The sequence below is a fragment of the Chrysemys picta genome, chromosome 2 (assembly GCF_011386835.1).
Source record: "Chrysemys picta bellii isolate R12L10 chromosome 2, ASM1138683v2, whole genome shotgun sequence".
NCBI lineage: Eukaryota > Metazoa > Chordata > Testudines > Emydidae > Chrysemys > Chrysemys picta.
This window is the reverse complement of record NC_088792.1, coordinates 20,667,402-20,789,297: the sequence shown is the minus strand read 5'-3', so window position 1 is coordinate 20,789,297 and position 121,896 is coordinate 20,667,402. Positions and strand designations below refer to the sequence as shown.

The 121,896-nt window shown below is 43.3% G+C and overlaps 2 protein-coding genes across 8 annotated transcripts; both read left to right on the top strand.

The window, feature by feature from the left end:
• Nucleotides 1–7,034: 7,034 nt before the first annotated feature.
• Nucleotides 7,035–81,841, top strand: CNPY1 (canopy FGF signaling regulator 1). 7 transcript variants are annotated; one of them, XM_065582733.1, is made up of 7 exons: nucleotides 7,035–7,609; nucleotides 12,716–12,821; nucleotides 29,075–29,190; nucleotides 70,510–70,602; nucleotides 72,518–72,721; nucleotides 74,440–74,536; nucleotides 79,514–79,968. In XM_065582733.1, exons 2-7 carry the CDS (start codon nucleotides 12,725–12,727, stop codon nucleotides 79,549–79,551), a joined length of 645 nt encoding a protein of 214 aa, XP_065438805.1. In that variant the 5' UTR covers nucleotides 7,035–7,609; nucleotides 12,716–12,724; the 3' UTR covers nucleotides 79,552–79,968. The 7 variants fall into 7 exon arrangements, with proteins under 7 accessions (XP_065438805.1, XP_065438806.1, XP_065438804.1 ...); XM_065582732.1 differs by lacking the exon at nucleotides 7,035–7,609 and adding an exon at nucleotides 9,517–9,623; XM_065582734.1 differs by lacking the exons at nucleotides 7,035–7,609; nucleotides 70,510–70,602 and adding an exon at nucleotides 9,497–9,623 and having other exon boundaries at nucleotides 79,514–81,841.
• On the top strand, nucleotides 59,453–61,831 carry LOC135981260 (myb/SANT-like DNA-binding domain-containing protein 2). The gene is made up of 2 exons (XM_065582736.1): nucleotides 59,453–60,055; nucleotides 61,305–61,831. The coding sequence occupies exons 1-2, from the start codon at nucleotides 59,518–59,520 to the stop codon at nucleotides 61,829–61,831; spliced, it is 1,065 nt and encodes a 354-aa protein (XP_065438808.1). The 5' UTR covers nucleotides 59,453–59,517.
• Nucleotides 81,842–121,896: the final 40,055 nt, after the last annotated feature.

Sequence of the window (121,896 nt, the reverse complement as noted above, 5' to 3'; positions counted from 1 at the left end):
GATTTGTGACTGTGGTTAGTTAACAGTCTCTGGTCAGAGATAGAATCATTTGCATTAAAGACAATGTGTTACGAGAGAGACTGCTCCATGAAGGAGATTTAACTTTGGAAAAAGCTATCAAAGCACAAGTCAAAGAGCTGAGTTCACCAGAAGGGGTTATCCATGTACTAAGTACAAAAGACTGTAGCCAAAAAAGATCAAATCAAAAAGTGGAACCGCTTGCTATGAAAGCAACTGCTAATGGGAAGACTGGGTACAGATGGTTATGTGAACGTGTAGATTGCAGCATTGCCCCCAACAGTGGTTTGCCTTTGGGTAACATAAAGATAGGGAAAAAAAATCATTTTGCAAGATGCTGCAGATCCCAAATGCAGAAAAGTCAAGTGCATTCAGTTGATGACAACCTGGTTGAGGATTTTAGGTAAATGAGCTGGAATCAAGCAAAAAAAAACTGATGAGAGGGCCTGGATGCTGCCAATGAAAGTGAAGAAAACAATTATTCTGTTCAAACTAGATATAGGAGTTCAGGTCAATATTCTCTCTGAACAAGATTACGAGAGACTGAAACGAAGACCAAAACTGGGACCAACAAAAATAAAAGTCACTGGTTATTCTGGAACAAATATACCATTGAAGGGAGGTGCATTGCTAGCATCAAATATAAAAACACCGTGTGCCGACTCCAGTTTGTTATAGCACCAAAGCAGGTGGCACCAGTTTTAGGCCTGGCCACCCATGAAAAACCCCAGTCTGGTAAAATGGGTGCTCTCACTCCCAGATCATGCTGAACCTGGCTCTGAGGCATTTCTTTGGGAATAAAATGACCTGTTTCAAGGGTTGGGTTGCTGTCCGGATGACCATACAATACAGATAAACAAGCTGGTCTGTCCAGTTACCATCCATGTAGAAAGGTGCCATTTCCACTCTGTGATGACCTCACAGCTGAGGTTGCAAGGATGGAAACAGCGCAACTAATATGAAAAATTGAGGCGCCAACAGAATGGGCAAGCTCCCTAGTATTGTGGAGAAAAATAATGGCTAAGCTACACATATGCTTAGATCCAAGAGACCTCCACAAAGCTATAAACAGAGAACATTTTAAACTGCCAACCAGAGAAGAGATTATGGCTCAATTTGGGAACGCACAATATTTAAGAAAATTGGATGCCTCCTTAGGTTTTTGGTAGCTAAAATTAACTGAAGAAAGCTCAAAACTATGCACATTTAACACCCAATTTGGAAGATACAGATTCTTATGCCTACCATTTAGCATAGCTTCCGGACCAGATGTGTACCACAAAACCATACATATGATCTATGAACATATTATGGTTTTGACACCTCAATGAATGACATCATCTGGGGCTCAACTAAAGAGGAGCATGATTGTAGAATTCAAGCAGCGAGAGCTGCAAATCTGAAATTAAATAGGGAGAAATGTGGTTCAGGTGTTACCGAACTGACTTTTGAATGTGTCAAACCTGATAAGAGGAAGGTTTCAGCCATCAAAATGATCCCACATCCCCAGTCAAAGAAAGATGTCCAACGATTCCTGGGAATGGTTAATTATCTTGGAAAATTCATACCTCTTTGGGGAAAAGCCTAGAAAATAAAAAAAAAGAAAAGTACTGGGGTGCAAAACAGGAGGGATCATGGGTTTGAAACAACAAATGCAAGAGCCAGTGTTGAAGTTTTACACCCCAGCCAGGCCTATTGAAATTTCAGCAGATGCTTCACAGTCTGTGTTAGGTGCAATGATTTTACAGAAACAAAGTGATCATTGGCAACCAGTGGTGGATGCATCCAAATCACTGACTGTTGAGGAAACCAGATACACACAGATTGAGAAGTAGCTTTTAGGAATATTGCTTGCCTGTGAACAATTCAATCAATAATATTTACAGCCGGATAGTAGATGTTGAAACAGACCATGAACATTTTGTAGCATTGTCTGGCCAACCACGGAATGGCTGTATCTTAAGCATTCAAAGAATGATGATGAAACTCAAAAAATATTATTTGATTGTGATCTACATGCCCAATAAATTCACGTTTACTGCGGGTGCACATTCCAGCGTGGTGAGTCCCACTATGAAACCAGAGAAGACCGCCGAGATAGAGATGCAAGCCTATGTAGCTTTGATTGTAAAGTCAATTCCTGTGGAGAACAAAAAACTGCAACAAATAAGAGGGGACAGAGAAAAAGACAAATCATTGGGGATCCTTAAAAAATTTCCATGAAGAAATAAGCAGTAGCTATCCAAGTATAAGAGACTATTTTAACTTGCTGTGATAGATGGGGTGATTTTCAGGGGCAGAAAGGTTGTAATTCCAAGCAGCCTTTAGAAAGAAATGCTGTGGAAGATCCACAATGGTCATTTAGGAATTGAGAAGTGCAAACAACGAGCATGAGAGGTGATGTATTGGCTGTGGATCACTCACAACATTAATAATGCTGTAGGAAACTACTTTTCATGATTGAAATACAAGCCATGTCAACAGACAGAGCTGCCGAGACCTCATCCAGTTCCACAAAGGCCTTATGAGGTGGTAGGTACTGAGTTATTTACCTGGCAATCAAAGGATTATTTAATAGACGCAGATGAGTATTCTCTGTATTCAGAAATGTGTACATTGCACAGTGCTAGTAGTGAGTCAGTGATAGCCATCATGAAGGGAATATTTTCCAGACATGGAAATCCAAATGAAGTCTTTAGTGATCTACCAATGTGATATATGCCATCATGTGCCAGCAATGCACCTCTGCCATGTACATTGGCCAAACCGCAGTCTCTATGCAAAAGAATAAATGGACTCAAATCAGACATCAAGAATTGTAACATTCAAAAACCAGTAAGAGAACACTTCAGTCTCCCTGGACACTCAATAACAGACTTAAAAGTGGCAATTCTTCAACAACAAAAAACCTTCAAAAAACAGACTTCAACGAGAAACTGCAGAACTGGAATTAATTTACAAACTGGACACCATCAAATTAGGCCCGAATAAAGACTGGGAGTGGATGGGTCACTACAAAAAGTAGTTTGTCTTCTGCTGATACTCACACCTTCTTGTCAACTGTTGGGAATGGGCGAGGTCCACCTTAATTACATTGGCCTCGTTAGCACTGACCCCCCACACACACTTGGTAAAGCAACTCCCATCTTTTCATGTGCTGTAAAATATAGACACACACACACACTGCTTACTGTATTTTTCACTTAATGCATCTGATGAAGTGGATTTTAGCTCACAAAAGCTTATGCCCAAATAAATTTGTTAGTCTCTAAGGTGCCACAAGGACTCCTCATTGTTTTTTCTTTAGTGATAGTGAGCCACAATTTTCCAGCACAGATTTTAGGCAATTAAAATTGGGATTTTTGTTATAAAACATCAGATCCAAATTACCCCCTTGAATAGACTTGTGGACAGGTCTATACAGACAGTAAAGAACCTTATGAAAAAAAGACTTTTGATAGTGGGAGTGATTTCCATAAATTTTTATTAGTTTACTGCAGTTCACCTCTGGAGAATAGTGTTACAGCTCAGCTGTTAGTGGGAAGAAGGATCAGATCTAATTTATCAATCACTGATAACTTGCCAAAAATCTCATGACAATGAAACCATATGGAAGATGAAAGAAAAATCAGAAGTGGAAGCAGAAATTATTTTGACAAAAGGGCCCGTGACCTTCCTTCTCTTAATCAGGTGATAGAGTGTGCCTGAGGAATCACACACCGCTAATGCTTGGGAACAAAGGGGACCATTAAAGAACAGCTGCATTCAAAGTCTTATGTAGTCCAGACAGGACAAGGGGACACATTTCAGTGTAACTGAAGGAATCGAAGAATAATTCCAGAAAGTTCCAAAACGCTGACACAGTAGATGTGAACTCTGGCATTTACCAACAAATGGATCGTTTATCATCAACAGACAAAGGAGAAACTGGCAAGTAACAAAGACTCTAATGAAAAGCTGACAGTACTGTGAAAATCAAAGAGGGAGAGCAAATGTCCTGAAAGACTCAGGCTAGGTCTACACTAGCACTTTTGTCAGTATAACTTATGTCTCAGGTGTGTGTGTGTGTGGGGGGGGGGGGACGACAAACCAACCCGAGTGACATAAGTTACTCCGAGAGAAGCGCCAGTGTGGACAGCACTATGTCAGTGAGAAATGCTCTCCCACCAACATAGCTACCACCGCTCATTGGAGGTGGTTTAATGATGTCAATGAGAGAGTTCTTTCCCATCGGCATGGAGCAGCTACACGAGCGATCTTTCACTGCCACAGCTGCATCAGTACAGCTGTGCCGCTGTAAGCGCACTAGTGTAGACATGGCCTCAGATGTCTGAAACTGCCTGGAGAAGGGAGTGGTAAAGGCTCACTCCGGAGTGGTGTGGTGGTAACTTCTCACATCTAGGTAATTGACACATTGGGTATATGGAATTGTGCTAGTTGGGTTGTTATTAGATAGTTGTTTATATAAGAGCTGACTTTTTTCAAGGAGGGAAAACGTAGATCTAGATTTGCTAAAGATGATAATTTAGAGAGCTTCTCTCATAAGGGACAATATTTGAGTATAGGAATTTTGAGACATGCCCTGGAAGCAGGAGGCTGAAAACAAAGTGTAGTTGTGTACAGCACTTTACCATGGACATTCTCTAGGGGGGTTTTTTGTTTTGTTTTTAAATAAAAGTTTTTTCCTTTCTCATTCGCTGGTTTGTTGTTTAATGAACCCCAGATCATTACACAGCGGTGGTTGGAAAAGCAGCCAAGACGCATGGCTGTAAAGTGGGTCAGAAATAGAGCCAGTGAATGGGACAGAAATAAAGGCTGTCAAAAGAGAAAAGCGTATGTCTCAAAAGAATTAGAAATAAATGAAAACAATTTCATTTTGTTCAAAAAGGTGCACAAAATTCTTTTTTTTTTTTAATTAAAGAGAATAGTTTTGATGGGTAAAAACCCACCTTATTCACATTTTTTACTCCTCCCCTTTTTGCTGATAGAATTTGAAATATTTTAGTTTTGATTATTATCATTTAACGTGAAAATGTTTATCAAAAGTGAAAATAATTTGCACTTTTCTCTGAACCATCTGGTACTGGCCACTATCAGAGCAGGGGTTTTGTACTAGAGGGACCATGAGTCCGATCCAATCTAGAAATTCCATCGTTCCTGTGTTTTTTGTAAAAGTAAAATGGTTAGTTCTGGTGTCCTGATCTAAAGAACTTTCATATGATACCTTCATTCATTTTTTTCATCCTGCACCACTGCTGTATTCTTGAAACAGCTTTAACGTTCCGTCCCATAGGTGGTTGCACTTCACTGGCTGGAAGAATGATCGGGATATATCCCTTACTTACCTCACAAGGTTGCTATGCGGCTTAGGACTGGTCAACACTTGAAATGCTACACTTAACACTTCAGTGTAGACACTACCTACGCCAATGGGAGAGGTTCTTCCATCGACATAGGCAATCCACCTGCCTGAGAGGGAGTAGCTAGCGCTGTCTATACCAGGTGTTAGGTTGGCTTAACTCCATTGCTCAGGGGTGTGAATTTTTCACACTCCTGAGCAACGTAACTATGCCAATGTAAGTTCCCAGTGTAGACCACCCTCAGTTAGCTATTGTTCATAAAGTACTGTTATCTTCTGAGGAAATGTGTTACAGGTGCAAAAATATCATTGAGCTGATCAATGTAGAAAATTATTCTATCTGTGATGGGGGCTCCAAGTGCCAAGCTGGGCCACCCCATTGGCCCAGTTCAGGGTTGGAACACCCCATTACCCAATCATCAGGATTTCTTGCTAGTTCAGGGAGTTGCAACAAGGTAGGCTCCAATTCCCTGGCAGAGCTGCGTAAACAAACAGTCCGTAACCCCTCAGCCTCCAGGCTGGGACCAACAACCACAACTGGAGTTCTGACCCCCTGGACAGGGCAGAACAACTATCAGCCTGTAGCCCATGGGCAGAGCAAAACAAACAAGCAGTCCATGGCCCATAAGCCTCTGGGCTGGGACATAGAGCAGACAGCAGCCACGCCTGGGGGCCTATGGTAGGGGAACCCAGCCCCATCTTCTCCACCAGGTTCCAACCTAGGGCCCCATGAAGCCAGGGACCTGCCCATTAGGGGTTCAGGCATCAGCCTCTACCACCTTCCCTGAGTCACTTCCTGCTACAAGTTGCATCCTGAATACCTCCTCAGCTGGCAGCAGCTTAATTTCTCTGTCAGTCTCCGCAGTCAGCAAGTCATCTGCAGCGTAGTCCAAGTCCACATGCTCTGCCACCTGGAGCATCACCAGCACCTCTACAGGAGTCTGCAGTCCACATCCTTCCTCCTCTGCAGCCAGCCCTATCTGAGTTGGGCTGCCCCCTTTTATCTGGCTCTTCCACCTAGAGCATGTGCAGCAGGGGAAAGGGGGTGTGACCAATATATATTATCACTGCCCCCTGCTCATGATGAGAGAATTCTGCAATCATATCCCCGTTTTTATCTTTTGAAGGCTTTTCATTGTCATTGAACAAGGAAGGCATCGTACTGATGAGGTACGTTTTGCATGGTCTTTGAGGTATGAGGAGGAACTGCCTCTTTGAACTGGTGAAGAATTGTATTTAATTCTGCATCAAGTTTATGTAAGCCTTAGGTACATCCCACCATATCATATATTAACATACCCAGAATGTCCTTTGAATAACGCACCTGCAAACTGTACTGTGTAATGATTATTATTTGCATGCTGCCATAGATTTACATGTATATGGAAAAAACAGGCAATATCACAACATGGATTTTCATCTGTTCCCTCATATGCATCTCTTTATTTCATTACAAATTTGCATTGGTTCTGCCTGAAAGATTTAAAGTAAACTAAACTACTTGCTGGTGGCTCTGTGTAGTCGTGCAGGTGGCACACTTCAGCTGGGGGTGGGGCAGAAGCAGCCAGGGAGACGGTGGAAACCTGCAGCTAATTAGGGTGAGGCTTGTTAGGAAGCAGCGGCTGGGGCAGCCCAGATATAAGGAGCTGCCCAGCAGAGCAGAGGGGAGTCTCTCCCTGACAAGCAAGGGAGGAGGACTGGCTCCCAGGGATAGCAGTAGTGATAGAGCAGTGCTGGGCAGGCTCAGGGGAGCAGAGGGTGAGCTCTGGCCTGTTACTTGCTAGGTTGCAGGCCCCTATCAGAAAGGGCCAAGAAGGTGTAAGGGGAAGTGGCCCAGGGACAATAGGCAGACAAGGGGAGAGAAGGAGGGCAGAAAGGCTGCCACTAGAGGGTCCCTGGGTTGGTACCCAGAGTAGCGGGTAGGCCTGGGTCCCCCCCTTGCACTGCACCTGGCTGTAGAGGAGCATAGCCAATACAGACTGCAACTTGCTCCTGAAGTGAGGAGCTAGACTTTGGGTTGTAGTTGGCCCCTGCAGTGGGTGCAAGCCAAAGGACTGCTGTGACCCCTGGAAGGGGGGTGAAAAAGAAGTAGTGGGCAGTGCTGAGCGGGGGAGCAACGTGGGTCCAAAACTGCAGAGTAGAGCAGACAATGGGCAAAACACCACCCGCAGAGGGGCCTCTGGAGCTGAACTGAGCTAATTCCCGGAGCAACCATCAGGTGATGCTGTGACGGTGAGTGCTGTGCCATTACACCCTGGAATTGTCCTGAGGTGGTTCTTCTTATTTCTGCACTGATCAGTTGTAAAGGCAATATCACAAATTTTATTTTTCAGGTCAAGGAAATGTCAGGGAAAGATCTGTACTTTTGGAGCCTAAGGCGTGTTCTAGCCATAGGTAGTTTGTTTTTGTTTTAAATCTCTATTTACACTGTAGTTTGTTGCTGACTTTTAGGTTTGGAAAATTGCCTATTTGGTTTCTGAGGCAGCAGCCTGAGTTGTTTTGAAACTTGGCTGTGAATAGAATGCAAAGGGAACCTCCCACCGCCACCCCCGTCAAGTTTATGCATCACTGACCACGCTAAGCATGTTATTCTATACTGTATACTAGGGATGGATAAACTGGTTCGGATAAAGTAAGAACTGATGGTGCTAGTATCTTCATGTAATTTTAACCAAGCCTTTTTGAATTTAGCATGGAACAAAAAACGCTGATGCTGCAAATGCTTGTGCATATGAGCAACTCCACTGAGTTCAGTTTGCAGGATTATGGCCGTAGTGATCAAGAGGCCTTAGAGCATTGTATCTCGATTGTACATTTTCATTATAGTATCCAGCTTATGGCTTTGGTTGCATGCAATGCTTTCTAAACCTACACTGTAAGGCATCTGTTAGCAGCAGTGTTTAACTGTGCAGGTGATCTGATTCACACCCACTGTCCTGGGGTGAATTCAGGGAGAGTGCTGCTTCCTGGGGGCTGCTGTACAGAAGTTGCCTTATTGCTGCTCATTAGCCTGGTAAAAAAGAGCAGGTTGCAAATTTGCAGCCAGAACTTTGTTCTCCCTTGAATTTTTTGTTCATTTCCCCCCCCCCCCCCCCTCCCCAACTTTCCTTAACTTTTCCTTACTTGGACTGAACATTCTCCTCCCTCCCCCCCCCTCCCCCAGTCATTACTTGCCCCTCCTCTTCTTCTCCCTCCCCTACCTCCTTTCTCAAAATGGAAAAATAAAGGGAAAGGCAAGAAAATGATGGAGATGGAAAAAGAGAGGGGCATTAGTGTCAAAGGGAGGCCCTGACTGGAGCCTCCTCCTGTGACAGGCCACATTGCAAGTGGACCTGCCTCAGTTTGCCTCCTTCAGAGTCCCCAGAAATAGTTCAAATAGTCTTTCTGAGTACTATGGTCCTGGGGGTTGAGGGGGGGGGGGGGTTAATTTACTACAACACTCCCATGCACCTAAACCGTAAGAGAACAAGTCCAAACGCCAAGTCCTATAACTGTAATGCTAGCAGACCCCCGGCGTAGGCAGGCGGGATCAAACCTGGGACTTCTGGAGCTAACTGCATGACCATCTACTGCATGAGCTAAAAGCCACATGTGCTTTAGCTAAGGCCGTGGCAGACAGGGCTGGCTCCAGTCACCAGCTTACCAAGCAGGTGCTTGGGGCGGCCACTTAGGAGAGGGGCGGCAGGTCCAGCTGTTCGGCGGCAATTTGGCGGACGGTCCCTCACTCCTGCTTGGAGCAAAGGACCTCCCGCTGAATTGCCGCTGCAGATCGCGATTGTGGGTTTTTTTGTTTGTTTGTTTGGCTGCTTGGGGCGGCCAAAACCCTGGAGCCGGCCCTGGTGGCAGACTCATTAATCTCTAAGTGGCCTTGGTGCCACTAGAGGGGACAAGACACCACACCCAGGAGATGTATGGGTTACACAACCATAGCCCCAACAGTACATCAAGAGGACCCCAGCATCTCTCACCGTGCCCCATTTTTCCAGCTTTCAGCTCTTTCTTGCCCTTTGACTTCATTTCTCTGGCTTTGAGAGCCGGCAGGCATCACCTTCTGCTGCTTTCAACATTTGGCCCTCTCCAGCCTTGGTTCTCTGGTTACACACATGACCTGAAGAAGAGCTCTATGTAAGATCAAAAGCTTGTCTCTTTCATCAACCGAAGTTGGCTCACTAAAAGTTTACCTCACCCATCTTCTCTCTAATATCCTGGGGCTGACACTGTTACGACAATGCTGCATCTAACACAGGTAAGCTTTTATCTATACAGTGGGCTAGATTCTCTGCAGTGGCTACAAATGGCACATCTACTGTGCCCATAAAAGCAGCTGTGACAAAGGGAGAATTCAACCTAGAAAAGGTCAAGCAGAAATACAGCTGCTTCTCTCTCCCAGGGATTCTGTTAAGGCGAGGCAGCCTTAAAATCAAGCCAGATAGCCCTGCCGTAGGCTGCCTAGCAGATGTGCTCAATCAAAACATCTGTAACAAACCTGTGGGCTTATTACTAGGCACTGTGTTAGCCCCAGCTCAACATCCAGCCAGCAGAGAACTCTGACCTTCAGGGTACAGGAAAGGGAAGAACATGAAGTCAGAGGTGATTAGGCTCTGGAGATACCCAGAGACTGCATTAGTGGCTTAGTGCAGGAGCCACAGGCCGAAGACAGCAGCCTAGGGGCTGGGGATGGTGGACAGAGAAACATCCTGTGCTGGCAGGGGGCCAGCAGTAGCTGCAGCAGGAGAATATAGGTCTGAGGTTTGCTGGCCAGAGAACAGTCCAAAGGCATTACAATAATGTGGTTATCTGTAGACCCCTGTACTGAACTGCCCTTAGAGGCTGGGTCTAGCTAGTGGGTATATCTCCAGTACATAGTCAACATGGGTTTAGGGGACCTGCACCTGCAAACTCATTCTTTCCAAGCTCATGCTTGAGCATCCACACCACATTGCTATGTGAGCTTCATACCCATGCCGATCCACAATGCACTACGCAGACATGAGTTTGACTTTGCTGGTTCTGGAGGCACATCCCAGGGTTCTTAGCGCACTTGTTAACTGTAGCTACTTTAGGTCTTGTTCACGATGTATTCTGGGAGCACTTGACTGGAAGTGCTCTTAGCCCACCAATACAACTGGCCAAGCCATTTTTGGGTTTTCATGCTCCCTGCAACTAGAGTCAGTCACATGGATTCAGCACTGGTGGAAAAACTTCTCCTGCTCATGCTTTCCCTCCTGTTCTGGGAATCAGGCAATGCAACTGTGAGATGCATGTTGTGGTGGCAGTTTTTGTCCTGTTGAAGATACCTCTTGGACGGGATACAGACAGCAGCCATGACCCAGCTGATGCTGCTCATGCCTGTTTCCATAACTGCAGATTCCCCATTGTGTGGATGGCTGCTTCTGGAGCAGGGCCACGAGCACAGACTGGTGGGATCACATTGTCATATGGACCTTTGATGACCAACCGTGGGTCCAAAACTTCTGCATGAAGAAGCAGATAGCTGATCACACAGTTCCAGGAATTTCTCCAGCCCTCCAGCATCAGGGCACATGCATAATAGAGGCCATGCTGGTCCAGATACAAATTACTATAGCCTTTTGGAAGCTGGCTACCCCAGACTGCTACAGGTCCTTGGTTAACCAGTTTGGTGCTGGCAAGTCAACTGCAGGGGTTCTGGTAGTGGACTTTGTGCGGTGATGAGGACTATGATTTACCCAAAGGTGGCAGGCAAAAAGAACGTTCCTGAAATAACTGCCAGCTTTGAGAGATTGGGCTCTCCCACCTGTGCTGCGGCTAGCGCTCACGTGCCTATAGGTTGTCCTCCACAAGGAGCACGAGTACATAAACTGAAAAGGGTCCTACTCCATCATTATGCAGGCCCTAGTCCACTACAGAGGCAGGTTCGTGGACATAAACATGGGATCTACTGACCAGGTGCATGATGCGAGAGTTTTCCTAAAATCAGGCCTCTACCTTCATGGTCAAGCTGGGATATTATTCCCACCAACTGGCATTATGGATGAAATCACTGTCCCCACTGTTATTTTAGGGGGCCCCACATACCCCCTTTTTGGCATGGCCTGTGAAACCATGCCCTGATTTCAGAGGGCTTGGCAAAAGAAGGTTCAACTACATGCTCAGTAGCTGTAGGGTGGTGGCGGGATGTGCATTTAGCAGATTAAAATCCCATTGGCGCTGCTTTTACAACTGTCTGGATGCCAAAGTTGTCAATGGTGGCCCCACCACCCTGGGACAGTCCCCCCCCAGCGACAATCGAGCACCACACTAGGCTGCTCCCAGCGCTGGGCCGAGCCACCAGGCTGAGTCAAGTCGTTTCCTCCCAAACCCCTCCCACCCCAGAGCGCTGCACTTCTCTTGCCCAAGCACCAGGCTGAGCTGCCCTCCCCCAGCACCGGGCCGGGCCAGCCCCAGCACTGGGCTGAGTCAAGTTACCCCCCCCCCCCCCCCCCCCCCCCACACACACACACACACACCTGGCCAGAGCGCTGGGCTGAGCCGAGCTGCTCCCTCCTGCTCGAGCGCCAAGCCCGTGGCCCTAGTGCCCAGGAGCCGCCTCACTTCCCATCAGACTCCCCCACCCGCTGCTGGCTAGCAGCATCCGTCCTCACTCCCCCGCCCCCAAAGAGAAGCAACATGTTGAGCAGCGGGGACCTGGGGGCGGGGGAGGTGGAGTGCAGGTAGGCAGGCAGCAATAGCAGCAGGCGGTGGGTGGGGAGGCCTCAGGGAAGGGGCGTGGCCACTGCGGTCCAGGTGTCCCTCAGGGCCGGCTGCCAGGGAAGGCAAAGGCCTATTATACCCCCTGCCCATGCTTCAGTCCAATTTTAGTTTTAAAAAAGGAAGTATTGCTCTATATAAGGCCTCCCACTCCTGTGTCCCCTAAGCTGCATTAGCTATAGAGGTTTATGTTTTAGAGACATAACAATGTACAAATATCATTAAATAGCTGTATTTTTAAAATGTTACTTCTGTTTACATACTTGTGTATATTGAAATTTTGGCAGAAATAGTGGTGATTTCTGTAACTTGGGGCTTCTTTTTATAAACTGTAATGTTATAATGAAGAATGTGACTCCCCCCCCCCCCCCCCCCCAGTTAGGCTCCAATCCAGCAATGTGGAAGGACCCCTGCACACACACACCCCCCATCCTACTGAAGTGTCTGTTTGCAAGCATCTCATTGCACACCTGGGACCTTGCTCAATATTTGTACCATGTGTAAAGATATAGGGATCTGATCTTGTGAGGGGCTGATCACCTTCAGAATTGGGCCTAATAAAAAGCTGCCTATAGAAGTGCTGAGGATGATTATTGCTTGTTTCCTTAGGTAGAGACTATGGGAATGGTTCTGCTTCGTTTGGCGTTGCTGCTGCTACTAACCTTCTCCAGTAACAATGTGGAGGGAGAGCGAGATCAAGAGGTGTTTTGTGGAGGTTAGTGGTTGGTTGATTTGGGTTGGGATTTTTTTGCATTCTTATACTTTGACATTTCACAGATAAAAACTCTGCCAAACGTAGGTGCCATACGTAGGCCCTCTAAACATCGGTCCTCTATAAAAGCAGCCTGATTTCCAGAGGTGCTGAGTGCTAGAGATGGTCAGGAAATGGAGCTGGGATGGGGGGAATTTTGCTAACATTTTTTTAGAAATGTTTGTTTCTGGTTTTTGTGCATTTTTCTGACCAACTTTCCTGAGCACTCATCACTCTCAAAATCTTGTCTCTGCTGTATGGAGGGAGGTCCAGCAACTTTGCTGGTAGCTGCTTACTTTCTTCTTCCTGGAGGATACCAGGACTCTTTTTTTTTTTTTTTTTTTAAAAGGCCAGTCCACCTGGGAAATTCCATGAAGGGCTACAGTCCCCATGGTGCTCCAGGGCAGGAAGAGGATGACCATTATTTTTTACATTAAAAAATAATGTTCTATGGTGGCTAAACCTCCCTGTCTAAGATATGGTGAAAGAAAGGGAGACCATTCAGACCAAACTGCACTTTTCTATACAACATCCTTCCTTAGGAACTCCACACCGGAGTGTGGTGGATGCACCCAGCTGCACTGGGGAGATGTTAGCTGGTTGTTTATGGTGTGAGAATCAGCCATGTAAAGGTAACATTATCGACACTTAGCACTAATAGCCCTTTAAAGTGACTGGGGGATTTTAGTACCTCTCTTAGTGCTGTATTCATCTCTCTGCAGATTCCATTTTCTTTGCAGTCAGGATTAGAGTCTTAATTTTTAACCAAGTGCTATCTTAGATCCTGTTGAAGGCAGCAGAATCTCTACAGGGAGACTCTGAATTGTTAGAATTTCATATTTTTCTGTACCTGCATAGACCCCTTGTCCTTGCACGCAAGCCACCAAACAGTATCATCTGGCATTGATACTTCAGTCACTACCAGCCTAGAAGAGATTCAAACCAGTAGCCCAGATAAGAGAGGCTCCACAGCCTCTTGTCACTTTCTTCAGCCATCCGATCCCCTCCCTAGCCCTTTAAATCATACAACCTTGCCTATGTCCCTGCATCCTGCAGCTCTATCGTCTATTACAGCTCTAAATTGGCACTTCTGAAAACAGTGTCTCTGGAGCAGCTCCTCCCGAAATTGCAGTTTGGTGCTGAGCAGGAAGAGAGGTCTGGCATGCTTGAGAGGTAGCATGGAGGCATTTAAAACGCCATTGAACTAGGCAGAGAGAGCCTGGCTTTGTTCAGGAGTATTGCCTGTATACAGGGCTACCCATATCGCACCTTTCATCCAAAGCTCTCTCGTCTCGTTGGTGATTCCACCTGGCTCCAAATAACAAGGCTTTGGCATATATTGACAGTAGTGCACACAAGGGGAAAAACTCTCCATCTGTGGTCTCATAGCAGAGAGACAAGTGGCTGAATTTCTTAACAGATGGCTTAACAAACTACAAGAAACACGTGTCCCCCTGAGACAAATAACCTGACATCAGATCGTTTCAACAACATATTGAAATAAATCCTCCCTCATGAATGCTGGGGCTTCAGATGCAGCCATATCTCAGTCCCAGGATCCCTTGACAAAGCTTTGGGTGGTGCAAGCACAACAGTTTTGAGAGATACCACCCTGCATTCTCTGCAAGCAGCAGAACGAACCAGGGTGGCAGGCTGAGCAGTGACTGAAACGGCCTACAGATGCACAGTGATTAGAGAAATTGGGAGCTGAGGCATTAGTACCTGTCCACCAATATTAGGTCTATTTAAGCCCAATAACCTCTTTGTTCTGAGAACTGTTTGTTTTGAACTTTGATAGTTGTATCATTTTAACTGGGTGGGAATATATTTGGGCTGCCTATTACATACAGAGCTGGCACTGTCACCTGTAATGTTTCCCGACATCTCCCACTACACTAATCCTGTTTTCAGTTCCTTATAACTTTGCCAAACTTTCACTGTTTGGGCTGAAATTTTCTATGCCAGATGCCTGCCTCAGGCTGAAATTTGGGGGGAAATTTCAGCAAAAATGGTTCTCATTCTAAGAATGAGATTAGGCAAAATCCTTTTTTTCCCCTCATGTTAAATTTTTTTTACAGCCTTTTCATTGAGAAGCTTTAATGCCCCCATGCTTTGCAGTGGGAACTTGACACTTGGTTCTGAGCCTCTGAGGTTTACCCTGGTTTCAGGGATATGCCTTCTGCTGCTCCTGGCTTTAAAAAAAAAAATAAAAAGGCCAAATTGTACATCTTTGAAAAATTGCCGTTCACATGCGCTCAGTTAAGACTTGTTAGTTTGGCAACTAAATTCTGCAGCAATTGCACTGAGCATGCTCCAACTGAGGGCTGCAGGGGCTGAGCAGGACTTTCCCTACAATTGCTGACCTAACTGCTATGAATCACTGTAATGCTGGGCACTGGAACTGAGAGCAGGGAGACTGTCTCAGCTATGCTCTCAGTGATCCCACCTCTACCACTCAGATATTGAGAAAGAGAAAGCTGTCTGAAATGCAGTTGGGACAAGAGACAGACCAGGAATGGAAGCAGTGGTGCTGGAACAAGGGGATCCCGGGGGCCAAGGCCCTTACTTTTTTGCCAGGGCAGACCCCATCTCCTCCCCGCCCCCCCCCGAGGCCTCATTGCCCAGCCAGGCCAGCAGCTGGTGGAGCCCAACCAGGGAGCCCAGGCAGTTGTGGGAGCTGTGTGGACCCCAAAAGCAGCCCCCTGCCCATGTCCCCACTCCCCGCCCAGGGCAGGTGGAAGTGGAGGGTCTGTGACTCCATGCCAGCTCCCCACAGCTGCCCGTGCGGCTTTGTCTCTGACCTGGCTCAGGGCAGGAGGTGGGGGTTTGGAGCCAAAGCCCAGCTATGGTAAGAGCCACGCACAGGGCCGGCTCCAGGCACCAGCCTGGCAAGCAGGTGCTTGGGGCGGCCGCTGCGGAGAGGTATTCGGCGGCAATTCGGCGGACGGTCCCTCACTCCCACTGGGAGCAAAGGACCTCCCGCCGAATTGCCGCTGCAGATCGCGATCGCAGCTTTTTTTTTTTTTTGGCTGCTTGGGGCAGCCAAAACCCTGGAGCCGGCCCTGGCCACGCAGGCAGCTGTGAGGAGCCAGGGACCTCCATCTGCCCTGGGTGGAGGGCCTGGGAGGTGGGGACATGGGCCAGGGGCTGCTCTCCTCAGGCCCCGCCCCCCACAGGCAGTGGAGGGTCCACTGCAGCTCCCCACAGCTGCCTGGCCCTGTGCGGGTCTTGTCTTATGGCTGGACTGTGTCTCTGAGGCCCCACCCACTGGCCAGAGCCAGGTTGGGGACAGAGCCACGGAGACAGCTGTGGGGATTGGGCCCCTCCACCTGCCCTGGGTGGGGGGTCCAGGCAGTGGGAACATGGGCAGGGGGCTGCTTTTAGACCACTTTTGGGAAGGCTCAAACACCCTTGAGTGGAAGTGAGATGAGGGGGTGATATTATCCCCATTTTACACATGGGGAACTGATGCATGGAGAGATTAAGGTCAAAAGTGTCCACTAATTTTGAGTGCCCAATTTAGGTGTCTAGGAGCTCATTTTTCAGAGTACTTATTATATAGCTCTTTGTGTTCCAAGCACAGCTCCCATTGACCTCATTTGCAGCTGGGAGAGATCAGTACTTCTGCAAATCAAACCCCAGGGTCTCACGTTGAGCATGCAGAAAATGAGGAGCACACAGTGGCCACCCATGAAAAGATAGGTTTAAGTGACTTGCCCAGCATCATGCAAGAACTCTCTGGCAGAAGCAGGGGTAGAATCCACTTCTCCAGGGCAGCATTCAGCTGCTTTAACCATGAGACCATTCTTTCTTTTCCTATAATCACCTGCCTCATTCACTAAACACCTTCCAACTTCTGCAACAAAGCACTTAGGGTTCTACAGACAACAGCCTCCTTCATGGGTCTCTTCATTCTGGCATTTCCTAACTTATGAGTGTTAAACTTTGCAACCTCAAAGGTGGTTTTTTTGTTTGTTTTTTTGTGTTTGTTTTAAATGTAGTTTGTCTGATTACTTATTTATGAGAGCAAGGTAGGTGAGGTAATTTCTTTTATAGATAATATTGGAAATAGCTTTTATTTTTATTTATGATATACAAAGCTGTGCTGGGTGTTTTACAGCCCAGTACAGAAAGACATGATCCCCACCTCAAGCAGCCATCCAGTATAAAATATATAATTCCTGAGTCAGAGATGCTGGAACTAGTGGTGCTGCCACACCCCCTGGTTTGAAGTGGTTTCAATCATATACAGGGTTTACAGTTTGGTTCAATGGCTCTCAGCACCCCCACTATGCAGATTGTTCCAGCACCCCTGTCCTGAGCAGTTTATATAGTAATTTTCTTCTCAAAACTTCTAATAGTGGCCTAGAAACCAATCTAGATTTAAAAGAAATACCTTCAAACAATGCTGATGTGCAGCCACCTCTGAGGTGGAATATTGCAGTTTTTTAACACTGGCATACTGCACAATTGTCCAGGACAGAAAGTGAAGGAGAGAACATCTTACCACTCTCTTTAATCATATGCAAAAAACTCAGTACAGTTACTTAACCAACAATATAGCCTTTTTAAAAAACAAACTTGTAATTAAATAAAGATTCTGTCTCTTGATGTACTGCAAGCTTCATTTCTGATGTTACAGTTAAATAAAGAAATACGTGTCTGATTAACTGGAATCCTTTCATGCTTATTGCTTGAGTCAGAGGTCTTATAAAAAGTATTTGAGATTTTAAACTGGGATCTGAGGATAGTTTGTACCTGGTCTCTAAGTAGTCTGACTGTGTTGCAATATTCTGTTCTGTGGCTGATAAATTTATTTGTTGGGATGAAACAAATGGTGCTCAGATCTGAAACTTAAAATAAACGTCTTTTTCTGGCTACTTGTACTATATTTGTACTGTTACAAATTCTCAGCCTTGGTTCCTGAACGTCCACACTTTCGGCCACATAATTTGTGATTGAACTAGAATGTATATTTTAGTAAGAGACCCAGTTTTGATTTAAAGATTCCAAATGATAGAGGGAGAGAAACCCAATATTTTTTCCTTAGACTAAACAAGATCATCCCCTTTCCCTCCCCCCTCATCCCTTCTCTGGCTTTTCATTCCCAGAAGACTGCATACTGTCCTCTTTTCATCCTTCATCTTCCTTTCTGAATTTGAATTGGTTTCTATTTTCTAAGTTGCTTTTCAGTTTGGTTAAATTGGAACAGTCCCACCATATTCTGAAACTAAGAATATTTTCTTCTGAAGACTTATGGTATGTTCTCATTATAGAACCTGTTCAGTAGAGTATAAGTAGGTAATCTTCCAGACATAAAAATCCCCTAAACTCACCATTTGTTAAAGAATAATTAATAAAGTATCTAAGATGCTTCAGTCTAAAGCTTGATGTCTAAAGGAGTTAGTGTGTCACATATGACCCTGTTTGCTAGACATTATGGTAATTTCATAGTCAGTAAGTGATATTGGCCTTTGTCCCAGAAGTTGTCTACACTAGGGTTTTGGCAAAAAGTTCCCACCCTTGCTACTACCAGTGTAGTTCCACTGATGGTAACAATAGAGGGAGCTCTAGTATAGACTGGCTACTTGGCTTTTTAGCACTGGTGTCTAACCCTGCTTGGAGCAGATCTAAAGGACAAGGTATTAAATACACTACTGACTGCAGGAGCCTTATCTACACTAATGCTTCCACTGTCGAAACTTTTGCTAAAAATTCCTAATGTAGACACCTTTGCTTTAGTATGTGGGAAAGGGAGGACTTGTCTCAGAATGTGCCTAACTCCTCGGCAGACTCTTGGTCCCTGCTGGGAGGTGTAACCTGTGGCAGTGCAGTCTTGGTGAGATCACCCTCTGAGAAAGGAGAGGAAAGCAGAGACACCAGAGATGGCTGGATCTCAACACAGAACCCAGATTCACACTCCTTCAGCCTCCCTGGACTGTCTTCTTCAGCTCTGGCAGCATGGCTCATAAAGTTGGTATCCTACCATTGGTTTCACCTCCCCTTCACCTTCTGTGCATACACACTCCCCACCTTCACCTTGCATTTAAAAAAACAAAAACACACAGAGGGGAAATTGTTACTGCTCAGAATTAATGACCTGGGAAATCAGGATAAATGTTACATGGAGTCATTGTTCTCTGACACTCTCCTTTCCTTCTAACTAGCCATTCATTCTAGCCTTGTGGAGCCAAGTTTGTAAAATTCCATAGTTTTTAAGTGATTAAACCTATAGGATTCTATTGAAATGACTCAAAACTCTGTAGTAATAGAGAAAGAGATCCTTTTTGAACCATCCCATAGGAGTCCACAAGAGGATAGAAGCCATATTTACAGCCCACAAGTGAGACATTAAAATATGTATTGCATAAGAGCAAGTCTTTAAATAATTTTGACATTTGTAGTGTGATGGTATTTACAAGGGACCTACCAAAATAAAGTCTGCTTTTGTATGAGGAAATCAGTCTAGTTTTGTTTCTTGATCCTGACAGCTACTACATTTGCACACAGAGATTCTCTTTTTCTTTGGTGAGAACTTTCCTTTTCCAGGGACTTAAGGAAAGATCTTGCTCCCACTGAAATCAATGACAAAACTCCCATTGATTTAAATGGGAGTAGGAGCAAACCCTTCAAGCTTAGCTGCATTTTGTTATGAAATCGCTATATGTGCTTTATGAGCTAGGTGGTTAAATAATCAGAAAGCTTTTCTAGCTGATGCTAGAACATAGCTGTGATAGAGGAGAATTCCACTGTACCCCTAAGGAATGGTCTGGTTCCAAAGCCCATATAACTAGTAGATCCTAGTAGAAGATACAGTAACATTTCAGTGAGCTGCTTATTTTATTGGTAAGTTTTAGATACTGTAGAGTTAACAGATTTTTATCTTGCCTGAAATATGCTTAGTCGAGGGCATACTTCAGTATGGCCCCATTGTTAGCAGACCTTCAGCAGCTTGTGTCAAATATCAGTATAATGGACTTACACAGGCTATTGATTTAATGACAACTATTGCTGCTAGGAATTGTTCTAATGTTTTCATTAGACTTAAAAAAATGTTTTAACAACAAGTTCATTCGGAACTGGATAATTGCAAAGCCCTACACTGCTAAGAATCGCATTCCCTATAGAAGTGTAGTTTAGATGATCTTTTTGGAAGATAAGCAGACTAATAATAAAGGCAAGGTTGAGGGGAATTGGGAATAGTCTAAATCTCTTAACAAAAATAAATAAAGTGTTATTACAAATTGTATTATCAATGAAGCTGGCTGAAATTTTTTGAAGTTTTGACCAAAATATTTTCATGGACTTTTCTTTTATTCTTTATTACCATCTCTAATAATCAAAATGTGGCCAGTAGCCTCTTTTCTTATCCCTTTTTGACTATTTGTTTATTATTTTTATTTCTCCCATACTGGTTGTCAGCAGGGATTGAACCTGTGACCTTCAATACAAAAAGCATAAGCCTCTTTTGCTTCAGCTAAAGGAAAAACTCTATTAGCTTTTAGCAGTAATTGGCTCTTTTCCTTTGTGAGCCACTCAGTCAAGGGCATTTTGGGGAGTTTCTCTACTCTCGCATGCATTTTTGGTGCTCACCAAGAGCACGTGCTTTTCTAGAATGGCGGGCTACCATTGACTGAAGTTGGATCTGCTTATACTTCCAGATTAACTAGCTCAGTGTTTTTTCCAACCTTTTTCCATTTGTGGACACCTAAAAAAATTTTGAATGGAGGTGTGGGCCCCTTTGGAAATCTTAGACATAGTCTGTTGACTGCTAGGGGTCTGCGGACGACAGGTTGGTCCACAGTGGTGCTAGAACTAGAGGTTTTGGGGGTGCTGCCACACTCTCTGGCTTGAAGTAGTAATAACAAATACGTGGTTTCCATCATCAGCATCGCCACTATAAAAATTGTTCGAGCACCCCTGCAGGTCTATGGTAATGACAACCTTTCGTGGACCCCTTAGACATAGTCTGAGGATCCCTAGGGGTCCATGTACGACATGTTGAAAACCACTGAACTAGCTCAATGCTAGAACAGCCCATAAACACGTGCGGAGAAGGAAGTTCCCATGGGCAGCTGTTAGGAAGGTTCATAACCCAGCCTCCCCTCCATCTTTCAGTGATGGTGTTTTTCTTCTGAGATGATCTTAAGCTTCTGCTGTGTCTGGTTCAACTGGCTTACCCTTTTCCAATTCAGTTGTATGGGCTCCATTTTTGTTTACTTCATACATTACTGCCATGTTGTGCTGGTCACTGTGCCTGATATGTTGTGTGAGTATGTGCATATTCCCTTCTGCTGCAGGTTTCTTGACTTTCCTTCTAAAGGATTGCAGCTTTCAGGCTCCTTGAGAGCATGTAGTCCTGAGTCTGGTTTTCAGAACTTCTGGGCACCAGCTGCTCTAGTTGACTTAATTTGGAGTCTGGGGTGCTCAGATTAGGTACTCAGAGTACCTAAAAGTAGAGGCTACAATGGGTTCCCACCCTGAGTGCCACCTAGAATTGGGGTACCACTGAGCTCTTGTGACCCAGCCTGGGCTCCCTTTCACACTGTACCATAACTGTAACAGACAGCTAGTACATACATAGTTGGATTCTTAACTCTGTTTCCATTGAAGTCAATGTGAGTTTTCCACCGAGTTTAATTGGACCAGGAGCAGTTACAAAGTTATCTATTTCAGACACATTTTTCATTTTATTCTCTAAGAATGTTAAATAGCTTAATGTTAATACCTGATATATTAATAAATAAGGGGTGTGGGATTCTAATTATGTCAATATTAAAAAATCAGTATCGTGTACAATATAGCATTTCCTGGGTGTAAAGAAAAATAATAGAGTTTTCAAAAAATGCTATTCCTGTCTTAAATAATTGATTTCCCGTTTGTCATCTATTGGGTGTAAATAAATTAATGGAAATATCCTTCTGGTTTTGCAATCGCCAAGACTGAAGGTACCTAATAACAAATATAACTTTGGAGAAAGGAATTTACTGTCTAGTAAGTCTGACTGTGGTCTCACTTACACAGCTTTTAAATCAGCAAAGTTATTCCTGATTTTCCATGGTACGAGATCAAACTCAGAGGTGTGTAAAACTCTGGGCCAGGTCTTGAGCTTGTGTAAATTAACAGCTCCCTGGAAGTCAAGAGAGCTATTTGGATTTGCTTGAGTTGAGGCAATGGTTCTGTAGTGCTGCAACCTCCTACTCTTCTTCCTACGTCTTGTGCTATAATTTTCTTTCTTTTTAACTAAAGAAAATAAGGTCAGTTTGGGAGAAAGAGGAGCTGACTGAAAGAAGGTATTGTATGCTGTACGAACCCCTTGAGGCACATGTTTTGACTGCCTCATCAGAGCATGTTACTTAGCTCACAGTTGTGCATGTGAGGGCAGGAGACCCGAGAGTAAGTAATTTCCCCGTTTCTCTCTAAAATTGTGTTTAGTAGTACTTACAGGGACACCCTGTTCGTTTTGCCTGCAGAAATCATTTTGCATTCCTTCAGCAACTTTAGCTTCTGCTTGATTTCTCTATCTACCTAGAGCTTGGAGTTGGCTAGATGGGTAGATAGGTTTGAAGTTATCCTCTTGTGCATGAATGTCTGCTTGTTTCAGATAAAACGTTCTGACATCTCAAACTTCTATCTTGAGCATATATTAGACACAGTTGCTTCATTCACATATATATATATATATATATATATATATATATATATATATATATATATATATATATATATATAGGCCTTGCTCACAGTGTGATAGTTCAGTGGAAGGTTTCCATTAAAAAACACATTTTGTGCCTGGTTTGGAGGAGGAGGAAGATTTATAACTCAGCTTCACAAATTCACTCTGAGCTGGAAATTGGCTCAGCTTGAGGGGAATTCTCAAGTGCTGTATGTCTATATTTAGAAACAGAGAGGAAGGAGGGTCCTGTGATTAAGGCAGTGGATTGGGACTTGGGAGATAGAAGTTCAATACCTGACTCTGCCACCCATTCACAGTGTGACCTTAGGCAAGTCACTTAATCTGTTTGTGCCTTAGTTTCCCACTTGTAAAATAGGGATGATAATATTCCTACCTTCCCATCCTCCATTCTTGCCTAGTTAGAATGGAAGATGTTTGGGGGACATGAATTACTATGTGTTTGGACAGTGCTTAGCACAATGGGATGTAGGTACTACTGTTATACACAGGGCCGGCTCCTGCGTTTTTGCTGCCCCAAGTGGTGGGGAAAAAAAGAAAAAGCCACGATTGGCTTTTGATTCTTCGGCGGCAATTCGGCAGGTCCTTCCCTCCGATAGGGACCGAGGGACTTGCCGCTGAAGAGCCAGACCTGCCGCCCCTTTCTGTTGGCCGCCCAAAGCACCTGATCTTAATTTAAGTAGCTGTGAACCAGTCAGAGCTGAGTTAGAGTATAGTCCTATTTTACTCCGATCTTTTAAATATATAATTTGTATAACCAGGGCCGGCTCCAGGCACCAGCCCAGCAAGCAGGTGCTTGGGGCGGCCAACGGAAAGGGGCGGCAGGTTCGGCTCTTCAGCGGCAATTCGGCGGCAGCAAGTTGGTGAATATAAACTCTGACCAACATAAGTTTCACTGACAAAAGCATGGTGTGGACACCGGGAGATGCTCTCCCGCCAACATAGCTACCGCTGTTCATTGGGGATGGTTTAATTATGCCTTAGTTAAGATGAATAGTTCTGAGCTCCGGGAATATAAGGCATGTTTTCTAATCCTCTAATCGTTCTCATGGCTCTTCTCTGAACCCTCTCCAATTTATCAACATCCTCCTTGAATTGTGGGCACCAGAACTGGACACAGTATTCCAGGATCAGTCACCCCAGTGCCAATTACAGAGGTAAAACAACCTCTCTACTCCTGCTCAGGCTTCTCCTGTTTATGCATCCAAGGATCTCATTAGCCCTTTTGACCATAACATCCCACTGGGAGCTCATAGTCAGATGATTATTCACCATGACCCCCAAATCTTTTTCAATGTCACTGCTTTTGAGGATCGAGTCCCCCATCTTGTAAGTATGGCTTACGTTCTTTGTTCCGAGGTGTATACATTTACATTTGACTATACTGAAATGCATATTGTTTGCATGCTCCCAGATTGCTCTGTATCAGTAACCTGTCCTCTTCATTAGTCACCACACCCCCAATTTTTGTGTCACTGCAGACTTTATCAGTGATTAATTTTGTTTTCTTCCAAGTCATTCATAAAAAGTTAAATATCATGGGGCCAAGAACCCTGCGGGACCTGACTAGAAACACACCCATTTGCTGATGATTCCCTGTTTACAATTACATTTTGAAACCCTGAATTAGCCAGCTTTTAATCATTGAATGCGCACCATATTATAAATATCTGACCCAGAGTATTTTTGTTACAGTTTGGAGAACTCAGCTTTGAAAGAGGAGTGTTCAGCAGGCAATAAAAATCACCAGCTGGCGAGCCTTTTATTTGTAGTCAGTGTGTGTAAACATTCGGGGCTAAGGGAGGCTGCAGGAATTGGGAACAGGAAGATTCTAAAACCAGACTGTGAGCCTGTTTCTCTTCTCACTGGCACTGGATAAATCAGGAGTAACTGTAGCTCAGTAATTGTGTTACACTTCTGTAAAACTGATAGAAGCGAGGGGAAGAATCAGGCCCTGTGCTTTTACAAGGAACTGAGGAAATTCTTAAGTAGCTGGGAAATTGGAACTGCATGGACTGTGTCGTATTCTGGCTTGAGTTCAGGAAATCAAGAGTTGAGTCTTCCCTGAAACTCACAATGGAGTTGTAACTATATATGCATCAGCCAGGGGAGTTTGCATTATGTATGCACAAGAGACTGATGAATTCCAAGATAAAATGTCTTGATCTGGAACTCAGTTACATAACTTTTTAAAAATGTGTTTTCAACCGATTACCAACAACTGAAGTTGAAGATCAAGATGCATAATTTCTTCTGGACATTTGCTTTTATTTCTGGTGTGCTTTCCTGGAAAATCATAAACCTGTGGAGATATAGCTGACAACAAGTTACAGAACTACATATTTAGTTTTAGCAGTAAGTCAGTCAGACATCTAGGCAATTACTTTCCGTTCAAGATGACAACTTAGAGACATGTTTATTATGTCTCCAGGAATCCCTGTTATTTTAAGATCCTTTCCAGACTGCAACCAGTGCTAACTCGCCAGTATTTGGAGATTCTTGTCTCTGCTTTGGTTTCCTATCTGGCCTGGAGTACTCAATTATTGACTTGCTGGCCTCCTTTCAACCTTTCCAATTCATTTCCTGCTTCTATGCAATTTCTTGGGGGGGCTGTGAGGCAGTCTAAACGTAGGGTCTCAAATCTTCATCAGTCCTGGTGGGTCTATGCTGGGTTAACTAATTTTTGAAGTGTATTAATCCGCACACAGCTTTTTGTGGAACCTAGTTATCTTGGCAGGGTGGTGAATCCTTAAATACAGGGCTGATCTCTATGCTCAGCCTCGGTTTGACTCTTGAAAATAGCTTGAAGTCCAGTCTTGCAATGTTCAGAGCTCCCCTTGAGAGGTGATGAGTGCCTTCAATTCCACCGGAGGAGGCACCGAGTACCCTGCAGAAGGGGGCCCGATCCTCTCTTACGCAGAAGTAATGGATTCTGCTCCCTTGGATTCCCTGTGACGTTCCTTGCCTCTGTCCTGCTACTAGGCCCCCTTCCTAGTTCCTTCTGACTTTCCTGTAGGGGCCTTGTTTCCAGTTGCCCCCACAGTAGCTGCTTCCTGAGCCCCACTGAAAGGGGAGGTTTGACAATGAGGGAAGGCAGGTTAACAGAGCTACTCCCCTTGCAACTTTGGGAAGGAGAGACTGTGGAGAGCCATCTCTAGGTCTGCAGAGCCCCCTGGGAGGGGTTCCCATTGTTCATGGATGGGAGTATGGGGTCTTAAGGCTTTTGTAGTTCTATATTCCTTTGTGCTTCTTTTAATAGGTAATACAATCATTGGCTCCATTCAACAGATAAAAGTCCATGGTGGGCTGGGTAAGAATGTAGCATTTTTTTGAGAAACTGGACCATATTCTGCTCTAATTCACACCAGTCTAAATCCAGAGTAACGTTATTGACTTCACTGGCGTCACTGTGGTTTTACACCAGTACGTCTGAGAGCAAGATCTGACCCACTAGATCTACAGTGTAAGGAGCACCATTCAGCCCACAGGAGTTGTAACTCCTGCCCAACTTGATTAGCTAGCAAAATAGTTACTGTTCCATGAGTACATCCAGTGCCATATAAGCCAGAGGCTTCCCTCAGGCAGTGAACATATGAGCTTAGTTGGAACAGATTTTGTTCTCTTTTGACACTTGATTGGGAAATCAGTTATGTCTGTGAGGGAGAAAAGGTGCTTGTATTGGAACAGATGGTATTCACCTGCTGAAAGATGCAGAGTCTGACTAGCTAGGAAACTCGGACAAGGACAGGGCTCCTGGAAGCCATTCTTTCGTCACCACCCAGTGGGATGATTCAGTTCAGTCTATTTGGGACTAAATGGAACACACACACACACACACACACACACACACACACACACACACACACACACACACACACACACACACAAAAATTAAGGGGGTGGGGCGAGATGTGGTGATGGGGCGCAATCTGGGGCAGCCCTTCTCACAAGCATGAGGCCAACGTGACTGTATCACCTGTGCTTTGTGAGCTGTGCTGGCTCCCAGTTGGTTTCAGAAAAGAATTCAAAGGCCTGGCCTTAACCTGCAAAGACCCCAATGGATTGGGACGGACTGTCTCAGAGACTACCTTCTCGTCATTACCCTGTAGGCCAACTCTGCATCACTAGAACGTTACAGCCAGGCAGAGCCAGGGCTACGCTGTCAGGCAGTGAGGCAGAGCGTTCTCAGTGGCGGGACCCTGGCTGTGAAAGTTGCTGCCAGAGAAGATCAGACTGAATCCAAACCCAGCGCCCCTGTTCCGAATCCAGATCCGAGCAAACTTTGAGGCTTGTGCCAATCTCTCTGTAACACTAATTGGGAAAGATTTGAAGAGTAAACAGTAGAATGATATCTGGTCAAATGGATTCCTAATACTGTCATCTGGTTTGGTTTATTTAATGGCTCATCAGTGTTTCTCTCTCATCGGCATTTCTCATTCTCCTCCGCCCCCAAAATGGGCAGAAGTCATACTCCTAGTGATGGTAATAAAACCTGGCCACTTGGTATAGGGCAAGTTGGCTCAGACCCACCAAAAGTTTTCCCCATAATTTCTTGGCCTCCTAGCCACATACAGAATACTTGCACCTCCCCAGCCAGCCAGCACTCTGTGCAGTGCATGACAACCATGCAACCCTCAGCTGCTACATCCTCCCCTTCTCTGGGGTTACATTGTGTTGTGACCTGAAACACTGAGTGGGTCTCGTTCATTCCTCCCTGAGTCCTATGCCAGCAGCAGTCTGTCTGCTGGCAGCAAGCATCTGGGTGCTGTGTCACCTGCTGCACACAGACATACTGATTCATGTCAGTGTTCTCCAGTCATGGGACCCCAATTATAAGGTTAAGCCCAGTCTTTTCCCCATTGAAATCAGCAAGAGATTTGACACTGAATTCCATTTCAGCAAGACAGGCCTGTGATCTTTGCCTCTCAGTGATATGGATGGCCATATCAGCTTGATTCACTCCCAGGTTTACAGAGCAAGTTCTCTACCTACAGTCTACTTGGACTGTAAAGTCTTTGGGGAAGAGATGTCTTTTTGTTCCGTGTTTGTACAGCGCCTAGCACAATGGGACCCTGGTCCATGACTGGGGCTCCTAGGTGCTGCAGTAACACTAATAATAGTAATAAAGCATTGGCTACCTCTTTCATGTAAAAATATATTAAAGGAACAAGGATGCTTTAAGATCACATTTGATAAGTGTACACCTTTCTTGACTCGTGTTACTTACCATCAGTTACTTATTGAAACTGACAGATTTAAAAAAAAAAATTCTCAGTTTTGATGCTTTTTGTTTACTTTCTGCATTTGTCAGCTTGGACAGTGAAAATCAATGAAGTCGTTTTCACTCTCATGTCCTCAGTACTGCAATGTTTGGGTTGCAAACACTGTAGGTGAACACTAATTGCTTAAAAACAGCGGTTTCCATTGGGATAGTTTTAAAATGGCTTTTTATAACGTTTGTTTTTACGAAGTCCAAATTTTGAACAAACATATGTAGTGTTTCTCCTAAGATCAAGTTATGTGCGCAATGTCATGGGAAATCAACAGATGGTGCTATTATAAATAGTGTTATAAATTTTGGCTATTTGATTATATAGCAGTTAGGGCTTGAATAAAATGCTTACTGCCAGCTGTGGTGCAGTTCATGCTGAAAGATGCACATACCACCAATAAAGTCTGTTCTGCCTTTGTTTCTTTCTAAGAATCCTTGTAAGGGTCTATCTCCTGCCTGCAAGTTGTACCCAGGCAAGCAAACAAAATATTTCATGGTGCCAAAATGTTAGTGTGTGTTTATACTTTTGAATACAGTTTATAAACAGTTCTGCTAATATTTCATCTATTTTTCTTCTTTAATTCGTTATTACTGGTGAATAAACAGAATGGGAAAAGATGTATTTGGTGCACTTAAGCATAAGATGAGGTGTGGGTGAGGAGTTGACCCAAGTCTGAGGGAGTAGTTGCCCCATTTCTGTGGTTTGCTGAACTGTTAGCTCTGTCGCTAAACTGAAGGGATTGTTGGGGAGACTTCCTCCTTTTGGGGATTGATTCCCTTCTCCCATCACTGCTAACTCACCCCTGCCAGAGATGACAGCCCTGTGTCTGTACCCTCACCCCCCATTTCAACTGACACAAGCTGACCACGGTACTGTAGTAGCTTGAGGGGTACTTCTTGGAAACAAAGCCGAAGCATTTCTAGCAAAGTGCAGTTTAATATGAGTTTGTTTGCCAGATGGTGCTGCCTTCCCTCCTTGGCTATGGCTGTGAGAAAGCGTTTTGTTTAAATGATAAACAAATGAATGGATCCACATAGCACCACCTCTCTCCAAACGCCATCCCTGGGACACAAGGCTTATTTCAGGCTAGGTAAGGGGGAGGGGTGTGTGTGTGTGTGTGTGTGTACGCACACACTTGCACCTCATTAATATATTGTCAGCATCTAACTGCCCCTTGCAAATGAAAACCCCCATCAGAGAGGCTGATAGGGTTTCTCTTGTGACAATGAGTTTTCTTTCTTCCTATTTAGCTTGCAAGGCACTGGTCGATGAGCTACTGTATGACATTAGGAAGGTGAATCCGAAGAGGACCATTGACGTGGGGTCATTCCGAATAAGCCCTGACGGGACACAAGAGAGGAGTAAGGTAACAGGAAAATGATCTGACAGTACATAATTGCTGATATGTGCAATTACCAACCACTTATCCAAACAGCAGTTGGTCTTAATCTTCAAACCTTTTTCTTGCTAAGGGTATCAGACACTAAATTGCTTCTGTTTCCTTTGGGACCCAAAGTAATCTTTAGGCTTCAAATTGAGGTATTTTCTTCTTTTCAATACCTACATTTTTGGCTTTTTAATGTTTCAAGCAGTATTATTCCACTGTTAATCTTGACAGAAATAAATCAGTGCTACACATGCTATTAAAAGAGAGAGAATATATATATATATCCTGTCTAGAGACTGACATCTATCTAATCAGCTTTTATACTCTGTATCTGAAGTGTATCTATTACCTTCCTTCGAGCCTGTTTGAAGGTACTGAGTGACTTCAACTCCCGTTGACTGCAGTGGAAGTTGAGGATTCTGAATGCTTTGCCAGACCAGGCCCTTAAAATCCATACCCCTAAGCAGCGTTGTTAAGCCCCTGTCTCTCTGTAGATTCCCTGCCCCAAAGAGCTTACAAGCTAAACAGACAAGACATAGTCACAACAGGAATGGAAACAGAGGTGAAGAGTTTTGTCCAAGGTCACAAGCAGAATTAAGACTAGAACCTGGACTTCCTGGGTCCTAGTCTACCACCCTATCCACCAGACCGTGCTGCCTCTTAAATTTCAATTCAGATTTACGCTGGTGTACCCAGTATCAGAATCGCCCACTAATACTAGCCCTGCTGCGTCTTTAGAGTAACTTCTTGTGTCTTCTCACTTTGAATGAGAAGGATCTGCTTCTATGACACTTCAAAGAATAAGAGATGTCCTTAGTTGCATGTCTGTTTATATAACATAAAATAGATGACTGTTCTAGGAACACAGATCTATGGATGAGCTAAGCAGATCTGACTGCAGCTTACATTGCTGTGTTTACTCATTAGTAGCAATCTTAAAGTGGGTGAGTGATTTCCCCCCCCCCCTTAATATTAAAAGTCCACATATCTTTAATAAAATCCATGTTCTCAATCCCTACTCTCTAATGTAACAGAAAGGTTCATTAACCAATCTTTCATCATTTGTTTAAACATTATTTTATGACATTGACTTCTTCAGAAGTAAACAAACATTCGCTTGCTGTGCCTGTCAACTGATCTCAAAACTGAATGTTTAAATTGCTGTAGTTTGCTCTTCATAAACAATGTTTCCCCTAACCACAGCCTGTAGACAGCTTGCCATTGTTTCAATACAAACCTTCTGGAGGAAAACAGATGAGTGTAGCCTATAGCATCATAACTTTTGGATACCAGAGGAGGAAATGCTTTTCAAGGACAGATATATTACATGGTGTGGTAGCAGAATTAGTTTTTGATACAGGCTGGGATCTTCGAAGAGGGCATAAGGGAGTGAGGAGCTCAAATTCCATTGACGTTTCATGAGAGTTGGGTGCCAGCCTTTTAGCCCCTTTTGAGGACCCCAGCCATAAGCTTTACAGAAGTATATCCATTTTAGTGTAATTTGTGTAATGCGTATGACAATTAGTCAATGGCAAATGGATCCATAATATTGATACTTGAGTATGAATTGACCCTAGGTAACATTTTCAAGAGGGACTGAGGACCCAAAGGGCTTTGTCTAAACAGCAGGTTAGTGCGTGGCCAGCCAGGGTGTGAATCTACAATGCATTAGCTCACCATGTGGACCCTTCCTCCATGCACTGTAAGTTCTGTTGTATGTTTTGATGTACTCCCATTTAAAACCGCACTATGTCAGAGCACACTATGGCATTTACAGTGCACAGTAGCAGGTCTGGGTCACCAGTTAGACATGGCCTACACTAAAAAGTTAGGTTGACCCAGCTACATCCCTGAGTGACATAGTTAAGCGTACCTGACCCCCTGTGTAGACATTCTAGGTCGATGGAAGAATTCTTCCATCAATCTAGCCACTGCCTCTTGGGGAGGTCGATTACCTACACCAATGGGAGAAGCTGTCCCATCAGCATAGGTAGTGTCTACAGTGAACTGCTAGTGCTACAGCTGTGCCGCTGTAGTGTTTCAAGTGTAGACAAGCCCTTAATGTGTGGCAAGCTAGTGCACTGTAGGTTCACTCCCTGGCTTGGCTCACACTAACTCACCATGTAGACAAACTGTAGGTTTCATTGAAAGTCAGTAGGGTTAAGGAGCCTAAGTGATTGTCATGTCTGACCACAGCTGATCAAAAAGACCTTTTCACAAATATTTTTATCTAAAAAATGTAATAGTTTGACAAAAACATTGACATTTTGAATTTAGAAAAGTTTGAACCAGCTCAATGCAGAACTGGATTTTAAAAATAAAATACAGACTGGGGCTGATAGGTCTGTCTTCACGTGTGACAGAGTAGTCTTAGGCCTGGTGTGTGTGCACACAGAAAACACACCAATTTAACCAGATCGGTTTCTAAATTAATTTAGCTTTAAAATGATACAGCTCCCTCGTGTGGACCCTCTTAAATTGGTTTAAGAGTGTCTAGCCTAGGGAGTTGAATCACATTTCACTTAAATTGGTTTAAGAGTGGCTGAAATCAATTTAGCTTAATTCAGTTGCTGATTTTGAAACTGATTTAATTAAAATGGTGTAATTTCTTTATATAAATGATCCCTTACTTGGGTGAATAAAAGAACCTGCCAAATCTGTCAGTCTTTGGAAATTCTTCCTCCTCCCCCTCCTTTTGCTTAGTTCTGAATTCTAGAGCAGTGTCACTTCACCAAACCTCACAAAGATAGAATTGTGATTTTGTTTGTTTGTTCTGGTTAACATGCAATTAACTGTCTTTGTCCTTGGTTTGTTCTATGTTGTATGGGGATTTTGCTGTTGATATCAAGTGTGTAGTTACTTCTAGTAATTTAGACATAAGAAATTCCAGTCTTTACATAGTCATTTGTATTTGTTTGATTTACACTGATTTATAACTTAATTTGGATTGACTTCAGATCTAAATTGTGAAGAAAGGCTGGGGAATTAGGAGTGGCAGTATAAGAGCAGACCATTTACTCTGGTAATCCTACCTTTGGCAGTGGTTTATATATCTGATGCTTGAGATGAAAAGAAAAGTAATGCATTCTGCCAAATATGCATTGTCCTGTATGTGTCAGGTAAGTAGGTGGAGAATTCCTTCTCAGTGCCAGCAGGAAATCCCAGCTTGTACATTAAAAATGAGCAGTGATATCTCTTGTAGGTATTTACATTTCAGTAGCAATATTGCTAGTTTAAAATATTAAATACATGATAGAAATTGTAGCACCAAATTGCACATGGTGAATGCAGATCCAGATGGTGCCAAAGAGATTAGACTGATAAATCAGACTGATGCATGCATCATAAAGATTCCCTTTCTGCAGAACATACTTATTTATTCATGAGACAGAAAGCAGTCTCCATACTACATCTCCACATGTTGAAGAATTAGTCTACTCTGTAGTATATTAAAGTTGACATTCACGGAAGGTCATCATGCCTGATATCCTGGTTTACTGTTCCCAGCTTCTGCTGCAGGTTGCCATGCCTTGCCATCACCTTCTTTTCCTCCCCCAGCTGCCAGCTATGGAGTGATAAGAGAGACAGCAGCACAGATGTGGAAGAGCCTCTTGGCCCGCTACTTTTTTTTTCTAGCCCTTCCCCCCTCCGCCACCCCCCATGCCTCCATTTTATAAGGCCAGAAGGTTCCATCTTGGATCTTCAGATCACTCCATCTCACAAAGGAGGTCTGCTATTGCAAGAACCACTCCATGCAGCACCAGCCGGGTTCAAAGTGGAGTAGGGTGAGGTGTAATCATTCTCTAAATGACAACAAATAGGGGGGAGGGATAGCTCAGTGGTTTGAGCATTGGCCTGCTAAATCCAGGGTTGTGAGTTCAATCCTTGAGGGGGCCACTTAGGGAACTGGGGTAAAAAACTGTCTGGGGATTGGTCCTGCTTTGAGCAGGGGGTTGGACTAGATGACCTCCTGAGGTCCCTTCCAACCCTGATACTCTAAGGATAATGTTTAAGGATCCTCTCCTGTGATAAAATCTGGAGTGAGGGAGTATGTGGAGAATCTCTGTAAAGATTCTTGCATGGAGCTCCCCCACAGTATCATCCTATGCCCCTCACAGAGAAGGCTACAGGTCCCATTCCCAAAACCAAGCAGACCTTCCAGGTGTCTATGGGGTGCCAGGGCCATATGCATGGAGGCCCTCTGCCTCCACCCCAGCTCTGGCTCTAGTCAGCCCCTAGGAGCCATTCTACAACAGAATCCCCATGGCTGTGGTTGACCCTGGGACTCCTGAAGGGTGTGGGGCTCTGTGGAAAAGATTGTTCGGCCTAGGGCTAGGTTACCTTTTGCAGGGATTCTCTTTAGGGGTGGGAGGTGGCTTGTGTGATTTCTCCAGTCTACCCATTCTTGCTGCCTCTTCTCATTCACTACATTCAGATCTTGAACTCATAGAGAGGTTTCATCCAGGCCTTAATGTTTGGGAGGAGAGGTGCCACCTGACCCATCTCCTCCTCTCTCCCATTGGGATGGGATGGGAGCAGAATTTGTTAGAGGTAGTTTCCCTCTTTGTGAAAATCTCAGGGGACAATCTGGGCCTTTGTTTTAATTATTCTTCCTCCTCCTGCTCCTGAAACTCTAAGACGGCTTGTTTCTCTCTCGTGGCGCCTGTGGAAATGGCTCTCTTGCATTTTGTGTCTGGGGGATCTGCAGTTCTGTTTTTAGGCTTGCAGTCTTGCTGTTCTGCAGATCCTTCTCTTAGTGGTGTTTGTTTTTCTCTGCATTGCTTATTTCAATCTTAGCCTTTTCTTGCAGCTGTGGCTTTTCCCAGTCCCTACAGCTCCTGTATGAGCTTGATCTGTTTTCTCTCCTCCTGCAGCCTGAGGTGGGGGCAAGGCAAACAACCCTTCCCCTCAGTGCAGAGGAGCCTCCCTTGCTTATTCTTGCTTTCCCTTATCTCCGGCTGTAGGAGGCTACTGCTGACACCATATCAGCTGGTGGAGCTGTCTGCACAGTGTAGCCTGATCTGTAGATTGTTTAAGAATCCCCAGTTATCACTGTGAGAGTAGGGAGTTCTTGTACCAAGATCAGGCCCCATATTATTAAAATTACTATATAGTTGGGAACCCTGATGTGCACAGTTGCAACACTCACACTATAGGAACTCCTCTCTATTTACAAATAATGTATGAATACATTTAGCACAGTCACAAACAGTCTAACTCAGCAAGGTAGATAGAGATATTACAGAATGTACATCTGAACATCCATACTTACACCATCCCTTGCAGAACAGCCTGAAATCTTCCTCATCACTGTCACCTTCCTCATCTTCACCAGTGGCCATCTTTCTAGCACCTCCCAAGGGCTACAGTTCTCTCTCGCCTACTGCCCACAGTTTGGGATGTCGCTTTTATAATATGTTATGCTGGTGCTACCATGTCTAATGCACATTCAGCAGAGGTTTCTCCACTCTTCTTTATTTGTATTTCCTCCCCTTGCTAATGTTGAAGTGTCCTTCTATAGGTTAGACTATTGATACGTGAACTACCATTTCAGCTCATGATGGTATCTGATACTCCTTGCTTACATGGATTTGTGGTGGTTATTTCCATGTTCCTTGCAGTAGCACTTACAGCCTCCTAACATTGAGCAAGCTCTTCTTAGTTCCTAAAATCTAAAGGTAACTGTTGATCTATGCCAAGGGTTACAGCTGACTTAACCACCCTTATGCAAACTCATGCTTCAGCTAATGTCTTACAGGATACTGTAGGTTTCTTGCGTTACAGCGTAATATAACGAAAGCAGCTAAATAAAGGCAAGGCAGTGAATACATAATAAAGCCAAGCCTATGGGGTACAACAGTGAGGCAAGCGTGGTAGGTAAGTGGTTAGTAATAACCTGGAAGTGATACTGAAGAGTCAGCACTAGAGTGTTGTATATTTGCCAGCTCTGTCATGCAGTCCCACATCTCAACTGGATTGTCATACATCCAGCTGGGCTGTGGGAAGAAAGCAAACGGTTGCCTACAGTTCTGCCTGTTGGCCCCTAGATGCTGCTGTGGCATCTACAGAGCTGGCTTCCTTTCGCCTCCTCTCTCGCTGCTCCTCCTGCTGGACATGGGTGTGGAATGAGCAGCTGATCTGGGAGGTGGTGGCTGTGGGGGTAGCCGCACACAAGGCTTTGATATCCTGGGCTCCACCCCCTGCCCTCATCTGATGCTCCCAGCACATAGTGCCACCACCATTAGCAGCCCCAGCACCCACCTCTCTCCTCAGGAGCAATATTAACAGCCCCAACAGCTTCCCACTCGGACTACCCCAGCCACCCCGCCTGTCGTCATCAAGCACCCATCCACCTACCTACTATAGGCGAAGCTATGTTCTATAACCTACTCTCCAACCACAGCTTGGGGCAGGGTGTGTTTGAACTTAAGTTTATGGTTAATTTGCAACTCATTTGAATAGAACTCATTAAACATTTTGCATAAAATGAAGAGCAGAACAAAACTTGACAGTAATGGTATAATGAGACCTACCGCATTTCTCAAATGCTGCCTCGGTGGCCTCATGTGGCCACCAGGGGCTTTTTGTGTAGCCACAGCCTCCGGGGCAGTGACTGGGGTTTGGGGTGGGAGGGGCAAAGCAGTGTTAACAAAGATAAAAATATCACTTTCCACAGAAACAGACTTACTAGCTACCGAGTCTTAAAAAAAAAAAAAAAAAAAAAGGCAAAAGAAACAACAACAAAGACCAGAACATGCAAGACACATTATTTGTTTCCATTCTGTTTAGGTCCAGTAAAGAATAGAGACAACTGTACATGATTTTTATTGAGTCTGCAATAAAAACCTATATCAATAAATTACAATGATTTGGATGTGTATATGTGCATATTTATTTGTTTTTCCTAAAGTTAATTAAGTATTTTAGGAAAAATTGTAAGAGTGGCCACCAGCAAGAGTTGGTGGTCACCCTCTGAGGCCACCAAAATTTTTCTTGTGAGACTCCCTATGTGCACATGTGCCGTCTTACCCTTATGTCGTTGACCCTCCACGTTCTGCTTTGTTGGTGGCCTTCTGCGGCTGTGTGAATTTCTCCCAATTGTTATTGCAGCCTGTGACTTTGGGATTCTCAGATGTGCCTTACCTCCTCTCATATCTTTTCCTGGGGGCATTGTTGAGCAACACAGATTAATGAAGATAAGTGTTAACTTCTCACCTGGATGTTTAGATCCAGTCATTTCAGAGTATTAAACCGCTTCCCATTTCTTATGAGAGTCTCTCGGGCGTTTCATTTCCTGTGTTTATTATTGTAAACCATGGCATGCAGTTTGTAGCGTCATCTCTTTGGCATGAAGTTATTACCCACTTGCTACATCTGCCTGATTTGATTGTTTTAGTCTTTAGGCGGCAAAATATCCAGTGGGGCAGATCTAGCTCCTAGACATCAAATAAACAGTAAGGAATTACTTTATTGCAAAAGGCTAGAAGGACTGCTTGTGTCATAGTCAAAGAGCCTTATAATGGCACCAGGAAAGGCCTATGTTGTACCTTGAGAATGTGATGGGGGACGATATATAATAGTGGGCAAAATAGAACCATGTTGTGGTAGACTCGCTGAAAACCTTTCCAAGTCCCTGTGCTGGCATTGTAATCCTGGAATTACCCTGGACTGCAGGCTTAGAGGGTCTTAAAAATGGCAAGAATCTTGTCTGTTTTTCATGGATAGTGAAATAAGTGGGAATGTGATTTGGAGACACTTCAGTAGATCTCACAAGTTCATTCAGCGGGAGGGAAAATTCCTCAAATTAATTATCAGCATAGATTAAAAAGGAATGTGCTTTTTCAGATATTATCCGAGACGATGGAGTTGCACAATGGACAGTACGAACGGCACTTTTTAAAAAAGAAAATAGTATATTTGAAAATATTCTGTGTAGGAGATTGAAGTCGTAAGCAGACAGGCTTGGAATAGGAAGGAAACTGACAGCTCCTCTCTTCTACAACCTATCAAAAGATTACTAATAGTGGTCATAAAAATCTCTGCTAGGATAACAGCCAGTTTACAATCAGATAAAAGAGTTGGGTTTACATGATTTACCATCTACCAAATCCATATTGATGCAGATAAATTAAGTGATCGTATACAGTAGGTCTGTAGAAATACAAGTTAAAATATGCTTCTATTGCTCACCACTGACCTCTCCCAAATCCCTTTCATCTTAATACGATGTCAGCTTCAGGGCTGTATTCCAGGCTATATGGTGTATTCTAGTTTTTGAAAAGGACTTTCCTCTAGGAATTGCCTTACTGGGTCAGACCTGTGCGCCATCTAATCCATTATCCTGTCTCCAAAAAGGCCAACATCAGATGCTGGAAGAAGGAGGTGGGGGCAAACCCACCCGACAGTAATCGGATAATCTGCCCCCCAGAAGGTCTTGCCATTTCAAATGTTTTTATTAGCATTAACTAGTATAACTCTGGATGTTATTTCTATCTCATTTTTAATCTTGCCGAGTTCTTGGTCTCAGCAATATCATGTAGCAACGATTTCCATAGTCTGTGGAAAAACTACTTCCTACTATCATTTAGAATTTGCCATCTTTAAATTTCCTTGAAGACCCAGGTTTTGGTGGGCACTCACCTCGGAGCACCCCCTTGTGTCAAGGCTGGGGTCAATGCCATGGCATGGAACGGTAGGCGTATCCCTGCCTCAGGTTCCCCTAATGGGCTTTCAGTGAGGCGTTGTGGTTTTTTTTTTTTTTTTTTTTTTTTTTTTAATATAGTGAACAGTCTCTCTCAGGGGTCTAATTTATTTAACCAAAGGCTGAACAGACACCCAAGCAAGCCTTCACCCCAGCTGGAGGGCTGAGTTAATCTTAGTCTGTCTGGCCCACCTGAGTTCATCCATCTCCTCCATCCAGCAAGGCCCTCTCAATGCTGGCACCCCTCTGGGGTTGGGTCTCTTGCCATCACCAGTGATCTTTGCATTCCAGCCCCACTCTCAGAGATCAAACCACTGCAGCTCTTTTCTGGAGTTGTGTGTTATTCCTTTGCAATCGGACAGCCAGCCTCTGTCTGATAAGGTCCTTTTGCTGGGGCTAAGGCTCCCCAGGGGTTCAGGTACTCATAGCTTTTCCCTTGCAGAACCTCTTCCCTCTAGAAGTATCTCTCCTGTGTTCCCTTTCCTGGTGAACTCCCTAAGCAGCTCTCCTCAGAAGTCTCTCTCCTCAGGAACTTTCTGTCTTCTACCAGCCTCCTGGCTGAGCCCTTGTGACCCTTTATTAGGCCCAAGTGTTCCTTAGCTAATCAACTGGTGTCCAATCACCTAGGCCATTAACTGTTCACAACTAGATCTGGACTCATTCTTCTTAATGAAGCTTGTCACAAGTAGGCTGTGTGTTTGACCCCCTCAGAGGGCCAGCTGTGGACTTGAGTGAGAGGAGCAAGATGACTACTGAGTTTAGGCCTCTGGCTGCTCTGCAGCTCCAGGGCAGAGGAGACCTAGGGGATCTGCAGGGAAGGTCTAATTCCCCTCCTACAAGGCTCTCTTTCAAGGGAAGAAGAGAAGAAGAAGGGAGGAGGACAGAAGGAGGCAATGGGAGGGGTTGCAGTAGTGGAAGGACACACAGAAGAAGTATTGGAAAGCAGTTTGGGGCAGGGGAGTAGGCGCCTGTTTCCCAGGTCTGAGGGTGTGGAGAAAGGCTTCTCTGGGGAACCTGTCCCACCAACGGGAGTTCTTGCAACCAGGGGGCTCCTGAGAGCAATGAGCAGGTCAGGAGTCAGGTGAGGATGTTGGGGTTCAGGAAGGCTAGTAGTTTAGAGAGGTTTCGAAAGGAGACTTTGGAGAAGCTCATGGGCTGTACAGCAGTAACAACCACAGGACTTGGGTGGGAGGACAGGCATCATTGAACATGGTGGCTGCAGTGAATTCCATAGTGGAGTAGGAAGAGCAACAACAACCGAGCAAGGCATGGCCAGGGGTGTGGAAGGAGGACAGGGGTGTGAGTCCGGTCACCCTTTCTCTCTTCCCTGGTGGCAGAAATTGAGTCACAAGATCTGGCAGTATTCGTTGATACAGACAATAGAGGAAGCAGTGGGTGTGGTGATGGCAGGGGAATGATGGAAGCCTGGGGTGTGGGAAGAAGCAGTCCAGGTGCCTGGTGAGTTCCAGTGACCAGGGGGAGCTGATATGGGGCCAGTGGCAAAAGCAGTAGTGACTCCTACGGCTCTTGGTTTGAGGGCTGTGCTGAGCAGAAAGGCAGATGTGGACATGGAGCAGAGGAAAGTGAGTGGGTTAGGATGAACCAGAGTGGACATAAAAGCAGAGGAGGAGGAAGGAGTTGAGATGGAGAAAGAACAAGCAGGATAATCTCTTTGATTAGGGAACAAGAGTCTCCCAAGCCGAAAGGGAGGATTACTGATAAACTGAGGACCCAGGAAGGCAGGAATGAGATGGAGAATTCTACTGCTCAGACTCTCCACGACAGCTGCAGAGGTTGACGTGGCATGGACTCAGTGGCAGCAGCAGAGCAGGGAGCTGCCTGGGTCATTTTAGGAGCTGAGGCCCCTAGCACAGAAAAGGACACTAGCAATGAAGGGGTTGGAATGAGACCCTGCATTTGCCACGACTAGGTGAGGTGCTGTGGGGTCGGTGGCAACTTATGCAGAGGTCTTGAAGCAACTGGGAGGAAGGGATGGGAGCCAACATGCAGGGCAGGAGGCTGATTTTGGGAGTGGGGATGGCATAGAAACAGGAATGGGGGAAAGGGAAGCAGAGGTACAGGGACAACTAATTGGAGATGGGCAAGGAGGTATGTGGTCCATTTGTGAACATTTCTCTAACAATGCCAGAAAGAGATCTCTGACTAGAGAATCTTATTTTGAAAGGCCTGGAGTTTGTGCCTCTGGAATTCAGTGGCAGTTCAGCTGCTGGGGTCGAGGAACGTTCACTCTGCTTTTGGAATAACTCTGACGGCGAGTTTTTGGAAGCCGTGTGGGAAGGTTTGGGATAAAGGGGATTGGCAATACGTGGTGGCTGTTTCGTTAACTGCCCCAGACATAAAAAACATCACAGTTCTCTTTAGAAACAATTCAGTTCCTCATGAATTGACTGAAGACTGGTTAATGTGGGCAATTGGCAGAGGGAGAAAAGAGTTATGGCTGGTTGGGATTTGGACAGGGGAATGTGTTTCTGAGGAGGAGTATGGAAGATAATAGATTAGTACACTTGCCCAGTTCCGTGGAGCTGGCAGTGGACAGGAGCTATGTTAGCTATGTGGGGCAGCCCCACATCTCCTCTAGGGAACAAATGCTCACCATGTGGTGGGGGGGGCACAGAGTAAAAGGGTGTACTTGGGGAGCCCATCCAAGCTGGGGCCCTGATTCAGAGCCAGTGTTATCTGGGGCCCTCTCTTTGGTATTGGATCTTTCAGTGGTGGCTGGGGAGGGCTCTGAAGTGGAGACCACCAGTCTATTGGGAGAAGGACTGGGAGGGGCTGCATAGGCAAAGGACAAGGCAGCAAAAAAGCTAGAGCCAGCCCTGGTTGGAGGAAGAGCCTCGGGGAGTTGGCGGTGACATCTGTCTTGGTCCTTGGAAATCGATTGTGCTCAGTAGTGGAATCACACCCACTGACTCTCATTCACCAGTCACAGGAGAGTTTTGTACCACTGGCACATTGTCTTCCCTGTGCCTTTGTTGTTCAAAAGCCTTGGAGATGGAAACCCCAATAAGAAAGCTCAGAGCAAGAAGTGGGGAGGGATTAGAGAGATCTAAATGGGGAAGGAAGGAGATTTGAGATACTGAGAATGGGGGATGGAAAAGTGCATGATTTTAGAGGGAGGCCTGTTAAATTTCTTTTGAGCGCTCCTGATGGTGACTATATGGGAGGATCCCACAACCCACATAGGCAGACTGGGGAGCTGGGCCCTCTGATGGTGAGGACTTTGCATGTTAATAGTATTGGAGCACCAAGGACACAGGTGTGGAAGATGGCAATGTTACAAGACCTGCAGCACTTGGATGTGTTATTGATTCAGGATACTCGATTACACTCTGAAATGGATTGTGAAAAGTCCCTATCCAGTTGGAGGAGAGAGTGGTCATGTGGTCTGGGGGTGAAAGTGTAACTGATGGTCTAAGTATATTATTCTACATCTTCAAGAGGTCATTAATGTTTACAGGCACTTTCACTCAGGGAGAAAGAGCGCACTATTGTTGGAGGCTGACTCCTTTTCTTTTTACTTCTCAGATTTATTTTTGGAGGTGACTAACTCTCCTGTTCAGGCACAGGTAGTGATAAAAGTGAGGTGTATGGAAAGGGACATCAACAGACCAGGGAAGCAGATGTGCTTCTGCTATGTACATTAGTGCTAAAAGCTGAAGTGAAAGATGTTTTTTGGAAGAGGATTTAGAGACCACGCCTCAGAAGCAGGGAGGTATGAAGGGGGGTGGATATACACTTTTTTTAGAGGGGCAAGGAAAACTAGAGTTGATCATACATACATACATACATACATGATCGTACATACAGAAGGGACTGAAGTATGTAGGGTTCTGGACTGTTGCACTGGAGGTATCGGATCATTTGTTGGTGCAGGTTACTGCATTGGAGTCTGGTCGTTTGGTTTGGGAAGAGGATTCGGAATCTGAACTCAAGGTTGTTGGAAGTAATGAGTGGTAGTGACAGGTGGAGCAGGGGAAAGAGGCCTGGATTTTTCACTTCCTCGCCAAGTTTAAGGATTCAGAGTCAAAAACTGAGGTATCTCCTTCTTTGCTGAGCTGATAGGTGAATAGGAGGGAGGGGGTGAAGCTTGGTAGGGCGGTATGATCTTGGCAAAGGTTGCTCCTGAAGTGACTTGGTGGGGTGGCTCCAGAGCCGAGCCATCCAGTCCAGGCCAGTAGGCTGCTAGCGGACTTGCTGTGTGATCTTCGAGGGGTGTTTGAGGCAAGGGCAGCAGGAGCCTGGAGTGGGTCTGTACATTCCTTGGATCAAAACAAGGCCTTTGATTCAGTGCAGCACGAGTATCTGTGGGATGTGCTACTGCATTATGGGATTCTGTGCCCCTTCATTGCCTGGCTGTGGTCCTTGTACAAGGGGACTGTCAGTTACCCTTTGGCTAATGGCTGGCTAGGACAGAGGGGTGTTCCTCTGAGGTGGGGAGGGAGGCAGCACTGTCCTTTGAGCCCTTTTCTCTGTGTTCTCATGGATTCTCCTGTTAGGCTCTTGGCAGCGGGTGATGGAGTGTGTGTGGGGGGGACAGAGTTGTGTTATTTCCACTGGGGTTGTAGCTTTCATAGATGACCTATCAGTTGTGGTATCAACCCATGAGGAGAGTGACAAGCTGTGGACTTGCCTCTGGTGGTATGAGCAAGCATGGTGGGCTAGGTTAAATTTGATGAAGAGTGAGGCATTATGGTTGGGTGACATGGGAGACAACGGTGGTGACAGTCCAGGATTCCTGCTTTGGCTGCAGAGTAGATAGCAGAAAGGTGTACTGAAGAACTTGGGGGTAGAGTTCTGCTTGGAAGGTGTGTCCAGGGAGAGGGCCCTGGAGTAGGGGAGTGGACGGTAGAGCGATGGAGGAGCTGAAATACACTTTCCATCTTCTACAGAATATGAATGATTCATCAGTACCTGCTTCTGCTCTTCCTTCACTTAGCCAGAATGTACACGCTGACCTTGGTGCAACTGAAGGGCAGAGTGATGGGGGCTGTTTCTTCTCTTCCTCTGGGGTTGGAGGACATTTCCCTTTATTAAGAGGTCTGTGTCTGTCAAGTGATGGAACACGGCGGTTTGGGGGTTAGACACCCAGAGGAACATTTTAGGACCCTGAGTTTGCATTTTTATCTGCAAAGGATGCAGCAGATCTTGAGCAATCAACCAGGTTGCATGCAGAATATGGTTCCAGTTTGGGTTCAGTGCCATCAACACTGTGCCATCCGTTGGTGGGCACCATTGGAGGAATGGTGGGAAGGGAAGTATATGAAGCCATGGCAAGGATGGAGAAGTATGACAGTAGGGGGAGGAGCCTGAAGCATCATCATCAACAGGTACAGGGTAGACAGAACCAGTTCCCTGAATACCTGATTGCAGTATTCCAGCACTTACAGAAATAGGAGATATGTTGGGAGCAAGTGAGGGAAGGACAAACTAGGCTGGGATGTATCAGTAGTTATGCGCTTCTGTAGCTGGCTGGTTGCCCGGGTGATTTGGATATTTTGGGGGGCTTTGAGGCTTCAACAGTCCCAGAGGGGCCCATTTAAATATAAAGAAATGGCCTGGAGGCTGTGCTATGGTAAAGTGGCTGAGAGGGAACTCCTAGAAATCTTGCAAAAACAAGATGGGTGTGCCCCAGGCAAGAGCAATGTCTGGGGGGGCAGGCGGGGTCATGGAGACTATGGAGCATCTGTTGGTGGAATGCCCATAGGCTCAGAAGGTGCAGGCAGGGTTAGTGAGTATTTAAGGTGCCACCAGACTCCTCATTGTTTTTATTAAGGTGGGAGATGGTGTCTCAGAAGAACCCCCTGACATAGGCTTCCTTGGAAGAGTTGATGCAGACCACCCAGAAGGAGCTGGAGCAGGGGGGGAGGGAGCGGGAATTGAGGCATGCAGAGAGGAAGCACTTTCTGGAAAAGAAGAGAAAGTGGTGGAGGGACATCCAAGTTTAGTATGGTTGGGTTTGCATCCAGCCTCTTTCCTTTTAAGGTGGGGGAGAAGCCTGGTCTATGGGCTCAGAAACCTTTGGGAATTTGTTTGGGGAAAATGAGTGAAGGAGTAAGAGGATGTTGGAGAGTGTTTTAGCTCATGACATGGTAGAAATTGGAAAGAGATTGTTGCGTTGGGTGCGGGAAATTATGCTGGACCAAGAATATGGTTCATTGTAGTTACTCTAGCTGTCACAGAGACCAGTATTAGGAGCCCAGGGTATCAGTATTGTGGAGTGACTGTGAGGATACTGCTATTGCTGTTGGCTATGATTGCCTTTTGTTTGCCATGGAGGGACCTATTTCTGTGTATCGAGAAGCCAGACTTGTGACCGGCTACTGGGAGGACCCAGGAAGTGGAATCTTGAGCACCATGCAATGAACTCTCTCTGAAGGGATGGAGCACTTGTTATGGGGATGAACAAGGACTACTAGTTGTGGATGACTTCTGGTTTAATTGGACTTTTGACGTCAAAAGGACTGTACTGGAGGATGTGGCAAGTCATCAGTGCTGGTGTTCTCCTTTCAAGGGAGTGGAGGAAAGGGAGGGGTGGGTTGTACTCTCTGGCATCAGTTCGATCTGTTTTGACCTTCCTGTGCTGTGTATTTTGATATTTCTGTTCTGTTGTCGGGAATGTGTTTGTTTTTATGTTGGTTGGTGTGTTTCATAAATGATCTCAGAGGGCAGCTGCCTAGTGAAAGTCCCCTTGTTCTTGTGTTGAGAGACAGAGGACAGAAGCTTCCAAGTTACCTTCTCTATTCCAGTCATTATTTTATATACTTTGATCACGTCCCTGTTATTCCTTTCTATGGAAAATAGATTGGAATATGAAGAGGCCGCAGGAGAATGAAAACATCCTATTTACTCCCATGTAAGTCACCTTTCTGCCAGAATTTCAAGGCAGCTTTTGGTGAATGTGTGTGGGAGTCCCAAAGTGTTGGGGGTTGCAGGGGCAAGATAAGTGACAGCTTATATGTTAATCGTTTTGGAGACTGGTCTGCAGCAGACTCTGTGGCTTCCTTGTTGCCCAACCTTTCATCTTCCCACATAGCTGGGAAGAGACGAACTTTCCGAAGTGGCCTGTGGCTGTGTGATCAGCTTGTGTGAGAGTCACACACATACAATTATTGTGGCTAACGCCACATTAGGTTTTCAAGGTTAAACCTTTGAAACATAGTTCTGCATGAACTGAAGAGAGGTCTATTTAATGGCTATTGCGGTAATGCTGCACCGATTGATGCAGAAGGTCCAAGTTCTTTTTTCACTTAAATCTTTGCTCCTTGATGGAGTCCAGTGACTGTGGGTTAAATTGCGACTTGGGATACATGGCTGTTCAAGGGAGTGAGAATGCCAGAATCCCTTACGCCCCTGCATGGGCTACCCAGACATGGAATCCAGGTACATTGGAGTAAGCAGGCATACCCACCATGGAGCAGGTGGGCAGAGAATGGGAGGATCGTTAGCGCCAAACCACCCACCCCTCTAGCCCTCCTGCCCAGTGCAGCAGAGCTGATGTGAAAGAAGAGGATGCATGGAGCATGTGGTAGTTTCCTGCTGCTTTAGGCCAGCAAGGAGGAAGCAGGAGAGAATTGTGACTTCAAAGTGGTGTCTCCCAATCAGAATCCCTCTGCAGTGGTGCAGTGTATACACCACCATTTGGTTGTACCTGAAGTCACAATCTAGCCCTGTGGATATAAGGCTCTGAACTGCACTAATACAATGCATTTGCATAAGCCATCTACGGAAATGTATTTTAGACTTTAAGGACCCGTTCCCTTAAAACAATTCCCCTTCTGAAGAAGACAATTTTTGCCGCCCCAAAAAACCTTCAATTTGGACTGGGTTAACTGCAAGTGGAAGTGTGGAACCGAGGCATTTAAAAATTTAACTTCTGTTTAAAAAAAAAAAAAAGGATCAGTTCTCCAATATATTTCCTTAAATTAGATAAAATAGGCGCTTTGGGCCTTCTATGCCACTTATCCTGCACTTTTAAACCTCCTCCCAAAAAATCAACCTGTTAAATCTGAAGCTGCTCTCACAAACACTATCAAAATGGTCTGAACCTTTCAGGTCTGAACATTCACTGTCCCAGCCTCGCACAAGCTAGACTGAAATGGATGTTTGATTTCTCAGCTTGCCTGCATAGGATTGTCCTGCAAATCAGAACAGTTGAACAGCAAGATCTCAGATCCACCAGGACACACCCATTTCCACGGTTTTCATCGTAGGTATACATGGTCAGACAGGAGCGCTCATGACCACACTAAAAAGTATCTCGGGTGTTGCTATTTCTCGGTCTTATGATTATGCTAAAAGCATCAAGAGAAAAGGGTTAGGTAGACCTTTTCACTTCTTGAGTCCTGGATCTATGTGACATCCTGTAGGCCACAATTCTAATGCATTCATTACTCTTAGTCTAGGCACTAGTGACAGTTGTCCTCACAGTGCCATGAATATATGCTACAAATAATAATAGCCAATAGTTATTGGGTCCACTGACCTGTCTTCTGTGCTAAAGGTGCCTCCTTCTCAGTATCAGGAAAAATGGAGTTCTTTCTTTTGAAATATTCTTTTCCATTGTGTTTTACATGCTTGATAGAAATATGGTATGGAGGGAAGTTTATTTACAAAATATTGCCTGGAAATAATAAAATGGAAGACTTGGCCAGCATTCTAATAGTGCAACATGCTGTTGCACAAGAGATTCATATGTGCTTGCTCCCCTGCTGGTAATGGTGAGGATCACTGTGTGGACAGTGACCTCGGTGGATTTTTGCAGGCTAGTCTAGAGCCTCCCTTATCAAGCTGAGAAAAAGCAATGACAAGATCTGAAGGCAGCCGTAGTCACCCATGTTCATCTGGAAAGCTGGGTTGCCCAACTGAGGGGGTTTTGTACCATGTAGACACGACAATGTGAGTTGCAGATGGAGAGCCTGCAGTTGTTTTCTTGCTTTGGTGCCCTAAGGTCATAACCCATATGTGATTTTTAAATAGCACTTTTAAAATTAATTTATATATCAGCATCCAGTGTGCAGCTGTATCTTTAATGCTTTGCATAGAGTAATGAAAGTGGAGGCTCTGGTTCTCTTTAGAGACACAATTTACAGCAAGCCCAAGGGTAGCCTCAAAGGCATGGCTGTCTCTCTGAAACTCACCACTGAGATCTCTCCTAGCACACTGCAGGAAGCACTGCTCTGTACAGCTGAGAGGTTAAAATTGACTATGGGGAAGAAATAATGTTGACTCTGGTTAGAAGGAAGCAGCTCATTTTCCCCCACCGGGGGATAACTGGATATGTTGAAAAGCAAAAAAATGAAGAAAATAATAGGGCTGGGAAAACTTTTAAGGGAAAACTACTATGGTTGCTATTTAAGATACAGCTAATTTACTAAGTGTTCCCCTCTGTCTGTTATACCCGTCTCTTATAACTTGTTGTTTGGGCAAGGAGTGTGTGTGTGTGTGTGTGTGTGTGTGTGTGTGTGGTGTTTAGAACAGTTATTGAGTGATCCCTTGTTGAGGCCTTTATATATTATGACATACAGAGTGTGTGTGTGTGTGTGTGTGTGTGTGTGTGTGTGTGTGTGTGTATTTTTAAACCTCTTCATAGAAATTTTTGTCACTTTCTGTATTCCCCAAAGTGTGAATGGCTCTAGTTTCCCTCATTGGGAGGTACCATTTTACTGATACTTTCCAGCAAGAAGTAGGGTGGGTCTAAAGATGTAGTCTGAGATCATGATACAGTTTAACATACAGGAATATGTATGTGTGTTATTATAGGTGTTGCTATTCCCAACTACCTCCTCCTTCTCCTAGACACTAAATAGTAAGGACATGCTTTATTTTTAGAAGCACTTAATACAAAATCTGACTGTTTTCCTACATCTCCCAATCACCAGGAAATCAATTTAAAAGTAGACGAAACAGCTCTGGCATGACCTTCTACACAGGGGCATAGATACTACATTGATTGTGGAAATATTGAGTCTAATACTCAAATAGCCATTCATGGACATTTTTATGGGAAAACAGAGGCAAGAGATTAAGCTACTTGCTCAAATTCACCCAGCAGGTCTGTGACAGAGCCTAGATCTCCTGAGTCCCAGTCTCTTTCTATGTGAGTACTTGTGTCCCTCCCTCAGGAAACTTCCAGAACTCCAGGCATTTCACAGACTCTTCTGCTTAAGGCATGGACACTTAGAAAGGAAGCCATATACCAACTGTCAGGGAGACCTGGACCTTTCGATTAGCTGCAAATCACTGCGATTTCTTCTCGAGAATTCTGTTTTTCTACAGTGTTTGTAACATCCCTCCTGAAGTGGCTACTAAGGATGTCCAATCAGGATAGTATTTGCTGTTTGCATTGCGGCAGTGCCGAGGGTCCCAATCATAGACCAGGGTCCACCTGTGCTTGGTGCTGTACAAACATAACAAAAAGACAGTGCCTGACCGAGGGTGCCTACAATCTCAGGCATATTTAAGGAGTGCATCCAAATGATTTGTCTGGATGTGTGTATGTGTAAAATAGTTTAGACGGGAGTTTATCCTGGGAATTTAAAAACTAGAGGATTAAAAGAAAAAACACATTCATATGATACTCTATCTGACATTAGACATGATCTAAATTTCACAGCAGTGTCTCATGATTCTTTGGTCACTTTTTCTTCATCACAGGAAATCTTTGAGGACTCCAAATTTCCCATAGGTATTTTAGTTTCTACCCACTGGAGAATAGGGCAGTTTTCACAAAGGAATTTTATAAAATTATAAATTAATCGTTGAAGGCTGAATTTCCAGCAACACCATGGTGATTCAAGTAGTTTATCAGATGGGTGATTCACATTTTTATTACTAACCAATTAGCACATAAATCTGGAATTTTCAAAGGGGCCTGTGGGATTTAGGCACCCAATCCCATTGAATCCCTTTGAAAATCTCAGCCTAAAGTTTTAAGTGCTAAGTGCTTCCCTGCATGCAAAGACCACCAAAATTTGAGGGTGGCAGAACTGGGTGGCTCTTGGTGGAGCATTGAATTGATGTGGGGCTGTAGGGGTCAGAATGAGGGGGAGACCCTGTGCTCTGAGATGCAGGGATCTTTAGCAGTTGGCACACCTGTGGAGTAGAATTTCCCTTCTGTACAATGAACTGGAGAAAGACATTAAAGAGATCCAACGAGAGGGGCTGGTTCATATTGGACCCTGGAGTAAGGCTGCATCTGGGCAATGAGGAATGATGGGAGGGACCAAGTGTGGGGTTGGGGAAATGGGTGGGGAAGGGGCAGGGAGCTGGTAAAACTATCATAGCTGATCCAGGAATAACATTGCACATCTGGCAGAGAAAGCTTGAATTGACACTCAAGCATTCACTGTAGAACATGCCCAGCTTTTCAAAGACCATAGCATGACCCTGGCATCAGATTAAAACAGTTAGAGTTTTTCTAAGAAAATTCAAAAAAAGCCCTCTTAATTATGTGACAGTTAAAGTTGTTAGGTGCAATTAAAGAGTAAGATGCACTATTAAACATGTCTCTTTAAAAATACATAAACCCCACAAACATTAAAAACTATGCAAATAACAAGCTAAAATTAATAAAAGATACTGAGCTCCCAACTCACAAAGGAGATAATTGAGAAACATTCTCAATGAGTAACACCCATCCAACCTTATCTTTGCATCTGTAATAACACTGGCAATAACTACAATGTCTAAATGAACCTTATTTGTTCTTCACATAGTTTCTCTGGGAATGGTATATAAAAAACGTAATACCTTACTTTTATTTATACCAGTTAGTAAAAACATTGGTCTTTCATAAACCCATATACAATCTGCAAAGTCATGGACATTTTAACAATTCCAAGCTATCTGAATATCATCTGTTTCTCTTCTAGCAGCCCTTGCAATAGTATATAAGCACATCCAAATAACAATCTTTTTCTATAAAAAGCAACAGAGGGTCCTGTGGCACCTTTGAGACTAACAGAAGTACTGGGAGCATAAGCTTTCGTGGGTCAGAACCTCACTTCTTCAGATGCAAGTAATGGAAATCTCCAGAGGCAGGTATATATCAGTGTGGAGATAACGAGGTTAGTTCAATCAGGGAGGGTGAGGTGCTCTGCTAGCAGTTGAGGTGTGAACACCAAGGGAGGAGAAACTGTTTCTGTAGTTGGATAGCCATTCACAGTCTTTGTTTAATCCTGATGGTGTCAAATTTGCAAATGAACTGGAGCTCAGCAGTTTCTCTTTGGAGTCTGGTCCTGAAGTTTTTTTGCTGTAAGATGGCAACCTTTACATCTGCTATTGTGTGGCCAGGGAGGTTGAAGTGTTCTCCTACAGGTTTTTGTATATTGCCATTCCTGATATCTGACTCGTGTCCATTTATCCTCTTGCGTAGTGACTGTCCAGTTTGGCCAATGTACATAGCAGAGGGGCATTGCTGGCATATGATGGCATATATAACATTGGTGGACGTGCAGGTGAATGAGCCGGTGATGTTGTAGCTGATCTGGTTAGGTCCAGTGATGGTGTTGCTGGTGTAGATATGTGGGCAGAGTCGGCATCAAGGTTTGTTGCATGGGTTGGTTCCTGAGTTAGAGTTGTTATGGTGCGGTGCGTGGTTGCTGGTGAGAATATGCTTAAGGTTGGCAGGTTGTCTGTGGGCGAGGACTGGCCTGCCTCCCAAGGTCTGTGAAAGTGAGGGATCATTGTCCAGGATGGGTTGTAGATCACTGATGATGCGTTGGAGAGGTTTAAGCTGAGGACTGTAGGTGATGGCCAGTGGAGTTCTGTTGGTTTCTCTTCTGGGCCTGTCATGTAGCAGGAGGCTTCTGGGTACACGTCTGGCTCTGTTGATTTGTTTCTTTATTTCCTTGTGTGGGTATCGTAGTTTTGAGAATGCTTGGTGAAGACCTTGTAGGTGTTGGTCTCTGTCTGAGGGGTTGGAGCAGATGCGATTGTACCTCAGTGCTTGGCTGTAGACGATGGATCGTGTGGTGTGACCGGGGTGGAAGCTGGAGGCATGAAGGTAGGCATAGCGGTCGGTGGGTTTTCGGTATAGGGTGGTGTTAATGTGGCCATCGCTTATTTGTACGGTGGTGTCCAGGAAGTGGACCTCCCGTGTAGATTGGTCCAGGCTGAGGTTGATGGTGGGGTGGAAGCTGTTGAAAGCATGGTGGAATTCTTCCAGGGCCTCCTTCCCATGGGTCCAGATGATGAAGATGTCATCAATATAGCGTAGGTAGAGAAGGGGCATGAGTGGACGGGAGCTGAGGAAGCGTTGTTCCAGGTCAGCCATAAAAATGTTGGCATATTGTGGGGCCATGCGGGTGCCCATAGCGGTGCCACTGGTCTGGAGGTATATATTGTCACCAAATTTGAAATAATTGTGCGTGAGGATAAAGTCACAGAGCTCAGCAATAAGTTGTGCTGTGTCATCATCAGGGATACTGTTCCTGACAGCTTGTATTCCATCTGTATGTGGGATGTTTGTGTAGAGAGCCTCTACATCCATGGTGGCTAGGATGGTGTTTTCTGGGAGGTCACCAATGCATTGTAGTTTCCTCAGGAAATCTGTGGTGTCACGGAGATAGCTGGGAGTGCTGGTGGCGTAGGGTCTGAGTAGGGAGTCCACATATCCAGACAGTCCTTCAGTGAGAGTGCCAATGCCCGAGATGATGGGGCGTCCAGGATTTCCAGGTTTGTGGATCTTAGGTAGTAGATAGAATAACCCCGGTCGGGGCTCTAAGGGTATGTTGATTTGTTCCTGTGTTAGTGTAGGGAGTGTCCTGAGTAGATGGTGTAGTTTCTTAGTGTATTCCTCAGTGGGATCTGAGGAAAGCGGCCTGTAGAATTGGGTATTGGAGAGTTGTCTGGCAGCCTCCTTCTGGTAGTCAGACCTGTTCATGATGACAACAGCACCTCCTTTATCAGCCTCTTTGATGATAATGTCAGGGTGGTTTCTGAGGCTGTGGATGGCATTGCGTTCTGCACGACTTAGGTTATGAGGCAAGCGATGTTGTTTTTCCACAATTTCTGCCTGTGCACGTCGGCGGAAGCATTCTATGTATAGGTCCAGACTGTCATTTCGACAGGAGGAGTCCATGTGGAGTTCTTCTTCCTGTGTTGTTGGTGGGAGGGTATCTGTGTATCAGTGCGCTGTTCAGTGTTATCATGAAAGTATTCTTTGAGTCGGAGGCGGCGAAAGTAGGCTTCCAGATCACCACAGAACTGTATCATGTTCGTGGGGGTGCTGGGGCAAAAGGAGAGTCCCCGAGATAGGACAGACTCTTCTGCTGGGTTGAGTGTGTAGCTGGATAAATTGACGATATTGCTGGGTGAGTTAGGGGTACCCCTGTTGTGGCCTGAGCAACATAATTCCAAATTCTCTAATTAGACTAAAATTAGAGACAAAGCTATTGTAAGCAGGAGCGCCACCAGCTTTTCTGCCACCCTAGGCGGCGGAAGGTCCTGCCCCGAAATGCCGCCCCCACAGAGGCGGCGGAAGGTTCCGCTGCCAAAATACCACCGCGGTCACCGCCCCCCCCAAATTGTAGTGCCCTAGGGGTGGGGTGGGGCGGGGCCCCTGCCAAAAAGTAGGAGAGCAATGGCCCCCAGGCCCCTCCTATTTCGGTGCCCCTGCAACATTCTGTTCGCTTTTTTGACTGCTGCTGCACATTGAGTGGATGTTTTCAGAGAACTATCCACAATGACTCCAAGATCTTTTTCAGCTAATTTAGACCCCATCATTTTATATGTATAGTTGGATTATGTTTTCCAGTGTGCATTACTTTGCATTTATTAACAATTGAATTTCATCTGCCATTTTGTTGTCCAGTCACTCAATTTTGTGAGGTCCCTTTGTAAATCTTCATAGTCTGCTTTGGATTTAACTATCTTGAGTTGTTTTGTATCATTTGCAAATTTTGCCATGTCACTGTTTACTCCTTTTTTTCAGATCATTTATGAATATGTTAAATAGGACTGGTCTCAATACGGAACTCTGAGGAATACCACTATTTACCTCTCTCCACTCTGAAAACTGACCATTTATTCCTACCCTTCCCCCACATCTTTTAACCAGTTATTGATCCAGGAAAGGACCTTCCCTCTTATTTCATGACAATTTACTTTGCTTAAGAGCCTTTGCTGAGGGATCTTGTCAAAAGTTTTCTGAAAATATAAGAACACTATATCCACTGGACCATCCTTGTCCACATGCTTGTTGACTCCCTCAAAGAATTCTATTAGATTTGTGAGGCATGATTTCCCTTCACAGAAAAACATGTTGACTCTTCCCCAACAAATCGAGTTCATCTGTGTGTCTGATCATTCTGTTCTTTACTATAGTTTCAATCAATTTGCCCAATACTGAAGTTAGGCTTACTGGCCTGTAATTTCCAGGATCGCCTCTGGAGCGTTTTTTAAAAATTGGTGTCACATTGGCTATCTGCCAGTCATCTGTCTCAGGTTGATTTAAATGATATGATGTTGGTGATATATAACCTATCAATCCAGCTTTTGTTTCCACTACTGAGGTCCATAACCAAATAACTTCCTCTTTTTTGGAACCATGTATTGACTATCATTCATTAGCTGGCAATACACATGTCTAGCAATGCTTTCCCTTCCTCATGACAGGCTGGAGGCAGGTGAACCTCTGGAATAAGACTAAAACACCATCCCACCATTAGCAGTAGTCCTTGGGCAGAAAAACATATGGCTAGTGTCACCATTCCTCATAACCAGTATCTACTACTGTCCTTTGATAACTTGCCACATAAAGAAGAAAACTGCTTGCACTGACATAGTTACCTTGCACCCATAAGAATTATAATGTCTCAGCTGGCATCCCTGACATGCATCACAGTGAGAGTGTCTGTTTTTCCCCAGTTAGACTAAGTACATACCCATTCTCTTCCCACCTTGTTGCTGTAGTGCTGGTGGACCGCCAACAGGAGGTACTGGTGTCGCCACTGTCCAACACCAGGCTTCATTTAACCCATAAATCGGTGGGTGGAAAGCAGAGTTTCCTTTTCTTAGTTGAGCTGCCCTTATGTAAGCTGTTGACCCAAGCCTGTCTGCAGTCTATATAATTAAGTTATTTACAATTGTTGTGTCTATCTTAATTAGGCATAGAGTTTATGGCCAGAAGGGACTACTAGATCATTTTAATTTCTTGATGTATTGCCTATATGCAAAATTTTAGCTTATTTTAACTATATAGAAAGTTTGAGGAATCTGTGTTATTCCATTGTTAAGATTGTTCAGGACAAAGAAAAGACAGACAGTGGTAAAAAAGTATTGAAGGACTCAGTTTTTAATTCATTTTAATTTATAAACCAGTTAGATTTACTTGTAAATTCTTGGAAAATTCATTCTGTAACCAAGAAGAGTAAGTGCTACAGGTTTGGGGAGGATACACTGTATTTTTCATACCAAAAACCAACCAACCAACGAGGTTGAATACCTGCTTTAAATGCAAAATGGAACCCAACCTTAACTATGGAGTCACAACCAGCACTTTCATAATGTAATGAAAGTATCTTTGTGAACTGGTATAGGAGTAATATTTAGTCTATGCTCTTACAGTCAGGACCGGCGCAGTGGAAGAGTCTTGTGGATGATGCAGATGGAGAAAGAGGCGTGGTGGTGGACTGAAGAAGCGCAAGTAACAATCTGAAATAAGAAAATGGTCCATAGAGAAAAAGCAATGAAGCCATTGAGTGTAAATGAAAACAAATACAAAGAAGCAAAGTGAGCTTCCAAGCAGGCAGCGAAGAAGGCCAAAAACAATGCCCTAGACCAGTGGTTCTCAAACTAGGGCCGCCGCTTGTTCAGGGAAAGCCCCTGGCAGGCCGGGCCGGTTTGTTTACCTGCCACGTCCGCAGGTTCGGCCGATTGCAGCTCCCACTGGCCGCGGTTCACCACTCCAGGCCAGTGGGGGCTGTGGGAAGCGGCGTGGGTCAAGGGACGTGCTGGCCGCCCTTCCTGCAGCCCCCATTGGCCTGGAGTGGCGAACTGCGGCCAGTGGGAGCTGCGATTGGCTGAACCTGCAGACGCGGCAGGTAAACAAACCGGCCCGGCCCACCAGGGGCTTTCCCTGAACAAGCGGCGGCCCTAGTTTGAGAACCACTGCTCTAGACAATTTGTATCCTGAGCTTGAAAATCATCCTCAGCAGGCTGGCAAAAAGCTATAGCATTACAAAAATGAGCTGCAATGGAAGGAGGATGGTATTGTAGTGCCATTTGTAAATGATGTTTGGAGAGACTTCTAGTAACACCCAAACAAGTGAAAGAAATTTGGAAACAAAACTTTGAGACTATATTAAATGAGGTGAACCGTTTTAGGACAGAATTGCCAACCTGTGATCCTAATGTGATTCCTGAAAAAGTAGTCCAGGAAATTAAGAGCAGTTAGGTAGTGGGACCTGATGAAGTGACCGCAAACCTGGGGAAAGTCTTGGGCAAGAGAGGCATAAAATGGAGGAGCAGAATGGTTAAAGTGAATATGGAAATTATTGAATGATAAAGCTACTGTTGCATGGAATGAAGATATTGGAATGTATCCTGGATACTAGGACTAGGAGAATGGTGGAATCCCTCCTCAAACAAAAACAGTTCAGCTTTAGGAAAAGATGAGGAACCACAGATGCCATGTTTGTAATTTGTAATTTGGCAAGGGATAGAGAAGTAGCTAGAGAGCCAACAGGCCGATAGTATAGAACAGTGTTGTGCCCATAGCGCTGTATGGTGCAGAACCACGGACAATAGAGACAGCATATTCAATGCCTACAGGTGTTGGAAATGAGATGTTTTTGCACCACAATAGGAGTTACACAAAGAAACAAATTTTGAAATGAAAGTATTAGGATGGAAGTCAAAGAGGCTGATGTGGCTGACTAAATCTGGGAAGCGGGTTTGGACACATGCAGAGGATGAACGAAGCGGACCTGGTGAAAATAGCATTGTAGGAAGGAGATGCTGAAGAAGCAATGGATGGATTGCATCAAAGAAGATGGTAAGCAGGCCTTGGACGAAAGAAGATGGTGGATGCTTGCACGATGACATAACCCCAGGTGATGGGATAAGGGGAAGAGGAAGAATTCAAAATATCTCATGATAGCATTCTCTTTGGCTCTCTTGTTTATCATTGGTTTATGACTTTTAAAATAACTTTTTAAAACTAAGGAAATTCCCAGAGAAAAAAATATATTAAAATGGATTTAAAATTGAGAATATGTATCAGTAACTTCAGAAAACATTACAGGGATATTGTAATTATCTCAAAGCCAAGCATTGCAAATCCAGGAACTTCAGAGTTAAGGTCAGACTTAAAAGAAATTCAAACATAGTAAATTAAAAGGCCTATAAGACCCCAGACCAACTCCAAATTAGGTTCCTAAATTTATATTTAGGCAGTTAAATAAGTGATGGTTTTCAAATGTGCTGAGCACTCAGCAGCTCCCATTGAAGTTGGGGCATTTGAAAGTCATGCTATTGATTTAGGAGGCTAACTTTAGGCACCATTTAAAAAAAAAAATCTTGGCCATACTGCAAATTAGGTAATATAGTGTTTGTATGTGTTACTAAAATTTCCCTTGAGTGTTGCCAGCTAAGGAGGCTTGGGAAGTTTTCTGAAAATATAACACTGAAGGAAGTAAAGATTGAAATGACTCTCAGCCAGCTGGTGCCAAAACATTTCAAGATTCCTCATTGGTCACTGCTGCCTGTCAATCCTGTTTGGAAAGGAAATACCCATCAATTCCAGACTAGTGGAGTTGGGATGCAAAAGATAACTTACAAGTTACAAGTAAAATTACTTTGTTTACTTCAAAAATGCCTTCTATTTAAAGCTATAATAATTACCAGAATATCTTCTGATTAATCTATGATTTTCTCAGGCTTGCAATTTTGATATCATGCCCATGAAGTGTAAATTTTTTTGTCAATTGGAAATGAAATGTGTAACATTTTTAATCTACAGTAGAAGCTCAGAGTTACGAACACCTCGGGAATGGAGGTCGGGTGTAACTCTGAAATGTTCGTAACTCTGAACAAAACTTTTTTCAAAAGTTTACAACTGAACATTGACCTAATACAGCTTTGAAACTTTACTATGCAGAAGAAAAATGCTGCTTTTAACCATCTTAATTTAAATGGAACAAGCACAGAAACAGTTTCCTCACCTTGTCAAATCTTTTTTTAAACTTTCCCTTATTTTTAGTAGTTTATGTTTAACTCAGCACTGTACTATGTTTGCTTTTTGTGTGTGTCTCGGCTGATGCCTGATTGAGTCCTTTGGGTTTCAAATGAGGTGTGTGGTTGACCAGTCAGTTCATAACTCTGGTGTTTGTAACTCTGAGGGTCTACTTATGTTACAAACCAGTGGTATTCAGCTCACGGGTCTTTATAGCTCTGAATGGGGGTCTTTTCTGATGCCTGTGTGAATTGTTGGGCAATGTATCTGACGTTAATGTGGCAGTTACTTTGGCAGAGGGACTAAACCCATATTTGCACAGGTATATCTGCTTTGATGTTGAAGCTTTCAGAAAGTTACTCGAGGGGAAATATTCTATACATGCTACTTCATAATAAGCTTGTCATATTCATTGTGTATTTGAAAGGTTTAATTTGTGATTGTTCAATATCAAAGTCTCTTTAGCTGTTATGGGTTGAGTGTCACTGTTACAACCATCTCATTGGGCGTTGGATGTATTCTGTTACCGTATGTTTGTGCATCTATAGTTGGCCAGATTTTCAAAGTTAGACATGCACAGTTTCCGACGTAGATTTCCACATTCTTAACTCGCGCATGCGCAAGTACTTGATGGACATGCAATTATGTGTGCTTCACTTTGAAAATGTGGACTTACCTGTATGCTGTTATTTTATATGTCCTGTTTAAACTTGCCATTTTGCCTTGAATAAATAAAATTATTTTTAGTATTTGTAGAATTACCTATACTTATTGTAGAAAATACCCAGGAGTACCCCAAATAGTGTAGTAAAGTTATTTAGCTATATCTAAGGCATTATCAAAGGCGGTTGGCAAACTTTTAAGGTAGATCACTCAGAAAATATGCATGTGCTTTCAATGTTTGGAATAACTGTCTTTAGAAACACCCTATAAGACACAGCCCATCAACCACTTTTGCAATTATATTTATTAGCTTCATGCACTTCACAAAAAGCAGTTGATTTTTGTGGCTTTTGTCATATTAACCAAATTTAAGAAATATCTTAGTCGTACCTTTCCTCTTCAGTTAAACAATGTCAAACTATCGATCAGTTACTACTGTTGATTCTTTTACCTGATGTTGTTGGTCTCTATCTGTTATTCAAAAAGTACGTTTCAGCGGTTAGCTAAAATCAACTCTGAGTTTCTGCTTTCTTCAGAATGTGGGTTAAGTCTTTTGGAGAAATGTGGGTAGTCCCAAAAGACTGTCATAAGAACATGACCTTTGGTACCTGTCAGTGTAGTAAAGAGGCAGTCTTTCCTGACAGCTGTGGTGATAATCCTCTTTGTCTCTGTTAAGTGATAGCTGATAAGTCTGTATAGAATTAGTTTGCAATGTTTATTTATCAACAGATCCAATTTCTCCACATGGCTAAATTAGTTGGCGGAAACTCATGGGGAAGGCAAGTTTAACTCAGAATGTTTATATTTAAATGAAAGTTTGTAGTTGCTCTAATTTGATTTGCCTTATATATGTAGGTAGCTATATTGTAGGCTAAGAAACGGGCCTAAAACTTGATGATAGTGCTTTTTTTTTTTTTTTTTTTTAAGAAAAGGGCAAAATCCATCCTGAGATAAGAATTTCTAAAATATCTTTTGCAAAAAGGAAAGATGGAAGGACTGTCAGCTTCAACATGTGCTTTTGTTCAACCGGGTGAAGTAAGGAAGTGCAGTACGTTCATTTCTTGCAACCATGTTTTTTGGACAGCGAGGTCCCAATCTTGAGCTGTGCTGATGCTCACTCAGCGTGGCTGAGCAGCAGAGTATAAAGGTGCCTTTAAGCCCACTTCTGCACTTCCTGCCCATCTCCTGGACAGTTGGCTGCTCTGTAATTTAGAGCTACCCTGAACCTTCTCTAAACTAGGCTGTCTTGTCACAGTCCCCTAGAAACTGTTACATTGGCCAGAGATCATTAGGGGAAGCCTCAGCCACACATTTAGGGCAGTTTTCAGGCCCTATAGTGCTGCCTGAGTGGTTCAAAGGAGCCTTAGGCCTGGTCTACACTACGACTTTAATTCGGATTTATCAGCTTTAATTCGAATTAACCCTGTAACCGTCCACACAACGACGCTAGTTAATTCGATGTAAAGGGCCCTTTAAATCGATTTCTGTACTCCACCCCAACGAGCGGAGTAGTGCCAAAATCGATTTTAACAATTCGAATTAGGGTTAGTGTGGCCGCAATTCGATGGTATTGGCCTCCGGGAGCTATCCCACAGTGCATCATTGTGACCGCTCTGGACAGCAATCTGAACTCGGATGCACTGGCCAGGTAGACAGGAAAAGCCCCGCGAACATTTGAATTTCATTTCCTGTTTGCACAGCGTGGAGAGCACAGGTGACCACAGATACCTCATCAGCACAGGTAACCATGCAGGCTGATAATCGAAAAAGAGCACCAGCATGGACCGTGAGGGAGGTACTGGATCTGATCGCTGTATGGGGAGAGGATTCAGTGCTTGCAGAACTTCGTTCTAAAAGACGAAATGCAAAAATTTTTGAAAAAATCTCCAAGGGCATGATGGAGAGAGGCCACAATAGGGACTCAGATCAGTGCCGCGTGAAAGTCAAGGAGCTCAGACAAGCCTATCAGAAAACAAAGGAGGCAAACGGTCGCTCTGGGTCAGAGCCGCGGACATGCCGCTTCTACGCCGAGCTGCATGCAATTCTAGGGGGGGCTGCCACCACTAACCCACCTGTGTTCGTGGATTCTGGGTCGGGGATAGTCTCGACGCCTGAGGATTCTGCCGATGGGGTAGAGGAGGAGGAGGAGGAGGATGAGCTTGCAGAGAGCACACAGCACTCCATTCTCCCCAACAGCCAGGATCTTTTTATCACCCCGACTGAAGTACCCTCCCAAGCCTCCCAAGCCAGTACCCAAGACTCTGACCCCATGGAAGGCACCTCAGGTGAGTTTACCTTTTAAAATATAAAACTTGTTTTAAAAGCAAACGGTTTTTAATGATTACTTTGCCTGACTTTGCATTCGCGGTCAGTTCAGCTACTGGAAAAGTCTGTAGCTACTGGAAAAGTCTGTTAACGTGTCTGGGGATGGAGCGGAAATCCTCCAGGGACATCTCAATGAAGCTCTCCTGGAGGTACTCCGAAAGCCTTGCCAGAAGGTTTCTGGGCAGTGCATCTTTATTCCCTCCTCCATGGTAGGACACTTGACCACGCCATGCTTGCAGCAAGTAATCTGGTATCATTGCCTGACAAAGCCTGGCAGCGTATGGTCCCGGTGTTTGCTGGCATTCAAGCAACATCCGTTCTTTATCTTGTTGTGTAATCCTCAGGAGAGTGATATCACTCCTGGTAACCTGGTTGAAATACGGGAACTTAATTAAGGGGACAGAGGTGGCCATTCCTACTGGGCTGTTTGCCTGTGGCGGAAAATAAATCCTTCCCTGCAGTTAGCCAAGCGCAAATGGGAAATTGGCCCTGAGTTTTTCGCGTTTGGCTAGCAGGGATCTTCCCTGTTACCAGCCACGCGGTGGGGGGAGGGGTACTGTGATCATCCCAGAGAATTCATGGCGGGGGGGGGGGGGGGCGGCGGCGGGGGGGGGGGGGTTAGTTTGGTGCCTGTAGGGATCTTCCCTGATACCAGCCACGCGGTGGGGGGAGGGGTACCGTGATCATCCCAGAGAATTCATGGCGAGGGGGGGGGCGGCGGTGGGGGGGGGGGTTAGTTTGGTGCCTGTAGGGATCTTCCCTGATACCAGCCACGCGGTGGGGGGGAGGGGTACCGTGGTTAGTTTGTTTTCTGGTGCTGCTGAATGTTAACAGAAAAACCGCAGCACTCTACTTGCCTGAAGGGGCCCAGACAAGCCCCACCACACTGCCCCCCCCCCCAACTGGCTGAGATTGGCCAGGCTTCTGCAGCACTCTACAAGCTATGCTTGGTATGTGGGAAAGTAGGGCGCAGAAGCTGTAAGAGAATGGCTTACCATGGCCGCATGCAAGCAGAATTCTGTTGCCCAGACCTGTGATCTCTAGCAGCAAAGCCACAGGCACTCAGCATTAAGAGGCAAAATGCGACCTTGCACAGAAATCACATGTGCTATGTAATGTGAACAGTGTTGGTCACCGTGAAAGAGTATAAGCATTGTTCTGCAAAATGTAGCTTTTAAAACAATTCTCTGTTTTTTCCCCTCCCTACAGCAGCTGCAAATTCCTCAAGCCTCCCTCCTCCATCCCGAAGGTTATCACAGATAAGGCGTCGTAAGAAGAAGACGCGAGAAGAGATGTTTTCGGAAATTATGGAATCCAGCAGAAGTGACAGAGCTCATCTGAATGAGTGGAAGGAAACCGTTTCAAAGTATAGGAAAGAAGTCAGTGAACGTGAGGACATGAGGGACCAACGTGAGGACATGAGGGACCAACGTGAGGAGAGGAGAGACGCTCGAGATGAGAGGTGGCGTCAGGAAGACCAGAGGATGAAGGAAGCAACGCTGGGGCTGCTCCAGCGTCTGGTGGAGGTTCAGGAACGGCTGCTGGAAAACAGACTGCCGCTTCAGCCCCTGTTCCACCCTCCCCCCTCCCCATGTTCTGTATCCTCCTCACCCAGACGTGTAAGAACGCGGGGGGGGGAGGCTCCGTACACCTTCCCATTCCACCCCAGTAGACAGCCCAAGCAAAAGGCTGTCATTTTTTTAACCTTTTCTTTGTGGCTTTTTCCTTCCCAGTAATCCTCCTCCCAAATACCACCCGGGTTCCCTCCCTCTTTTTCTAATCTATTAATAAAGAATAAATGATTTTTAAATGATAGTGACTTTATTTGGTTTGAAAGAAAGCTGGGGGAAGGGGCAGGGTGGGTTCCTTACAGAAAATCAGTCAATAAAGGGGGCGGGTTTTCATGAAGGAGAAACAAACAGATATTTCACACTGTAGCCTGGCCAGCCATGAAACTGGTTTTTAAAGCTTCTCTGATGCACACCGCTTCATGGTGTGCTCTTCTAATCGCCCTGGTGTCTGGCTGCGCGTAATCAGCAGCCAGGCGATTTGCCTCAGCCTCCCACCCCGCCATAAAGGTCTCCCCCTTACTTTCACAGAGATTGTGGAGCACACAGCAAGCAGAAATAACAATGGGGAGATTTCTTTGGCTGAGGTCAGAGCGAGTCAATAATGAACGCCAGCGACCTTTTAAACGGCCAAATGCACATTCTACCACCATTCTGCACTTGCTTAGCCTGTAGTTAAACAGCTCCTGACTCCTGTCCAGGCTGCCTGTGTATGGCTTCATGAGCCATGGCATTAAGGGGTAGGCTGGGTCCCCAAGAATAACTATGGGCATTTCAACATCCCCAACGGTTATTTTCTGGTCCGGAAAGTAAGTCCCTTGCTGCAGCCCTTTAAACAGAGTTGTGTTCCTGAAGACGCGAGCCTCATGAACCCTTCCCGCCCAGCCTGCATTGATGTTGGTGAAACGTCCCTTGTGATCCACAAGTGCTTGCAGCACCATTGAAAAGTACCCCTTGCGGTTTATGTACTCGGTGGCTTGGTGCTCCGGTGCCAAGATAGGGATATGGGTTCCGTCTATCGCCCCACCACAGTTAGGGAATCCCATTGCAGCAAAACCATCCACTACAGCCTGCACATTTCCCAGAGTCACAAACTTTCGTAGCAGCACCTGAGTGATTGCTTTGGCTACTTGCATCACAGCAGCCCCCACAGTAGATTTTCCCACTCCAAATTGATTCCCGACTGACCGGTAGCTGTCTGGCGTTGCAAGCTTCCACAGGGCTATCGCCACGCGCTTCTCAACTGTGAGGGCTGCTCTCATCTTGGTATTCTGGCGTTTCAAGGCAGGGGACAGCAAGTCACAAAGTTCCATGAAAGTGCCCTTACGCATGCGAAAGTTCCGCAGCCACTGGGAATCGTCCCAGACCTGCAACACTATGCGGTCCCACCAGTCTGTGCTTGTTTCCCTTGCCCAGAATCAGCGTTCCATGTTTAGAATCTGCCCCATTAACAACATGATCTCCAAAGCACCGGGGCCTGTGGTTTCACTGAATTCTGTATCCGTGTCCGTGTCCATGTCCTCATCATGCTTGTCGCTGCGCTGCCGCCGCCGCTGCCTCCTCGCCTCGTTTTTCTGGTCCTGGCTGAGCATAAACTCCACGAGAACGCGTGAGGTGTTTACAATATTCATGAGTGCTGTCTTGAGCTCAGCGGGCTCCATGCTTGCCGTGGTATGGAGTCTGCAGTGTTCACCCACCCAGGAAAAAAGGCGCGAAAATGGTTGTCTGCCGTCCGTTGCTTTCATGCAGGGAGGGAGGGAGGGAGGGAGGAAGTGAGGCTGTACCCAGAACCACCTGCGACGATGTTTTTTGTCCCATCAGGCACTGGGATCTTAACCCACAATCCCAATGGGCGCGGGAGACTGCGGGAACTATGGGATAGCTATGGAATTGCTACCCACAGTGCAACGGTGCAGAAATCGACGCTAGCCCCAGTACTTGGACGCACACCACCGAATTAATGTGCTAGTGTGGCCGCATTCATTTCGACTTTATACAACCTGTTTCTCAAATCCGAATTATCTAAATTCGGATTAATCCCGTAGTGTAGACATACCCTTAGTATGAACCAGGAACTGGCCCTATAATTCTTTGATTTCCATAGAATTCTGTTATGGGGGACATGTACTTATATCTGTCAGTGCCCACATCTGAAATGTGGTTCATGCAGATGATTGGAGGTCTGGTCAGAATGTTGCCATGTGCACACGGAGGAGGGCTCATAGCAGCTAACAGATAAGTGTGCATTACTCACAGTTCTACTCAGAAAGGTGACTGTGTAAAAATGATACCTTCGTACTCAGCTGAGCTTGCATGTATTGAGAGAGCTGATTCTCAGCAGCACACTTGGCTGGGTTTGAAGGGTGCCCATCTCATCTCAGTGCTTGGTCTTAAAGCATCTTCTGGGATCCACATTGCTGAAGAATACAATTCAAGACTGTGTATTACTATAGAAAATCCTTCAAAAAATAGGCCTAATTACTGGTGTGATTACCTCTCGCTTTTCCTAGCAGTAAAATCCATCTGGGCCATGTCGGCTGTTGATCCATCATTCACAAAGGTCCAAGACTTTCTTTAGCAAGGGTCCTTAGTTGCCCTTTACTGAGGCATTCTCCCAGCAGTTCCAAGCTGAGAAGCTAAAGTAACACTGTGCTAGACTGAAGAAGATAGACAGCAAGGCCCCAATTCAGCAAAACACTTCAGTACCTGCTTAAATCCCACTGAAGTCAATGGGTCTACTCACATACTTCAGTTTGAGCACATGCTGTGCTGTTTTGCTGAATCAGAGTCTAAATTGTCATCAGTCAGGAGAGGCATAACAAGAGAATTAGAGCTGTTTAATGACTCCTCCTCTTCTGGCTGCAGATCTTATGTGTTTTTATATGGCTACAGTCATTTTGAAATCCTGCTGCCTTTCCTTTACCCATAAAGGGTGCATACAGAAATCTTGGTCTGGACTTTGTGTGCAATCGTTCTAGTTGTATGAGTAGTGCTGCTGACGATGCTCTTTGCTCCAGAGATTCATAGTAGACTTACTGTGGCAAGCTCTGGCTCTCGTGTTGTTTAGGTAGGGTGTCTTTCTTCAGTAAGGAAAGTGTATTGCTGGGGAAATAGAATCCATTAGATTGCAACCCTGTGCAGCTTGGAATAGAGAAGAGAGCCCCTTGCCAGGTGACTTGGGGAGTGTGTCCGTTCTCCCTGCTTCCGCCCCAGCCTGTTCTGTCCAGTCACCTGAAGCAAGTTTTCAACCATCCAAAAGTACATTCAGTGGCAGAGTGCCCCACGGTGTGCCGCCTTCTACCTCTCCTGAGCTGAGCGAGCCTAGCTGGATAGATGAATGGGGTCATGAGCCAAGTCTCCTGCAGTTAACCATTATTTCCTGTGAATAAAGAATGGTTAAGGTTGAGCAGAATGTCAGCAAACCTTTCATCCCCGCTCCTTTCAGCTGTCTGTGTTCTTACCCACAAGCCATACAAAGTGTTCTGGCGTGTTTGTCAGATATGTGGCCAGCTGGCTCCTTTGCATAATGAGTGTGCTGTGGGAGGACCTGGTGTATTTGGCTCCACATCTGTGGAGACAATTCCTGATGTGGTATAGTTGACCATTCATTTCCACGTTTTTCACAAGGAGACGCAAGTGGCACTTATGTACATTCCACACTCCCAGCATCTCCCATGTGGGAGAAGGCTGCTCTTATGGAAGGGGTGTTGCAGAGATGAGTATACTCGTAATGCTCACTTACTTCCTGAACACAAACCTGGCAGATGTCCATGGTAATTCCAACAACCAGTGTCTTTAACTTAAAAATGTCTGGTTCTAGGGAGAGATTTTAGGAGGTTAATGTTCAGTCCCTGGTCATATTCCTAAAAATCACAACATTATTTTAGGCCGTTCCAGTGACCTTCTGAAATGATTCTGGGACAAGGAAATTGAAAGGTGGCAATACCTTGAAAGAATCCAGGAAAGGATGAACATTTGCATGGTGCTGGGGATCTGATTCACCTAGGCCTTGTCTCTATTCAGAGTTACATCATTTTTAGTAAGGGTGTGATTTTTAAACCATTTTGGTTAAATCAGTGCGAAACACAATGTGGACACTCTTAATCTGGTTTCAAACCTACGGTAGCGATTTATCTTAATTTGGTAAGGAATTGATACACTGAATTGATATACATCTGGTTAAAATTTAATTGTGTGTCCTCACTGTGTTTTACATCAGTTTTAACTAAACCAGTTTAAAAACCAATTTAAAGGGGGCAACTTTGAATATAGACAATGCCTAATTTTCAATGTTATGCCAGTGTAACTCCATTGACTTCAATGGAATTACTCCTGAGTTATATGGGAGGAGAATCAAGGGCCTGTATTTCTGGAGAGAGAATATGGGGGAGGGATAGATGCTGTTTCTTGAGCTTCTAGAAAGGAAATCTAGGAAGCATATAAACTTTCAGCTGATTAGAAAACTTTATTCACTGTAAATTATAAACCTAGGTGAAATTTCCTTAGGGATTTCCCTTTATTTACATAGTTTCCTGTGCTGGAGTCATGAATCCATTGTCTGTACAGATGCTGTTGCTTTAAAATCATTCCGTTAATAGAACATCAAAAACAGACGCTTCCCCACTTTTGACGACTTGCTCTTTTATTCAGAAGGTTGGGCACCATCATCCCTCTGCACCCAAATGTGCATGGAAGTGGAAAAGTTATTTGGAAAATCCGTTACACAATTTACAAAGTACTAACTCCTGGGAGAGAAAAATCTTAGTGGCTACTCAGAGAGGGGAGCACATTTGGACTAAGGAGAGTTTGAGGGGGATACACAGGAAATCCTGGTACTAATTCCATGGATCTCAGGGTATCCCTGTAAAAGGTTGGCCCTCTGTGTTCTTTGGCTCCCTCCTATTGCTAGCAGCACAGCTCAATCAGAATAATTAGTGACCTGATTGGGACTGTATAGTTACATCATCTGCACGGATAGAAGCCATATACAGAATCCAAATTAGTGCAGTTATATCTTCCCCAGTTTGCCAAGGAAATGAACAGTACTCAATCTCTGCCTTCAGACAGATACACCCAAAATCATTTGCAGTCTCAACCATGTGGTGTTCATCAGAGGGGCTTTTATTGTCTCAGGAGAGGTGAGAGAGGAGAATGAATGGCCACATGGGCTCCTCTTCACCTGCTTCCTAGGTGTATTTGGGTGGATTAGATTCCCTCTGTGCCGTGCAGTGGAAGGGATACCCTTTGCTGGTACTTGCTGAACACCTTCCATTCAGCTAACAGAATGATTTCATTTATACTAAGCAGACGCATCCTGGGCTTGTTCTGGAAGGGGCTTGTCAGCGACTAGTAGAAATATTGCCTAGGTAACATCCCCCTCTGACACTTAAGCAACACTAATGCTCAGGAGCATGTACCTGATTTCTGAAGGCAGCTCAACATTCTTTTAAAGAAGGTGTTCACTTTTAAGGAGAAAATGCAAGTGGGAGTGTAAATAAAGTTTGTGTTTTGATAGGATGGTTTGTTTGGATTGCCTGGTTGTTACGTCAGGCGCATTGGGCAGTGTTTGGATGCCCATTAGAGATGGTAAGCAACCGGTTAATGGTTTAGAGCAAAACTTAGGAAAATGGGTATTGGAGCAAACTGTATTTCAGCTGAAGAAGAGGTGTGTATGGAGGTGATCCTTTTTCTATAGTGATGAGGGCTTCATATTCTTCAGAATAACAAACACTTGCCCTGCAGGTTTTTAAGTGACTAGATTAAAGAAGCGTTAATTAACTGCAATTATAGGCTTATGTTTATATCAGCTATATAAGTGGGTATGATGGGTTTATCATGCCATCTGCACAATGTTGCCTTTTTTTAAAAAAAAAGGTACCCTTTTTTTTTTTTTCTTTTTCTTTTTTTGGTATTTCAGACCTTTTTCCCTTTAGGAACATAGGCTTTCCGACACAGACCACTAAAACTAAGCCTATTCCAGAAGAAACAGAGTCCAGATGATGAATGAGTAGTTTAATCATATTTTGAAGTCCTCTTTCACTTCTATCCGTGAATTGAAGTGGCAGTGAACTCATTGGGATAATATTTCTTTTTGTATGGGTGGAGCTTCAGCTGCCATTATGCTTCTGTTTTTTCTTAGTGGGTTGCTAGTGACCATTTTTAAATGTTTAAAAAGAACCCAAACCCACACTACTCTTTGGATACCATAGGAGAGTGAAGTATATTACTATTATTATGATGTTCAGTTATGGTTAGGAGTTGAGCAATAATTTTTTCTGGCACTAGGTAAAGTTTGAATAGCCTGCATTAGACCAGAGATTACACATATTTTGAATTCTGGCATTAACTAAACCAGTTTAATATTTGGAGCTGGCCTTAAATGAAAAGGAATGCAACTGTTGAGTTTGTGACTTGCTGTGGAATACCATAGTGTGAATTTCTTCCTTTGTCAGAAAGTTCTTAATTCCAGATATTAAAATGCTGGAGAATCTTACTGAAAGTGAAGTTACGCTGATTAGTTACACTACAAAAGCTAATGTATGTACATCTGCTTGGATCACGTCTTTAATAGTAATAATAATGGCTAACTTTGCTCATGGAACACTTCACTTAAAGTGCATCTATACAAACACAATTAACATCACAGCGGAGAGCTGCTTTTTATTTTTAAGTAAACAATATTCCAATTGTCTGATTAACAGAGTGACTTCCTCCCATATTACAAGAATTTCACCTCTTTCCTTAATAACATGAACTCTCCTGCTTTTAAAGTTGAATTTGTTATGAATGGATACTGGAAAGGTAAATTCTTAAAAGTTTCTTTTAAATGTTCTGTTACACAATACAGTTTCTTTTATTGATTAAGCCCAGATGGTCTGCTCATGTAGCAAACAGATATTTTTACAAAGCTTTATCATGCCTCATTAGAATTCACTCCTTTAGATGATTTCTAATTGTATTGTCTAATAAAACTAAACCTTATAAGCTATTTGCATATTATATGAAGAAATCTCATACAACAAACTCACAGTGGATTCAATTAACATAATAGCTAATTATATATCCCATCAGCCTTTAGAGTAGCTCAGCATTCATGTTTCTCCTGTTTTAGCCTAGAGCAATGGAGGTTTGAATTTTCACTTCTAAATATTGACTTTTAACTAATATCAAAAATGATTTGAACACTTTGTGGATGAAAAGATAGTGATTAAACTATGTGAAACATTTTAAAATAAGTGTTTAAAAATTATTTGAAACAATTTCCAATAAAATATAAAGCTTTGCATATGATCAGTTCTGGCTCTCTCTCTATTTTTTTAAAATATAACCAAATATGTACCGTTTTATTGAAAAAACACTTGATTGTTTTTGAAAATACATATATACTGCAGTTACATTTTTATATCTCTTATCACACATCATAATGCAATTGTATTCTTGTTGTGGCTGATTGTGGTATCTATCAAGCAAAGAAATTTACGATGAGATTAACAGACATAGTAATGAACATCCTGTAACTGACTGTTATTAAGGTATTGCCATAGTAGTCTGTAATTAATTCTCTAGCTGTCTTTTGAAATTGGCTGAAGTATTCTGGGAAACAAAAATAAACAGCAAAAATTTCAGTGAACTTTTAAAAACAATTAAAGGGTATCTTTTTTTCTTTTTAAACACGTCAAATAATATGAAGAATCAACAGATTATTAAATGTTTAACAAAAAAAATCAAACATTTAGAATGATCGGAGGCTGTGATTTATCTGAAAAATTAAAATAATTCATGCATTCTGTCATCAATATGCACATCAAATGTAATGACTAATTTGCTGGGTATCATATTTATATTTTTACAAAAAATAGCAGATAAAGTTTGGTGCAGGGTAAAATGGCTTTGTCCCATTACAATGATGGCTGTCTTTTCATTCATATTTTAATGAGGTTAGTATCTCTGAGACAGCTTTTTCGGGGAGGAGGCCCATGTCTCCAGTACAATTACAATAGGAGTTGCTTTATTGACAAGTACTATTCAAAATCTTCACAGTATAGAAAGAAAGGCTTTAGTTTTCTGCCACTTGTCCAAATACTTATTGCTCTTAAAACACTTTTTAAAAGAACACTCAACTTTTGGGGGTCAGGTATAACTCTGAGTATATTTCAACAAAATCTTGTATATTCTTTTAAATTCAAGTTATACTTGGTTTTAATAAAAGCTCATTATCCAACAGCTAATAAGTAGACACCAGAAATGAACAGATACATACATCTATCATGTGTAAGGGTTTACCAGATATATGCATACCCCATTCACTATAGTTTACAGGGACTGAGAGTCTGATTCCAGACAAACTAATAGTTATGTGAAAAAATAAAGTTATTCAGAGGTCACATGTTAAGTATAATTTTTTATTAACTTGACAAGAAAAAATCGAATGTAACCATTTTAAAGCAAAGTTCTTGTAATTATTAATTTTATTAATCTACTTCACGAATATGCTACTCCTAAAATGATTTTCCTAAATATAATAAGACAACATACTGAAATACAAAGAGAAGTTAAGAAAATGCAGTTCATATGTTGGCTTCTGAGAACATTATGGGAAATATAATAGGTGGTGGAAATGAGAGCAAAAAATGGCATATAAATATAAGAATAAACAGGTTGCAAAATACCTTCAATAAGTGTTAACCCCTGTACACAAAGTATCTAGGGAATTTGATCTGTAGCTGCTGTTACATGCATTGTGAAGTTTGATTTTCGTTCAGTATGTTTTAGAAGCAATTTTTTAATGCATAGGTGGTTTGTTTTCAGCATATAGTAATAGTCTCATTCTCTATGTTCTTATACAGTACTTGCCACTCATGATGTATACTCTTGCTAAGCCACTGTTAGCTTTTGTGATTGGATCGGGAGTTACTGACGGGAAGGGGATGGGGAAGAGTGTAAGTATGTGAGTGAATTCTTGAACAACAGTTGGACTATAAATAGATCTCTTTTTCAAAACTTAAAATACAGTCTTGCTTGTATTAGGACAACACGGTAGATCTCTTTTTATCTGCAAATAAATATAGTTAGTATATCCATTAAAAATCCCCCCTGCTAGTGAGCTGGTTTGATAGCTTATTGCTACTGAAAGCACATTGGGTCAGATACATCTTTGGTATAACCTCATTGACCTTAGTGGAAGTTACACCGGAAGAGCATTTGGTCTATTATGTCAAATCTTTTGTCTTTTGCAAGAGGATTTGTAAAAGTTCTATTTTATTTGCAAATTCAGTTTTTCTTTTTTGCATATTAAGTATTTGGAAGAGGCAATCAGACATATCCATGTGCCATGTTGTCTTGTTATCCTCAACTTCTAATGGGTGGGGAAAAAACACTTGAGATTGGAATCCATAATTCAAATAGTCTTTCAGGAACCATGTTGTGCAGCCATTAGCTTTCCTTGCTTTATGATACACATTTGCTTTTTAAATGTTAATATTGAAATCAATAAAATAGTTTTCATAGCAAAATGCAACTAAACCCAACCTTACTGTAAAATAGGACACACATCTCTCTAAATGTAGATTATTTTAAACTAAAAACTGACTTTTTTAAAAAAAAATACAGTGTTTGCCTCATGCCCTTTTTGCTTTTCATAAAAAAGTAGATTCCACATCCAGAATGAGGTTGGGGGAGGAGGATTTCATAATAGGACCTAGTTTAAGAAGAAGAAAAACCTTTAGGCTTTAATTTTAATTCTCCTGCCTCTATTTATCTGATCTGTGGCCAGATGGTGGTGAAGCAGGGAAACCCTTTGTGTAAATGAAGCACACATGTGAAAGTGCTTCTGTAATGTAATCATTGAGACCGGAAGGGTTCATACTGTGTCTGAAAAGAGACAATAGAGACTGGATATATCAACATTGCAGAAATCGAGTTCATTTGTGATTCAGCCCCTTTGACTATGGTTGTCATGAAAACTTCCTACTTTGATCAGCAGAGGGTGGAGAGAAAAATCTTCTAAAGGTCCAAGGATGCAGCACTGTTGTTTACTGTGCACTTGGCTTCAGTTCACGCCCCCTTCCGGAAGAAGCAACAGAGATAGGAGCATCTTGCACCTTGACCTGTCTAGACGGGAGAGAAGTTTTTTGTCCCCGTTACCAAGGGCGAGGGGTGCTCTTTGACCCTGGGAGTACTAGCTGTTGAGACTCTCACTAAGTATGTAGGTAGTGTCTAAATGTTTCTGCTGAATTCTTGCTTAATTCTGAAGGAAAGGGAATGGACAAAGACATGGACCAGCTGTTCGAAAATAAAGCTGAAATAGTAGAACCTGGGAGAAGTTAAATTTTGTAAGCTATTATTTTCTTCACAAAACCCCTGGGAGGTATTAAACAGCTGCATCTGAGTTGACGAACAGCAACTAAGACAGACCAAGTGAAAGCAAAAGACTTTCTAGAACTCTACTTCAACTAAAGAAACAAAGTGACTTAAGAAATCTTTCATGGTTATGTCGATAAAATATCAACTGTAGTCTATGGTCTCTATTTATTTGCTGCATGGTATATGTCTTTTTGAATGACAATATGTTTACAAATTAAAATCTGATAACTGCATTCTAGAATTGGTTCAGTATAAAGGGGATGTTTTATGCAAGAGTAAATGTTTTATTTTTCAGTGTCACCTTAGATTTAGCTGACATTTTTAATTATGTATGTAATATAATATGGGTCAACAATTATGCAGATTAAGAGATATGCACTGATTCTTCTTCTCTGTCTATGACACATCGGTCTATAGAGGTACGATCTCTTAAAGTTATTTTTGGTAATATGTATAATAAGAAAAGAAAATTCCATTTTCCTCCCCCACTAGGTTCCTTTAGCAAAGTCAGAGACCTACTTAACGGAAGTATTGGAAAATATATGTGATAGAATGAATGATTACCAACTGCAAGTGGATCCTCAAACCCAAAAAAGGACATTCAAGAGATTTGCTCCTAGGAAAGATGAGAAAATCTATGCAGATTTTAAAAAATTCTATTTTTATTCTGATGCTTACAAACCTTTGAAATTTGCGGTAAGCTAACATAACAAATTGGTAACATTGTATGCTAAAGTATTACTAGTGTATACTCTTTACTGTATGATAAATATAGCTTCAAGTACTAAATTCGTGCATATAGTAAATTGTTTTAATAATAACATATTCTAATATGCTCTGTATTTGCTTGTCACAGTATCGCGTTAAGTGTTTGAAAATAATAATGTGGTTTATAATGTTATTTAGAAACAGATGGCATTTTAGTTGCAAGAATTACCCATGGATTATACTGTGTGTTCTCAGTTTACATGTTACAAATTTCCCAAACTGGAACAATTCAAATTATGTTTTACTTGAGGAATTTTTGTAAGTGATTAAATACAAATCAGTGTTACTAAGGAAGTATATTTGTTAATTTCTGTGCAGGAAATAGGGAGTTATGGTGTTGGATAAAAATCCAAATTAATACTACTGTAATTTTAATATTTATAGTTGGATTAAAGAAGGAGGAGGGGTGTCATCTTTTCTTTAGGCCTTGTTGAATGGAGACCAATTTCTGTGAGCTAATTCAAGAATGCTGGTTTAAGTGCCAGTTTCATCATATAATTTTGTTTTGTTTATGCATTAAGTATCTTTCTAGTGTCAGGAAACACACAATATAGAAAAGAGTGTCTAGGGCAGTGATTTGCTGCATATGATTCCACATGTATTCAGTTCACCACAAACGCAATGTTGTGAGACTATTAAATCCATGAAATTAAGCCAGCGTGCACATTTAGTGACTTGCCTTTTCACTGAGAAGTAAAGGTAATGGCTGAGTTTCAAAGATGTTGAGTGCTGTGAAATGTTGACTTAAAACAGCTAAAAAATCTTATTCTTGCAATGGCACATTCTAGAGCTAATTTTTCGAGAAATACAAGAGGTTTTTTTGTAGTAGAGTTATGACTTCTTTATTTAAATCAGAGTTTTCCTTAGTGTATTTTTTTTTAATTGCAATCCATTTCATGGGGCTTCTACCCTTGTTTAATGATTAAACCATAGTCTGGGCTTTTGGGAAAGTACTTTCTGTCCTTCGTAATCTGTGCTCAGGATTGCCAAAAGATAACTGTAGATAATACAGCTCTTCAGAACAAAATGTCTCTTTAGACCCACTCCACCAAGACTCTGCCTCAGCAGTAGTGTTGAACCCTGTTCAAAACATCAGAAATCCATTTTCTATAAGTGAAGTCAAATTACTGATAGTCTTTAAAATGTTTAAAACATTGAAAAGAGACCATTTGGTAGATTACTGTCAATTTTGTTATCTGTAGTGAAACCAAAGATGCGTTAGTTTGATCAGAGAGCTTTATTTATCTGCACGTTGTGAATACTAGTGTAATAACGTGAAATGGATTAGTATTTAATTTAACTTTTGAGTGACTATTCCACGAATATAGTGACTGACATTGAAAGGTGTTCTTTCAAAAGCAAGTAAAATGTGACCTGTAAATGATTTCTTATCCTAGTTAGTGTATTTTTAAAAAGACAACCAGACAGAGCATATAGTTAAATCTTAAGGAATATTTTGAACATTAACAGGCAATCATTTGTTTGTACAAAACAGGAAGTGCAAACCAAAATAAGGTTCCCCTTTCCACTGTATTACTTTACAGTTCTGGTTTAGCACTCTTGTTTCTTTCTTTGCTGGAGTGGTACTGTCTCTGTGTGTATGTGTATGTATATATAATATATATGTTCCTGTTTTATTCTTACAGTGTGAAAGTATTATAGAAGAGTATGAAGATGAAATTTTCTCACTTATCGCCCAGGAGGCAGACTATCTAGCTGACAAGCTGTGCAGTGAAAAATCAGGTACTGTGTCTGATGTAACATGTGCTCTCTCTACAGCATTTTTTTCTCCCTCCCCCCACCCCGAAACCTAGTGTACTGCTTTGGGTGCAACAAACCACTTTGGAGGAGAAGTGTTAGCTGAATAAGCAACAGCTCTACATAGCTATTTTTAAAATGGTTCTTTTAAAAGAAAGATTTTAACATCTGTTTTTAATTCTTTTGCACATTTGAACGTAGCATAATTTCAGCATTCCACATATAATGAAGTGTGTTTTTCTCCTAGTGTTACACGGTCAGCACATTTTTACTCTGTGTATTTGTTTTGCCATCCCAAAGCAAGGAATGAAAATAACCTCTTGCAATAAAACAGAGGGGTGTGTGTGGGGGAGGGTTGGGGGGAACAACCTTTTTATTAAGTTTAGTTGTTTATTGCTCATAGTTCATGTTACAAGCTAGAATTAACATGTAGCCATCAATTTGTGAACAGAACTCTTCATTGACATCAGTGGGGAGTTCTGCTTCAAACTTTAAAACTGCTGGCATGCTATAGACGTTCGTTAGAAAAAATGCATTTAAATACATTGGCATTCCTATGCCAAATATATTCCTCTCAAAAATGTAATGCCTCTTAGAACTTTGAAACTAGGAAAAAATGCCTTGATAAATGACATTTAGTTTATTTATTACGAAAATTCATACATTATGCTATTTGTTGGTCATGTTTTCAATGTGATTTTATTTTATGTAATCATTTTTAAAACCAAGAAGCACATCATTGAATGCACTTAGTATCGTAAAATTATAAATGTGGCGGGACCATCCTTTTTGGATGTGCTTTTTATAGTGAAAAGTGATAGAATATGCATTGAAATATTGATCTTAGAATCAATGTTTGTAATATTAGTATGTGTTTTAAGGTTCAAAGTATTTAATATGTAGCACATACAATAAAAGTACTAAAGTTGATTTGATAGAAGTTAATAGAAATAAGTATATAGAATTTGTTCATGTTAGTGTGTATTTTAACATATGCTGAAAAAGTTCGATCTAGAGGGCTGGAAAAATCCATTATTATAAATTTTAAAGTTCTTTTTATCAGATATGCAGACAAATCATTTAAAAAATAGAACTTTCCAATAATGTTTCAATTAAAAAAATAATTTATGCTGTAGTTATAGAGCTATATTTGGTCTTAATAATCAGTAGATGAAGAGATTAGCACAAATAATTCTCAAAACACCTCAGCTCCTTCAAAATGCACAGTATTGTTTTTGCTGTTGTGCTTGTTAAAGAGAAAGGCAATTTAGCGGTAAAAATAAAGACCTCGAAAGGACAGTGTAGAAAAACAATAATGAATATGCTTTTTGTAAACAAATAAGTTGGGTAGCTTTCTTCACCTAGCTGGCTATTGTCACAATTGCCTGTAAACCTGGTGTAAAATAACTGTTTTGTACCCCTCTAGATAATAGGCCAAGTTGCACAGAAAATATTTATGCTTAAAACCAACCTATTGTGAAATATCTTTCTTCATTAACAAGATGCCCTAATTTTTTGTACAATCATTTTGTTGGGCTGTTAAACTCGACTGTATGACCATATTTTCTGCATATATTCATTCAACATTATAACTTTGATAAAACAATTCCCTAATTTACAGTGGAAAAGATTCTCATTGTTACATGTTAGTCTTACTCACATGAGCATCCCCATTGAAGTAGGTGACTGTTTACATGAGTAGAGAGAGCAGGGCTTGGAACTTGCGTGACTGAGGAAATATCAAAAATTCTTTGCAGAAGGGGAAAAAGTTTAGTACTCTTTCCTCTTACCAGCAATTAGCACAGACAAATAAGATGCCATTTAATAAGCAAAACAATGCAAATAGTTGCATTGCAAATTCAAGAAGCTGCAAAAACCATAGTCACGCTAAAAAGAAAACCTCTCTAACACTGTGAAGAAATGCAGAGGGAAATAAATTAATCTGCCATTCTTTGTATGATCTGATTTTACAAGGAAAAATGTCATTATGTTAAAGGAAAAAGAAAATCGAAAACTCATAAGAAGACTTTTTTTAAAAAAAGCCATTATGCACAGTTTTTTAAAATTAATTAATATAATAAACCATGAAAAGGGATAAAAAGACATTTATTAAACACCAGTGAAATTCAGTGAAAGCAAAATACCACAAATAATCTTGCAGCTAGCAGCTGGTTGAGGAAAAGTGTGATACCTGAGTGGTAGGAAAATGTCTGTCTGAATTTTCCGTAGAATTTGGCATCAAACTCCTGAGAAAATGGAAATTGCAATTCTCTGAAAATCATTGTGTAAAAATGTGTGCCAAGTATAAAACACTTATATGCAACTTACAAAGGAGTACAGCTGATAAGAATTAAATGTGACTTTTGTAATATTTTGTCTATATTACAATGGTATACTTCATTCATATGTTAAATTAAAGCAATATTATAGACTTATGTTCTTACTGTCAACTTTTGGCGCTTTGCATCCATAGTTGTATGTGTGAATTCAAGATACCATTTTAAACGTTGTGGGTGCAAAAATTATCATACCAGAGTGACCAGCATGGACAAACTTTATATAAAGTTTTGCTATGGGCAAATAATTGATTTTACTGCTGTGCATTTCATCTTAAAGGAAAATCAAAATAGTTGGTTTAACCTCCATAATGTTAATTTGTTAAAAGCAAAGGATGTGAATGTGACTTATGCTGGTAACCTATAACAAATGTCCTATTATCAGTATAATCAAATATATCCCTTCTAAACCATGCTAAGGTAAAATATGAAAGGGCACAATATCCTCTCAATGCATAAACATGATGCTGATAGGAGTCGTGCACACTGAGAAGAAACTACTCACAAGACATGTTTAGTACTTCTTTTTTTAGTCACATCTCTATTCTAGATGTTATATACATGTTCATAATACACTGGTGTTTCTTGTTTGATTAAAGAATGGAAAAACTTCAGTGCAGTGTTTTAGAAAGATCAAACTGTTTGATATTTGTAACCATAGATCAGTTTTCTGTCACACATATTCTTTGATCACACAAAAAAATCTCTATGCTACCCTTTCCATAGACAAGCAATCAAAAGTGCTTAGACATGCCGTTAGATATTCTACAATTTTTCACATGCCTAAGAGTCTAGGAGTTAGTTCTCAAACACATTACCTTTTTTTTCCCCAAGCTACAAACAGGAAGATCAAATTTCTAATTTGACCAATCAAATGATAACGTGTTTGATAAATAAAGTTAGACTGATGTATCCTGAATTAACAAGTGTTGTCCAAAATTTTTCATTCCCTCCCCGCCCCCAACAATGATAATTGTGGAACACTGACATATCAATGGTTTCTAATTCAGATTTTGTACTGAATTATGATAAAGTGCATTTAAACCAATGAGAAATAGGAAACCAGCCAACGGTGGATTATATTAATGTATAATCTAGTGTCAATTGTTTTATCAGCGGACAACAATACAAGCACTAGCAGTGAAAGCTATAATTAAAGTAACAGTGAGACTTCTATTAATGCTGCAAAATTATTCTTTTTGGCTGAAATTTTCCATTCTTGGTCTCATCCCAAAGGTGATTTTTAATTATTCATTTACTAATTATGAAATTTTGAGCAGATTCTATTCACCCATTTTTGAGTTATGCAAGGGTGGTGCTGGGGAAACCCTTTTCTCCTTTAAAAAGACTTTTTCTGCAATTGTATTACTCAAACAGTTGTGTTTTGCAAGTTGATACTTTCTAGGTTGCTAGTTCTCACTGAGAACTAAACTCCAGGACAGTTTGCCAAAGCTAAAAAATATTACAGTGATAAGCAATGAAAATACCTGTTTTGTGTATGTGTGGCATGTTAAATTTTCACTAGGTTAAGTGTTATGATACTGTTTACTGGGTTATGAAATAAAGCACATACATTGGTTATATAGATGTGGTATTGTGGTGATATTTCACTGTGGAATTCCATAGTTTCACTGTTTTTTTTTTGTTTGTTTTTGACCATGCAGCAATGGAAATTCATAGTCAATTCAGAGACTTGTGTTTTAGGCTCCTTTCCTGCAATGGAATCTGTTAGCACAGACTTCAGTAAGACTTTACAGAGATTGAAGGGTACATGTTGGCAGATCTCATTACAGAATTGGGGCCATAATCTCCTTTTACTTTAAAAAAAATGAATTCAAACCATATTTTAATGTAACCTTAAGGTTACAATTAAACACTCAGAAGTCAGGCAATACACAAATTAAATTTCATATTAACCCGAACACTTCACATTGCATAATAGTGAAATTTTCTACCATGACTAATGTTGCTAAATGTAACTTTGGGACATAATATGCCCAGTTCTACCCTCAGAGATCCACACATAACTTCAGTCAACTTCAGCGAGTACGTGGAAATAGCTGAAGAACGGATTGAAACCCGTGTATGCAATGTGCTTACACTAAGGTCACTGTGGAAACCTTGGGCATTTCCTGAGTTTGAAGTGTTTAAATATGTATTTCAGTAAAATATGCATCTATGTTTTTGTGATGTGATAATTAAGGAATCTGTATTGCATAGCTCATAATGGGATAACGGTTGACTTAAAATGAACACACAGATTATTTCATAGCATTTAAAACATTTTGCAAAGATGCTACCCCACATGTGTTTGCATGGATCTTATTCATACCATGTAACAGACGTATTGGCCCCTAAAATACTTAAACTTAACATATCTGGAAACCAGGGGGGCAAAGACTGGTAGTTTTACAGTACTTTTTAAAAGGTCTGGTTGCTCTGTGTTAAAGAGGGATGGGTCATCGGTATCCAGGAAATATACAGGCTTGGTATCAAAGCCTCAGTATTATACTTCAGACACCCACTTGTCACTGGTTTATTGTTATTTATTCAAAAGCTCTGTGCTTTTAACAAAATGTAACTGTTTAAAACATTAGTAATGATATGTAACGCTTTTCCCCCTCAGGTCTTTGTGAAGAATCTGCTACGCACACTGAGCTATAGCATCGATAAACTATGAATTTTACAGAGCGAAGTAAGATGACAACCACAAAAAAATCTTCCTGTGTAATCAAATAGTGATTCTCTGCCTTTTTTGCCCCTGTAATATCTTTTATTTTTAACATTGATATTTTTAGATGTGCGTAAGTTCCTGTTTGTTTAATTTTTTTATGTTTTCATATTAAAATATTTAAACTGAAATTTGCATGGCTTTGGCAAGGATCTTAGGTTTAACATGTAATTAATTATTGACCATTTCTATAGGTAAAACAATTGACATCTCAAGATATTCATGCCAGGTGTGTTAATTTTGACAAAACCAATGTCTGATTGTAAAAAAAAAAGGACTATTTGAGTGTGAAAATTATGGCTCTTGTTTAACTGAAACAAATACCTAATACAATTTAAGTAAACCTGTTATTGGTCTTGTGCATTTGTCCTTTGTTATAACAAATGGTTGATTCCAATGTACTTCCAAGTATACATGAACAAATTTTACTACGAAATAGTTTTGAGTACTTTTTAGCTTCATATTCTCCCTATGGATGAAAGTGAGAATCTTTCCAAATATTTATCCTTTCTCTTATAAATTATATAAGCTAATGAAACACACATGATTTCTTTAAAACAAGCCATTCACTTAAAATTTCCAACCCTAAGTTTCAGAACTTTATGTACAATGAAAAGTTGAACAAACATTGAAATATTTAATCTGGTGGCAAAGCACTACTGATGCATGCTGTAAGTGTTCAGAAAGTCTGCAATCAAAAGATATTAAAAAGTGATCTTATTTAACATTAATAGTTACTGTCATGGCATTCAGATTTTAAACCAGCTTTTCAAATGGAGAAAGATGAAAGTACCTTTAATATACTTCACACAGGTAAAATGCATCTAGTCATTTGTTTTTAGTGCAAGGTATTTACTAACTAACACAAAGTATTTATTTATATTACCCAATATTTTATAATAAAATTGTCTAGTCCAGTAGCTATGGGATATATTAATAATCTAGCTATCAAAATCTTTGTTCACTGTCTGAAAAATTCTGCTTAAAGTTATTTGTCTTTGATTATTAAAAATACATGAGCGCATTGTGCAGTCGTTCCACACACAGAACACCAATGGTTGTAAATTGGAGTTTAGTGTGTGGAATATTCCCAATAGGACTCTGTATGTGAATATTTGGTTAGGTCTCAAATATCCTGTGAAAATATTATATTGAAAGACTGAACAACTTAGTTGTGTTTTAAGATTACCAGGATAGCTCATCCAAAACATTATGAAGGTTCAGTAGAATGTTCAGAGGAAAAAGAGATTGGTTTAACCTAAAAAGAGTTCTTAAAAATTTATGTCACTATTGTTGCAATTTGACTACCATCTAAGGTATATAAACTGACATACAGTATTATGCAAACAAATCATGCATACTGACTAAAAGAAAGTATTAGTATGTTGTATGATTTAATGTTCTTTAAAAGTGTTATACTTTTTTTTTAAATGTAAAATATTTTCTGCAATCTCCTGTTGACAGTCCAGTGAAATAGAACAGATTAGCATGAGTTACAGTTTGAATACAGCAAAGCAATAATACTATGTAAAAGGGAAACATTTTCCATAGTTAAAGAACATTTCTCATTTTTCAATAATATAGTTGAACTATAAGCTTGCATGTATATATAAACATTCCATCGAGAGCAAAAAAGTTACATTAAACTTTAAACTACATTTCTATTACATTATTTAACAAAAGTGCAAAATTGGTCAACTTTTACCAAGTGGAGGACATGATAAACTGATTTGCTTAGCAAACACTCTGAATATGAACCATTAACAGTTAGGTTTCCAGTTAGTTTCATTTAGACTCATACAGTAGGAAAAGGCCGTCTAGCCATATTTAAGTATAAAATTAAATTGAAAGGGTCGAATTCCTCCCATGTTTACACTCCATGCAATCCTATTGATTTTTTTGAGAGGCTGGTAAGGACAGAATTTGGTTCCAAGTGTATTATTAAAAAGAAATGTATTAATATGTTATAATAAAGAGACACGCAGTCCATGTGGAATCTCATCTATTTAAAAAAAATAGTCAGAAGTGGTTTCAAATAGTACCTCTAACTGCCCTGCCAGTTTGGGGGATTTGACAATCACAGTTTCCTCTCTCTTAAATAAATAAATAAAAATTTATTTTTCTCTCCATTACTGTGTGAAAGACCCATACAAAAAACAAAGGAAACTGATTATACAGGAGAAACAAACCAACTGATTAGGTATTTGACAGCACTTTTTTTTTTTAAATAAAGTAAACAAATTGGGGGATGGAGTAGAGGAATAGAGGAAATATTTTCCGCAAATCTTTCTCAGTTACATTAATCGTAGGTGTTGCTTGTAATAAATATTTTCAGACTTTTTTTCCATGCCCCTTTAAAACGTTGATGCTGTGTTATACTTTCTTGCCTAAGCGCTGAGAATCTTTTGTGATAGTGCCGTGTACTTACGGGATATGAATGAAATTCTGACTATCCGTCTGGGGTGTTTTACTATTCATCGACGGCCATATGCCGTCTTCAATCCTTGCCTACAACCACTGAGGTCAGTGTGATTTCTGCTGCATCTAGAAGGTAGTACCAGTATATGGCTCTTCAATAAAGAATCTTTCTGCACATTTGCACCTGTTTTTATATTTCACAGTGAAAACAATATTGGAAGCCTTTCATATCGATACTTTAGTATGTTGGTTATAAAATGTAGGCCAGAGTCACCACCACATCACTCCAGTTTTACGCCCTCATAACTCCATTGAAATCAGTCCAGTTGCTCTACTGTAAAAATGGAGTAACACAGTAGTGGATCACACCCAATATCTTCTGTGACCAGCTTGGAAAAGACTTTTGTGTGAATTTTCATCTCATGTTAGTACTGTTTTGTTACTGCAATTACTATGTACTGAGAAATGTACTTAATCTTTGAGGCTCTCTCTAAAGCATCTTAATTATTGTTCAGTGAGAAGTGTTGTGCCTAATAAAATACTGCATGCATTTTACCTTTTATAAATTAACAGATTCTGTAAAAGACATCCTGGGTGTACTTGGGATTCCAACTATCTAGGTATTTATATCACACTGCTCACCATGATATCTGAGTGCCAAGTGAAATATTGCTGCTTAGTTAATAGTTAGCTAATAAAAAGTAATCCACTGTTATAAATAGAAATTTTAGTATACAGCTCTGATAGGTTCTTACTTTTCCAATACGTGAATATTCACTCAAAACTCAGGGGAAATGGAATCAGGATACATTTCTTTTTTAAACCCTATTCCATCCTTATTTATGCCATCCTACAGTCATGAAGTCAGTGGGTTCTACCAGTATAACTGCATGAAGAATCTGGCCCCTTATTAGTTCAACAAAAACATAGAGATTGTTTGGAAGAATCCAGGGCCAGTTTCTCAGCTAGTGTAATTGAGGATAGTTCTACTGACTTCAAATGGATCTATGTCCATTTGACCCAACTGGGGTTCTGGGCCCCAAGTTTTTGTTAAAGCGATGGCGACACCATTAAAAATATACATTTACTTTTGAATGGTTTATTTCATTCTCCATGTCAAGTCTACCAGGCAAAGAACCAATTTGCAGTGACAGATTTTAGTTTTAATGTGGATTACTCTTTGCTAGGAATGAGCTGAAACCACTACATTCATTTCACTTAGGAATGGAAAGTGGAATTGAACCAAGGTGCCAAATGGGAAAGATCAATACGTTATTTACTAAGATAAGCCCTAAAAACAAGGCTGTTCAATAACTAGTCATATTTTCTATTCATATTTTTCTCTGTGGTCTGACATTTGTTTACACATATGATAGCTTCATCAAAATACACTTTTAGAAAATGCTTATTAGTCTGCAGTATTTTGGTATTTTATTGACATAAGGTGTAATTATGTCAAAATATTCTGAGCAAAATATTAACTTGTATGGTATTCCTAACGCACATTAAGTTTATCACAAATTAGGGCATCCAAATCTAAATTTAATTAAATGCTATTAATGGCTCTTACATAGTGAGCTGTATGAAATGCTCTGCAATTATATTATACACATTCCTATGCAGCATATTTTGTTATGGTAGCTAAGTAGATAATTAGTATTAAGATTATTCAGTTGCTAGATAGCTTAAACTATGTTAGTCTCTAATAACTGCTCCTACATTTATATGCTGCTGTTGAAGGTAAATCCAGATATACATCAAGTAAGATTACTTGAATTACACCACTGAGCCAGGTAAGGTGCGCAGTGTTCAGAATTGTAGCTTTCACCTGGGGGAGGAGGGGAGGGAATAGCAGACAATCTTTTCCCAAGAGGTTAGAAAAGGGCATGAGAGGAAAAATGATCAATTATCTTGGTATGTTCTTCTATTGTGAGCAAAGTGTAAATTTAAAAAATAATATATACCCCGAAGTGTCTAATCCAGGACATCGTGGGATCATACAAAAGATGCAGGGGGGCTTTCAGTAAGGAGAGAGCAAGTGGGTTAGACAATAAATACAAGATGGAGTTGCTACACTTAATGGCTTTCATGGACCTAAATGCCTGAGCAGTGTTGTAGGATCACATATTGCTGTGAAAATGTTGATTAACAGCAGAATTGTGCATAATACAACCTAGGTTAATACAATGACTTTCTTGAGGAGCATCTCAAGAAGGCTTTGTGTTTAAAATAACAATTCACAAAGCTCATTTAAACTGATTGAAAAGCTTTTGAAAACAAGGATGTCTTCATGCCTTTAAACATATTTACAGAATTGTCTAGTCTAATGGCACTCAGCAATGAATTCCATAGCCTTCAGGAGCAATTGATGAAGAGTCTGGTAACTGCCTGCTCCAATCTACTTTGGGGAATGTTAATAAACGGGTACCTAAGGAATCTTAGGTGTGTGCTGTGGAATACAGGGAGCTAAATGTCAGCTAATTAAGCAGAGCTGAGACCATGAAGGATCCTGTGAGTTAAAAGTTAAATATTAATATCAGTTTCAAACTTTATGAGAAGCTGGCTTAGTGGCAGAGGAGCAGATGGGATGTATATCCAGCATGTTCATGACATTTTATATTGCTAGCTAACCTGGCAGCAGCATTCTAAACCAGCTGAAGTTTTCTTAGCCCACATTCTGGAAGAGCAGCCAATAAAGAATTATAACAACCCTTGAGGTGACATGGGCATTAATGAAGAAAGAAAGAAAAAATTTCAAGATGGCTGTTTCTCAAGTGGTAAAAATTCTTCACTCTCATATTAAATGCGATGTGAAGGAAAGGTGAGAGTTCAGAATGACTTAGTACCTAGCAGGGACTGAATACTAGTGTCTATATTTGGCTTTTTTCTTCTTTTTTTGTGTGAGAGAGGGAGTTGATCAATTGCATTTTCTGCTAATGAGAACCTCTGGTCTATTGGAATTGAACTCCAGCCAGTTTTGATGTCACATAAGCAGTGAAGCAGCACAAAGATGCCACTGCTCAGATCTGTGGTGAGGGCCAAATAAACCTAAAACACTGTCAACTGTTTAGGAGTAAACACCCAATTACAGCAACTTACTATTTAATAGAGCCAAATATAGGCAAATAGTTTTCAGTGTGAATTTGGGACACACAAAAATGGGGGGATAATAGCTGGCTAGAGCCATGTAAAATAAAGGAGAAGCACTGTGTAAAGTTTCTCACGCAATAACCAAAATATCTCATGTCTAATGTGCATAATATATGCTCTTGTCATCATTATTAATTGTATTACAGTAGCGACTATAGGTTCTATCCAGAATCAGGACCTCCTTGTGCTTGGGTAAGAGATGAGCCCAGTCCCAAAAAGTTTACAATCTCAATAGACAATGAAAAGGTGGGAATACTAGTATTTTCAGAGCTAGGGAACTTAGAGAGATTAAGTGACTTCCCTGAAGTCACAAGCAAAGCTGGGAATTGAACCCAGGACTTGTGGGACTTGTCTGCACTACAGATATTACAGCAGCACAGCTATGGTGCTGCGGCTGTGTCCTATAGCGCTCTAGTGTAGACACTTGCTACAGCAAAGGAGGGGTTTTTCCATTGCTGTATTTAATCCGCTCCCTCCGGAGGTGGTAGCAATGTTGACAGGAAAATTTGTCCGTCGACCTAGTGGTGTCTATGCTGGGGCTTAACTACATCTTTTCACACCCCTAAGTGATGTAGCTAGGTTTAGGTGTAAACCAGGCAGTAGTCTTGAGCCTTAACCACACAACTAGGGTTGCCAGGTGTTTGGTATTCAACCAGAATGCCCGGTCGAAAAGGGACCCTGCAGCTCCGGTCAGCACCGCTGACTGGGCCGTTAAAAGTCTGGTCGGCAGCACAGCGAGGCTAAGGCAGGTTCTCTCCCTGCCCTGGCTCCTCACAGCTCCCGGCATGTCCCTGCGGCCCCTATGCACTGGGGCGATCAGGGAAGCTCCATGTGCTGCCCCTGCCCCCAGTGCCAGCTCCGCAGCTCCCATTGGCCGGGAACACTAGCCAATGGGAGCTGTGGGGGCCGCGCCTGTGGGTGCAGGCAGCACGCATGATGTAGAGTCACCTGGCCATACCTCCGCATAGTGGCCGGACATGCCAGCCACTTCTGGGAGCAGCGCAGAGCCAGGGCAGGCAGGGAGCCTGCCTTAGCACTGCTGTGCCACTGACCAGGAGCCATCTGAGGTAAGCGCTACCCGGCTGGAGCCTGCACCCTGACCCCCCTCCTGCAACCCAACTCCTTGCCCCAGGTCAGAACCCCCTCCCATACTGTAACTCCCTCCCAGGTGCCACACTCCCCATCTGCACCCCAACTCTCTGCCCCAGGTTGGAACCCCCTCCTACACCCAAAATCCCTCCTGGAGCCAGCACCCCAAACCCCCTCCCACACCCCAACCTCCTACCCCAGCCCTGAGCCCCCTCCTCCATCCAAACTCCCTCCTGGAGCCTGCACCCAACACCCCCTCCTGTACCCCAACCCCCTGCCCCAGCCCTGAGCCCACTCCCGCACTCCAAACCCCTTGGCCCCCTCCTGCACCCCAAACCCCTCAGCCCCAGCCCAGAGCCCTCATCCCCTCCCGCACTCCAACCCTCTGCCCCAGCCCAGTGAAAGTGAGTGAGGGTGTGGGAGAGCAAGCAACTGAGGGACGAGGGCTGGAGTGAGTGGGGCCTCAGAGAAGGGGCAGGGCAGAGGCAGGGCCTCGGGGAAGGGGCAGGGCGGGGAGGGCAATGGTGTTTGGTTTTGTGCAATTTGAAAGTTGGCAACCCTACACCCAACCATCCTTCCTTTCCTAAACAGAGGATATGAATTATATGGCTTTGTCTTTTAGACAAACATACACTTAAGATCAAGAGCAGCTACCAACTGTATGTTCACCACTACCCAGGAAGTCAAGGGCTGGTGTTTTAACTTGCTTTACCACTCTGGGGTATGTCTCAATGGTCAAACAGTATCCTACATCTTAGCGGGGCTTTTCAAGTGTGTTATAGGAACACATTTGAAACTGTGTTAGCTGGCTGTATTATAGCCTAGGCTCTCCCTATATGAAAAGACAGGACTCCAAACATGTTTACTTGCATTTTAATGGGGTATTTCAATTGTGCTTAAGCTAACATGGTTATCAGTGGGGAGCACACCCCCATCAAGACAGGGTTCTAGGCTCCTCTGGAAGCTAAACAAGAGCCAGTATCATTCACAATCCATGAAATGCATGACTGTTGCTAGTGTGTTTGAAGGTTTTGTCTGACGCATTCAGATAGCTATGAGAACTGATAGGAGAGGTACAGATAAAGCCCCACTCTTGGCAAGCCAAAGGAGGGCTGCTTTCGATGCCCACTTAGAATTGTTTTCTGTGTGCAGGTTTGTCCTTGGCATGTAGGATGTGGTTTTTCTCTCAATGTTGTAGTGCCCTTGAGCAGTGCTGTCCTCCATTTGGCTCAGTCAATATGGATCCCTGAGGAACAACACCACAGTTATCCTGTTAGGCTCAGACAAAGCATCGGCTAACAAAGGAAACAGAGTACGAGCAGATTTTATGTTTAAACTGATGCATGCAAAGAGAGCACCAGAAAGCCCTGTGTGAGCCCCCAGGTGCTTTGTACTTAGATTGCTGAAGGTAGAGGGAGATAAGGTCATGCTTCACATTAGGCTTTGAAAACGAATACACTCAAGTCTGAGTCCCCCTCCTAATTCCCCCCTTTCACCAAATTTTCAGAATATAAAACTGAGCTGTCTCAGGTTGGTAGACCTTGTTGGTCCAAAGATCTTCCTCTGTCCAATCCCATGGCTTTAATTCTAGTCCATCAAATCCCTGCTCCCCACTGTGCCCTGCCCCATTCCTCTACAACCCCCAGAAAACAGCAGCCTGACACTTCTCCCTCGCAATCTTGGTTTACAGACATCCCAATCAGTGGGTCTGGCATCTGGCTGCTTACTAAGTATGAACTGTGGTAACTCCCCCCTCGGCAGCTCAACAGTGGAACCAAGATAAAAATGTAAGAGGTGGGAGAACAATAAAGTGTCCATACAGTTCTGGAGATGGGAATTGGCCCTTTTTTTAAGGCCTGGGTTTGTAAGCCCACCCTAGGCCACTGGAGAAATTCAAGAGTTTTGGAGGCTTGTGGCCCCAGGTCATCTTTATATAATCCATAGCATTTATCTTATGCTTTTTCATCTGAGGCTAATAAAGCACTTTACAAAGATGGAGAAACCGAGGCACGCAAAGGCAGAGTCACACCGTGATTCAGTGGAAGAAATGAGAATATAACCCATGTCTCCTGACTCCTAGTCTAGTGCCCTATCTACTGCACCACATTGCTTAAAATGACTTAGCCGGGATGATGCACACATTCATGGCCTCCAGGTTTGATTATTACAATGTTCTGTACCTGGGTTTGATCAGAACACAGCACCCCATCTGCTCAGCAGTACAGGCAGCCAGAAGTACATTAGCCCTGTGAAACTCTTCCTTTACTGGTTCCCTGCACAATGCTACACCAAATTCAAGACTTCAGTCCTCCTCTTTCAGAGTCCTTGATAGGACTGGCCCAAGTTACCTGGAGGCCACTCCATCCATCATTAACTCTGTGACTCTGTGTGACAGTTAGTGGCATTGTACAACTACATGGTTTGTCTGATTCCACTCCTAATATTTTATCCAAACTGTTTGGTTCCCATTGTCTTTCCCATAGTTTTGCTTCTGTTGCCCTGTGGCAGGCTCTTAAGTGCTCAGGCTGCAAACTGTGTCTATGCTGCAATGCCTGACACAGATCAGCACGTCTGCTGCCTTTTGTTTTTAGAAGAGGGACATACACTGAAGGCCTGTGTATACTTTGCACCTCAAGCCTGCAAGGTATGAGAAAGCTGCAGCTTTTCCTGACGGAGGAGGTTCTTCAGGCACAGTTGCTGAGTCTGCTCCCACTTTAAGGCAGTTTTCTCAAGAGTTTCTGCACCAATAACTACCTCAATGAAGCGGCTGTTAAATAGACTCAGAGGAGTTGAAGACGTGACTTAGATCCAGCACAGATCCAAGTGAGAGTGAGGCCTTGTCTACACTGCACGAAAGTTACCCGACAATCAAAAACTGGTATAATTATATTTCATGTTAACACAACGCTCCTTCTGTTGGCAGAGCGAGTCCACAGTTGGTGCTCTAGCATTGACAGTGAGAGCAGTGCACTGTGGGTAGCTATCCCGCTTTGCTACTTGCCACCTTCTGCAGCTAGGAGTGGTAGAAAGGCAGAGTGGATCACAGCGCATCATGGGTGTGGGCTCAATGTCCCGTGATGCAGTTTTCTCCGTCTCAGCATTCCATGGGCTTCCGACTGCGTTTTGCATCATTTTTCAATGACCCCTGTTTACTGTGCACCCACCATCTCTGTCCAAAAGGATGGCTCCTGTTCTGCTCTCTACTGTTGTGGTCACTGTTATGAACACATCGCGTTCGGCCCTGAGCTCCCAATCTGAACAGGAATCAGAGGTGCCTGCCCTGCTGTGTGCCATGGAAAGAAACAACACCAGATTACTTTTGGCATTCACGGAGCAGCTGAACATGATGGACCGTCACTTTTGGACTCGGAAAACAAGCACTGAGTGGTGGGATTGCATCATTATGTAGGTCTGGGATGATGACCACCGGCTGCAGAACTTTCAGATGTGGAAAGCCACCGTCCTGGAACTGTGTGCAGAGCTCACCCCAGCACTGTGGTGCAAGGAGACCAAAATGAGAGCTGCCCTCTCAGTGGAGAAGCGTGTGGCCATTGCTGTGTGGAAGCTGGTGACGCCATACTGTTATCTATCGGTCGCGAATCAGCTTGGAGTCGGGAAGATGACTGTTGGGGCTACAGTGACGCAAGCATGCAGGGCCATTAATTGCATCCTGCTATGAAGGACTGACTTTTGGCAATGTGTATGAAATAATGGATGACTTTGTGGAAATGGGATTCCCTATCTGCAGAGGGGTGATAGATGGCATGCATATTCCAATTTTGGCCCCAGTCCATCTTGTGACGGAGTACCTCAATAGCAAGGGTTACTCCTCTATGGTACTGCAGGTACTTATTCATAGATTCATAGATTCTAGGACTGGAAGGGACCTCGAGAGGTCATCGAGTCCAGTCCCCTGCCCTCATGGCAGGACCAAATACTGTCTAGACCATCCCTGATAGACATTTATTTAACCTACTCTTAAATATCTCCAGAGATGGAGATTCCACAACCTCCCTAGGCAATCCATTCCAGTATTTAACCACCCTGACAGTTAGGAACTTTTTCCTAATGTCCAACCTAAACCACCCTTGCTGCAGTTTAAGCCCATTGCTTCTTGTTCTATCCTTAGAGGCTAAGGTGAACAAGTTTTCTCCCTCCTCCTTATGACACCCTTTTAGATACCTGAAAACTGCTATCATGTCCCCTCTCAGTCTTCTCTTTTCCAAACTAAACAAACCCAATTCTTTCAGCCTTCCTTCATAGGTCATGTTCTCAAGACCTTTAATCATTCTTGTTGCTCGTCTCTAGACCCTCTCCAATTTCTCCACATCTTTCTTGAAATGCGGTGCCCAGAACTGAACACAATACTCTAGTTGAGGTCTAACCAGCGCAGAGTAGAGTGGAAGAATGACTTCTGGTGTCTTGCTCACAACACACCTGTTAATGCATCCCAGAATCATTTTTACTTTTTTTGCAACAGCATCACACTGTTGACTCATATTTAGCTTGTGGTCCACTATAACCCATAGATCCCTTTCTGCCATACTCCTTCCTAGACAGTCTCTTCCCATTCTGTATGTGTGAAACTGATTGTTCCTTCCTAAGTGGAGCACTTTGCATTTGTCTTTGTTAAACTTCATCCTGTTTAACTCAGACCATTTCTCCAATTTGTCCAGATCCTTTTGAATTATGACCCTATCCTCCAAAGCAATTGCAATCCCTCCCAGTTTGGTATCATCTGAAAACTTAATAAGCCTACTTTCTATGTCAATATCTAAATTGTTGATGAAGATATTGAACAGAGCTGGTCCCAAAACAGACCCCTGCGGAACCACACTTGTTATACCTTTCCAGCAGGATTGGGAACCATTCATAACTACTCTCTGAGTACGGTTATCCAGCCAGTTATGCACCCACCTTATAGTAGGGTCATCGTGGGTGTTTCACTGACATTAACACTGGGTGGTCCGAGAAGGTGCATGACGCACACCTCTTCAGGAACACTGGCCTGTACAGAAAGCTCCAAGCAGGGATTTTCTTTCAAGACCAGAAGATTCCAGTGGAGGATGTTGAAATGCCCATAGGGATCCTGGGAGACCCAGTGTACCCCTTACTTCCATGGCTCATGAAGCCTTACATGGGAAACCTGGACAGCAGCAAGAAGCGCTTCAACAATAGGCTGAGCAGGTGCAGAATGACCGCTGAATGTACCTTTGGCAGATTAAAAGCACACTGGTACTGCCTTTATGGCAGTTTAGACCTAAATAAGGAAAATATTCCTGTGGTCATAGCAGCCTGCTGCGCACTCCATAGTATTTGTGGGGCTAAGGGTGAAAAGTTGCCCCTGGGGTAGAGTGTGGCGGTGGATCATCTGGCTGCTGAAGTTGAGCAGACATATACCAGGGCTATTAGAGGGGCACAATGGGGGGCTATTCAAATCAGGGAGACTTTAAGGCAACATTTTGACAATGAGCACCAGTAATGTCTCTTTCTATACAGCACTCGGCCATGCTTTGTTAACTTGCCGCCTTGCATGAAAATTGTGATGATTTCAGAATGGGATTTCTAGTCAGCAAATGATCAAATTGCCACTATGTATTACTACCAGCAGCAACCACCATGTGTAGGAGACAAATAAAGATTGGTTATCTTTCAGAGAGTTTATTTTTATTAGGAACAGAGGGTCCTGTGGCACCTTTGAGACTAACAGAAGTATTGGGAGCATAAGCTTTCGTGGGTAAGAACCTCACTTCTTCAGATGCACTTGCATCTGAAGAAGTGAGGTTCTTACCCACGAAAGCTTATGCTCCCAATACTTCTGTTAGTCTCAAAGGTGCCACAGGACCCTCTGTTGCTTTTTACAGATTCAGACTAACACGGCTACCCCTCTGATATTTTTATTAAATACCAATTAACACCACACGCAAAAGGCTTGGTGGGAAGGGAGATAAGAGGGCAGAGCAATGTAGGCTCTCATAGCTGTGTGTAAGTCCAGCTATCATTTTGGAAGCTGTCTGAAGGGGGGGAGTGAAGGGGGTATTGAGACATTCCGGGAAGTTGCAAGGAATGTGTGGGAGGAGTTTGGCGAGGGCATGGAAAGCAGTTCTGTATCAGCTGCAGGGGTGGGAGGCAAGCATGCATGTTTTCTGCCTGGAGCATGATTAGGGACTTCAACATCTCTGTTTGCTCCTCCATCGCTTTTACCATCCACTCCTGACCATTTACCATGCATTCCTCACTCTCATTTCTGTCCTGCCTTTCTATTTTAAATTTTTCCTTCAGGGTCTCTCTCCACTCCCTGTGTTCTCTTTTTTCGGCCTCTGAGGATTGGCGCATGTCTCGGAACATGACTCTGACCTGGTCACTTCCTTATCTGGCGGAAGCACTCTGCCGATGTGTAGCAGGTTCCCCTGAAGGCCACATCTGCAGAAAATCAATAAAAAATACACAGAAGCATGCTTGTAAGTGCAGGCACAGCACTGAATCATTATAGTAAAATACACCTCTTTTTACATATGAATCACTTTTTCACTGTCCCTTGACAAGCACCCATCTTGACGAACACCCTAAAAATGGTGAGTTTGGGGTGGGGATGTGGGTGGCCACTCAAGATGGGGCAAAGGGTCTAGGTGTTTTTTTAAGAGGATCACTGCAGGTGACAAGGGACAATATTGTAAAATTTGCCACCATTTTCCACAGGTGGGGGGTCATTGACGTTGATATCTCATTCCTGAGGGTAAGCCAGGATGCCAGGGTGCGTCTTCTGCATGCATGTGGCTTCAGAGCCAGCCCCTATGCTGCTCGCCTGTCTGCTGCTTTGATCCCTGCTCAAGTGATTGCTGATTGGTGTGGGAAAGTTTTCTAAAATGGGAGAAGGAACAAATCAAATCTGCCAAGAAACCTACGGCAGAGGATTGGCGAGTACCTCCAGGAAAGTTTCCTAGAGATCTCTTAACACCCTGTTCCGCCACACTGCTTAGATGCACAAGGGAACGTGGAGCACACGCAAACACAGCTAGTCTTGTACACTTCTATCGCTTCACCCACTTCTAGAATATACAGAGCAAAGGACACCTATACCTCATATAACCGAGCAGCATCAACTCAAAAAAAGCACTTACCAGGGCTTTCCTCTCCTGCATCATGCGCACCAGAGATGGACTGCTGGGACTGGCTAGACCCCTCTGGAGTGGAAAAGAGATCCTGACTTGCCATGCCACCGGATGACCCTGACATGTGCTTCACATTGTCCTCCAACTTTGACCTCAGGATTGAGTCCACTGTCTACTGCCTCCAGCCCTGCTGAAGTATCCACAGGCTCTTGGTGATGGCGGTGGGGTCGCCACCAAGGATGGCATCCAACTCCTTATAGAAGCAGCAGGTCTTTGGCACAGCACCAAAGCGACAGTTTGCCTCCCTTGCCTTCTGGTATGCTTGCCTCAGCTCCTTTATCTTCACATGGCACCGATGTGTGTCTCGTTCATAACCCTCATCTAACAAGCCACAAGAAATCTGACTGTAGGTATCACAGTTCCTACAGCTGGAGTGGAGCTGGAACTGCACAGCCTCCTCTCCCCAGAGTGCCAGCAGATCCAACAACTCAGCTGTGCTCCAAACGGGAGAGCATTTGCTGCGTGGTGCCACCAGGGATGCGATGGGAGCTCTCCACACCAAGCAAACAGGAAGTGGAATTTCAAAAACTCCCGGGCCTTTAATGGGGGAAGAGCGGATGCCTTTGTACCTGGGTCCAGGGCAATGGAGTTCGAACTGCTGACCAGCGCGGTCAGGATGGGTATTGTGGGACACCTTCTGGAGGCCATTTACAGCGACCTAACCAAGCATGATGTCGACACTAACACTTTGTCAGTATAACTTTGCTGCAAAAAGCTCTATGCCTCTTGTGCAGGTGGTTTTATTTTGTCGGCAAAGCAGGAGAGTTTTGTCAGCAGAAGGAGCATTGCAGTGTGTACATCTCCACTGCTTTGTTGATGAAACCTGAGTTTTGTCAACAAATCTGAGTAGTGTAGACAAGGCCTGAGAAAGAAGTGAGATGGATCCCAGTTAGCTGCTGACCCTGTGCACTTTCAGGAGTCAGAGGCTATGGTGCATGAAGAGAAGTGCCATAGATCAGAGTTCTCATTCAGATTGAAAGAGAAACAATTCTAAAGAGTCCTCAGTGCTGAGACTTTTCTCAGACCTGTAGAGACCAACACATGGGTCATGTCTCAGCTTCAAGTGCCTCGATTCCTCCAAAGCTAGTGACTCCAGTTTCACACCAAGTGGCTGGGTTCCAAGGATGCAATCTGCATGACCCCACTCTACAGTATGTGTTTGTGTGAGCTGACCTCCTCCTCCTGCTCCTGCTCCCACTCTGTGCAAGTCAGTAGAGCCTCAAAAATTACCCCTCTGAACACTTTGGGTTATTAGTCACCCAGGATGGGGAGGGGGGAACAGATGCCTGGGGCAGCCGATAGAAAGGGGCGGCATTCCGTCCGTTATTGGGGCGGCATGTTCGAGTCTCCGGCAGCAATTCAGCGGCGAGTCCTTCAGTCCTTTGCTTCCTTTTCAGCAGCACTTCGGCGGCAGCTCAATCCCTCTGCTTCAGTCTTCGGTGGCAATTCAGCGGCGGGTCCTTCACTCCCTCCTTTCCTCTCTGGCGATACTCAATCGGGCTTTTTCTTTTTCTTGGGGGGATTTGATAGCAGCCTGGGGGGATTTGATAGCAGCCTTCAACTACCTGAAGGGGGGTTCCAAAGAGGATGGAGCTCGGCTGTTCTCAGTGGTGGCAGATGACAGAACAAGGAGCAATGGTCTCAAGTTGCAGTGGGGGAGGTCCAGGTTGGATATCAGGAAAAACTATTTCACTAGGAGGGTGGTGAAGCACTGGAATGCGTTACCTAGGGAGGTGGTGGAGTCTCCTTCCTTGGAGGTTTTTAAGGCCCGGCTTGACAAAGCCCTGGCTGGGATGATTTAGCTGGGAATTGGTCCTGCTTTGAGCAAGGGGTTGGACTAGATGACCTCTTGAGGTCCCTTCCAACTCTGATATTCTATGATTCTATGATTCTTTTTTTTTCTTCGCCACTTGGGGCGGCAAAAAAGCTGGAGCTGGCCCTGTCCCTACCTGGCTCCTTTTGGCTCCCTGGAAGCAGCAACATGTCCCTCCCTCAGCTCCTAGCTCCGTGCACTACCCCGGAGGCTTCCCAGCTCCCATTGGCCAGGAACTGCAGCCAATGGGAGCTGCCGGGGCAGTGCCTGCAGGTAGAGGCAGTACGCGGAGCTAGGAGCTGAGGGAGGGACATGTCACCACTTCCAGGGAGCCCCCCAAGGTAAGTACTGCATGTAGCCCTCACCCTCTCCCTGCGCCAACCCCAGCCTGAGCCTGAGCCACCTCCCATACACACCCAAACTCCTGCTGCTCTGAGGGAGAGGGGTGAAGTGGCCCGAGACTGCTCGAGCAGTGGCCGGTGCAGCTGGCCCAGGGGCTGCCCGAGCTGCTCAGGTGGCCCCCGGGCCAGCCGCTCGGCCGCTGCAGAAGTCTGGAATCCCTGACTTCCGTAATCTCCATGACAAACTCGCAGCCTTATTCATAATGTCTCTTCTAGATATTAGAAACCTGATTCTCCTCTCCCTGACACCAGTTTCATACCAGTGTAATACTATTGACTTCAGTGGATTTACTCTTCATTTATACCACTGTGAGAGAAGAATTGGGCCCAAGATAATAATAAATAATAAATAAATCAGATCCGCAACTGATTACTAACAAGGGACCAATTTTCTGTATACTCTGTGATAATTGAGCATCCAAATGCTAAACAAGTCTTCCTGAGACTTCTGAATCTCATTGCTTCCTCCGCCTGCATATCATCATTTGCCAGATTCTGAATGAGAACTTTGCAGATCTGCTTCAGGGAAGCACATCAGCCTCAGCAAGACAACAGGCAGTTTCTTTAAACCATACCCTAGGACCGGTGATTTGAGTCTATCTGTTTGGAAGGACTCAGGCCTTCTCTGCCATTGGATGTGAATGTGACATGCTTCAGACAGACACTGGGAGCCCTCTTAAACCATCTCACAATTCAAATATATTGAAAAACGAGTTCACCAGGTGAAGGCAGTTCATCGGGCTTTCAGAGTTTCCCTACCTCAAATTGGTAACAAGTCAGTACAGTTCTTTACAGACTACTCCCAGGTTATGTGCAATATCTTCCAATAGTCTTCAAGAGCAAGCTTGTCTCTGTGTCAGGAAGCTGTCCAACTTACAGAAAGATGCATCCAGCATCAAATCATATCTCTAGCATTTCCTGACAAGGACAACAACTTGGCTGATAAACTGAGCTAGAACTACAGTGCACAGCATGAGTCATCTCTCTTGGACACTGACCATGTCTTTCTTTCAGAGATGGAGAATAACTTAACTAGATCTCTTTTCCATGAAGGAGTACATAACGTACTTTCAGTTCTGCTCTAGAGCATCAGAGATCCTAGTTTCTTGATGGACACCATCCTTCTGGATTGGAAGCAAGAATCCTTATGTCCCTTTTCTCCGGGCTTGTCTACACTTACCGGAGGATTGACGCTGCAGCGATTGATGCATCGGTGGTTGATTTAGCGGGTCTAGTAAAGACCCACTAAATCACCCGCCGATCACTCTCCTGTTGACTCCTGTACTCCACCTGATCGAGAAGAGTAAGGGGAGTCGAATGGACAGCATCTCCCATTGATGTTGCATAGTATGGAGCCCATGGTAAGTAGATCTAAGCTATGTCAAATTGAGTTACACTATTCACATAACTCAAATTGCATAGCTTAGATCGACTTAAATAGCACCAAGATACAATTAATTCAAGGCTCCCAGAGCTTGTGACATTTGGACATAAGCCCAGAGGGAAATCCAAGGTGGGAAAGAGAGCTGGACGGAGACTTCTGAGAGATTTTATATGTAAATCAGACTTTGCATATAATCCTGTTCATAATCTTGCAGGTATCACAGTACCTTAGATCACTTTTACTAAGTCCAAAGCATGTCTGAGGCATGTCTCTCTCGCAGACATGTGTAAGGCTGGAGTTTAACATTACACTCGCCTTAGCAATGGAACCTGGGGCCCACTCTAGGAGAGCAGTTTTGCAATCTGTGTTTCATTGACAATGCTCAGTCCTTTTGAGGTTGTTACTGCTAATTAATCTCGTGGAGATGGGGATCTATATGGAAAATAATTAAGTAGATTGTCAGTACGGACCCATGCTTCCTCTCTGCTTTGGAGACTCTACTGAATTCTGATAAGTAAGTGAGGTGGGGTTGGAGCCTTTTAAAACCTAGCATCAAATATTCCATTGTATGAAGGAGATTGTGTGGCCCCAATGGTCACTGCTCTCCAGAATGTCGCGTCTCAGCACAGATGGTGCATTCCTTTTCCAGAGGTGAGGGATCTACTCAAACCAATTTATTGGTAATGCATGCAATGTCGTTATAGCTGTGTCAGTCCCAGGATATTAGAGAGACAAGGTGGGTGAGGTAATATCTTATATTGGACCAACGTCTGTTGGTGAGAGTCTGAGAGACAAGTTTTTGAGCTTCCACAGAGTTAAAGAAACTTGAAAGTTTGTCTCTCTCACCAACAGAAGCTGGTCCAGGAGAAGATATTACCTCACCCACTTTGTCTCTCTAGTTACTCCCCAATTTTCTGATACTGTCGGTGATGCTGCGGTTCTTGCCACCTTCTAGTCTGATGCTGCCACAGGAAAACATGGCTGGAGGAAATTGGACAAGGCTGAGACTTATACACTGCACTGATCCCTGGTTGTGGGTTTTGGGACCCTCCAGCACTTAGCAGCCAACATAAATTAGAATAGGTCTCAGTAGTACAATTTCCACTGGGAGACCATCCCTGTATACAGCAGCCCAAGGATGAGGGATTATGCCTCCTTTGTATGTGGACATGTGCATTCCCTCCCCTCCTAGCCTCCTGTGTGTTCCTCTGTCATAGGCAATGGTCTGGTGCATTATGGTTTAGAATTTGGGAGTAGGTTTTTGAAGCTGGAAGTAGAGCTTTTAGCAGTTTGACTCCCACTAAAGTCACTGGGAGCTTCATAGCCGACATACAAGCAGTGCTTCCAATAATTAAACCCTCCTTTAATACCTATTATTTGTGAGCTACTTTCGTGGAGCTCACACCTTAGTTAACTTTGTGTCAGACTCCAGGCCTGTACTCTAAAATATTCCTCAATAGGACATTTTCTGTGTTAACTTTTTTGAAATGTCATCCCTAACTCCCTTAGGGCTAGATCATCACACCCTTTACTCATAAATACAGGGGAGTAACTCCTCCTTTATTTAGCCCATATCACATTAAGACCCCAGCCAAGAAGGGTAAGGGGAACGGCAGTGGTTGCTTCCCACTGCAAGCATTAGGGTTAGAGAAGACCTGGTTTTGCGGCTAATTGGCCCGAGATGCTGTCCAGAGCGCAGTGAGAAACTATGCCACATAAAGGGTTGAAGCAACATGCTTCCTGCCTAGCGCACAGGGGGAGCAGGAAAGGACTTGAGACTCTCCATCACAATTTGTTCCCTACTTGCTCCAGGAATAGCACAATACATGTTGCCTCAGGAAAGTCTATAATGATTAAATGTACCTCGTAGGTTGCTGTATAATCCATACAGAACTACCTAAAATTTAATGATAGAACCACTACTGGGACAGAACATTTCCTTCCAGCATTCCAGCTCTTGAATTATGCCCCACCCCATTCTCTAACGTGGTTATAGACTGTCCCTTTGGACAACAGGTCTCCTGTGACACATGTGCATACAGTCACTTGCTATGGTGTGAACATTCACATTTAACTGTAGGCTAAAGAGAGGATGAAAACATCACCTATCAGTGAACACCCAGCACAGCAACTGTCCTGTGTCTTTTGGGTTGATGGCTACAAGGGAACCAACAATCTGCATAGTATCTGCTGTCTGTTGGGTGTGTGCTTTGCAGGTCAAGTAGAGCCATCCATTGTCACCACAGCTCTGAGTATTCACTTTCTTGCCACAGGAAATGCTTTTAATTATTCATTTATATTGCACCTCTCTCTGATATTTAGGTGCATGCTACAAAACTTACTACAAGCAACCATTGCCGTCTATTGTCACCACTCAGACCCAGCTATCTCCAACTCCTACACTCATGGACAAGATAAATAGCCCTATCAGTTGGAACATATTAAGTAAAACTGAGGGCTGGATGCTCAGCTTGTGTAAATTGGTGTAGCGTCGTTGAAAGCAACAGAGTAAATCAGTTACATCACCTGGGAATTTGGCCTACAGTGAATTAATTCCGCTTTTGCGCTATCCTAAAAGTTACCCAAATTGGATTCTACATGGCATCAAAGAATGATTGCCAGTGCTGGGCTTCTCCAGTGAGGGTACCAGGCCACCAACCTCAGGAAGCTCACCACTAGAGACAACAGCAAGAGCATTCCAGCTGGCTGTGATTACTGCAATGGGGTAGGAGGAGAGAGTCAGTTTCTGAGATTGCCAAATCTCAGAGAATCCAGGGCTTTCTCAATAAATCACTGGCATTGCAAACTGAAACTCGAAGTGAATTGAGGAGCAGAACACAGCACAGGTGTTGTGCTCATGTTAGCCCATCCTATAAAAGACAGGCAGACATATTCTGCACCAGCTGAAGCCTCCTGTTGGAAGCCCAGTATGGAGGTACCAAAAGCACAGATATCTGTGGATCTTGGAGCGATCCATTTCCAAGACAAAAGGCCAGACTCTCTGGGCTAGCCAAAAATACTAACAGGACATGCTGGAGCCAGCTACTGTGCACAGCTGATACTCCTTATCATACCTTAGCCAGCAACCATCTCACCCCATCTGCCATTGAGATCGTTAGGCTGGAATTTTGCTTTGCACCTAATGGAATATTCTTCACATAGCCCAGTTGCACAAATAAGATTTGCAGATATCCAGCTATCCAGTTGCTCCACCACCACTTTTCTGAGCAAAGCATCCCATCTTTATTAGTCTTGTGCTCTTCATTATCATTCTGTGGTGCATCAAGAAAATCATCATAGAAGTCCACATTTCCCTCCTTTCTGGTCAATTCCAGCAAGTGGAACTATAGTGGGGTCATCATACCTATATATATTGAACACCCACTTCTTCACTGCCTCACTTTCCAGACTACTGACCACTGCAGATCTGCTTCAGTTTTCTCCAATGGTGAGATATGCCCATACTGTTAGTTGCTGGATTATCGGTACCATTCAGACTACATGCTGCCACCTCCCTCAGCACAGCAGCTCTAATAGCTTGTATGATCTGGCCACCTCCAGTCCCAGATACTTGAATTAAGACTCCCGTTGTGGATACTCCCAGCTGTGGGGCAGGATGCACTGACACCTACTTTGCATTTCATATGTAACCACCTCTAAAAACCCAAAGGGCAGGCTAATGTGGAATTTTCTCTACTTATGCATAGGGAGTCTCACCTAAAGCAAACATTGTCCTTGGGTTTAGCAGTAGGGGTATCACAGTATGGTTATTCTGGAGCTCATGCATGGAGCAGCATCCCATAAATATCAGCAAGGCCACCTCATTGTTCTTCAAATTCCAGCTTAGAACTCTCCTCTTCCATGATGCCTACAAAAACCCCACTGATATACAGCAGGTGTGCTGTGACCACGGCTTATCATGCTGACCAGTTTTGTCCCATTGTTATCTTACACTCCCTTTGTCTGTTGTATGCACATGCCTCTTGTTTTACACTTAAATTTTAAGCTCTTCGGGGCAGGGACCTCTTTGTACAGCACCTAGACTCTTGCTGTCCATTTCCCCCTTGAGTTGAATCCCTTGATGCTACCGTTCCCCTTTTGTCACAAGTACTGGCAATATTGAGCTAGCTCCCCATGCCATTTGTCCTCAGATATGTTCAACATTTGAAGACAAGCCACCTTTGTGATCTTCTGAACGACACCCCACAGCATAGACTTTGTCATTCTTCTTTTCTCAGTCATCGGAGCTGGAGCTGTGACTTCTTTAGTAGACAGTCTGTTACTTCTTCCTTCAGCTTCTTCTTCTTGCTGGATTGTGGCTGTTGGTTACTGCACCTTGGGAATCCTTGGCAGGCCCAGCAGCCTTCCCACACCAGTCTCCATGGTTACCACCCTAACCACCCCCACTCACTCAAGTGAAGTGATGCTGAACTTGCTCCCTCAGCGGTGACATTGGGGCTCTAAACCATCTGCTCCACCCTCACAACTGCTTTTCTGATCTGCGCTCTGTTCTGACAGAAACCCTGTAAGTGCTGCTTCTGCTATTTTTGTTCTTCCATAAACAGTGTCATTTAGTGTAAGCGACAATTCTGCACTTGCAGTGAGATGGATGATCTAATAGACCTAGTATTCTTGTCTACCTCTAGCTTCTCCGGTGATAACTTTGATTCTCTGAGAGCAACCTCTAGAAATTTATCCTCACCCTCACACCCTCAGACCCTTTGTAACTCACATGCCAGCCCTTCTGCCTAGGTGGATGTATGCTTTTTTGGTAGTCTGCTCAGTTGGCGGCATTGAAAACCACTCATGCTAGGACCCAGTAAGGCTTGTTCTTCTGCAGATGGAAGCAGGCACTAGAGAAACAGAAAAATAATCATCAAAAACTAGCATTGGTCTGGGACTCAGGAGACGTCTAGTCATTTCCCAGCTCTGCCACAGACCTCCTGGGTGACCTCAGGCAAGTCACTTACTTTTCTGTTCCTTAATTTCCCCCTCCGTGAAATGGAGCTAATAGTACTTCCCTACCTATAAGGCTGTTGTGTGGATAAATCCTTTGATGTTTTCCACATAAGGACCTAGATAGATAGGTAGAAGGTTTCTGTTCAAATAGGTGAAAACAGACATTGCAGCTGCATGATTTGAAATTAATTGTTAGAAAAATCTCTCACCTCAGTATATTTTCAGTAAGAAGAAATAGCCTTAGGGCCCGGTCCTGAACCACATATGCACATAAGTAACTTTATCCTGAATACAAAGAGAATATTCATGTGAGGGAAGTTACGTATGTGAGTATGCAACTTGTGTTCCTAAGTCACTTAGGTACTTAGGAGAAGCCAACCCTCAGACAGTTGTGTCATTTACTCACCCGTCACATTTTTTCAATTGAATGAGGGATTTCAACTTTTTACAAAAGCTAAAACTAAACAAACGAAACCAAACGCCAACATATTGGTGTTTTGATTATAGAAAGGCTGATTTTTCCATATTTTTGCTGTGATTTTATTATTAGTTCAAATTAAAAACTGCATCTGCTAAATGTCATATAATCATCAGTACCTCCTGTGTGAATCCTTGGCAAACATACTGTCATTTCATTCCTACCTGTCTTGTACCAGAAATAAAAGGCAAAATGGAAACATTAGAAGCATTAGCCGTGGTGTTACTTCAACCTCTCTACTGGTATTTCTTTTAAATGTAAGACTTTTCTCCAGACCAGGGAATGGAGCCCTTCAGTGCCACAGACTACTGCCAGAATCTGAATAGGGCTTTATATTCAGTTGCCATCTAATGCCAACACTGAGTGAAATAAAATAAAAGTCGTGAAGGACTGAAAGTCAATAATGAGATAGCCCACATGACACTGACTCTCTGTGACAGAACTCCAGACACCAGTGGAGAAATGCAAGAAGAACAAATGACAGAAAAAATGCTGAAAATGCAGAGGAAAATCTCACCAAAGAATAACTCAAAACAGCGAGTTGTTGGTACGTGTCTCAGCCAATGACTAGCAGCCAAAATGCTGAAAGGCAACTGAGGAATTACAGGCAGCAGAGAGAGAGAGAAAAAAAATCATCCAAGCGTTAAGTGGCAAACAGTCCAAACAATTGTCACGACAAGAGGAAATGAATCTCAGCACTGCTAAAGATTGGCTATCAAGAATGAACAAATAAATGTCCAAAGTCTACTGGCATAAAAGGCAGCTCACAGGAAACTGCAGGGCGAAACTCCCAAGGATAAAGGAGTGAGAGCTGGTATTAAAACAGCTAGGCCAGTCAGATTAAAAAAGTGAAAATGTAGAAAACTGGTATTAAACTCATTAGGCCAGATCATCCACTGGTGTAACTTGGCATAACTTCATTGACTCCAATGGAGCTAATCCAATTTACACCAACTAGATCATCAATTTAAAATTGACCAAATCAAGTAAAACAAATTATAACAAACCAAAATAAATTTCAAACGAATGTGAAAAAAACCATAACAGGAATGCAAGCAGGCAAAGGACAAGAACAGTGATCAGAGAAATATTCTGAATCTGCCTTTCTAAAATGCCTACCTTAGAAGGGAGTTCCGTACATTATAGTATTTTAGTCCCACCATCAGGCGTGGAGGGTTTTACAGACTCCAAAACAAAAGAGCTAAAAAGGTAACAGTAAATATATGTGAATAAAGGAGAAAACCTAAGAACAGAAATAATGATTGAAAATAGTTGTAAAGCAGCAGTCACAAAAATGAATGGGGTGCTCTACAATCCAAACACAATTCAGATTGTTGTTTCTGCCACTTTTATTTGAACAAATTCATCTTATTTCAACTGAAACAGATTAATCCGAATAGAATAGAAATTGAGACTTGATTCCATAAATACAAGCCATAAGTTCTAAAAACTCAAGACCTCAACATTTCTAAATGTGTGTGTGTGTATGTGTGTGTGTGTGTGTGTGTGTGTGTGTGTGTGTGTGTGTGTGTGTGTGTGTACACAATAAAAATCAAGCCATCAGGAAATTCGCCTCTAGAAGTGCCAATATTATCAGCTTTGAGATGAGTATCACACTTCATTAGTAACTTCAAGAGAGATCCTGGGCTTGTGCAAATTAGCCTAGCAACATTGAAATCAATAAACCTCACTGATTTACACCAGCTGTGGATCTGGCCTTTGATTTCAAAAGTGGAGTAATATGATTCATTAACGTAAAATGTGTAAGAACTATGGCCACAGCCCTTTGTATCGAGAGCAGTCTTTTTAGCACACTTCTGGGAATATAAAGAATTAATCAGTGTTGAAAATAATCAAAGTATTACTATCTCCTTATCCTTTCTGAACAACAGTCTTTAATCCAGCAATATAATGAAGATGATAAAAGCAACTTTGGTAGCAGAGGCAAAATGTCTGTCCAACGGACAGCAAAAAATCTGGCAACAAGTATATGCCAGCAGAGTAAATTTATATTACCAAAAGGTATTGTCCAAAGTAAGAACAAGCAAGTCTTAAAAAACAAAACCCATATATGGTACACATTGTATTTTTTTTTTAAAAAGCAGCAGACTGGAGATGAGGAATACTGTACAAGCCACCGGAGCGAGAAGAAGCAGGGGGAATCTTATAAGAAGCCATAATTAAGCTGCAAAAGCTACAGTTCTTCTGAAAATGAAGAACAGAGAGGACAAGAAACAGCCAACGTGGCTTCATAAGGGACTGTTCAAAGATCTGAGGCTTTTAATTTTTTTTTAATTAAAAAAAGGCTGTACTTGAAATGGTAAGGCAAGAGGGGGTGTGGAAAGAAATCAAACTAGCATATTCTAGTTTGGTTAAGGATTATAGGAAAATAATAAGGGTGGGGGAAAGAAGTTAAAAGCTAACCAAAGAGGTTAAAAATGGCTTTTAAACCTATATCAAAGGAAAAAGAAATTCTGGAGAGACATTAGGCCATTAATTCATAAGGAGAGGAATTAAGTTAGTGGTGACTCAAAAATGACAGAGCTACTGAACTTCTTTTTAAAATCTGTCTTTAATAAGAAAAAGGAAAGAAGTTTGGATAATTGAAGTAGGGTGGAATGAAGACTTAAAATAATTAATATCAAAGAAAAGAAGAACACTTGGAAACTTTTAAATCTAGTTATTTATTAAACTAATTTTTCCTTTTTGTTTGGTTGGGTTTTTTTAAGATTATCAGAGATGTTTGCATTTATATGAAATATATTCATTATTAAAAATTTGCCAAGAAAACTCTGAGTTCTTTGTTTGTTGTATACTGTTCATGATCACTTTATTGCAAGTTGTGCTAATTAGTTTTCAGTGAACACCTAGAAATATAAAATTTGACCTATTACCTGACTGAAGAGCATAACTCTTAGAATCAGGCTGCCAATGTGTATTCTTACATTTACACTCACTTTTGCTTTCCTACAATACTCACTCATATATGCTGTTTCATAAATATTCCTACAAGCAAACTTATTCACTGGAATATGTGCAGAAAGTGAACACAGTTGAAGTGGATTAATTTAAAAATTTGAATAGATATTCACAAACAAAAGTGCAGTTTTGGAAAATGTGAACATATAGAAGTTAACAAGCTGGATTGCATTCCTCTCCTATGGTGATAATGGAATTAGCTAACAAATCTCCAAAATGTTAACAATTATTGGGCGAACTGAGGATCTCCTGGAAGATTAGAAAAAAGCAATGTGTTACCAACATTGGCAAAAGGAAAAGAATGGTCTTCATAATTGTCATCCTGTAAGCTTAATTTCTATACTGTATCTGTTAAAATAATCATATAATGGAACAAATATTAAAAGAAAAACACCACTAAGGGCATGTTTATAAAAGGAAATTGACCAGAATAGATATTGTGGAGTAAACTATTCTTCAACAGCTATTCCAGAATAGCTACACTTGTAAACACACTATTCCAGAATAAAAGTAATTTTATTCTGGAATGATTAGTGTGCTCTGTGAGTGTAATAATTATTCTGGAATAAAATGATTTTTATTCTGGAATACAGTCCCCACACAGACAGCTATTCCAGAATAACTATTGTGGATTAGTTTATTCCACAATAGCTGTTCTGGTCAATTTTACTGTGTTATCAAGCCCTTAGAGCCTGATCCAATGTCAATGAGCGTCAATGGGAGTCTTTTCATCTGCTTCAATGGGTGCAGCATCAGGCACTTACCAGACAATATTATAAATAAACATGATGGATTTATGAAGAACAAATCTTGACAGGCAAACTTGATTTCCTTTTTGTAGAATTAAAAATTAGTGAATTAAAGTATCACCATCAAAGTAAATGGGCCTACTTGTATGAATAAGTGTTTACCAGCACAACTAAGGACTGCACAATTGGATTTTAGTAGAACATTTACTGCAGCCTCTCAAAAATATTACTCTTAAAATTAATTCAGATTAACTGGGCAATAAACAATGGATGGGAAAATTATTGTAAACAATGAGAAGTGATGAATGGCAATGTACCAGGGTTGCCAACTTTGGTTGGCCACATTCCTGGAGGTTTCATCACATGACATAATCTTTAATTAAAATTAATCTTTAATTCCAGTAGACTCCAGGACAATCCTGGAGGACTGGCAACCCTACACTGTACTGAATTTGGAGAAATGTTGAGTGGCATATTAAAGGATTGATGTTAGGTCGTGATTTAGGCCCAGTCTTGCAGGTGAACCCCTGTACTTACACAGAACTCCACTGACTGCAGAGAGGCTCTGTAAAAGCACATGGTACCTCCTTCATATGGTAAATTGCAGAATTGAGGCCTGAAGCCCTATTTCAATGCAGCACTTGAACACATGCTTTACTTTAGTCATCCTTATTCAGCAAATCACTTAAGATTTAAGCATATGCTCACACACTTTGCTGAATCAGGACCTATTTACCATCTGCATTAATGACCTAAAAGAGGAAGTAAATACAATGTTGATGAAATTTGCAAATAAAACTAAATTAAGAGGACTTCCAAACACCATTGAGAACAGAAAAATAATGAAAAGGGATGCAACGAGACCGGAAATATGAATGGAAAATAAAAATAAGATTCACCTTGGATGAGAGAAGCAACTACATTTGTGGAAAAGCAATCCAAAAGCCAGATAGTCAATCAGTTATAAAAACCCAAAGAACAGTAATGCTGCAAGAGATTTAGGGATGCCAGTAAAGAGTAAATTAGACATGAGTTTGCCTTGAGAAAAAGGTCAATTTGATCTTGGACTGAAGATATCACATCACAGACCATGGAGGTAATAGACCCTCAGTGTATGGCTCTGCTGCAATGGCACCTTTGATATTTAATTATGGCACCACATAAAAAGATAGTGACCGTCTGAAAATTATTAAGAGAAGAACAATAAAAATAATTCAGAGTCTGGCAGGACTGATTAGTGAACAGAGGTAGATTAAGATGTATCCAGACCCCTGGTTAGGAAGGTGCCCATGGACCTACCAAGCCTGTATCTGTGGCTCCATGAAGGGCCCCCACAAATAGATACATGTGCGGCCAGGGAAGTAAGAATTGGATGAGACAGGATGGCAATGTACTTGATCCCTGGACTTGTCTGTCCTTTGTTGTGCCCTCTTGTTTGCACAGAGCACACTATGCCATGCACCATGAGGCCCCATCTGAAATGGTCCATAATGCATAGCATGGTAGCATGTTCACCTGCAACAGGAGAACAGGAAAGGATAGGCAGGAGATATATGCAACAGCTCGAGCACCAAGGTAGCAGGGTCAGACAGAATTACATGCAGTTAGCACTAGTACCCTGACCAGAAAAAAACAAGAGACAACTGAGTGGGAGGGCGAAGCGGGGGAGAAGTCTGAGGCACCCTGTCTGGTGTTTGTGGAGATGGGGTGGGGGGTAAAATGAAGCCTGGTTGGGGTTTTGAGAAGGAACAGACTTAGGGTGTGTCTTCACTGAAGAGTTAACTTGGGCAATTGGCACACGGGTCTGAGCACCAAGCCAAGTCCGGATCTGAGCAGTCACACTACAAAACCCAACCGGAGTTACTGTAACCCCACAGGTGCTGCGCTCACCTGCCTGTGTCACTATGATTTCTGGCAGCATATCCCATGGTTCTTTGTGCTGCAGTAAACTGAGCTGCTCTATGAGTCTTTCCCAGTGAATTGTGGGAGAATTTGCCTATCCTTCTGGGCACAGGAAGGGGAGGGGAATTGTGGGAAGGCAGTGGAGGACTAATCAGCACTCAAGTGCTTGAGCTGATGTCTTCGCTGTAAAGTGGTTGAGTGAACGCCTCCATTGGGTTTTACCCTACGGATCCGGGAAAGCCAGCTGGCCAGGGTTGAAAGCACCACCAAACTCAGGTCAGAAGTTTGGAGGAGGAGGGGTAGAAAGGGGAAGAGGGTTGGGTCCACACTGGAGTAACAGTTAACTCCATAGTGAAGACATAGCCAGAGGGGTCATTGAGTGTATGTGTGAGTGAAGGGGAGAAGAGAAGACAGACAGAGAGGTGGAGCAAATGTGAATGGAGATGGGGGATCATGGGTGTAATTTTCCTCCCACCTCACCCCAATTTTCAGCCCCGACCTGCAGGCAGCAGAGCCAGAGCAGGAGTCTAAAGCTGCTGCTCTGTCCAGCTGTGCTCAGGGCTCTGCCACTCTCCCACTGAAAGGCTGGTAGATTGACAGCTGGGCAGGAAGGTGCAATGCAGCCTACTTTACCTCCCCCAGCTGGGCAGGTGGCTCAGCTCTCCCCTTCCGCACCAAACTGGCTAGGGCTGGCCCATGGGGAGAAAAACTGCCAGCCTTCTGCCCAGCAGCTCCAGCCCCATCCCCTTCCATGAAACAGGATCAAACATGGGGGAAGGGAGTGATGGGGACAGGCACCAGGAGGGTGGGGCATGGGTCTGGACTGAAAGGGAGCTGAGGGAGCTGGCACCATGCTGGCAGTAGGAAACCATGGGGAGGGAGCTGAGGGGATCATAACTCAGGGCAGGAGCAGCGCAGAGCTGAGGGGACCAGAGCTCAGGGCAGGACCAGCACAGAGCTGAGGGGACCAGAGCTCAGGGCAGGACCGGCGCAGAGCTGAGGGGACCAGAGCTCAGGGCAGGACCGGCGCAGAGCTGAGGGGACCAGAGCTCAGGGCAGGACTGGCGCAGGGCTGGGAGGAACCAGAGCTCAGGGCAGGACCAGCGCAGAGCTGGGGGGACCAGAGCTCAGGGTGGGACCGGCACAAGGCTGAGGGGACCAGAGCTCAGGGCGGGACCAGCACGGAACTGGGGGGAACCAGAGCTCAGGGTGGGACCAGCGCAGAGCTGAGGGGACCAGAGCTCAGGGTGGGACCGGCGCAGAGCTGAGGGGACTAGAGCTCAGGGTGGGACCGGCGCAGAGCTGAGGGGACTAGAGCTCAGGGTGGGACCGGCACAGGGCTGAGGGGACCAGAGCTCAGGGCGGGACCAGCACGGAACTGGGGGGAACCAGAGCTCAGGGTGGGACCAGCGCAGAGCTGAGGGGACCAGAGCTCAGGGTGGGACCAGCGCAGAGCTGAGGGGACCAGAGCTCAGGGTGGGACCAGCACGGAACTGGGGGGAACCAGAGCTCAGGGTGGGACCAGCGCAGAGCTGAGGGGACCAGAGCTCAGGGTGGGACCGGCACAGGGCTGGGGGGACCAGAGCTCGGGGTGGGACCAGTGCTCAGGGTAGGACCGGCACAGGGCTGGGGGGGACCAGAGCTCAGGGTGGGACCAGCGCTCAGGGTGGGACCAGCACAGAACTGGGGGTACCAGAGCTCAGAGTGGGACCGGTGCAGGGTTGCCAATTTTCTAATGGCACAAAACTGAACACCCCTACCCCGCCCCTTCCCCGAGGCCCTGCCCCACCCCTTCTCCAAGGCACCGCCTCCGCTTGCTCCATCCCTCCACCCCCCTTGCTCGCTCTCCCCCACCCTCTCACTTTCACCTGGCTGGGCAGGGGGGTGATGTGTGGGAGGGGGTGAGGGCTCTGGCTGAGGGTGCAGGCTCTGGGATGGGGCTGGGGATGAGGAGTTTGGGGTGCAGGTGAGGGCTCTGGGCTGGGGCAGGGCATTGGGGTTCAGGAGGGAGTTCAGGGTGCGGGGTCCTGGCAGCGTTTACCACGGTTCCCAGGAAGCAGCCACTTGTGTCTGCAGGCACCTCCCCCGCAGCTCTCATTGGCCGGGAACCGCAACCAATGGGAGCTGCTGGGACGGTGCCTGTGGGCACGAGGGCAGCGTGCAGAGCCTCCCTGGCCGCCCATGCACCTGGGGACCACAAACACCTGGCAGCCACTTCCAGGAGCCATGTGCAGCTACAGCAGGCAGGGAGCCTGCCTTAGCCCTGGCCCCCACTGCGCAGCTGACCGAAGCCGCCAGGGTTCCTTTTCAACTAGGCATTCAGGTCAAAAATGTTAGAACCGGTGCTGGGCTGAGGGGACCAGAGCTCAGGGGGGGACTGGCACAGGGCTGGGGGGCACCAGAGCTCAGGGTGTGACCAGCACAGGGGTTGGGGTCACCAGAGCTCAGGGTGTGACTGGTGCAGGACTGGGGGGCATCAGAGCTTAGGGTATGACCAATGCAGGGCTGGGGGGGACTGGAGCCTAGGTGAACGGACATAGGCCCAAGGAGGCCTTACAAGATGAAAGAGACACATGAGAGCTTCTGAGGAAGCAAGCTCTGGGAGAGCTTTGATGAGAGGTGTCATGGGACTGAAAGGTGTTTGGAAGAAGGGAGGGGGGACTGGACACTTTGAGAGGAGGAGGTTTGGGTAGAAAAAGGGATTCAGAGCCTTATGTGTGAGGTGTGGGGGGGGAAGGAGACATATTGCTGTGGGCTGCAGGGTATAGGGGGGAACTCATTGTTTTGTGAGGGTCTGTCTCTCTCCCCCAACTTTGCTGTCACAATGGCTCTACTTTAGCAGTTCAGGGGAGAGTATATGGAGAGAGAGAAGCAAGGATTGGGGGGAGTGAATGGGGTGAGGACTGTAAATGCCATGTGTGAAGAGAACAGGAGTACTTGTGGCACCTTAGAGACTAACAAATTTATTAGAGCATAAGCTTTCGTGGGCTACAGCCCACTTCTTCGGATGCGGCTGTAGCCCACGAAAGCTTATGCTCTAATAAATTTGTTAGTCTCTAAGGTGCCACAAATACTCCTGTTCTTTTTGCGGATACAGACTAACACAGCTGCTACTCTGAAATGTGTGAAGAGTGAGTGGAAGAGAGCGAGTCAGACAGAGGGAGGGAAAGATTTGGGAATGGGCAAGTAATTGAAGGAATGGGGAAGGAGAAGAGAGAGTGGGAGAGTAGGGTGGAAGAACAAAAGAGTCCCAGCCAGAAAGGATCCCAACAGCCTGCCCCCAACTTAGCCTCATGGGACATTTTAATGTTAGGCCTGGATTTGGAAGGAAATTGGCATGAAGGCTGGAAAGGTAAGTTATTTTAATTGCCATTGCTTTCTTTTCAGCAAGGTGAGTGTGCATGGAGGAAAAGGGACTGAAGAGGAAGAGTTGAGGGTGGGGAGTCCAGCTAAGAGGAAGTGTCTATTGTGGGGGGTGCTTCAGTTTTAGGGGGAAACACAAAATATTAGTGAATCCAGACCCTGCAGCACCTTACTTCATCACTGCTCATAAGGATAGATTAAAAGGGCTGAACATGAAGAAACAGTGACCACGTTAAGAGTTCAGTGGGGCCATGATAAGAGTTCAGATACCACTACAGTGTTGGGTGCTTTAGAAAAAGCTCAGCCAGATTGATGGGTCTGCAGGTATTTGGAGGGTCTAAACATCAGTGAGGAAAGGACAATGCAAGATGTGCAATTCTGAACATAAAGACGGCCATACTGGGTGAGACCAAAAGTCCATCCAGCCCAGTATTCTGTCTTCCAACAGTGATCAATGCCAGGTGCTTCAGAGGGAATGAACAGAATAGGTAATCATCAAGTGATCCATCCCATCACCCATTCCCAGCTTCTGGCAAACAGAGGCTAGGGACACCATCCTGAATTGACCTACCTTCACCCTACTTGCCAGCATCTTCACCAGATCTGCTGGCTATTATGCCCACCTTGGATTTGTGGTTCCACACAGATTCATCTTAGGCAGCTCAAAGCCGCTCCGAGCCCCTCTCCGCAGCAGCTGGGCTGTACTTCCCTGCAAGCAGCCCCTCCATCTCTCACCTTAGGACAGTCAGCATCTCCCTCCTCCAAACAGGAGCCTCTCTCTCAGCCCTCCTTCTGGGACTGAGGTTGAATCTCTGCCTCTTGTCTTGGAGAGTCATCATTTCCCTCCTGCAAACAGAAGTTCCCCCTCAGCCCTCTTTCTGGGGCGGGAGTAGTGATTTAGGCCAACTACAAGGCTTTAGCCAGCTTCACCGTCAGCGGAGCACACTTTCCCCATTAATCCTTCACCTTGGCAGGTTCAGCAAACAGCCTTTTCTGCTGATGTCTGCCCTGCTATAAGGAAGAAAGCAGGAAAATATGCTAATCCCCTTCTTTCAGCTCATTCCCAATTGGTTGGGTAAGAGGGGAGTCTTGCCCCACCCACGCTGCAAGGATCCTGATCCCAGGGCCTTAAAGAAACAGTGAATGACTTTCTCACAAACACTACATTCTTCTGGAACCTCTTCCTTTCTTCTAATACCTCTTATTTCCTAAGTCTTTGTATACCTCAGAATAACTCCCAGAATCTTAAAAGGCCATGCCATGTGACTGGCTGACCAATTGTCACCATTACCCTTAAGGGACACACTACCCCATCACAGCATGCATGGTGCTTTAAAGATAAATTAAAGAGACAGTGACATCCTAGCCCTGTTGAAATCAATTGGAGTTTTGCCATTGACTTCAACAGAGCCAGAATTTCACCCACAGTCCCTACCCCTGAGCACAATCTGTGGGCCTTATCCTTCACTGTTCTCAGTGGTACCTGATGACAGAACAAGGAGTAATGGTCTCAAGTTGCAGTGGGGGAGGTTTAGGTTGGATATTAGGAAAAACTTTTTCACTAGGAGGGTAGTGAAACACTGGAATGGGTTATTTAGGGAGGTGGTGGAATCTTCTTCCTTAGAGGTTTTTAAGGTCAGGCTTGACAAAGCCCTGGCTGGGCTGATTTAGTTGGGAATTGGTCCTGCTTTGAGCAGGGGTTTGGACTAGATGACCTCCTGAGATCCCTTCCAACCCTGATATTCTATGATTCTATGAAATTAAATACAAAAAATAATTAGTACACATTTGCTGCCCAATTTTGAAAGTCAAACCACTGACCTGGAAGAAATTACTGGATATGCACCTGGAACCAGAGTTTGATGCTAAGCCAGCTTTTGACTGCAGTAGCCTCTTTTTCAGGTGCAGAGAGAATATGTTTTTCATTTCAATTTATTCAACTAGTTCAGTTCATTCAATGTTAAGAAAGCAATTGGGAGTTGAAAAATAAGGAGAGCTTGTTTTTCTCATCCAACCAATGAATAAAAATTAGGTGTGAGAGGATGAGATCTACTAATTCTAAAATCTTGAAGGACATGCGTAGTGACCAGATATAATCAATTCAATTCACTAACTGCAGACTCATAGACTTTAAGGTCAGAAGGGACCATCAAGATTATCTAGTCTGACCTCCTGCACATTGCAGTCCATAGAATCTCACCCACCCACTCCTGTAATAGACCCCTAACCTCTGGCTGAGTTACTGATGTCCTCAAATCATGATTTAAAGATTTCAAGTTACAGGGAATCAAGCATTTACACTGGTTTAAACCTGTACGTGTCCTGTGCCCTATGCTGCAGAGGAAGGCAAAAAAAACCCAGGGTCTCTGCCAATCTGACCCATGGGAAAATTCCTTCCTGACCCCAAAGATGGTGATCAGTTAGACCCTGAGTATGTGGGCAAGACCCACCAGCCAGACACCTGGGAAAGAATTCTCTGTAGTAACTCATAGCCCTCCCCATCTAGTGTCCCATCACCAGCCATTGGAGATATTTGCTGCTAGCAGTCACAGATCAGCTACAGGCAGTCTCATCATATGATCCTCTCCATAAACATATCAAGCTCAGTCTTGAAGCCAGTTAGGTTTTTTTGCCCCCATTACTCCCCTTGGAAGGCTGTTCCAGAACTTCACTCCTCTGATAGAAATCTTTGCCTAATTTCGAGCCTAAACTTGTTGATGGCCAGTTTATAGCCATTTGTTCTTGTGTCCACATTGGTGCTTTACTTAATAACTCCTCTCCTTCCCTGGTATTTATCCCTCTGATGTGTTTATAGAGAGCAATCTATCTCCCTCAGCTTTCTTTTGGTTAGGCTAAACAAGCCACCCCCCTTGAGTCTCCTTTCATAAGGTAGGTTTTCCTTTCCTTGGATCATCCTAATAATCCTTCTGTGCACCTGTTCCAGTTTGAATTCATCTTTCTTAAACATGGGAGACCAGAATTGCACACACTATTCCAGATGAAGTCTCACCAGTGCTTGTATAATGGTACTAACACTTCCCTGTGTCTACTGGAAATACCTTGCCTGATGCAGCCTAGGACTGCATTAGCCCTTTTCACAGCCACATCACATTGGCAGCTCATAGTCATTCTGTGATCAACCAATACACCCAGATCTTTCTCCTCCTCTGTCATTTCTAACGGATATGTCCCCAGCTTATAGCAAAAATTCTTGTTGTTAGTCCCTAAAGGCATGATCTTGCACTTTGCACTATTGAATTTGATACCATTTCTATTACTACAGTTTACAAAGTCATCCAGCTCATCTTGTATGATATTCCAGTCCTCCTCTGTATTGTCAATACCTGCCAACTTTGTGTCCTTCACAAATTTTATTAGCACATTCCCACTTTTTGTTCCAAGGTCAATAATAAAAATGTTAAATAAGATTGGTCCCAAGACCAATCCCTGAGGAACTTCACTAGTAACCTCCCTCCAACCTGACAGTTCACCTTTCAGTATGACCCATTGTTGTCTCCCATTTAACCAGTTCTTTATCCACCTTGCAATTTTCATATTAATCCCTATCTTCTCCAACTTAACTAATAATTTCACATGTGGAACTGTATCAAATGCCTTACTAAAATCCAGGTAGATTAGATCTACTGCATTTCTTTTGTCTAAAAAATCTGTTATCTTCTCAAAGAAGGAGATCAGGTTGGTCTGGCACAATCTACCTTTTATAAAACCATGTTGTATTTAATCCCAATTAACATAAACATCTAGGTCCTTAACTACTTTCTCTTTCAAAATTTGTTCCAAGAGTTTGCATACCATTGAGGACAAACTAACAGGCCTTTAGTTTCCCAAATCACATTTTTCCCTTTCTTAAAAATCAGAACTATATTAGCAATCTCCAGTCATAGAATATGACCCCTGAGTTTACGGATTCATTAAAATCCTTGCTATTCAGCTTGCAATTTCATGTGCCAGTTCCTTTAATATTCTTGGATGAAGATTATCCAGGACCCTCGGTTTAGTCCCATTAAGCTGTTTGAGTTTGATTTCCACCTCGGCTGTGGTAATTTCTACCTCCATATTCTTGTTCCCATAAGCCACCCTGCCACTACCTCTAAACTCTTCATTAGCTTTATTAAAAACTGAGGCAAAGTATTTGTTTAGGTGTTGGGCCATACCTAGATTATCTTTAATTTCCACCCATCCTCAGTGGTTAGCAGTCCCACTTTTTTCCTTGTTTTCTTTTTAGTTATACGGCTATAGAACCTTTTACTATTGGTTTTAATTCCCTTTGCAAGGTCCAACTCTGCTTGGATTTTGGTAATTCTCACTTTATCCCTGCACTTTCTGACCCCCAAGAGGTAACTGTCCTTGCTGATCCATCCCATCTTCCATTCCTTATAGGCTTTCTCTTAATCACCTGTTTGCGATGCTTGCTGATCCAGGTTGGTCATCAACCCTTCCCTACAATTTTTTTCCCCTTGCTTGGGATGCAGGCTTCAGACAGTTTCTGCAAGTTTGACTTAAAGTAATCCCAAACCTTCTCCACATTCACATCCTTGAGTTCTTCAGTCCAGTCCACTTCTCTAATTAATTCCCTTAATTTTTTAAAGTTAGCCCTTTTGAAATCAAGGACCCTAGTTGCAGATATATTGCTGTATATCCTTCCATTTAGTTTAATCTGAATTAGCTCATGATCCAGGGCTGGCCTTACCATGAGGCGAACTGAGGCGGCTGCCTCAGGTGCCGACTGTGTGGGGGCGCCACTAGGACCCAGAGTGTAGAAAATTGTGTCTGCTGCTGGTGCATATGTATTCTCTCTGCTCTAGATGCACAGAGATGGTGGAGTGCTGTGCTGGAGGAAAGAGGGCACAAGAGGCATAACAGGCAGGCAGGAGAAAAGGTGAGAGGGAATAACAGAAAGCAGCAGGAGCTGCAGGGAGAGAGAGAGGAGGAGGAGCCTTTTATGTACTTCTCTAGCAACCCCAGGAGCCTGGACTGATTAACACCAGCTTCTCAGGGAGCTTCCTGATTCCTGCTGCTTCCCTGAACCCACTTGAGGAGAACAGGCAGTCAACTGAAGTAGTAGGAGCCAGTTAGGCCCTTAAGACGCTGATATCTTCCCTCACTCAGGCCCTGCTACCAGCCTGCTTATTTGTCCCCTTCAATTGAGTGTCGAGAGCCAGTATAGCTGGCACAGAACAGCAGTCATGAGTGAAAGAAGAAAACACCCCTCTGGGGCAGCATTCAGAAAAAGAAAGCAAGCAAAGGAAGCTTTTCTATCTAAGCAGGAAGGAGCTCTCCTGAGATACATGGACACAAATGTTCACGGTGAGCCTTCCGGCCCCAGTGAGGATGTGAGTGGTGAGGAGATGCCTGATCTTCCAGTTAATCAGAGTGCAGATGACCTGGCAGCTACTGCAGCATCCATATCTCCATCTCAAATGAATGTAACCATGCATATTCCTGAAGAAAAGTATAGATCAGAGAAGAGTGTGGTGGAGGCACAAGAAACAGCTGCTGCTGAGTTTAGTTCCTTAAGTCTAGATGATCCAGGACTGTGGACCCAATTGAGCAGTAGCCTGAGGGACTTCCTTGTACTGCATGGGCCACAGCAAGTGAAAAACTTCATGTTCCCCAAAGACAATGAATATAGAAGTTTCCATCCAACACATTACTGGCGTGAAATCCCCAATGGTGACAAAGTGGAGAAGCCATGGCTTATGTACTCAAAAACCCAGAATGCTGCATACTGTTTTTGTTGCAAACTCTTCCAGTCTAATGTTCCAGCCACATTGGGTTCTACTGGAAAAATATGTCTAGAAATCTGGCATGCCATGAGAAGGCAGCAAATCACCAGAGAGCATTCCATAGGGGGAAAGAGCTTGAGATGAGACTAAGGTTAAAGGCCACCACAGATGATCAGCATCAAGAGAAGATTGCATCAGAGTCTCTTTACTGGCAAAATGTTCTGAAAAGGCTCATTGCCATTGTGAGAATGCTTGCTAACCAAAACCTAGCATTGCGTGGCACTTGAGATCAGCTGTATGTGCCAAACAATGGAAACTTCCTTAAAATTGTGGAGCTGATGGCTGTGTTTGATGCTGTACTCCAGGAGCACCTAAGAAGAGTCACCACCCAAGAAATGTACACACACCACTACCTTGGAAAAACAATTCAAAATGAGATCATACAGTTACTGGCCACAAAAGTCAAACAGAAGATTGTGGCAGATGTGAAGTCAGCAAGATATTACTCTGTTATTCTGGACTGCATACCTGACATCAGCCATACAGAAAAAAATACTTTAATGGTGTGTTTTGTAACAACAATAGAACCTAGTGAAAATGTCCCTGCAATGGTGACTGTCAGAGAGCATTTTCTAGAATTTATTGACATTGATGATACTACAGGAGCGGGTATGACAAATGTGCTTCTTAAAATGCTGGAAGATACCTGAATTGCGATAGCTGACATGAGAGGTCAGGGCTACGATAATGGTGCCAACATGAGAGGAAAGAACAGAGGAGTTCCAGACATGGATCCGAGAGTTAAACCCTCTAGCTTTTTTTGTCCCATGCAGCTCTCATTCATTGAACTTGGTGATCAGTGATGCAGCATCAGCTTCTAGTGAAGCTGCTGAATTTAATTCAAAGCCTCTATGTATTTTTCTCTGCATCAACTCATCGATGGCAAATTTTGAAGCAATATCTGGGAACATCCTCTCTGACACTGAAACCAGTGAGTGCCACATGATGGGAAAGTCGAGTGGAGGCGATAAAGCCTATCAAACACCAAATTGGGAAGATAGATGATGCCATAGTTGCCATTATGGAGGATAATGTTATGACAGGAACTGTTTGTGAGAGAACAGTGGCAGAGGGAAATGAAATCACCAGAAACATACATAACTTCACATTTCTGTGTGGCTTAGTGTTGTGGCATGACATACTGTTTGAAATAAATGTTTCAAGCAAGAGACTCCTAGGTGTTGACCTTGATATATCTGGAGCAATGGAACAACTGGACAAAGCAAAGTCATACCTACAGTCTCACTGGTCAGATGAGGGATTTCAAAACGTTCTGAAGAGTGCACAGAAGTTGGCAGAGAAACTTCACACTGAAGCTATTTTCCCACCCATTCAAGAATACAAGAGACCCCAAACAAAAATTCAAAGTTGAATTCTTTAACCAGGTGCTAGATTGTTTAATACAGTCAGTTGAAGAACGTTTCATGCAGCTCAAGGAACACAGCAGTATATTTGGGATGTTGTATGATATTCCAAAACTCCTCACTATACCAGAAGAAGACCTACACCAGCAATGCAGGGCACGAGAGACAATGTTGACACATGATGACATGCGTGCTATTGATGCAAGTGATTTAGGTGATGAACTGAAAGCCTTTCAAGATACATTTCAGCAGGATCAACTCCAAAGGCTGTTCTGGAATATATGTGCACAAATAAGATGATTATCCTCTTTCCAAATGCTTTTGTTTCTCTGCGCATACTTCTAACACTTCCTGTAACAGTTGCCAGTGGAGAACGCAGCTTCTCCAAGCTGAAGTTAATAAAAACACATCTACGCTCCATAATGACACAGGAGAGGCTGGTCAGCCTTGCAACCATCTCAATAGAGCATGGGCTGGCCCAGACTGTGGACCTTCAGGAAGCAGTTCAAATCTTTGCAACCAAGAAGACACGGAAAGCACCACTTTGATTATTCAAACAGATAAAAATGCCAGTGTTTACTATGCAGACAAGAAAAGTTACATTTGCTGTTCAGGCGTTTGAAAGTTAAGTGTTACTTAAAATTTTTGAACCAGACATTTTAAGTTGTTAGTTCTCCTTTATTGGGGTAGGTAGCAAAGCAGTACCATGAGAGGAGTAGAACAGGAAGAAGGCAGAATTGAGACTTTTCAAAGTTTTGGCCCAAGCGAGGGGGCATGGGGGTGTCATTTGAGCTCCCCACCTCAGGTGCCAAAATATTGTGGGCCGGCCCTGTCATGATCACTCGAACCAAGGTTGTCCTCTACAACCAGTTCTTCTATTGTCCTCTCACCAATACCAAATACTTCCTTTGTTTAATTAATCATTTAGTTTTAAATGCAAAACATGTTTTGATAAACTTTTTCCCCTTATGTGTCCAGCACATTTAAGGTCGTTTTTTTAATAAAGAAATGTTGCTTCTGTACATTTTTAATTGAATTTTAATTTCCATCCAAACTTGATCTTAACACACCATGATGAAAAAAATCGATAATAAGAAATACACCATTCACCATTTTCTAATATAATAACAAATGTAAAAATATCCTTAGTGGCAACCAACATGAGTCAGAATGCCACAATTTGGCTATATGAACTTATATGAATAATTTGACTATATGAATTTGACTATATGAACCAGACTATTATTGAAATATTTCCCTACAGAAAAAAAGCATCATCTCAAAAATTCTGTCCTTTCCACAGCTGCTTTTGTATTGTTCTCCAAATATAGGTCTTCTCCCCAATCTTTTAGTGAGAATTTAAAACATTTACAAAGCCAATAAACCAGCATGTAATTTGCTAAAAAATTAAAAAAAATATAATTAAAATTGTATGACTGCTGTAGTTTTCTAGACACTTTGATATGTTTGTAAAAGCATTTTATAATTATTTTTAAGATTGCATTTGTATCATAATCTTAGTGTATCAGCTCTTGTGTATATTAGATATATGATTGTTAGAATGCAAGTGAGAGCTTTCCCACTGGTAAATCTAATTTATGCACCACTATTATGAAAGCATTTTCAGTCTGTTGTTAGATCTGGGAATAGGTTGCTTATTTGAACATAAGTGCCATGTTTGTCATTTCACACTTCCCCACCACCCCGTATGTAGATTATACACCTCTACCTCACTATAATGCTGTCCTCAGGAGCCACAAAATCTTACCGTATTATAGGTGAAACTGCGTTATATCAAACTTGCTTTGATCTGCCGGAGTGTGCAGCCCCTGCCCCCCTAGAGCACTGCTTTACCACATTATTTCAGAATTCGTGTTATATCTGGTCACGTTATATCGGGGTAGAGGTGTACTTTCTTTGAGGCACAATTACCAATTAGTGATTTATAGAGTTTGCCTTGTGAATGGGAAAACCATGGAATGTACTCATTTTGGCAATGTTCTCCTCTTCTCCAAAAAGTGTTGCAAAGCCATATAATGAAAGCACAAATCTTGTGAAACCAGTGCTTAGTATGTAAAGTAAATTACAAATAGACTGCTAGAATCTTATTTTACATTGATCTCAATCCTAACTAATGGCACTGACTTCACACTGGGTACATTTGGGCCAGATTCTGGTCACACAGCTATATAAATCCAGTGGAATTCCATTCAGTGGAGATCAGCATCTGGCCCCAAATGCCTACATGGGCAAAAGGCGGGCAGTCAGTCAGACCCTCAGCTGGTATAAATCAGTGATCTATGCTAGCTCAGCTTCAGGCCTAGGAAAGTAAATTATTTACTTCTTTCTACCTAGGCTTTGTAACTCTTGTAGCATTTAAGATCACACATAGTTATAAGGAGCCACAGACCCCAGTCTTGCATAGCGTTTTGCCATGGATGTCAAATGCAGGTCCACAGGCAGTAAAGCCAGATTGTATCTGCTGCCACATGTCAGTAAACCAGGATGAGCTAAGGGCAGAGTTTCAACCTTAAAGAGTGGTTCTGTTCCATAAAAATGAAAGAGAGGGTCTAGATTTATTAGGCCTGATTCTCCAGTCTTTCACCCTAGCTTTACCCATGTGTGACTCCATTGATTCACTAAAGTCATACTTGATTTACATGGTTGTAAGTGAGAAGAGAATCAGCCCCATTGTGTCTCAATAAATTCCAGCTCAGATTTGTTCAGTTTACAAGTAACTAGATCGTCTTTCTGCCTGCCAGCCTGCAAACTTCCCCCAAATCTGAGAGTCAAGCTAAGTTCTTTCTTGCTTCTATCCACTGTCTATGTATCTAGGTTCTTATACTTCATCAATATCAAGGCATCTGAGTACCATATAAATATATCAAAGTACACATGTGCAGATGCCTGTGCATCACCAGTAATAAATATTCTGCAGGCCAGATTCTGTCCTTACTTACACCTCTGCAATCACAGTACCTTCACATTCTTCTCTTGTACAACTGCGTAAACCCATATGTCATAATCAGTTACCCAAATTGGTTTAAGAAAATCTCTAACTATTAGGGATCAGGATGAAACCTCCATGTTGGGGGGTAGATTATCCCATACCTGGCTTCTGTGAAATTTCTTGCACCTTCCTCTGAAGTGTCTGATGTTGTACACTATTGGAGACAGGCTAATGTACTAGATGGAGTATTTTATGCTCCAGCATTTCTGCCGCCCCAAGCAAAAAAAAAAAAAAAAAGCC

Coding starts and splice junctions, on each gene's coding strand:
- LOC135981260 (XM_065582736.1), top strand. CDS start 59,518: ATGCAGGCTGATAATCGAAAAAGAGCACCAGCATGGACCGTGAGGGAG. Junction 60,056..61,304: donor CCCCATGGAAGGCACCTCAG/GTGAGTTTACCT, acceptor CCCTCCCTACAG/CAGCTGCAAATTCCTCAAGC.
- CNPY1 (XM_065582732.1), top strand. Junction 12,822..29,074: donor TCAAGAGGTGTTTTGTGGAG/GTTAGTGGTTGG, acceptor CTTCCTATTTAG/CTTGCAAGGCACTGGTCGAT. Junction 72,722..74,439: donor ACAAACCTTTGAAATTTGCG/GTAAGCTAACAT, acceptor TTATTCTTACAG/TGTGAAAGTATTATAGAAGA.